Source organism: Hyaena hyaena, unplaced genomic scaffold (genome assembly GCF_003009895.1).
Source record: "Hyaena hyaena isolate Hyena2069 unplaced genomic scaffold, ASM300989v1 scaffold_876, whole genome shotgun sequence".
Classification (NCBI taxonomy): Eukaryota; Metazoa; Chordata; class Mammalia; order Carnivora; family Hyaenidae; genus Hyaena; species Hyaena hyaena.
Genome location: NW_024081512.1, coordinates 349,585 through 493,763, shown reverse-complemented (window position 1 = coordinate 493,763; position 144,179 = coordinate 349,585). Strand labels below are relative to the sequence as shown.

Below are 144,179 nucleotides of genomic sequence, written 5' to 3'. Positions count from 1 at the left end.
CCCTCCTGAGGCCTCTCCATCCTGGTAAATGGCCTAGTTCATCAGGCTCAAAACCAAAGAGACGTTCTTGACTTTTTTCCTGCCCTTAGTACCTACATCCAACCCATCAACAAGTGACAATCTACTTTCAAATTCTGTTTCCGGTCTCCAGTGCCTTCATTTCCAAGGCTACCACTCCTGTATATAACCCTGAGCTCATCCTCCCTGCAACAGCTCCCTCACTTCTCATTTTCACCATCAGACTCCTTTAATCCATCTCCTTAAAACACAAATTGGATCACAGCCTTGCCCTGACAAAAACCCTTGGGTGGTGTCGTAGATAAAGTCCTCCCAAAATAAGTCCAAGTCCTAACACCAGTACCTGTGCTGAAGTCCAGCTCCAGCCAGTCCAGGGGTCCCTGAAGGATAGATGGTGTTGGAGAGAGAGTGATAGAGCCCCCCAAGATTCTTTCTGATCACCAGGCAGGCATTGCTGCACTGTCGGTTTTGGTGTCTTTATTTCTAGGTCAAACGATAACATGGCATCAGAAAATGGAATGTTTACAATGGATAGTTCTCTGTGATAAGACGCTTTGGAAAGTGTACAGAAACAGGTTGTACAGAAGTCTTCTAGCAGAAGTGCCCCAATTATAGTGAGGTTGAGTAAATCTTACAACTAAGAAAATAACAGGGTGTTCTTAGTGAAAAACAGGATAAAATACACATTTTAATAACGCTAAGATCAAGTCATAGGCTAAGTTGTATATACTCTTATCCATCCTCCTCACAGCTGCCAGTGTAAGGGAAGGTGTTTGTGGAATACAGGCCTTAGGGAAGGGGCTGCTATACACCATCAGTTAGCAAAGATATATGTAGTAACTTACATTCTGCCCTTATCTGTTCCTTTTCTCTAAGTGAGGCTCTTTATCTCTGGGCAAGACTTAATTGTCCTGTTATATTCCTTAAGGCACTGGAGAGCCAACCGTACCTTTAAAGAGTTTAGCTCATTTCCAATACATAGAATAGCCTCTTTGAGTGCATTTATCTTTGTGTCTAGTTTTTTGTCTATGATTTCTTGAATAGCTAGGGCATGAGAGACGCTTTTGGGAAGTTGATTTACATGTTGAGCTGAACCTCTTGGACTAACACAACAGTAGAAACAGAATTGTACACATAAAGGTCAATCTTTTATGAGTAAGGGTCATGAGCCTGTTCATAGCTAAAGAGAAGTATGGAGGGAAACAGGACCTGCCGGAGACACGATGTCTGTTCCCATGATCACAAAAGAAGAAGTTCCCACAATAAGTTCCTTCACAAGGTGCAATCATCATACCAGGGCCAGAATAAGGGGACAAGTCATTCCCGATACCAACCAACAAGGTACCTTGGGGGTCGGTGCTCAAGCAGAAACAATTGAGTGGGGGTGGATATCGGTCGTCTTCTGATGGCAAGAGACCGTGCAAACTTGTCCTAACCTCACAAGTTTTCTCAACTAGTGAGTTCAGAATGGCTCTCAACATACCTGTGAATGTGGACTTGTTTGGAAATAGAGTCTTTGTAGATATAATTAAGTTGGGGGTCTTGGGATGAGATCATTTTGGATTTAGTGTGGGCCCCAAGTCCAATGACTTGTGTCCTTGTAAGAGAAGAAAGGAGATTTGACTCAGAGACACTTCACAGCCACGTGAAGACGGAGCAGAGACTGGTGTGAAAAGTCTATGAGACCAGGAGCGCCACGGCTTGGTAGGAAAGAGGCCTGGAGCGGAGGGAAGACAAGGTACAGATTCTCCCTCAGAGCCTCCAGGAGGAACCCTACCAAGAATTATGAGGGAATAAGCTTCTGTTGTTTGAAGCCACCATGTTTGTGGTAATGTTTTACTGCACCACAGGAAGCTGAGATGGGCAGCAATTTTCTGTGGCAATTAGAATAACATCCGAGCTCCAAACCCTGCTTCACAAGGTGCATTGCCCAGCTCTGCCCTCTCCTGGACTCCAGGTCTGTTCACCTTTTCCTCATCCACTGTGCCCTGTATCCTCAGTTTTCTCCAACACAACAAGATTACTTCTACCCTAGGGACTCTGCTGTCCCCTTCCCCAGCTTCCTACCTAGCTGACTCCTTCCAGTGAGTCCATCCTCTGCTCTGGGACACCTCCTGCATAGACATTTGCTATTCTCTTTGGTTACACAGCTGAAAATGCCAGAGGTCACCTTCCCTTCAACTCAGCCGCGGCCGCACGAGCGAGGCTTTGCCCAGTGACGTTGGCATAAAGACATAAGGACTCGTGCAGAATCCGGAAGGAGTGATGAGTGCGGCGGCACGTAGGTCCAGCGTCCAGTAGTTGACAAGGCGGTGGCTTCAATCCACTGTCCAGCGGCCATGGTCCAGCGCCGCCGGGGTCAGAAGAGCATACAGCAGCATCGGGGCTCAGCCCCGGGTCCCCACTGGGGGCCCTTTCTGCGGCATACCCTCCAAAGCCAGTTCTGCGGCCCTGCCACGTTTTAATTTGCTTAAAGTGACCCGGAAGTGATCTCTGTAGACTGCAACCAGGGATCTTGAGCGACGTGCCTCCTCTAAGGCCGTTGCTGACCGCACAGCTTCTATACCCATACTCTGTGTTGTTTTCCTCACAGAATTTATCACTGCTGAAATTCCTGCTCATCTTACAGCCAGCTGCCTGTCTCTTCCACTAAAAGCATGTTCCGAAGGCAGGAATGAAAGCAAGCGCCTTGTTTTCCATCATATTCCCAATGCCTCTAACTCTGCCTAAGCATAATAGTCGATCCATAAACATCTGTGGAATGAACAGATTTAATAAGAGAAAGTAAAAAAGGGGGCGCCTGGGTGGCTCATTTGGTTAAGCATCTGACTCTTCATTTCAGCCCAGGGCATGATCTCACGGTTCGTGAGATCAAGCCCCACATTGGGCTCTGTGCGGAAGGTGTGGAGGCTACTTGGGATTCTCTATCTCCCTCTCTCTCTCTGCCCCTCCCCTCATGCTCTCTCTCTCTCAAAATAAACTTTAAAAAAAGGAAAGCAGAAGGAGACAATGTCTGAACTTGAAGTGGGTTTCAAATGACTAATTTATCACTAGAGAATTAAGAACTCTCAAATTACAATGAGAAGTTTGGCTCTAAAGAACATCAAGAGAGGTACTGAAGCTACTCTAAAGTCAGTCCTCAGCACACAGTGCCAATTGGAGGCACCCATGGAGACAGGCTGACTGGAGGAAAACTAAGATGAGCCTCGTAATTAGGAGAAAGTGCCACCTCCATGCTGTTGACAGGCCAGCAACATTTCACAAAGGCAACAGTCAGGAACTCTGAAGAACATGTATCTCCCATACAAGTAGCCTATAATTCCACCTTCCCTGCAACAACACGGGCAAAGCGGTTCAACACTGCCTGATCAAATACTACCTCAGGTCTGGGGACTTCCAGATGACCCTTTTCAGCTCATTGTATCCATTCCAACATGTTGTGTGTGTACAATGTACTCGTCATCTGTTGCTGAATAGCCAGTTATCACACACGCAGCAGATGCAAACAACACAGTCACTATCTAACGGTGTCCGTGGATCTGGAATCCAGGCTCAGCTTAGGAAGCTCTCTGCTCAGGGGCTCTTGTTTAAGGATGCACTCAAGGTGGAGGGGGAAAGATGGTGGAGAAGTAAGGAGCTCCGTACTTGCACTCGCACCCATACATCACACGGAAAAGATCTGAAGCCACTGGAAACCTTACAAAACCTGAGAGACTGGGAGAAAAAGGATGCAGAATCCACTGAGAAAGCCTTCTAATGGCTACCTCAAGAAACAAGCCAGAGTACACAAGGTGGAGAGTCCCAAATATCACTACGAATAGGAAAATAAAATAACCAAGGTCCCAACAAGAGAGACCAAGGGATACCATTCAAAAAACACTCTCTGAAAGGATAGGCCCTGGACAGTCAAAGAGTCTTCTTGGATATAGCAGCGCTCATAGATACAGAGAGCATAACAGGTCTTTAAAACCAACAAGAGCCAGAAAGCTAACTAAAATGACGAAACGAAAGAGCTCTCCTCCAAAGAAACTCCAAGAAGAAATGACAGCTAATGAACTGCTCAAAACAGATATCAGCAGCATCACTGAACAAGATTTTAGAATAATAATGGTAAAATTAATAGCTGGGCTTGAAAAAAACATAGGGGACATCAAAGAAACTATGGCTACAGACAGAATGGAAAATAAAAATAGGCATGAAGAATTAAAAAATGCGATAAATGAGATACATAATAAATTAGAGGCCTCCAATGCACGGATTGAAGAGGCAGAAAGGAGAATAAGTGATTTAGAAGACACCATTATAGAAAAACAAGAAGCTGACAAAAAAAGAGACAAACTGATCCAGGAACAGGAAAGAAGAATTCGAGAGCTCAGCGATACGGTCAAACGCAACAATATCCGTATCATAGGAATCCCAGAAGAGGAAGAGAGAGGGAAAGGTGCTGAAGGAGTCCTGGAACAAATTATAGCAGAGAACTTCCCCGACCTGGGGAAGGAAGTAAATGTGGAAGTACAAGAGGCTCAGAGGACTCCCCTCAGACGTAACCTGAATCGATCTTCTGCACGACATATCATAGTGAAAATGGCCAAATACAAGGACAAAGAGAGAATTTTGAAAGCAGCTAGGGAGAAAAGGGCCCTAACATACAAAGGGAAACCTATCAGAGTGGTGACAGACCTATCTACTGAAACTTGGCAGGCTAGAAAGGAATGGCAGGAAATCTTCAATGTGATGAACAGTAAAAATATGCAGCCAAGAATCCTCTATCCAGCAAGCCTGTCATTCAAAATAGAAGGAGAGATAAAAACCTTTCCAAATAAACAGAAATTGAAAGAATTTGTCACCACGAAGCCAGCCCTACAAGAAATCCTGAGGGGGATGCTCTGAAGGAAAGGTTGCAAGGAACAAAGATACCAGAGACACCACCACAAACATGAACCCTACAAAAGATACAAAGACTCTAAACCCACATATTTCAATAATAACACTGAATGTAAATGGGCTGAATGCTCCAATCAAAAGACATAGGGTAGCAGAATGGATTAAAAAACAAAATCCATCAATATGCTGTCTACAAGAAACTCATTTTAGACGGGAAGATACCTTCAGATTAAAAGTAAGGGGATGGAGAAATATATATCATGCTACAGGAAATCAAAAGAAAGCCGGAGTAGCGATACTTATATCAGACAAACTGGACTTTAAATTAAAGACAATCACAAGAGATGAAGAAGGGCACTACATAATAATTACAGGGTCCATCCATCAGGAAGAACTAACAATCATAAATGTCTACGCACCGAATATGGGAGCACCTAAATATCTAAAACAATTAATCACAAACAGAAACAAGCTTATAGATAAGAATGTGCTAATAGCAGGGGACTTTAATACTCCGCTTACAGCAATGGATAGGTCAACCAGACAGAAAATCACTAAAGAAATAATGGACTTGAAAGACACATTGGACCAGATGGATCTGACGGATATATTTAGAACTTTACATCCTGAGGCCAGGGAATTTACTTTCTTCTCAAGTGCGCATGGCACATTCTCCAAGATAGATCACATACTGGGACATAAAGCAGCCCTCAATAAATATAAAAGAATAGAGATCATACCATGCACACTGTCAGATCACAATGCTTTGAAACTTGAAATCAATTACAGGAAGAAGTCTGGAAAACCGCCAAAAACATGGAGGTTAAAGAACACCCTTCTAAAGAATGAATGGGCCAATCAGGCAATTAGAGAGGAAATTAAAAAATATATGGAAACAAATGAAAATGAAAACACAACAATTCAAAATCTATGGGATGCGGCCAAGGCAGTCCTAAGAGGAAAGTACATTGCTCTCCAGGCCTATTTCAAGAGATTAGAAAAAGCACAAGTCCAAAATCTAACAGCTCACCTAAAGGAGCTAGAGGCAGAGCAACAAGAACGCCCTAAACCCAGTAGAAGAAGAGAAATAGTAAAAATTAGAGCAGAAATAAACAACATAGAGACCAAAGAAACAATTGAACAGATCAATGAAACCAAGAGTTGGTTTTTTGAAAAAGTAAACAAAATTGACAAACCTCTAGCCAGGCTTATCAAAAAGAAAAGAGAGAGCACCCAAATAGACAAAATTATGAATGAAAATGGACTTATTACAACCAACCCCTCAGAAATACAAGCAATTATCAGGGAATACTATGAAAAATTATATGCCAACAAATTGGACAACTTAGAAGAAATGGACAAATTCCTAAACACACACTCACTACCAAAATTCACACGGGAAGAAATAGAAAACCTGAACAGACCCATAACGAGTGAAGAAATCGAATCAGTGATCAAAAATCTCCCAACAAATAAGAGCCCTGGACCTGATGGTTTCCCTGGGGAATTCTACCAGACATTTAAAACAGAATTAATCCCAATTCTTCTCAAGCTATTCCAAAAAATAGAAGTCGAAGGAAAACTCCCGGACTCATTTTATGAAGCCAGCATCACTCTGATTCCCAAGCCAGACAGAGATCCAGCAAAAAAAGAGAACTATAGGCCAATATCCTTGATGAATACGGATGCAAAAATTCTCAACAAGATCCTTGCAAATCGAATCCAGCAGCATATCAAAAGAATCATCCACCAAGATCAAGTGGGATTCATTCCTGGGTTACAGGGCTGGTTCAACATTCGCAAATCAATCAATGTGATCCATCATATCAATAAAAGAAAAGATAAAAACCATATGATCCTGTCAATAGATGCAGAAAAAGCATTTGACAAAATACAGCATCCCTTCTTAATAAAGACTCTCGAGAAAGTTGGGATAGAAGGAACCTACTTAAACATCATCAAAGCCATCTATGAGAAGCCTTCAGCTAACATCATCCTCAACGGGGAAAAACTGAGAGCTTTCCCCCTGAGATCAGGAACACGACAGGGATGTCCACTCTCACCACTGTTGTTTAACATAGTGCTGGAAGTCCTAGCATCAGCCATCAGACAACAAAAGGAAATCAAAGGCATCAGAATTGGCAAAGAGGAAGTCAAACTTTCACTCTTCGCAGATGACATGATACTCTACATAGAAAACCCGACAGACTCCACCAGAAGCCTACTAGAACTGATCCAAGAATTCAGCCAAGTTGCAGGGTACAAAATCAACGTACAGAAATCGGTTGCATTTTTATACACCAATAATGAAGCAACAGAAAGAGAAATCAAGAAACTGATCCCATTCACAATTGCACAAAAAACCATAAAATACCTCGGAATAAACCTAACCAAGGATACAAGAGATCTGTATGATGAAAACTATAGAAAACTTATGAAGGAAATTGAAGAAGACACAAAGAAATGGAAAAACATTCCATGCTCATGGATAGGAAGAATAAATATAGTTAAGATGTCATTACTACCTAAAGCACTCTACACATTCAATGCAATTCCAATCAAAATTGCACCAGCATACTTCTCAAAACTAGAACAAACTATCCAAAAATTTGTATGGAACCACAAAAGACCCCGAATAGCCAAAGTAATACTGAAAAATAAAACCAAAACGGGAGGTATCACCATCCCAGACTTCAGCCTCTACTACAAAGCTGTCATCCTCAAGACAGTATGGTATTGGCACAAAAACAGACACATAGACCAATGGAACAGAATTGAGAACTCAGAAGTGGACCCAAAAGTATACAGCCAACTGATCTTTGACAAAGCAGGAAAGAATATCCAATGGAAAAAAGACAGCCTTTTTAACAGATGGTGTTGGGAGAACTGGACAGCAACATGCAGAAGAATGAAACTAGATCATTTTCTCACACCATGCACAAAAATCAACTCAAAATGGATAAAGGACCTGAACGTGAGACAGGAAACTATCAACACCCTAGAGGAGAAAGCAGGAAACAACCTCCTTGACCTCCACCGCAGCAACTTCTTACTTGACACATCCCCAAAAGCAAGGGAATCAAGAGCAAAAATAAACTGTTGGGACCTCATCAAGATTAAAAGCTTCTGCACAGCCAAGGAAACAACCCAGAAAATTAATAGGCAACCAACGGAATGGGAAAAGATAGTTGCAAATGACATATCAGATAAAGGGTTAATATCCAGAATCTATAAGGAACTCACCAAACTACACGCCCGAAAAACAAACAACCCAGTGAAGAAATGGGCAGAAGACATGAACAGACACTTCTCCAAAGAGGACATCCAGATGGCCAACAGACACATGAAACGATGCTCAGCATCCCTCCTCATCAGGGAAATACAAATCAAAACCACACTGAGATACCACCTCACGCCAGTCAGAGTGGCTAAAATGAGCAAATCAGAGAACTCTAGATGCTGGCGAGGATGTGGAGAAACGGGCACCCTCCTACACTGTTGGTGGGAATGTAAACTGGTACAGCCCCTCTGGAAAACAGTGTGGAGGTTCCTCAGGAAACTAACAATAGAACTCCCTTATGACCCAGCAATAGCACTGCTAGGAATTTACCCAAGGGATACAGAAATGCTGAGGCATAGGAGCACATGTACCCCAATGTTCATAGCAGCACTCTCCACAATAGCTAAAACATGGAAAGAGCCTAAGTGTCCATCAACAGATGAATGGATCAAGAAGATGTGGTTTATCTATACCATGGAATACTACATGGCAATGAGAAAGAATGAAATCTGGCCTGTGTAGCAACATGGATGGACCTTGAGGGTGTTATGCTGAGAGAAATAAGTCAGGCAGAGAAGGACAAATATCATATGTTTGCACATATAGGAGGATTAGGAGGAACTTAACTGAGGAACAAGGGGAAGAAGAAGGGGGGAAATGGTGGGGGAAAGGGAGTGAGGCAAACCATGAGAGACTCTTGAACGCTGACAAAAACTGAGGACTGATGGATGTGGGGGGAGGGGGGATGGGCATGGAGGAGGACACTTGTGGGGATGAGCACTGAGTGTTATGTGGAAACTAATTTGTCAATAAACTATTTGTTAAAAAAAAAAATTAAAAAAAAAAAAAAAAAAAGGATGCACTCAAGGTATCCGCCAGGGCTGCGGTCTCGTCTGAAAGGAGAGATCTGCTTCCAGAGTCACAGGGTTGTTGGCAGAATTCAAGTTCTTCGGGGCTGTTGGCCTGGAAGACCTGTCGGTTCTTGCTGGCTGTGGGCCACAGGCTGCCCTCATTTCCTCGCCCCACGGGTCCCTCCCTGTAGCAGCTCCCAACATGGCGGCTTCATCAGAGCTAACAAAGGAGAGTCATCCAGCTAGACAGGCGTCAGAACCCTATTTAATCTATTCACGAAAGTAACATCCCGGCACTTCAGCCAGTTTCTAGTGTTCAGAGGCAAGTCGCATGTTCCCACACTCGGGGGGCGGGGCTTCCACAGGGGCGTGAATAACGGGTGGTGGAGGTCACTGCGGGCCGCATCTGAGGCTGTCCACCACACGAGCGCAGTGCGGCAGAATCAGTGTGTGGTGAAAAGCTATAGGCCCCAATCTTCTCATGGAAGGAGGCAAATGGTAGAAATATTTTCTAAAAACGTGTGCCAAGTCTATGCACCATGAAAAGCCCAACCTGGTAAATCTGTACCTGGCTCCCCTGTATGGAATCAGGACCACAAAAGTGTGACCATGGGCGTCCTCTGCAGGTTATCTGCTACAATTAGGACATGGCACTAGGCAACGGAAGCAGACCAGTTTTTCAGGTTGTAGTTCAAGAAACGCTGGAATCTTTCAGCCTGCAGGGAACGGGAGAAACAAAGCAGGGAAAGAAGGAGCCTGAGGTCTGGTGGACAGGACATTGTTTCCACCTCGACAAAGAATTTGGAGAGCTCTGCAATGGAAACATGGTTGAAAATTATCAACCCAACATATGCTCCATGGGAATCCTTCTCAAAGAAAAGATCTGTGTCCCTAGTCCTGTTACATCGCTCACTTTTGTGAAACCATTTTTTTTTTAATTTTTTTATTTTTAATTTCTAGGAGAGAGAGAGAGAGAGAGACAGCGTGAGCAGGGGAGGGTCAGAGAGAGAGGGAGTCACAGACTCTGAAACAGGCTCCAGGCTCTGAGCTGGCAGTCAGCACAGAGCCCGACGCGGGGCTCGAACCCACGAACAGCGAGATCATGACCTAAGCGAAAGTCGGACGCTTAACCGACCAAGCCACCCAGGCGCCCCTGTGAAACCATTTTAATGAGCAAATAGAGTTAACTGGACTTGGGGATCTACAGGACTGCAAACTGGAAAAAAATGAAAAGAGTTAAAAATAAAAAAGGATTCTGGGGGCACCCAGGTGGCTTGGTTCATTGAGTGTCCAACTTTGGCTCAGGTCATGATCTCACGGTTCTTGAGTTTGAGCCCCCTGCCCGGCCCTTCCCGCCCCCCTCAGGCTCTGTGCTGATAGCTTGGAGCCTGGAGCCTGCTTCAAATTCTATGTCTCCTTCCCTGTCTGCCCCTCCCCTGCTCACACACACACACACACACACACACACACACACACACTCTCTCAAAAATAAACAATTTAAAAACTTTTTTAAAATAACGATGCTGCCTTACAATGACACATATTAGTAGCTCAATAAAATTTCTGATCTCAACTAGAGTAAAATACAAAAAGCCTTTCTATGCTTTTATACCTCGCAGGTAAGTACAACCACTAGTGATAACGTTAAGGGCTCTATAAATGAGAGACACCATAGTGTAGTGGCTAAGGGTACAAACTCTAGAGTTTGACTGCATAGGTTCAGACACCGGCTTTTCCTGTGACCTTGGGCAGCCCACCTAACCTCAGCTTCCTCATGTATAAAATACGAATGACAGCACTTACGTTCCAGGGGTTGACGTGAAGATCAAACAAACTGATATGAATACAGTACTGACTACTGTCATGGACCCAGCACTGTTCTAAGTTCTCACATGTAATCCTAGTTAAACCACAAGGAATTGTCTCCACATTTCACTCCCCTACCAGTACAACACAGCTAACCACAAGAGAATGTTTTAAACTCTTTCTGGTTTTAGTCTTAAATTTCAGACTGAAAAGTTTTAATACAAATTTATTTAGATCAAAGATTCTGCAAATAAAACAGTGTCTAAACAGCCACTTGACCCATTCATTTGAAAATTTGCCTTTATTGGGGCGCCTGGGTGGCCCAGTCGGTTGGGCGTTCGACTTCGGCTCAGGTCATGATCTCATGGTTCGTGGGTTCGAGCCCCGCGTCAGGCTCTGTGTTGACAGCTCAGAGCCTGGCGCCTGTTTCAGATTCTGTGTCTCCCTCTCTCTCTGACCCTCCCCTGCTCACGCTGTCTCTCTCTCTCAGAAATAAATAAAAAACATTACAAAATAAAATTTAAAAATACAATAAAAAAAAGAAAATCTGCCTTTATTATTTTACCAATATACACATCTGTACCGTGAATTAAGTAGTTTTGAACTTCGATTAATTTCCTTTCGTAAGTAGTACGATGACACTGTCATTACAGCAAAAGACCAGTAGATGGCTGTCCACAGAAAGGAACAAACACCCACACAAGATCATTTTAAGAGACCTACAAAAATCAGCAAAGGAAGGCTATGAATAGAGATGTTGAAAATGTAAGAATATTTTTACTTTAAAATGAAATGTATAAGTAATTTCATTTTCTCACAGTAAAACCTTCATTAGCCTGCTAGAAGAAGCATCTATTTGAGAATATCTTTCCCAAAGGGCAGCTGACATAACACCAAAGTATTTACAATTTTGTAATATGCATATCCTCTGATTAAGGATATCTAGTAATTGATCTATGACATTAAGGATGGGATTCTGTATTTTCTTCTTTTGGATAAATTGTTAATTTTCACTTTTTCCTCCCATGAATATCTTACCTCTAGTGTTTGAACATTACATTTTTAATTAAACTGTGGGAATTACTCAGGGCATCTGGGTGGCTCAATCGGTAAAGCGTCCGACTTTGGCTCGGGTCATGATCTGTGGTTCGTGAGTTTGAACCCCGAGTCGGGCTCTGTGCTGACACCTCAGAGCCTGGAGCCTGCTTCAAATTCTGTGGCTCCCTCTCTCTGCCCCTCGCCTGCTCACATTCTGTGCCTCTTTCTCTCTCTCTCAAAAATAAACATTAAAAAAATTTTTTAACGTGGTAACTACAGGAGCTATTAACTTCCAAGAGAAAAATACAACACAGTGTTTGAACTAAACATAAATTTGAAAATAGTGATGTCACAATGGAATACTACTTGGCAATGAGAAAGAATGAAATCCTGCCATTTGCAGCAATGTGGACGGAACTGGAGGGTATTATGCTGAATGAAATAAGTCAATCAGAGAAGGACAGATACCATGTTTTCACTCATCTGTGGATCTTGAGAAATCCATGGGGGAAGGGAAGCAGAAAAAATAGTTACAAACAGAGAGGGAGGGAGGCAAACATAAGAGACTCTTAAATACAGAGAACAAACTGAGGGTTGATAGGGGGGCGGGGGACAGAGGGAAATGGGGGATGGGCATTGAGGAGGGCACTTAGGATGAGAGCTGGGTGTTGTATGTCAGCGATGAACCACAGGAATCCATCCCCAAAACCAAGAGCACACTTCACACACTGTATGTTAGCCCATTTGAAAATAAATTGTATTTTTTTAAATGAAAGTAGAGATGCTTTCATTACATTTTTATTTTTTTAAATTTTCATTACAGTTTTCTAATATGATCTCAGCCAGCTGTTTTCTTAGCTCTAATCACATCAAGTATTTTTCCCATACATGCTGGGCCACATTTTGCCTTTTTCTATACTGAAATTCTTTCCTGTGGTCAAGGAAGTTAATTTGTTCACCATTTTCTCCAGTGCTTGAAGGGAAAGTTAAACCTAAGAATAGATGTCCCAGATTTGTTCCTTAAAAAAACAAAACAAAAAAAATCACAAAAACACATCTCAAGCACTCCTATTGGTCACCATCATAATAAGTTAAAGCCCTAAGTTATGAAGTCTCATTTAGATTACAGCCAGTAAATTAAGTATTCAGGTTTCCAGATTTTTCGGCTGCAAATTCTATGATATCTTTTTTACAGCCAATGGATGACATTTTAGAATAACTGAACCGGAGGGGCACCTGGGTGGCCCAGTTGGTTTAGCATCTGACTTCCGCTCAGGTCATGATTTCCCAGTTTGTGAGTTTGAACCCCACATCAGGCTCAGAGCCTGGAGCCTGCTTCGGATTCTGTGTCTCCTCTCTCTCTGTTCCTCCCCCGCTTGCACTCTGTCTCTCGCTCTCTCTCAAAAAGAAATAAACATTAGAAAAAAACTTTTTAAAGAATAACTGAACTAGAAATATACACATTTTAATATTGAAATTAATTGTGAAATGGCCGAAAAATCTAGCATACATATTTTTGTGAGTCAAAGAAAGCCAGCTGTTAGCTCTGCCCAATTATCACCAAATAAGTTAGTGCTGTTATTTCATGAAAGTTTCAAATAGAATTTCCCTTCAAGGAATAGAAGAGAAGGGCTCAAGAAGGAGCCCTGCTTCGAGGGGTCAGAGCTCTGTCCTTCACCAGTTCAGTGTCTGAGCAGATAACTCTTCTGCACTCAGCACTTCACCTGTAAAATAAGGAGGTTATTTACTCTTCCTTCTGCCCTGTACCAAAACCCATCTTGCCTATTTCGTTCTACTTAACCACTCTGCATTTTTAAGTCTACGTGTGCACTTTACGCTCTGTGTCCTGGCGACCCACGTCACCTGACCGCTCTTTAGATTTCCAGTGTCCCTCCTCCCTGACACTCCGGCGATCCTGAAGGGTCTTACCCGAACCTTCTCCGAACAGAGCAGGGATAACATGGTTACAGTTAGAGAGAGAACCTGGGTCTCCAGACTGCACCGCTGGATGCACCACGCGCTCCAGGATAATCCCAGCAGCCATGCATCACTTTCCCGGAGGGAAAGAACCCAAGTGCAGGTGCTTTCTAGAAAAGGACTAGATGCTTCTACCGGTCTGCGAAGCCAGAAGACAAAGTAGCACGAAAAGGCATTTCAGGCTATGAAAAACAACTGCCTGCTAATTTTAAAAACGACACGCACCGGCTGTCGGTCATTTTTCCTAATACCCACGTGAGTTAAACTCGGAGTCTTTACCCACCTGCTCAGAGAACGAGGGATTCGGTTTGTAGGGGAAGGGACGTTTGCGCTGTAAAAACCACAGGAATCGTTTTGATTTTTGCAGAGACCGGGGGCAGATGCACCAGGCAGAGGCGCTTCTCGGGTTTTAGATCGCAACCTCCGGGGCATCTCTCGCAGGTGACTCAAGGACCGTGGCGGTGACCGCGCCGGCGCCGGACGCCGCCTCCCGGGGCTGTGACTCCGCCCGGCCGAGAGGGGGCGCCCGCGGCCGCACCTTTCCCGCCAGCGCCGCGGGCGCTGCAGCCCCGGCTCGCGCCGCCGCCTCCCGAGCCGTCGAGGCCATTCCTCTTCCGGGGCAGTGCGGAGACGCGTGCGGGACCCGGATGCAGACGCCAGCGCGCTATATAAGCGCCGCGGAGGCCTCACCCCTTTCTCTTTGGGGAAAACGCGGTCGCGGCCGGCGCGGACCTCCGGAGGCGCCGCTCTTGCTCCTGACTCACCGCTGTTCGCTCTCGCGGAGGAACAAGTCGGTCAGGAAGCCGCGCCGCAGCCATGGTGAGGCGGGGGCGGCGCCGCGCGGTGCGGGACGTGGCGGGACTCGGCCCCTGCCTGGGACGCCCGCCGGGACGGGCGGAAACGCGAGCCTCCCTCACCCGGGAAAGGGGCTCCTGAAGCGGTGGGGCAGCCTGGGGAGACTCGAGGAAGCGTTTCCAGGCTCTTTAAAGCCCTGTTTTCGTTTGTGCAATGGCAGGCTTTTAAAGACACCGGGAAGACGCCCGTGGAGCCGGAGGTGGCGATTCACCGAATTAGAATCACTCTAACCAGCCGCAACGTAAAATCTTTGGAGAAAGGTGAGTACGATAGCTTTGGGGTGAGAGCTTGGGGCGAAACCGACAAAAGCGATTAATTTGACTTGTTGCTGAGCACGAGGGGCTCGGAGAAGTCAAGTGGCGAGTTGATGAACTTAAAAGCGCCAAGCGGGGATGACCTACCCTTGGCTGTCGGTGTCCTTTAAGTCCGTGTTGGCGGTGAGGAGACGGTGACTATGCGGAGTTACGGTGATGGCTGTATACGCTATTCTGAGCCAGCATCAGTCAAGGCCCCTTGGGTTGGCCCGGGCCGTCTCGGAAACTGAAAGATGCTCTTCTTCCCCTGTAGTGTGTGCCGACTTGATCAGAGGCGCCAAGGAGAAGAATCTCAAAGTGAAAGGACCGGTTCGGATGCCCACCAAGGTGAGTCTGAAGGGTGGGAGGGCCCGCGAGACCGTGGGCGGGGGGGGGGGGGGGGGGGGGGGCCGGTGGCCTCGCAAGGAGCAGGTGGAGGTAGTGGCGGAGCCACGTGCAAACCACAACGCCTGGTGTTCTTTGTCTTTCGTTGCAGACTCTGAGAATCACTACGAGAAAGACTCCTTGTGGTGAAGGTTCTAAGACTTGGGATCGGTTTCAGATGCGGATCCACAAGCGGCTCATTGATCTGCACAGTCCTTCCGAGATTGTGAAGCAGATCACCTCCATCAGCATTGAGCCGGGAGTGGAGGTTGAAGTCACCATTGCAGATGCTTAAGTCAGGCTTTTTAATAAATGGATTATCGGCTAACTCTTGTTGCCTTTCTTTCCTAGGACCATCGGGTCTGAGGAATTCGGAGTTGTGCCGTGAAAGTGAGTCCGCCTTTCAGGTGGATTTGTCAGAATTGGGTGAATATCCTGGGCTTGGCCTGTGTTTCCTTTAGAGGCCACCAAAGCAGTTCACACTTGAGAGCTGGATTGTATTCACAGAACACACGAAGACCCTACGATTGACAGATGTATACAGTGGTGGGTCATAACTGGCTGCATATCGGAGATTTTTCAAAGAACGTATCTGAATCCTGCCCCAACATTGTAGTTTTATGGATACAGGATGCTACCAACACAAGGTTCCTGGGATGCGGCTGACTTGAGAGCCTAATGCATCCTGGTGGGGAGGTAACTGGGAAGTAGTTCTGCCAGTTAATGTTATTCCTGGAGAGCAGGCTGAAGCACATGTTTTCGGAACCAGTTGCAGTTCTGCAGGCAGGTGTTTTGATTATATTTTCCGTTGTTGGGTTAAAAGAAGTAAACCCGTTATTAGCGTTGGGGTTAAATCTGAGTATTTTATACACGGTCCTTGGGGTTTTTATTTAATATGGAGCTATACTAACAGGCAGTTTGTACGTGAATAACTAGTTTTGTTATTTTTCTTTTTTTTGTTGTTTATTTCTAGGGGAGAGAGAGAGTGTGAGCAGGGGAGGGTCAGAGAGAGAGTCACAGACTGAAACAGGCTCCAGGCTCTGAGCTGGCAGTCCGCACAGAGCCCGACGCGGGGCTCGAACCCACGAACTGCGAGATCATGACCTAAGCGAAAGTCGGACGCTTAACCGACTAAGCCACCCAGGCGCTCCAGTTTTCTTATTTTTCGAGTGGAAAGCGTATCCTGTAGGCCAAGTTTATTTAGTCAAGCCCCTCTTGGCACAATAGTGGATGTTTCACTACTAGGTTGTTAGTCCTCTATTTTCTTAAATGCTACTGCTTTTCTGCAAACCCAGGGGTTTAACTTGGCCAATATCCTGAGGCGTGAGATTACCATTACATGTATGTAATGTCCTGAGGCTGAGATTAAATCCCAGCTGAGATTTAAATGTCTTGCCCAATGAGAATCATGAAATTCCAGTATTGAGATTTTTTGCTTTTTGAAATTTATAATCAGCTAGTACCCTAATTAGGTCCAGTTTTTTACTAGAGAAAACTGCCAAAAATGTTCTGACAAAAGTAAACTTTTGCACATTACAAAATGCCCTTAAAGTCCTCATGATCAAATTTGCTGTTTAATACAGGGTTATAGTGATTAAATTCATGCCTTTACTCTGGGTTTAGGCTTAGACCTTCACTGGACTATCTTGACCACTGCCTTCATTTAACGTGTGTTCAAATTTACTTGGAGCTGGGATTTCTCTGTACATCCAGTTGTGTGCTAGATACTTAATGTACTTCCCAAGCTCAACCAGGACATGCCTATGATGAAAATTCTCTACCCTCCTCAAAACTCTTGTTCTGTGTTCTTTCTCAGTCCATGATCGCTATGTAGACCCATGGCCACTCAAATTGGAATCCTCCCCCCTTTTACTGCTTCCAATATCCAAGACCTTTCGATTCCACCTTTTTTTCCTCTTAGACCTCAAAAAACAATTTGGACTTAAGGAACTTGAGTGGAACTGACTGTAAAGAACTATGCCAAGCTGATGACCTCACGAATTCCCAGATTTTTTTAAATTAACTTGAGAAACTAAAAGATTTCACTGTGACTGTAATAAACATTCCGCAGTGAGTCTAGTGAAGGTTCTGAGGTAAGCAAGCAGTAATCTGTTCTTTCACAGAGGCTGCTTTATTTAGAAATAAAGGAATTATTGATGAGAACTGACCTGTCCTCTAAAACAATTTTAAGCATTCTCGACATTGGCGACTGCTAAGGCATTATTTACATGTATCAGGTAAGATTATTTTAATACTTCAGTACCTGGCAATGTGTGGCCTCCACATAGAAGTATCTACAAGCTTGTTTTGATGATCGAAGTATATTGCAGCATAGGAGTCTGGAATACAGTTGATATCCCTAGAATTGGTTGGAAAACTAAATTCTGTGAAGATGTTAAAGCCACTTAGACCTAAAGAATAGATTGAGAAGAGTGCATCCAAAGATCTTGAAAGAGCAGCTTTAAGGCCTTGACAGTAGTTCTGAATTTTAGCTCATGTGCCAAAGTAACATACATCAGCAGTTGTGGTTTTTCACGCTCGGTTGTATTTAAGCTCTAGGTATTTAGAGAGCCCATAATACAGCCAAAATACAGCACTTAAAGTTTTGGGAACTGCTATGGTCTTAAATTCCTCAAACATTTAAAAACATCTATAACAACATGGAAATAAAACCCATGCAGGACCTTGGGATACTTCGTGCTGAACTAAAGATGGTTGAGTAGTGGTAATGGTGCCAGTGAGCGTGAGGCCAGCTTGTATGGGTTAGGGAGGTAAGGAAATACTGGAAGTTGGGAGGCCTCTCCAGTCCTTAACCTCCTTCCCTTTGGCTTTAACAGAATGCTCACAACTTTGAGCTCAACATAAGGCAACAGAACCCACCTTGGCTGTGCATCACATGTCCTCACCTGAGCGTGCTAAGTGCAGGTGTGCAAGCTCTGTGGCCAGGAAGTAAACAGGCAAGAGAATGTAGAAGTAGAAATTCTTGGCCATGCAGTCCGGTCTGCTCCAAACATGGTTATTTAGATATGTGGGCTTGATAACCTACTTCTTTGGGCCTCGGTTCTCATGCAAAATGAGAGTACCTCAAGAGCGTATATGGGTGTTCCTTTCTCTAAGAGATGTTTTCCCAACAAAACCAAAACTGGCTTGCTAAGGGCATAGATTCCCAGAGGGTAAGTTACACTGCTGGTCAATGGTATTAGGTCCAGTTACACTTGATTTGAGAAATACACCTGAATTCCCACGGGCACCGCCTTTCTAACTGCATCCTCCAAAAATGTGAACGTGTAGCTCTAACTGCTGGAGAACCTGGCCAGGCTAAGGCTTTATTTGAAAATAGGAGTCAAGTTAATTATTTCCTTCATTCCAGAAATAGTATATTTAACTTACATAGCAAGTTCAGCTTTTAGAACGAGGGAAGTGAATCCTTCCATACCTTTTCTGTAAACTGCCTTTTTTTCTTTACATAGAACCTACCCTCAGAGGTATTGTTAATGTATTCAAAATTTTTCATGTACATATGAAATTGTAGTCTATCTTTAACCATATAAAATCTATATAATTTTTAAAAATTAGAATACTAAACATTGTTCTGTAAATTATTTTTATCATTAATTATGTATCTGGGAGAAATTTCTGTTATCAGTACATAGTTCATTTCTTTCAATGAATGTTGCATTATATGGATGCACCTGAATTTAATTAGCCAGAATTTAACTAATTAACTTTAAGAACTAGTAATTTACTTAAGAACATTTACTATATTTCAGGTATGACGTTTTCTAAGTTTGATTCCACCTTGATTCCACTCTTAGTCTGTTTTCACATAATGGAATTTTATGAACTATCTGAATCAATTCAGATGGTTTTTCCACCAATTCTTGGGATATTGGGTGTATTCCAAAGACTTGTGTGCTGCAGTATACTTCGATCATCAAAACAAACTTGTAGGTACTTCTACAAGAGGAGATAAAAGAGAAAGAGATAGGGGCGCCTGGGTGGCTCAGTTGGTTAAGCATCTGACTTCGGCTAAGGTCATGATCTCACGGTTCGTGGGTTCGCGCCCAGTGTCAGGCTCTGCTGACAGCTCAGAGCCTGGAGCCTGTTTCAGATCCTGTGTCTCCCTCTCTCTGACCCTCCCCTGCTCATGCTCTTTCAGAAATAAAACATAAAAAATAATTTTTTTTTGAAAAGAGGAAGAGAGATTTCCATCGTAGGGTATCAGAATTTTTAATTTTAAGATGTTACCAAATTGATGCCCTCAAATGAAAATACCTATTTATATTCCTACTAGTAGTGGAAGTGCAATAACAATCTGGCGAACAAAAATGTGTCCGTATTTTATCCCTGCCCTCCATTTGTTTCTGCGGCTCCTGTTGATTAGATGACCTTCTGAAGGTCCTGGATGCCTGTCAGCATTCTTTAACATGCTTTCTGAGTCTTTTTTAATCTTACAGTGTAGGATACATCCTTGACTTTCTCATCTAGCACTTATTGATTTAATTTTTCATTTTGATAATCTAGGGTTTTTTTTTTAATGCCTCCATTCTGGAAAATTCAGTCATAACAGAAGTAGAGGGAATGGTATAAGGAACCCATTCAGCTTCATGAACTGTCAACTGATGCCGGTCTTCATGTGTAACTTCACCCTCTCCCCCAACCGACCTTCAGATTATTATTATGAAGTAAATCCCAAACATTATATTATTATTATATATACACTTTTTTTAGTGTCTAAAGGACTCTTAATTGTTACTTTGTAATTATTTTTTTTTCAGTTTAGTATTGCTAAGTATGTTCACTTTGCTGTGCAACAGATCTCCAGAAGTTTTCCATCTTGCAAAACAAAGTACGCACTGAATAACTCCCCATTCTCCCCACCCCAACCCTTGCCAGCTACCATTCTAATCTTTGTGTTGATGAGTTTGACTACTTTAGATACTTCCTAGAAGTGGAATCCTACAGTATTTCTCTTTGTGACTGGCTTATTTCATGTAGCACAATGTCCTTCAGCTTCATTTTTGCACCATATGACAAGATTTCTTTCCCTGTAAAGGCTGAAAAATATTTCATTGCATGTATATACCACAATTCTTTATTCACTTATCCCTCCATGAACATTTGGGTGGCCTCCACCTTTTGACTAGTGTGAATAATGAGGCATTGAACACAGAAATACTAACACCTCTTCAAGACCTGGTGCTCCTTCTTTAAGGTGAATACTCGGGGGGGGGGGGGGGGGGGGGGGGGGGGGGGGGGGGGGGGGGGGGGCGGGGCGGAGTGGATTGTGGAATCATATGGTATAACCATATTTTTCATTTTTGAGAAATGCCCATAACACTTTCCATAGCAGCTGCACCATTTTACATTCTCAGCAACCACTCCAGTGCCCGCACATCCTCAACAACACATTTCCTAGCTTTTGAGAAATATCTGCAAGTTATTTGTCCATTTTTTTTTAGTTAGGTCACACATGTTCTTGTTGGGTTGTCGGAGTTTTTTCTATATTCTGCATATTTAACTCATTATTAGAATTACGTGATTTGCAAATATTTTTTCCCATTCTATAGGTTGCCTTTTCACTGTTGATTGCTTCGTGTGCAGGCTTTCTAAAAGGTTGATACAGTCCCATTTGTCTATTTTTGCTTTTGTTGCCTATAATTGTGGGTGTCCTATCCAAGAAATCATTGCCAAATCCCGTGTCGTGAAACTGTTTTCTTCCAGGAATTTTTTAGTTTAGATATTAGTCTTAAGTATTTTCCTATGTGTGTGTAGCAGAGAGAGAGCATGTATGTGTGGTACAGAGGGAGAGGGAGAGAGAATCTTAAGCAGGCTCCATGATCAGTGCAGAGTCCAACGCAGGGCTCAATCCCATGACCATGAGATCGTGACCTGAGCCATAATCGAGTGGGATGCTTAACCTACTGAGCCACCCCTGTGGTTTAAGTCTGTAATCAGTTTTGAGTTAATTTTTGAATATGGCTTCGTAAGTTTGCATGTAGATATCCCGTTTTTCCAGCGTGGATCCACTGAAGAGACTGTTCTTTCCCCCCCTGCGTGGTGGTCTTGGCACCCTGATTAAAAATCACTTGACCCTATATATGAGGGTTGAGGCATCCTTGCATTCCAGGAAAAAAATCCCTCTTGGTCATGGTGTAGAATCCTTTTAATATGTGGATGAATTTGGTTTCCTCCTATTTTGTTGAGGAAATTCATCAGTATTTTGCATCAGTATTCATCAGGGATACTGATCTGTAGTTTTCTTTTTTTATTAAGGTATAATTGACCTACAACTTAATAGTTTCAGGTGTATAAGGTAATGATTTAATATTTGTTTATATAGTGTGTAGTTTTCCTGCAGTGTCTTTGGCTTTGGTGTTGGGGTAATGCTGTCCTTATAGAATGAGTCTGGAAGGATTCTCTTTTCTTTGGTTTGTTTGAGGAGGATTGGTGTTAATTATTCTTTAAATGCTTGGTAAGATTCCCCAGTGAAGCCATCTGATCCTGGGCTTTTCTTTGTTGGTAGGTTTTTGATTACAGATTCAATCTCCTTGCTGGTCTGTTTTGATTTTTTATTTCTTCATGATTTGGTCTTACTAGGTTGTATATTTTTAAGAATTTATCCATTTCCTATGGGTTATCCAATTTGTTGGCATGTAAGTGTTCACAGTATTCTCTCATCCTTTTTGTTTTTTTTTTTAAATATTTTACTTGTTTGTTTTTGAGAGAGAAAGAGACAGAGTGTGAGTTGGGGAGGGGTAGAGACAAAGGAAGACATAGAATCCAAGCTCCGGGCTGTCAGCCCAGAGCCCAATACAGGGCTCAAACTCAAAAACGATGAGATCATGACCTGAGCTGAAGTCAGATGCTCAACCAACTGAGCCACCCAGGTGCCCCAATACTTTTTGGTTTTGTGGCATTAGTTGTGAAGTCCCATGTTTCAATTCTGATTTTAGTTATTTAAGTGTTCTCTCTCTTTTTGAAATTAATCTAGCTAACAGTTTTTAAATTTTGTTGACCATTTCAACAATCCAACTCTTAGTTTTATTAATATCCCTATTCTCTATTTTGTTTATGCTCTCATCTTTAGTATTTCTCATGATAACTTAAGAGTTTCTTTTTCTTTCTCTAGTTGAGATATAAAGTTAGATTACTGATCCAAGACTTTCTTCTTTCTTAATGTAAGTATTTACACCTATAATCTTCCCTGTTTGTACTGTTTTCACTTTATCTCATACATTTTGGTGTGCTGTTTTTCCTTTCTCATTTGTCTCATGGTATTTTTCTATTTCCCATATGAATTCCTTGATCAAAGGATTTGACTAAATTGGTTTTTATGAATTCCAGAAAGTTGTTGAACGCACAGATCTGTTTCCATTTTCTTTTTTGTTATTTATTCCTTGGTTTTCCTCTATGATAATTTTCAGTGAGGTCTGTAGGTACAGATGAAGCAACAGTCTTTGCTCTGTCTGCAATCCTGAGCTGAGATTCAACTGATTAAAGTTGCTTGAGCATCGATTTTATAGATACCCCACCCAGGGCACTTCTCGTTAACAACAGAGTGGCAGTGTGCTGAAGGGTAGGTGCTCCCGAACCAGGCCATCTGGGGTCCAAATTTGGCTTGACACTTGTCTAGCTGAGACTTTAGGTATGTTACTCACATTAGTGTATCTTAGTTTTCTCATTCAATCAAACTAGAATAATGAAAATCCCTTAGAGAGTTACTCAAAGATGAAATGAGTTAATATTTTTAATGCACTTAGATCAGTGGTTGGCATAGAGTAAGAGCTATTTCAATATTTGGAAATGAGTAAATTTGAATTTCAGAAAATGAAAATGCATCTGAGAATGTGGCCCCTTGAATTTGTCCCACTCATACCTGGTACAGAGTTCCCTGAATACTGGAGATTTAAAACATTTATTTTGGGGGTGCCTGAGTGGCTCAGTCAGTTAAGCATCCGACTTCGGCTCAGGTCATGATCACAGGGTTCGTGGGGTGGAGACCCACGTTGGGCTCTGTGCTGACAGCTCAGAGCCTGGAGTCTGCTTCAGATTCTGTATCTCCCTCTCTCTCTGCCCCTCCCCTGCTTGCTCGCTCTCAGAAATAAATAAAACATTAAAATACATTTTTTTTCTGATTAGAGATCAACTAAGTTGAGTGCTGACAACTTTTACACTTAGGTAGGCAGTTAATAAAAAAGTAGGTAGTTAATAAAAAGTAGACAACTTTTGCACTTAAGTAATAGTAAACTTCAGTTTGAATGACTGTGTGTAAGCCTGACAAGATACACACACAGGCATCGCGGCTGCAACTGAAAGGAGTGCACAGAAAATGCAGCTAACAGAGCCAGGAGGCACGACCTGGCCAAACATTTGTTCCCTTTATTTTTATTAACCCTTGCATTTGCACAATACTTCAGCCAAAGCTTGAGGAAAGTAAGAACTCAACCTATTGAAAGCCCAAAGAAGAGACCATAATAAAATAGTCTGCAAAAGATAGTTCTACAGAACTGCAATTTTTTAAAAATTTTTTTGATGTTTGTTTACTTTTGAGAGAGCGGGAGACACCAAACCCAAAGTAGGCCCTAGGCCCTGAGCTGCCAGCACAGAGCCCGACGCAGGGCTCGAACCCACTAACCGTGAGATCATGACCTAAGCTAAAGTCGGACGCCCAACCGACTAAGCCACCCAGGCGCCCCAGTCATTATTCACTTCTAATTTAGCACATTTGCATTATCAAGTCTCAAGCATTTTCATTTCTAAAAGGGTCAACACTGTGGGCTGTGGGCTTAAATCTTTTTCAAAGATCAGTCCCATTAAACTTTGCTTTAAAAAAAAAATGAAGCAAGACCCACAAGAGCACAAAGTATATTGTCCCTTAAAACTGAGGAAAGAGAAATCAACCAGGAAGACTGACTTATTCAGTCACTTGTGGCCACAATGCCAGAAAAATGAGGTTGACACATGGCCCTTAAAGATTCTTGTTTTTCTTTTGAAATAAACTTGCATAAGAGCTGCAAGAACAGTACAAAGAACATTTTGTGAACCATCTCTCAAGAATAAACATTAAAAAAATTTTTTTAGCTATTCCTCCCTGCACAATGTCCTACACCTTTCTTTTCTTCACTAATATATCAGGACATCATTTTAGGCATTTTATTTTTGTGTTTATGGAACTATGCTAATCTTTTTAATGATCACATGGGATTCCTCTTTATGCCTATTTAGCACCCCATTGATAGGCACCTAGATTTTTTTTTTATTGTAGTTTTGTTGTCATTGTTAATAAACAATGCAGTACTGCATATTTTTCCACTTGTGGTTTTGCACAAGGTATGACACTGCCTTTTTGATCATTCCCTTCAGGCGCAGGGCATTACTCATATCTTCTGGGCATTTTCCAGAATGATAGGTAAATCTAGGTCCTGTACTTTCGCTCTTTATGCATTCCCTTAAAGATTTCCATATATTCATGGAACATATGTATTTATTTTCCCATAAAATGTATGTTTACATTTGCCCCAATAAATACATCTTTACAGTGTTATGTGGTATAAAAGTGAGAGGCCCAGAGTGCTATGGGCTACACACCCCCGTTTATCAGGGGACATGTAATTGGATCCTACTCTAAGACAAATCACTCCTGCGTCTATTTTCTTTTTTCAATTATTTTTTGCAGGATCTGATATGGTAGCTAGGAATGTGATAGAAAAGTCAATTGCCAAAAAAATAATGATACACTGATACCCTGAGTAAAGATATATTAATATCCAAAGTAATAGTTCAAGAAATCCCAGGAACTGAGAACAAACTGAGGACTGAGGGGGGTGGAGGAGAGGGGAAGGGGGGAGATGGGCATGGAGGAAGGCACTTGGGATGAGCACTGGGTGTTATATGGAAACCAATTTGACAATAAACTATTTAAGAAAAAAAAATCCCAGGAACAGAACAAATTAGTAAAAAAAAGTTCTTTTTTAAAATGTTTATTCTTCAGGGAGAGACAGACAGTGGGTAGGGGACAGAGAGAGAAGAAGACACAGAATCTGAAGCAGAGCTGACAGCTCAGAGCCTTACGCAGGGCTCAAACTCACAAACCATGAGATCTTGACCTGAGCCAAAGTCAGACATTTAACCACCCAGGCACCTCAGTAATAAAAATTTCTATAACATGACTTCAACTTAAGTATGAACCTACTTAAGGAAATGTTCATAGTAATTACCATATTTCTGTGGGGTTGTTTTTAAAGGTAAAGCTTTTTTAAATGTTTGTTGTGAGACAGAGTGTCTGCGTGCGTGCGTGTGTGTGTTTGTGTGTGTGTGTGTGTGTGTGTGTGTGTGAGCAGAAGAGAGGCAGAGAGAGAGAGAAGAATCCCAAGCAGGCTCCACACTGTCAGCCCAGAGCCCAACTCGGGGCTTGATCTCACAAACGATGAGATCGTGACTTGAGCTAAAATCAAGTGTCAGATGCTTAACTGACTGAGCCACCTAGGTGCCCCTATGGAAAAGAATGCTTGGCTGTAACTATAGCTCTTGCTATTATGCACAGAAGAATAAATTTGTGTCCTATAGTGAAAACTTAAAAACTTTAAAAGGGCTGTGATTCTTAAATGCAAACTTTGAAGTTTTATTCCTGAAGTAATCTCCCTGCAAGGTTTTGGCAACTGTAGTATTTCTTTTAACATTTTACTGGATTCTCGGAGAGTATATTAACAATGTGGTTCCATATGAAAAAGAAAGCTGGGCTGTGTGATGAAGGCAATGCTTAGTAGATCATGTGTTTTTCTGTAAATTTCAATATGGTTTTGATAAAACTGTGGTCTCCATTCAATGAGTATTTGTTTTATTATTTGCATAGCTCAAATCTAAATGTGTCACCGAACTCACTTGGAATTTGCCAAGGACTCATTAGCAACATGAAATGTAAGGAAGAATGTATTATATTGAGGGCCTGGAGGTGGGGTCAGGAGGTACTAAGGAGGAGGAAGAAAACAAGTGAAGGTGTGTTCTAGGCGGAAGGATCCAGCTCATAGGTGACAAAGAGCATGGCCTATGAAAGGGACTGTGAAACTGGATGTGGATGAAATATCTAGCCGGGGATTGATGGGAGGAGATAGATGGTGCTGGAAAGGTAAGACGGATCAGGTCATGCAGAGGATTCATTCTGTGTTAAGGACCACAGACTTTACCCTCAGAGAAAGCAGAGAACATTAGAAGGTTCTTCTCAGAAGAGTAAGATGATGAGATACGGTATTAAAAATAGATTGGGGGGAGGGAGAAGCCTGAAGGCTGGCAGAACATTTCAAGAGCCCAGACAAGACCCAACTGTAACTTTAACTAAAATCGCGGGAATTGGAATGGAGAGATTCTATCACTTTGAGGGGCTTTCAGAAGGTGGAAATCTATCATATTTGTAAGCAGGTTGAATAGGGGGAAGAAGGCAACTGAAGAGTGGTGTGGAGATTGGAGAGCTGGGAGAGCATTTGCAAAGAACACTAGGGAAGGTGTGGAGGGCTGGACTGACATGTTTCAAGTGGCCGTGTGACATCCACGTGTGGACACGTGGTAGATAGCTGGATAAAATGGATCAGAAGACCTCTTTCTCAGGAGAGAACTCTGGAGAGGAGATCAAATATGGGAACCTCAGCACGAAAATCATTGCAGTCACAGAGAGAGATGAGATGGCCCAGGAGGCATGTGTCTAGCGAGACAGGGTGGGCTGGATGGAACCTGGAGAACACAAATCCTGGTCAAGAAAACCAGGGGACTGCAGAACGAGGGAAGCCAAGGAAAACATTGCAAGGATGAGAGTGGTATCAACTGGGTCAAACGAGTCCATTAGATTTAGTAAAAACTTACACAACAAAGCAGCTGGTGGGGATGTGAGGGAGAGAGAACGGAGGCAGTGGGCACAGACGAATCTTCTGGAGAGTCTGGCTGTAACAGATAAGAGAGACAGGGCTAGAGGCCAGCTGCATGTGGCTGAGTGGGCTTTGTGCCCTTCAGATGAACTCCAGGTGCATTTAAAGGCTGATGGGAAGAGAAACAAGAGTTGGACACACAGGAGGAGTGGGTAGCAAGAGAAGGAGAAAGTGGTGAAGGATGACGTCGTGGGAGGAGGCGGCGGGGTGAGGTTCATGAGAAGGTGGGAGGGATTAACTTGAGGAGGGACGCCTTATGCTTTTCTGTTTTGTATAGAAGGAAAAAGGGAAGGACAAGGCCTATGGAAAGGTAAGTTTATTTGTTTAGTGCCTGAAGTTCAACAATTGCTCATGTGTCAATTCCACCTAGTGTCTCTGTGAATGGAAGAGTCATGCGCACATGAGGAGGGACCTGCGGAGTCCAGTACTTGAAGACAATGAGGAAAGTATGAAAAAGCTTAAGGGAGACCAAGAGAGAGATAGAGCAAACCAGAAAACAGAAAGATCTGGGGTTGGTAAGGCTGATTTTAGAATGGCACCAACCCAAGGCATTTTATTACTTTACCTCTAGTTGCGTGATCAAGATTTAGAGATGGGGAAAGCAGATGGTTGTGTTGACCCAGGACTGGGCTTTTCCAGATCATGACAATGGTGGGAGATATGACAAGACACTGGAGAATATAAAAAGTATTTCCAATAGCAAAAACACCCCAAGAACTCCATTAAAAGGTAAGCTAAGAACTCAAATAGGTATTTTCCCCAAGAATACATATAAATAGCCAGCAGGTATATGAAAAGAGGCTCAACATCATTAATCATCTGGGAAATATAAATTAAAGTAATAAGATACCATCTCAACATCTGTTAGGATGGCCACGATCCAGAAAATCAAAGACCACAGTCTTCGTGAGGATGTGTGCTGCTGGTGGGAATGTAAGCAGGTACAGCCACTCCGGAGAACAGTATGGAAGTCCTTCAAAAAATTAAAAATAGAACTGCCGGGGCGCCTGGGTGGCTTAGTCGGTTAAGCGTCCGACTTTCGCTTAGGTCATGATCTCGCGGTTCGTGGGTTCGAGCCCCGCGTCGGGCTCTGTGCTGACTGCCAGCTCAGAGCCTGGAGCCTGTTTCAGAGTCTGTCACTCCCTCTCTCTCTGACCCTCCCCTGCTCACGCTGTCTCTCTCTCTCTCCTAGAAATAAATAAAAAACATTTAAAAAAAAAAAATAGAACTGCCATGTGATCCAAAATATTCAATCTGGATATTTATCCAAAAGCATTGAAGTCAGGATCTCAAAGAGATATTGGCACTTACATGTTCATTGTAGCACTATTTATAATAGCTGAAATGTGGAAACATCCTAAATTTTTTCAATGACAGATGAATGAATATTTTAAAAGGTAGTATATTCACACAATGGAATGTTATTCAGCCTTAAAGAAGGAAATCCTGGGGGCACCTGGGTGGCTCAGTCAGTTAAGCATCTGACTTACCTCAGGTCATGATCTCAACGGTTCGTGAGTTCAAGCCCCCCGTCGGGCTCTGTGCTGACAGCTCAGAGCCTGGAGCCTGCTTTGGAGTCTGTGTCTTCCTCTCTCTCTGTCCCTCCTCTACTTGTGCTCTGCCTCTCTCTCTCTCTCTCAAAAATAAACATTAAAAAAAAGAGAGAGAAATCCCAGAGTAGGTGACATTGTAAATGAATCTCGAGGATATTGCGCTCAGCAAAGTAAGCCAGTCATGGAAGGGCAAATACTGCATGATTTCACTTATCTGACACAGACTTGCTAACAGATACATGAAAAAGTGTCCAACATTATTAATCATATGGTAAATGTAAATCAAAACTACAATGAGATGTCACCTCACAGAATGGCTAAAATCAACAACACAAGAAACAACAGGTGCTGGCGGGGATGCAGAGGAAAAGGAACATTGTACACTGTTGGTGGGAATGCAAACTGGAGCTGTCACTGTGGAAACAGTATGGAGGTTCCTCAGAAGTTAAAAATAGGACTACTTTATGATCCAGCTCTTTGCACTACGGTGTATTTACCCAAAAAAACTACAGGAACGCTAATCCAAAGGGATACATGTACCCCAATGTTTACAGAAGCATTATTTACAATAGCCAAGATATGGAAGGAGCCCACCGATGAAATGGATGAAGAAGATGGGGTATATATATACACACACACGGGAATATTATTCAGACATTAAAAAGAATGAAATCTTGTCATTTGCAAGGACGTGGATGGAGCTAGAGTATCATACTAAGTGAAATAAGTCAGTCAGAGAAAGACAAATACCATAGGATTTCACTCATATGTGGAATTTAAGAAACAAAACAAACAAGCAAAGGGAAAAAGAGAGAGAGAAACCAAGAAACAGACTTTTAACTATAGAGAACAAACCGATGGTTACCAGAGGGGAGGCGGGCGGGGGGATGGGTGAAATGGGTGATGGGCATTGAGGCGTGCATGTGTCATAATGAGAACCAGGTGATATATGGAAATATTGAATCATTATATTGTACACCTGAAACTAATATAATACCGTATGTTAACTGGAATTAAAATAAAAAAGGAAATGCAAATCAAAGCCACATAAGTTATTACCTCACATCTGTTAGAATGGCTATTAAAAAAAAAAGGACAAGAAATAACAAGCAAATAAAACGAGAAACTGAACCCATAGATATAGAGAATAGACTGGTGGTTAGTAGGCATGGGGGTGGGGGATGTGCAAAGTGGATGAAGGTGGTCAAAAGGTACAAACTTCTAGTAATAAAATAAACGAGTCCTGTGGAGGTAATGTACAGTACGGTGACTATAGTTAACAAAACTGTATTGTATATTTGAAAGTCGCTAAGTGGGTAGATCTTAAAAGTTCTCATCACAAGAAAAATAATTCGTAACTATGTGTGATGATGGATGTTAACTAGCCTTGCTGTGACCGGTTTGCAATATATACATATATTGAATAATTGTACACCTGAAACTAATATAATGTTATATATTAATTATATCTCAATAAAAAATACTTTTGGAATAAGGTCAACAAATTCAATGAGACCTTGCACTTCATCTATAGAAAGACTTTTAAAACCTGCTTTCATAAATCACATGCTTCTTTTTTACACATGAAAAGGTATATATAAAGCCACAAACATCCCATGTGGGGAAATAATTATTGAAACATTCTGGGGCGCCTGAGCCTGGTGGCTCAGTCAGTTAAGCATCTGACTTCGGCTCAGGTCATGAGCTCACTGTTGGTGGGTTCAAGCCCCGCGTCGGGCTCTGTGCTGACAGCTCAGAGCCTGGAACCTGCTTCGGGATTCTGTGTCTCCCTCTCTCTGCCCCTCCCTCACTCCCACTCTGTCTCTCAAAAATAAGTAAAACGTTAATAAACTAAAAAAAAAAAAAAAAAAAGTTGGAGGCTCAGCCACCTGAGCTACCAAGGTGCCCTTGTTCACTTGAGAATCCGTTAAAAGGAAAGATCTCAATGTTAAGTGTTTACACTATAGGTTGTGAAAAATGCCAAGTGCTAGAAGGTGAAATCCATGAATGAAAGGGAAGATGTGAACAAAAGAGGATTCTGATAATTACATTCTGGCAGAATGAAAGTCAAAGTATGTGTTGGCAATCTCACAGCAGCATTCAAGTCACACACACACACACACACACACACACACAATGTGGAACTGAAGAGGGCCCAGGACTTGGGATCAGAAGATGTAGGTTCCAATTCCTGTTCTTCCCTCTTGTTCAACCTTGAACAAGCAATATGACCTCTCTGGGACTCAAATGCCTTCTGTATAAAGGTTTAGACTAAATGATCTCAGAAGTCCCCTTCAGCTTTGAAATTCTAGAATTCTGGGACTATATTGAAAGGAAATAGTTTTCCCATGATTCTGCGTGGATGTGATGCTAGTTTCCAGCTATGGTTATAAACCCCCAACTAGTAGGAATGATATCCTCCATAACCACGAAAGGACTTTCTGTTGTTTTAATTCAGACTAGGGATCTGAGAATATTGGCATAACAAGTTTGGAGAAATGTTAGGATTTTTATTTTAAAGCGGCTACAGCCAAGAGTCTAATAACATTCAATAAAACCAGCTTTTTGTTAAAAAGGAGTTCTAATACATGACAGATGCTAACTTATTTTTCACTTTTAAATCAATGTACCCAGCCCTGCAAACCCAGGAGACACCGCAAACTATGGATGCAATAGAGAGTCATAGTGAAGAGAAAAAGGAGTTACTTCAAACTAATCTCCTGGCCTTTACTGTCTTTTATGATAAGACTTTGGCTATGAGTAAGATTGCCCTTGTATCATGGTTTGTCAGGGACACTCCTGGTTTATGTCTTTATCTCCCATGTAATTAATGACATTTCTCCCTTTTACTCTTGAAAATGCCCTAGTTTGGATGCTGAGGGATAAGGTCACTCTCCTGTTCATAGATTCACTTCTGCTTGTTTAATTCCTAAGCCCACTTCAAAGATACTCTCCATCTGGTTCTCAAATGTTGCTTCAGATGGGCCCTGCGAAAACCAACTGCAGCCAGAAGAGTTGGTTTTCCTCTTTGTTTTTCATTTCCCAGCTGCAACGTTCTTAAGAGCCAACCTTGTCGTAGTGATTTAAATGGCTGATGTTCGAGTGATTTCTCTCTAACACAGAAAGAGCTCCAAAGTCATTACGCCCTCCCCTTATGACAAGAAAAAGCCAGGCAAACTGAAAAGTCAAAGAATTTTCTTTAAGTCGTCATAGAACTGAGGTCACAGGGCACACCGCCTCCCCCTGAGTCTGGAGAGTGAGGCGCAACCAGAAAGATGCCTGGAGCAGGTGTAGCCAGATGCCCATCTGGGGAGGGGCAGAGAGAGAGAGGGAAAGAGAGAATCCCAAGCAGGCTCCACATGGGCAGCACCAGGCTGGTGGGAATATTTAAACAGTAACGTTGACAATTTGACTGGAGGCCAAGTACAGTCTAGGAAGGGAGGGAAAAACTCCCGGGGGCTACAGTCACAGGATGTTCACGGGTCTTTCCTCCAAGGACCAGGAGTGAATTATCAGGAGTAGAGAAACAATTGCCAAAGTGAAACCCTCCCAGATTCTTCTCTCTGACAAGGGACTGACCTCCAAGGGGAAGGACTGAAGAGACAATTCTGAAACCTTATTCCCCCTGAGGAAGGAAATGTGTCACCCCAGGCTACTTCAGCCTTCCTGTCGCACCTGAGAAAAAACAAGTACATAAGTTCATAGTCCACAGGGAAAAGGATTTCATGGACAATATCTGGAGATGCTGAACTCTAGGAAAGAAAAGAAGGGGGAAAGCTCTGCTCAGGGAAAAGGGACAGAGACACTTCTGAGACTTCCCTTCTGAGATGAGACAACTGAAGATGACTTAATTACAAAGTTAGAGAAGGATCTTTCCCCCACAGTCTATCACGATGTTAACAGCAATAATAGCTATAGTCATAATGGATAGGAGCTCCATAATGGATGGAGTGAGAGAGCTCGAAGACATAGCAGCTCAGAGGAAAGACCCAGGGGTGCCTGGGTAGCTTAGTTGAGCATCTGACTTGGGATCAGGTCCTGATCTTATGGTTCATGAGTTCAAGCCCCACAATGGGCTCTGTGCTAACACATCATTTGTCCTCTGTGCTTCGGATCCTTTGTCACCCTCTCTCTGTCCCTCTCCTGCTTGTGCTATCTCAAAAATAAATACACATTAAAAAAGAAGAAAAAAACAAAGGAAAGACCCAAAACCAAGAAGGGAGGAAAACCCAAACCCACTGGAAGACTGTGAAGTCTCTAGCGTTTCTTGCTGAAACAAACCCTAAACACAGCCCAATTCTTGGCCAGGGTAACATAGATCTTTAAACAAATATCCTTTTACCTCAGTTCTTACTCTAGATGAAACATATCAAACTTCCAAAAACACTGTTTTCAAGGTGTGCCAAAAGACAAGAAAAACACAGACATTGAGACAAAGCAAGCATCAGAACCAAGCTCAGATATGATCAACATATTGGAATTATTGGAAAGGCAATTAAAAATAATCATACTAAATATGTCAAATGCTGTAATGGAAAAAGTAGATAATGTACATGAACAGATGAGTAATATGAACATACAGATGGAGACTCTAAAGAAAAATCAAGAGAACTTGCTAGATGTCAAAAGCACAGTAACATAGGGGTACCTGGGTGGCTCAGTCGGTTGAGTCTGACTTCAGCTCAGGTCATGATCTCACAGTTCGTGGGTTCGAGCCCCACATCAGGCTCTGTGCTGACAGCTAGCTCAGAGCCTGGAGACTGCTTCAGATTCTGTGTCTCTCTCTCTCTCTCTGATCCTCCCCTGCTCATGCTGTCTCTCTCTCTCAGAAATAAATAAAACATTAAAAATTTTTAAAAAAAAGCACAGTAACATAATCTGTTTGATGGGCTCATCAGTGGACTAGACACAGCTGAGGGAAGAATCAGTGACCTTGAAGGTAGGTCAATAGAAATTTCTCAAACTGAAATTCAAAGAGAAAAAAAGAGTGGAGGAACATCTAAGAACTACGAAGAAATGATAAAAGGTATACCATACACATAATTGGAATGTCAGAGATAAAACAGAAGAGAGAATGGAACAGAAGAAATATCTGAAGGAATGTCGGATCGACAGACACGAAACCGCAAATCCAAGAATTTCAGAAGACACCGCGTCAGTTAAATACCAAGAAATCTACAGCGAGGCATATCATATTCAGACTGCAGAAATCCAAAAACAAAGAGAAAACTGAAAGACATCAGAGTGAGGATAAACATTTTACCTCTAGAAGAATAAGGATAAGAATTACAGCTGACTTCTCAGAAACCATGCAAGTAAGAAGAGTAGAGGGAAATCTTTAAAGTGCTGACGATTGAACATGAAATTGCCCAAACTCTAGATGGAGCAAAATCAGCCTTCAGAAATGAAAGAGAAATACAGAAAAGGGAACTCATTGCCCACAGGCCCACCCACTGTGGAAGGTGAGAGGAAAGTCCTCAGGCCAAAGGAAAACGATAGAAGTCAGAAACTCAGATCTACAGAAGAAAGGTAGAAAATTAGAAAACGTATAAATAAGGGCAAAGAAATTCTTTACTTTTTCTTATTTTTAAAAAGGTTTATTTATGGTTTGTTTCGGAAGAGAGAGAGGGGCAGAGGGCAAGCGAGAGACGGGCAGAGAGACAGAGAGAGAGAATCTCAAGCCGGTTTCACACTGTCAGCACAGAGCCCTATGTGGGGATCCGTCTCTCAAACTGTGAGATCATGACCTGAACCAAAATCCAACGTTGGATGCTTAACAAACTGAGCCACCCAGGTGCCCCTACTTTTTCTTATTTTAACTGCTCTAAAGGAGAACTGTTTAAAGGAATTAGAACAGGGGCACCTGGGTGGCTTAGTCGGTTAAGCGTCCGACTTTCGCTTAGGTCATGATCTCGCGGTTCGTGGGTTCGAGCCCCGTGTCGGGCTCTGTGCTGACTGCCAGCTCAGAGCCTGGAGCCTATTTCGGAGTCTGTGTCTCCCTCTCTCTCTGACCCTCCCCTGCTCACGCTGTCTCTCTCTCTCTCTCCTAGAAATAAATAAAACATTAAAAAAAAAGTTTAAAAAAAAATAAAGGAATTAGAACAACAATGTGTCAGTTGTTCACAGCAAATGGACAAGTAGGATTCATGCCGGCAATGTCACAAGGATGGAGGAGGGGCTTGGAAGATTCTAGTATAAGGTATCTGCACTTTGCGTGAGGCAGTATAGTATTATTTGATCATGCACTTAGAGTAGTTGTAAGGTATATTGCAAACTCTAGGGCAACTACTAAAATATTTTTAAGAAGTATAAACGAGGGGCGCCTGGGTGGCTCAGCCGATTGAACCCTGACTTAGGCTCAGGTCATGATATCAGAGTCTGAGGGTTCGAGCCCCGCGTCGGGCTCTGTGCTGACAGCTCAGAGCCTGAAGCCTGCTTTGGATTCTGTGACTCCCTCTCTCTCTGCCCCTTCCCTGCTCATGCGCTGTCTCTGTCTCTCAAAAAATAAAATAAAATGTTAAAAAAAGAAGTATTAAATGAGAGAAGAGAGATTACATGAGATCAAATAAAATCTTCATTTAAAACCAGAGAAGGTGGAAGGGTGGGGGTAGAAACATAGTACAAATGCAGCAAATAGAAAACATTTACGAAAATGGGAGATGTTCATCTAGCTCTATAGACAAGCAATTTAAATGGGTCTAAACATACCAGTTAAAAAACAGAGACTGTCAGACTGGATTTTTAAAAAAGATCCAGGGGTGCCTGGGTGGGTTCAAGCCCTGCTGACAGCTCAGACCCTGGGGCGTTTGGGATTCTGTGCCTCATTCTCTCCACTCCTCCCCAGCTTGTGCTCACTCTCATAAACAAACAAACAAACAAACAAACATTAAAAAATGGTCTGGGGCACCTGAGTGGCTCAGTCGGTTAAGCATCTGACTTTGGTTCAGGTCATGGTCTCCCTGTTAGTGAGTTCGAGCCCTGTGTCGGGCTCTATGCTGACAGCTCGGAGCCTGGAGCCTGCTTTGGATTCCATGTGTGTGTGTGTCTCTCTCTCTGCCCCTCCCTCACTCACGCTCTCCCTCTCTCTCTCAAAAATAAATAAACATTAAATTTTAAAGAGATCCAACTCAGTTTAAAAATTAAGACTCGGGGTATTAACCATGTTTCTAGCTTAGTAAACTCTGTGTTTTAACATCTGCTCTACACGTATGTGATTGACCTGTTTCTAGGCAACCCAATAATATACCTTAGTCACCTCTCCTCGACTTCCTGCCTCTTTCATCGCTCTCCCCCAAGTGGAGAGTGCTTTTTAAATTTTTTAATGTTCATTTGTTTTTGAGAAAGAGAGAATGCAAGCAAGGGAGAGGCAGAGAGAGAGAGAGAGGAAGACAGAGAATCCCAAGCAGGCTCCAGGCTGTCAGCACAAAGCCGGACGCAGGGTTTGAACTCACAGACTCTAAGATCGTGGCCTGAGCCAAAGTTGGATGTTCAACCGACTGAGCCACCCAGGTGCCCCAGAGCCTACTTTGTAAATACAAGCTGATCAATCCAGAGTCCACACTCCCGGCCACCTCTTTCATCTCCTCACACTGAGTCATTATCACCTTGCTGTAACTACCAGGGCCAGGTGCCTGGGCGCCCCAGAGCCCACTGAAATTATTCAAACTAGCCAATCCGAAGCCTATTTGCCCTTTCTTGCCATTTCTGTGCTGAAAAAGCATAATAAACGCTCACCAAGAGTTCCCCCTCTCTCTGCCTCTTGCCTGACCCTGATGCTTCCCCGGGTGGCCCCCTGTGGCCTGGCGTGCCCCCTCCTCCTAGGACCTGTGAGTAATAAACTACCTTTTTAATGGAAATCGTTTCCTGATTATTGCCCTTACCATACCTCAGGTTTTCTGTCAATGCATTAAACTTTGAAACACTCAGATACATGAAAAGTAAAACAATCAAGAAAGGTGTATCCTGCGAACACTAATTTTTTTAGAAGTTGGAGCAACTATATTCATTTTAGACAAACTGTAGCTACCTTGAGATACGACGACATTTTTCTAAGCCTCAGCCCAAGCACCATGACGGGGTGAGATTTCTGTGATCCCTTGTAATTAGAAAAACAATCCTTTGCAATTTAAGGTTCCCGTCTATCAGCATAAGGAATTAGGCTGAGAAAGATAGCGTCTGTCTTGCATTTGGATCTGATGTGTGCGCTGTACATAAAAGTGTGAAAGGAGGGGCGCCTGGGTGGCCCAATCAGTTAAGCGTCTGATTCTTGATGTCGGCTCAGGTCATGATTTCTCCGTTTGTGAGATCGAGTCCCATATCAAGCTGATAGTTGGAGCCTGCTCGGGATTCTCTCTCTCTGCCCCTCCCCTGCTCATGCTCTTCCCCCTCTCCCAGTCCTGGCTGAAAATAAATATATAAACTTTAAAAGAACAGTGTTAAAGGTGAAGCCAGAGAGGCGTTGTGGACTTTCTCAGAGACTGATGGGGTCTGGAGGACTACTGATGAGAAAGAACGACGGCCAGGGACAGGGAGCACCCAGAAAGGGGATGGCCTTCTGGGCTGGATGGGAGCACACTTACTTCCCCATTGAAAGTGAAAGACCACTTACACAAGCCTTTTAAAGAGTGCATTATTGGGGCGCTTGGGTGGCTCGGTCAGTTGAGCGTCCAGCTTCGGCTCAGGTCATGATCTCACGGTTCGTGGGTTCAAGCCCGGCATCGGGCTCTGTGCTGACAGCTCAGAGCCTGGAGCTGCTTCAGATTCTGTCTCCCTCTCTCTCTGACCCTCCCCCAGCTCACGCTGTCTCTCTCTCTTTCTCAAAAATAAATAAAAACATCAAAAAAAAAGAGTGCATTACTTGAAGAAAACTTAAGTTCATACAGGATTTGGAGGAAAACAAACAAATAAACCCAATTTGTGTGGTGGGATTTTATTCCCTACCCACTCCCAGGCTCCCCACACCATGATCTAAAACTGATCATGGCTTTCAGTGCCTCTTCCCACCATTCAGAGATACTTGTGTGAGGATTCTTCTTTCTCTCCTCACGCCTGGCTAGAAAGGGAGACCTCTGAAAGGCAGAGTGAGGAGTCGTCCAAGTTACGCTCTGATAGTCCTAGAAAATCTTCTAGTTGCTTCCTTCTGATGAATATGTAAGACCCCCGTCTACTCGATGGAGCACAGGAAGGGTCTGTTACCGACGTTGCAAGATGGTCAGCAAGATGCAGTGCAAGATACAAGATGGCTGCAAATGCCGCGTGGGGAGTTTCCAGAATCCCGATGACCGCTGAGGGCAACAGGGACCCAGGGAGGGACAGGTTAGCCCACACGGTAACTCATCTGCTAAAAACCAAGCAAAAAAAAATCTTTGTGCCCTGTGATTCCATTTATGTGAGTCTTTAGAAAAGGTGAAATCATGGTGACAGAAGGTAGATCAGCAGTTGCCCAGGGCAGGGGTGGGCACAGAGGTGCAAAGGAACATGAGGGACGGGTTCCGTGTTCCACATCTTGATTGTAGTAGTAGTTAGAAGACAGGATAGACATGCCAAAGCTCAACAAATTGTACACTTAAAATTACGCCGCAACAAGTAGCTAACTGAACAAAACAAAACAAAACAGTGTAAGACACCCTCGCTTAAAATGAGCGAGAGAGCCAAGGGAGCAAACTAAACCAGCCCCCCCACACACACCCGGCCCCCATTCCTTTCCTCCCCACGTCTCTTGCAGGTCTCCTCCACTGGGGGTCCATGGTCTGGATGTCCTGCTCGTTGACCAAAGAGAAGGAGCCCTACTGAGTAGTACAGATCGCCTTGGTTGTTTTGTCTCTTTCTCACTTTCCTTGAACCTCCAGGGGTGCGGTGGAGGATGGTACTAGCGCCTTGTAATAGAGAAATATATCTGGAATCATGTTCAAATCTCTTATCCTCCTAACCAGGCCTTCTTGAGAACCAAGGGGAATCATACCCAAGCCCTCAGCTTCCATTTCCTCAGGTCCATCTCAACAGAGGGGCTATGGCATACCTTACTCTTTGTCATTTTGCTGGGACTGGAGAACATGGTGTCTTACCCTGTCACTGCCTGGCCCATTGTAGGGAGTGGCATCATTATATCAGCCGGCAGGCCCCTCTTCACCTTCTACGCCCACCTTGTTTCTTTAAGAATGTCTCTTCAGTCCTTCAGGAAGTTTCAGAACTCATAGCATAATATATCTCTATATGTTTTTATTAATCCCAGGGACTCAGGATTGGGCTGAAATTTATTAGAGAAATTTTAAATCATGGCACAATTTAATTGCAACTTTGAAGAGGTTCCTGAGGGAGATTGTTTCTTTTTTTTTTTCACTTTTACTCAAAAATTTAATGAAATTTTTGGTCATTAATCTGCCTGGGCAGTCGGTGGGGAATGTGTTCACACCTGCAGTGACGTACAGGCCAGCCTTCAACCACTTATAAATCTTTGTGACCTCAACTCACCTATAAGTGTCCCTGAAAGTCATTAAAATGTTTTAAATCCACTCAACCCTTAAGGGGTATCTTTATAATTACAGTTATGTATAAAATTTTGCAAAGGCTTTTCTGAAGCCACTGTGCAACAAACACCAAAATGGCAAGGAGATGCATTAAAACTGAGATCTTACTGCATTAGATCAACAAGGAAGTAAATGCATTTGTTGCCTATAACTTTTATCTGTTTTTAAACCAACTTATAACCATTATGAAAAGATTTTTCTCAAAGAAAATTCTACTAAATCCACCAGCGCTTTTGATATTGGGGCGGGGGGTGGTTATCCATTGAAACCTCTCTCTCTCAGGAGAACTTGAAAGGAGAGCAGGAGCCCCTTTGGGGATTTGGACACTCGAGGACCAGGGACCACCGTGTGGACTTTGTGACTTCTTATTTCATAATGTCTATTTCTCTGTGATAAATTCTTAAAGTGGGAAGGGCTCATACCTTTCGAGAGAGCAAGAAAGAGAGCTGAAGGGAATTCTGTTTTGGAGGACAAAAAGCCCAAAGTATAGGTCCAGTGGTGGCCTCCATTGAGAAGAAAGCACCCTTAGGACTCCCGGCAGATGTTTCCAAAGAACTTGACCCAATTATGCCCAGTATATGTTGGAAGGAGAAAGACGCTGCCTGTGGTCCTGGGGACCTCTCCAGCCTTGTGCCCGACTGCTCTGTGCTTTATTACCACATAGGTCTCTTAGGACTAAACCTTTTAGGAGAAGATACTCTATACCTCTCTGTTATATGTTTTACATTTCATATGTTTTCTGTTTTCTTACTGTCATTGGTTGATTGGTTTGCTTTAAAGCTGGAGAACTTTAATATTTCCAGGGAGAAAACATCAACCAATAAAAACGGACACATTGTCCGTAGTTACCTCATAACTCAGATATCATCATTTAAGTTGGACAATAACTTGTTTGGTTCTGGGAAAACTTTTAGGTGCCAAATCTAAGAGAAGTTTTAATGTGAAAAAACCAAAACAGGAGAATAAATTATAACCTGGCTAAGTTGTTATCGGTGCCATTAAGCTGGACTAACTAAATCTTAAAGAAGTCTGAAAAACAAACCCCCAAACCCATCTTACCTGAGAGGTGACTTCTGAATACAATGACACACCTCATAATGCAAGGTATCATGGAAATAATTCCTTTCAAGGGCTATCTTAACATGCCTGTGTGGTCAGAAGAGAAAAAGAAATGTCATTCAAATTAACAAGTGGAGTGATTTTTGCCTCACTATTTTGTATGCCAAGCACAGAGGAGATTGTGGCTGCGGAGTGTATTTTTGCCATTTCTATTCCAGGCAAACTACCTCTTTGGTTATTTGCAATTGGAAGGTGCTGGTCTTTCAGCTCTGTTTCTTTTTGTGACACATTTTGAAAAATCATTCCAGTTCAAAAGCAAAATATACTAACTAATCATTTGAGTTTTTCCTCTGGAGATATTTAAGACTTTAATGGAGCCCACTTTCCCCCTTTTCTACTGTTTATTCTTAATAAAGATATAACTTTATGAAGAACAATCTCATATTAAAATAGGCATGAACTCATTAAGCAAGGGGACTTTATGTACGTGCTGGATTAAAGTTAACACAATAGTAACTTGTCACAGCTTTGCAGTTTCTAGAACTGACAGCTGGAATTCAGATCTGCCGTTTTATAAGGAGTAAGTTATTTTATACGTTTTTATATGTTTTCATGAGTTTGTATTTCTGATAGAATCCCTTTCATACACATTATTTTTGGACTGAATTTTCAAAAACAGACAGACATTTTATAAACAAAGATTCAAGGCTGAAGTTGTAAAGGTAACGAGCTTATTTCAATTTGATTGCCCGGGTTGTTTGAGATTATGAGCCCTTCCTGGGGGTGTGGGGTGGAGATACATTTCCATTTCATTGTTCTTTTCAGCTTTGAAATATACAGGTGATGTACTGCAGCCCATAGAGAGGGAACCAGAACCACCATTGGGTCATTTACGTGACTGAACACAAGATGGCGCTGTCCCCTGAAGGAACTGACCGGAACGCTAAATTTTTAAAAGCCTGTTGTCAGCGGTTGGTTTGCTATCTCGTGTTTTCCAAAAGTCAGATAAAAATGTTCCCTTTGCCTTTTGTCTTTAATGAGGTCTTAACTTTGGGAATAAGCATCTACACTTGAAACAAACGTGGACTTCTTGAATAATGTAACTCTAAGTACGATGTTAGGTAAAGGTAAATGACGGGACGGTAACTCTTCATGGCTTCCTGGTACCAGAAGCTGACTCATAGGATTCGTTTACCTTTCTGTGGTTGTTGCCAATGAACTTTATTTTTAGAAGAGTTTTAGATTTACAGAAAAATTCCACAGATAGTACAGCAAGTTCCTGTATACCTTGCATCCAGTTTCCCCTACTGACGTAGAACTGTCACAACTAATGAGTGGATATTGACACATTATTATTAACTAAAGTCCACCCTTTACTGAGACTTCTTTAGCTTTTACCTCATGTCCCTTTTCTGCCTCAGGATCCCATCCAGGACCCCACATTAGATGAAGTCCTCACGTCTCCTTGGACTCCTCTTGGCTGTGACAGTTTCTCAGACGGTCTTCATTTTTGATGACCATGAAGATGCTGATGTTACTGGGTGGGTGTCTCATAAGCTGTCCGTGCATCAGAGTGTGTCTGATGTTTCCTAATGATTAGACTGGGGTTATGGATTTAGGGGGGAGGATTGCGGAGGTTAGAGTGCCATTTTATCACATTAAGGGTACACACTGTCAATGGAACGAGTCACTGTTGATAATGTTGACTCTTTTTTTTTAATGTTTATTTATTTTTGAGAGAGACAGAGAGCGAGCAGGGAAGAGCAGAGAGAGAGGGAGACACAGAATCCGAAGCAGGCTCCAGGCTCCGAGCTGTCAGCACAGAGCCTGATGTGGGGCTCGAACTCACAGACTGAGAGATCATGACCTGAGTCGAAGTCGGACGCCCAACCGACTGAGCCACCCAGGCGCCCCGATAATGTTGACTCTTACCACCTGGCTGGGGCAGCGTTTGTCAGGCTTCTTCACTCGTGTTACCTTTTTCCTCCCTTCCCATGCTGCGTTCTTCGGAAGGAAGTCGCGATGCACAGTGAACACTTAAGGGGTGAAGGCGCAACATCTACATAAATTATTTGGAATTCCTCTGCATGGAAGAATTTTCTCTTCTCCTCCATTTTTTCATTTGTTCAATTATTTATTTATACCAGTGTGGACTCATGAATTTTTACTAAAGTAAATCCAATCCTACTTTATTTATTTGGGACTCAAATTCTTCCAGCTTTGGCCCTTGGGAGCTCTTTCATTTGGTTCCTGTGTCCCTTTGACATACAACCATCATTGTGAGTTGGTTTTTTTAAGCCTCTTGTTTGCTTTTTAATAGATTTTGTTTGGTCTACAAATAGTATTTAGCTCGATTATTCTGTGAGCATTTCTCTTTTCCATTACTAAAATAATAGTAATGAAAATTGGAAGATAGATAAAAGTAAAGAAAAAAAGCATAATTCAATCTTTATGACTTGAGTGTGTTCTCCCGAAGTGCCTTCTTTTTTTTTTCATACTTTGCATACTTTTCAACACTTCTTTTTTAAAAAAAATAGGTCTAATCATTCTTTGCAAATAATTTCATATTTGAGTTATTTCTATTTAATTATACATTATGAACATTTTTCTGCCTCATTAAAATGTTTTACATAAGGAGCACCTGGGTAGCTCAGTCACTTAAGGGTCAAACTCTTAATTTTGGCTCAGGTCATGATCTCACAGTTCACAAGTTCAAGCCGCACAAGGGGCTCTGTGCTGACAGTGCGGAGCCTGCTTGGGATTCTCTCTCTCTCCCTTTCTCTCTCTCTCTCTCTCTCTCTCTCTCTCTCTCCTCTCTCTGCCACTCCCCTGCTCGCACTCTCTCTCTCTCTTCTCTCAAAATAAATAAATAATAAAAAACTTTAAAAAATAATAAAGAAAATGTACATAATCAATTAAATTTTCCTGCTAATTGATTAAAATTAGCCCATAAATATCCTTGGTGTATTGCATAATTCTGGATGCAGGTCTTTAACACATAGGGACTGAATAAGTTAGCTATTTAGAAAGTTTTGATATTTTGGAATTATATATAGTGATGAAATGAGCGTGTTTGAGTCTACAAGTTACTTAATTATTTTTACATATTTGAGATTTCTAGAAGTTGAGCTGAGTCCAATAATAGCATGGGTGTTTTTAAAGCTCTTTTTTTCTTTATAATTTTTAATGTTTGTCCTTGAGATAGAGACAGGGCATGAATGGAGGAGGGGCAGGGAGCGAGTGAGACACAGAATCCGAAGCAGGCTCCAGGCTCAGAGCTGTCAGCACAGAGCCCGACATAAGGCTCGAACCCATGGAATGCGAGGTCGTGACCTGAACCAAAGTCAGCCGCTTAACTGACTGAGCCACCCAGGTGCCTCGATGTTTCTGGAGCTCTTAATTCATGATGAGATTTTATGAAATTGGGCAAATCATATAAGGCTAACCCATTGAAAGAAAGGGAAAAATACTGTCCAGACTGTGCAAATAAACAAGGGATCACTGGTTGAGCATCTCAACAAAATGTGCTGATTAATGAGACACAAGACTTATTGTAGACATACCATCTAGTTCAGAGCCTTCTAAGTACACATTCTCATTGCTTTGCGGAAACTCAAGGACGTTGTATGAGCCGTTCACTTCTACTCTGTTCGAGAAGGGGCAGGAGGAGAAGAATCTATGTCCCGGACAGCCCTGACCACGTAACCCTCCTAAGCGCTCTCGTAAGCGGGCAGAAGAGTGAGGCTTCATGTTTCCCCCTAAGGTCTCTGCTGATTTACACTCCTGTGCTGTCCACGAGGTTCATTAAAAAGGTAACACAGTAGTGTGAAAACCCCAGAAAACCCCAGAAACTAGACTTCTACATTTGATAGGAGGTAACATATTAAGAGAATGAAAAGACATTTCCTGTTGTTCAGTTTAAAAAATTTTTAAATTATTTTTCTCTCGCAGGGGAGAGTTCACTCCCTGTTTTGCATTACTTGGTTTAACAACATGGGGGTTTCTTTGTGGCGTTGCACCTTCAGATTTTATTTGTTTATTTATTTATTTATTATTTATTAAGTAGGCTCCACGCCCAGGGTGGAGCCCACCACGGGGCTGAACTCACGACCCTGAGATCAAGAGTTGGACACCTGGCTGACTGAGCCACCAGGTGCCCCTCACCTTTGGGTTTTAAACCTCGCACACATTGTTGAATGTTGGTTTGGGGGGGCGGGTCTAGTGGGGACTCACCATTTTCAAATTCTGCTCTGTGAGGAGCGCTAGGAGCTCTCACCTCTGCCCCTGCCTGGGGGTCACGTCTTCCCCCAGACAGAGAAGACTGTTTTCTACTCCACACTGTTCTAGATGCTTGTGCAGGGCTGAATTCACTCCTGAAAGGGGTTCTGGGTCACGCTGTTGATCGATAAAGGAGGAAAGTATTTGTTTCTCATTCTACTCTCTGGGGTGGAAGGTTTTAATCTGATTCCTAAGTTTTTCATTCTCTCCTTTTCTTTATTTCCTACCACGGCTGAGCAGCTATCTGTAGTATGGTTTGGATATTTTTAAAGCTGTTGACAGATGGGAAGCTGCTGTTGAGAAAGCTAATGATAACAGAAATTGCTATGGGGTGTGTGTGTGGGGGTGTGTGTGTGTGCGCGCACGCGCGTGTAGGTATTCTTTTTTTAATGCTTATTTTTGAGAGAGAAACAGAGGCTGGGGAGCAGAGGATCCGAAGCGGGCTCTACGCTGACAGCACAGAGCCCAATGCCGGGCTCAGACTCCTGAACCATGAGATCATGACCTGAGCTAAGGAAAGTCGGATGCTTAACCGACTGGGCCCCCCAGGCACCCCCTAGGTATTCTTCGGTATAAAATACACTCCGGCTCATGCAGCACCACGCCTAGCACACAGCAGGCAATCGATAAATATTAGTTGATTGATAAACAGCTGGTATTTTATAGTTACACAGTTGAGACAAATTTGACTTCTCTTTCTCATCCATGCGTTCTGGTTTCTTTTGGGATAAAAGTCATTTTAAACGACATTAACAACAAAGTACCACAATCTCTGAGGATTCTGGCAAGAAATAACAGGAAAGCATTCTGTCCCTGAAACACTTTCATGTTAAAAAAAAAAAAAAGCTTGGCATACTTCCATATCCCTCGGAATAGTGATGGGGCGGAAGACAGTGGCTACTGAGGGTCATTGCTCCTGCGTGTGGGGATGCACGTGTGCCCAGGACTGGCCGCAAGCGCTGGCCCGTCCTGTGTCTCCATCTCAGAATTGGAGGTTGCCCGGGTCTGCAGCTGCACCAAGCTCTCTAGGCAGTTTCCATTCTCCCTGGGGCGCTGCCTTCCAAAGCCAACCGGGGCCCAAGGGCGGGCGGGCACCGCGAGGTCTGGTCTTCTTCACGTTTTCTATCTGTTTTTCCCCTTTGGATAGTTTCCTTGCTACCTGTGTCATCTCTGTGCTTGTCTCCTTTGAGCAAGGAACCGTCCCTGTCCCTCACTTGCCTACGACATGTCCTGTCCTTAGTGAGGTGTTCGGTTAAGCACTGCATTGAATGACTACTATTAGCCCACAGGACACCTTATTTAAGGTGAAGTACATGGACGAAAAAGAGATTGGGAGCGATGAGCCACTTATAAAATGTCTTACAGGGGCGCCTGGGTGGCTCAGTTGGTTAAGCCACCGACTTTGGCTCAGGTCTTGATTTCACGGTTAGTGGGTTCGCACCCTGCATTGGGCTCTGTGCTGACAGCTCAGAGCCTGGAGTCTGCTTGGGATTCTGCGTCTCCCTCTCTCTCTGCCCCTCCCCTGCTCACGCTGCTTCTCTCTCTCTCTCTCTCAGAAATAAATAAAACATTAAAAAAATTTTAAATTCTTACAATTAGGATTCAAAATTCTTTGACAGAGCAAATGTCTTATTTTTATATTTTTTTAAATATTTATTTTTAAGAGAGAGAGCATGAGCAGGGGAGAGGCAGGGAGAGAGGGAGACACAGAATCTGAAGCAGGCTCCAGGCTCTGTCAGCACAAAGCCTGATGCAGGGCTCGAACCCACAACCCATGAGATCATGACCTGAGCCGAAGTCGGAAGCTTAACCGACTGAGCCACCCAGGTGCCCCTGTTTTAAAATTATTCCATTTGGTGTGCCTGGGTGGCTTAGTCGGTTAAGCGTCCGACTTTCGCTTAGGTCATGATCTCGCGGTTCCTGGGTTCGAGCCCCGCGTTGGGCTCTGTGCTGACTGCCAGCTCAGAGCCTGGAGCCTGTTTCAGTCTGTGTCTCCCTCTCTCTCTGACCCTCCCCTGCTCACGCTGTCTCTCTCTCTCTCTCTCTCTCCTAGAAATAAATAAAACATTAAAAAAAAATAAAATTATTCCATTTATCTCTCTCGTCAAAACGTCTGTGGTGTGGCTCCCCCCACCTCCCGCGACTGCCCAAAGACTTCCACACCTGACATGCTCCCAGTTCTTTCTCCTACACCCCCTAGCCCACATCAAAATGACTTTTCCAGAGCAGTTAAGATATGAGAATTCATAAGGCTTCCACATGGTCAGAATTACATGTTATGAAAGAACATCTTTTTTTTTAATCATTTTATTTTTTTTAATGTTTATTTTTGAGAGAGAGAGACACACACACAGCATGAGTGGGGATGGGGCAGAGAAAAAAGGAGACACAGAACTTGAAGCAGGATCTACCTGTCAGCACAGAGCCCGACGTGGGGCTTGAACCCATGAGCCGTGAGGTCATGACCTGAGTGGAAGTCGGACGCTCAACCAACTGAGCCACCCAGGTGTCCCAAGAATATCTTTTTTTGTTTGTAGATAACTCACTACTGCACTCTTCAACTATTTTAGCAGCCACAGCACACCGGTAGCTCAATTACAATTGTGGTCAATTACAACCACTAGGTATTTTCCCCACTGGAACCGCTAAGGAGCAGACCTCCCTGAGGTGAATTTGATCGCAGATGATTTTAATGACTGTGCTGTTTCAAAGAGAGTCATAAATATTTTGCATCTTGCAACTCGGCTGCCTAAAAGAGGTTTGAGTAACCACACCCAGCCCCCTCCAATTTGAATCGGACACCCCACTGATGCTGAAAGGTCTCGTGGACTTACACATTCTTCAAGATCTCTGGGCACAAGGCCATCCCCTATCGATAATTCCAAAGTCCAAGAAACTCTGAAAACCAAGCTGGTTTCTTGTTTTTGGGGTTTGTTTTTTTGTTTTTTTGTTTTTTAAATCATCTGAATGCAAAACTTGACCGGAAGCTATTTACAGCCTATATTCCTCTCACTTAGTATGAATTTAGGCGTGTTTCTGCAGAAATATTTTATTTGATTAAAGGTTTCGTCTCCAGTGCTCGTTGAAAGCTTACCGCTAAAGATTCAGTATGTTTATCGCAGTAACCTGTTACATCAAAAATAAATTTGAAATCAAAAGCACATCTGACCTTAAGGGTAGCAGATGAAGGATTAAGGATCTTTGTCCAAGCCCTACCTGCGTGTGATAAAATCAATTCACATACTGTTTTCCTGCTCTGTGACATGGTATCTACTTTGAATGCTCTAAATAAAGCCACCTTTGATTTGAGATGCTTTCTGCTAACATCAAACATTGGTCAGTCCCGATCATTTCTAACTAATCTTTCCAACGACCTGGAGACAGAGGCCACCAAGACTGCCCCTATTATTTCCACATGTAAGTGAAATACCTAAGATCACATGGTGGCCTCCTTGGGAACCCTGTGACATTTTTGGCACTCATTCCTACCTGAGGTATTTAGATTCAAAAGAACACAGGAAATTAAATCGGAAGAATTTCCTCCTATACATCTGTCAGATTAGAACTTTGTGGAATAAAATTGTATCAGTTTAATGCAACTTCATGTTATAAAATGAAGCCTAAATATTATTAAAGTATTTTATTCAAAAGTGTAGTCTCGGGGTGCCTGGCTGGCTCAGTCAGTGGATTCTGCAATCTTGATCTTGAAGTCATGAGTTTGAGCTCCATGTTGGGCATAGAGATTACTTACAAAAAAAAAAAAAAAAGGAAAAGTGTAGTCTCCATAAATTATCTTTTTAAAGCTTTTATTATTGTCTTCTTAACATTTTTATTATTTTATTATTTTTATTTTAGAGAGAGAGGGAATGCCAGCAAGAGAGAGGGGCAGGGGGAGAGAATCCTAAGCAGGCTCCATGCTCAGCACGGATCCCGATGTGAGGCTCAATCCCATGCTCCCAAGACCACGACTCTGAGACCATGACCTGAGCTGTGATGCCCAACCGACTGAGCCACCCAGGCGCCCCTAAACTGTCTTTATAAAAAGGTGTGAGTGGTAAGTTGAATTTGTGTTTGACTTCTCTTCCCAAGTTGAAATTACTTAGAAAGTTCCCCGCACACCTATGTGGACTCCAATGGAGCCATCTGTGATTGCTCTGTGCTCTTGGAATGCTCAAACGAGTCAAGGAGACTCTGCAGTAAAAGTCTCTCATTTAGCTCACAAGGAAACAACATGATGTGATGCCAGCCTATTTCTCCTGTGGCCTTAAATGCGTCTGAGTTTTCAGCCGTTAAATAGTGATAGCAGGGGCCACACCTTCAAGGGTTGTGGTACGAGTTACCTGTAATTTTTGTAATGTGCCCAAGTGCGAAAGAGAGCACTGAGCCAATGGCAGGTGTATAGTTATCTTTGTATATTTATAACCACCATTTCCATCAGGAAGAATGGCAAGGCTCATCTACACTTAATCTGAGAACCCCAGGTAGTCAGAATGCAGGAGACAGAGAACTGGAATCTCCATTCCACTAGGCAGAAGCAGAAAACAAGGATTCTGGGAGGAAAGACGGGTGGTGTGATCTCATCTGAGAACACAAGGAACTAACAGGCTGTGGATGGAGGCAATAACATCCATAAAGGCTCAGCTATGGGATGAACATTTGCTTTAATTCAATCAAGTGTACCAGATGCTGGTGTTTCAGTACTGAGCGCCTTTCAGCACCTGCTTCCCCGACACAGTTTGTTCGAGAAAAGGGAAAGATACAAGGAAAGCCATCAGCAGTGGGATAGATAGCTCAAGAGCACTGAAATGTAAATATAAACTCATTTCCAGGCAAAATTGGAAACAAGGCTATGTTTACACTTCAGTGTCCTTGAGCTATCTAACCCACTGCCTAAGTAAATAAATATGGTCCTTCCTTTTGTTGATGTCTTTTACACACTTGTGGGACAGGGATCGGGACAGGGATCAAGGCTTCTGCAGGATATTATCTTCCCTAGAAGATGGCCTGGGCAGTTTGCTTTTTCCAGTGCGATTCTGACAGAACCTGGAAGGTATTCCATCGAGTGTCCCTTCTACTAAGGACGCCCATGTCAAGCCTGCGAGTTCTACTTCAGTGAGCTTCAGGGTCCTAAGAAAGGAAAAAGGCACATTTTTCCTTTTCCTTCCTCCCGTACTCCTCCATCCTCCCTGCGGGCATCTGAAGGAAGAGCAGGCCGGCCTTCCTTTGAGCAATTAACTTTGTGATGAGGACCCAAGCAAGGGAGTGACTCTCAAGCCTGGGCTAACCATGTATCTACCGGGGAAGCCTTCCAAGTAGTGACTTACAGCCCTCCTGCAGCATAATGGCAAGATCTGAGGGGAGAGGGGTGGCCATGCTGCTTTTCTAGTCCCCAGTAATGAGCTGGGATGTGATGACATAAGGCATTCTGCTCCCACCGGAGACCCTAAGATGATACCAACACCTGCCCAGCTCCTCGTCTTGTCTGCCAGTCATGACGAAGCTGGAAGCCTACTGACAAGGGAAGAGACTGAGCTTGCCGTCCACGGAGGGTGATGTGGCCCGAGCACATCCTTAAAGTGGGTGACGAGGCCCCAGGTGATGGAGGAAAGGATCACATACTCAATTGGGAGGGAAAGGTTGACTGTACAATGGCAAAAGGAAACAGAACTGAGAGAAGACAAACAAGTTGAAGATAAATGTACTAATTTTCTAGAGATTTCTTTTTGCTTTAGGGATTCTTTACACTTCTCCATAGAACATGCTGGGTCGTAGGTGTGGTCTGAAATGCAGCGTGAACAGGTGGGTGAGTCAGGTGATCGGCTGTGCAGACATCATATGGTGATAATATCGTCTCTTTGTGAATATGGCATTTGTGAGTCAAGAACTTTAGGATATTTTAAAAAGGACATTTAAAAAAGATTGCACAGGGAAGAAGAATATTTTATCCCTTCCCCTAGGTATGCAACACCTAGGCAACACACACAAAATGAAATTCTAATGGTGCCTACTAAGCCTATTTGAAAACAATCCTATCTGGTTCCCATAAAGGGATAGTCAGACAGTCAAGTTCTAGTTTTCCAATCCGGAAGCCCTCAAAGGAATGGAGGTAGAACTTGTACAAGTTTTTTAAACGATGTAACTGTATGGAATGGCCTGTCATTTCCCCCCAGTTGGTACTCATTTCTATGCTGATGAAAGTTGGAAATGTTTGACACAAGGAAAAAGCTTGAGATGTTATTGGGCCAGGTGTATTCAAATAAAATCAAAAAACAGCAACATTAGATATATACAAAACAGCATAAGTGAAACACGATGTGATGTAGCATTTTCTATTCAAAGCTCACAGTAGAACAATTTAGTAAACAAAACCTCTCATCCTCCTTCCTGCAGGAGCTCATTGGAGCCTTGCAGTCACTTCTGTTGCTTTCATATCCTCGTATAAATAGTCTCACACACACCTTACACAATTTAGAAAAGATTGCTGAATCACAAAAGAGACCCAAATCTGGCGGTTTTTACTGTCTTGAGTACAACTAAAATTAACATTTCATCGTTAAAATAATGTTCAAATCATTGGAAGCAATAAAGAGAATACTTATGTCTTATAAGGCCTTATCAGGCTCTGCAGAGATTAGAATCTTATTGTTCTCCCAAAGTACATTGTCCAAAAAAGTCTCTCAGATAGGAAATTGTGGGATTGAAGAGCTGGGCCGTTGAAAAATACTCCTTCTGAAGGTACAGCAGTTCCTTTGCTTCTTCTCTCTTTCCTGGGAGGTCTGGGCCAGCCCTGGCCGTCGGTGGGATCCACGTGGGGACACACGCGAGCTCTGCACGCTCACAAACCACACTTCTGAAGGAAACAGAGCAGAAGAACATGGCGGCTGGACACTTCTGTAGGGAGCAGAGCAGAAGAACATGGCGGCTCCTCTGCTTTGTGTCTGGGGGTTCCGAGCTGTCTCCATGGAAGGAAGATCTTCAACAGTCTCAGACATCAGGGGCAGGGGAATCACTGCAATCTGGGAGAGACCATTTTAACCTGCTGACTGACTTCAGGTGCAACATGTAACAGATCAGATTAGTAATTTTTTTTTTTTTAACAGATAAGCCAAAGCATAGAGAAAACGCAAACAAGGGTCATGATATGCGTCTGGTTACTTCGCTTTTTATAAACGAGTTTCGTTCTGCTACTGTTTTGAGAGTCGCTGTGAGGGCCTCTGAACCTGCGGGTCACACATCGAGCTGTAAACAAGAGGCCAATGGCTTCTTCTCAGAAGGCCACATGCAGACGTCCGTCTAGCGAAGCAAGACTGCCGGCTGGGAGCGGGCCACGCGGCTACTGGTGGGCATCAGCCGACGAGAAAGGGAATACTTTCCCATGTCGAGAGTGTTCTTCCTGAGTAACTGGGCCTCGCTTCCAGGAAGCAGGGCCGGTCGATGATCCTAGCGTATGAAACACCGCGCAAACCAGCGGTGGTCCTGTTTTCTTTTTGAACGAGGCAGCCGTCCCAGCCGATGGCCACCAGACTCCCTGTGCATTAAGGCTGCTGCTGGTACTGCCCTTCGGTGGCGGTATAGAAATCATCCAGGACGCTCTGCAAGTAATCAAACGTCGGCCTCTCCTCTGCCTTTTCTTTCCAGCACATTTTCATGATGTCATAGAGCTCGTCTGGGCAGTTCTCCATGCGGGGCATCCTGTAGCCCTGCGACAGGGCAGTCATCACGTCGGCGTTCGTTCTCCCTGAAGCGAAAGAGATGCTCTGTTTAGAAACCTGACCGAGGGTCGAGCGCTGGAGGGGTCTTTCTGCTCCCTACATCCTACATCCGTTACTGAAGCAGGCTGCAGAAGCTGTGAGGGATCGAACTGTGTCCCCTCCTCCCAACCCCCCAAATAGATTCACAGGTTGACATCCTAACCCTCCGCCTCGGAAAGTGACCGCATGTATATATAGTTTTGAAAGAGGTAATCAAGTTAAAATGAGGCCCTGAGGGTCTACTCTAACCCAATCTGACTGATGTTCCTTTCTTTTTTATTAAAAAAAAATTTTTTTTAATGTTTTTTATTTATTTCCGAGAGAGACACAGACAGCATGAGCAGGGGAGGGTCAGAGAAAAGAATCTGAAGCAGCTCCAGGCTCTGAGCTGTCAGCACAGAGTCCGACACGGGGCTTGAACCCATGAACCGTGAGATCATGACCTGAGCCGAAGTCGGACTTTTAACCAACTGAGCCACCCAGGCACCCCTGATGTTCCTTATACTGAGAGACTGGGACACTGGGGGATGCACGGGCACCGAGAAACTGCCGTGTGAAGACACTGCAAGAAGATGGCCATCTCCAGGCCAATGAGGAGCCTCGGGAAAAGACAAACCTGCCAGTATCTTCTGGCTTCCAAAGGTGTGAGAAAATCAATTTCTGTTGTTTGAGCTATTCAGTCTGTGGTATTTTGTTACGGCAGCCCTAGCAAATGGGTAGGGAGGCTAAGGAGGTTTTGGTAAGTGACAAAATAACATAAATTTTACTACAAAGAAGATCAAGATGACATTCGGTTTGTTGGAGTGAAAACAGGCAAACAAGAGAAGCAGAAGACAGGGCAAGGTCTCTGAGTGACAAAGGGATAATGGACTTGACTGACCTTAACTGATTTACTCAAACCCCATTCTAACCCTCAATCTCTTTTGTGGTATTTTTTCTGACTTCTACCTGTAATACACATGCCAAAAAAAAAATCATCCTCATGTACATTATCGCATTCCAACATCTATATTTTTTAAAACCAGCTTTTCAACGTAAGTTTACTTAAGGAAGTCAACATCCTTAAAATCAGGGGGCGCCTGGGTGACTTAGTCGGTTAAGCGTCCGACTTTCGCTTAGGTCATGATCTTCCGGTTCGTGGGTTCGAGCCCCACATCGGGCTCTGTGCTGACTGCCAGCTCGGAGCCTGGAGCCTGTTTCAGAGTCTGTGTCTCCCTCTCTCTGACCCTCCCCTGCTCATGCTGTCTCTCTCTCTCTCCTAGAAATAAATAAAAAATATTTTTAAAAAATCCTTAAAATCAGCTAGTCCAATGGACAATGTCCCAATCATTAAGTTGCCTCCTACAAAGTCTTCAGTACAGAGCTCACACTGACCCTACAATGTGCAGGGTCTTAACATCCAGTGAGGGGAAGGGGAGTGTTCGTTATTCTGACTGACTTCTGCAGAAGGACTGCCTTTAATGTCGTCAAATGTCAGTCGTTGATAATGAGAATAGCTTTAAAGAAAAAGAAAGAACATTTTCCTCCATGTTTGAAGTGGGGCAGAGGCAGATGTGCGTTCAGTAGTACCTGTCCACATCTGGATGTTTTCCCTACTTTGTGGACATCTTAGCATGTAGGGAAAAAGCTACATCAGGTGGAATGTTTCTATGTAGTATCTGATACCTGGCATATGAGGAATTCCATTTATCACGACCAATGCCTTTCCATAGCCACAGGTTTTACCAGTGCTGGTCACCGAGAAGATTCTAAAAGATAGCTAGAAGTGAAATGTCTTTGACCAGATGTGAAACAGAACCTTCTTTTGAATTTCGTCTCTGATCAGTGGTTTTCAAATTGTGGGTCATGGCCCATTTGAGATCAACAAATTGATTTTTTTAGGGGGCTACTGGTATTTTTAAAAATAAATTATAACATGGGGCGCCTGGGTGGCTTAGTCGGTTGAGCGTCCGACTTTCGCTTAGGTCATGATCTCGCGGTTCGTGGGTTTGAGCCCCGCATCGGGCTCTGTGCTGACTGCCAGCTCAGAGTCTGGAGCCTATTTCAGAATCTGTATCTCCCTCTCTCTCTGACCCTCCCCTGCTCACGCTGTCTCTCTCGCTCTCCTAGAAATAAATAAAAATATTAAAAAAAAATTATAACAGAATGAAAGAGAAAAGATCAGAATGCCCTTGCATGTAGTAAAAGCTAGTGCTATTCCGTGAGGCCTTTCGTTTTGCTGGTGGAGTGGTTTCTGTTTATCTCTTACTGTGGGGGGGCAGGATCAGTGACCTTTGAACTCCTCAGCTCTTAACTAACCTTTCTTTTTCTAAGGACACAGTGACCCGAGGCCCTGCGTGGATTTAAACCCTTGCAAGAAGACATGATTATTTCAGTTTTGGAAAAGTCCTTGTTTTTGCAATGGAAAGATCCAAGCGAACCTTATAATCATTGGGACCTCCTGAAAGTTGTTTATTTACATGGTGAATTAATTTTGCTCAAGTCTTCTGAAACACTATCTTCAGGAATGTTCTAACGGAAAGACTTCAACTTATTCTCATTGCTTGAAGCCAAGGGACCGGTGTGCAACACTCTATTCGTCTGGGGTTCTAGTCTCCATAAATTACATGGCGTCAGCACTGCTCTGGCTCTTGCAACTGATTAAGCTTGCTTGGGCAAATTTCAGTTGAAATCTCTGTGCTTGCTTCTCCTTGGGCGTTGGGTGAGGCCCTGAGATCTTGGTAGAAGGATTACACCCAGGATGATAGAAAACAGCATCTGGACCAGCAAACTTCTTAGGAGTATCTTTTTCATCCTTTTTAAAAAAAGTTTATTTATTTATTTTGAGAATTTGAGAAAGCACAAATCAGTGAGGGGCAGAGAGAAAATCCTGGGCTCTGTACTGTCAGCACAGCACAGAGCCCGACGCGGGGCTCTAACCCATGAACCATGAGATCATGACCTGAGCCAAAGTCGGACCCTTAACCTACAGAGCCACCTGGGCATCCCCTTTCTTCTGCTTTCTGCCTGGAGAAACCCTAGCTGAATTAAAAAAAAGGTCAGAACGTGCCCCCAGAAGAGGTTTTCTAGCCCGGCCCCGACTTGGCTCACTGCAGATTTCTCTCTCCTCATTCTCATCTGTTTCCCTAACCCTGGAGAACTCTCCAGGATGCATACAGGCCAGATATGCTCCATTCTGCCTGAGGGAATTTGACTTGATAATCGGATAAGAGAGAAATCGGAATGCACAAGTAAATCTACAAGCAAAATAAGGCTATTGAATGACAAGTCTTCTGGAAGAAGGAAAGAAAGGGGGGGGAGGGGAGGGAGACCTCAATCAGACCCTCAGGCTAAAACTGATATGTGGCCACTGCTCTGTCTCTAGGTTCAAGAGAGCGAACACCCATTGGCTGGTGATGGAAAAAGCAAGTAGTTTCGTACCCCATCCTCCATTCTCGCCACAAGCATTGACTGGGTGCTGCCTATGGGGAGTGAGCTGGCATGAAGGTCTGACAGGTGCAAAGCTGAGTAAGAGTCTTGCCCTCAAATGGCCAGGGGGAAGATGCCCCCCTCCCCGGGGGAGGGAGGTGGGAGGGAGCAGGAAGTGAAATCTGGAGTGGGTAGGAATTAGCAGACGTTAAACGTTGGTGAAGGAGCAGAGGAAGGAGAGAAACGCAGTGCCGTGGAGAACAGAAAAGGAACAGTCAGCGACTCTCGGCTCTGAATGGGAGTCCAGTGGCTTCAGACACCACAACGGACTTTAGCAACAAGGGGCCCTCGGTGTGTGGCAGCACGGGAGCAGCAGCTGCCAGGGGCCAGTCTCCCACCCCGTGATACTTCCCAAAGGGCAACGGTTTTGTTTTCTTTTTCTTTCGGGCACCGCCTGTGCCCAAGGTGAGCATTTACAGCAGATGAATCCCCTGATTCCAACTCACATGCTGGACGTGGCTGCTAAGAAACAGCCAGGAAAGGGGCACCTGGGCGGCTCAGTCGGTTAAGCATCTGACTTCGGCTCAGGTCATGATCTTGTGGTCCGTGAGTTCGAGCCCTGTGTCAGACTCTGTGCTGACAGCTCAGAGCCTGGAGCCTGCTTCGATTCTGTGTCTCCCTCTCTGCCCCTCCCCTGCTCACGCTCTGTCTGTCTCTGTCTCTCAAAAATGAATAAACGTTAAAAAGAAAGAAAGAAACAGCCAGGAAAAACATGCTTCACAAAACTTTGTCAATTTCAAACCTCCCTTTTCTTTGTAAGAGCAAAGCAAAACACAACCCCGACCACAAAGAGCCCCTCTATTTTCTTTAGAAAATTCATATATAAATAGGATTACAGTTTGCTTTTAAGATAGTGAAGTAAGGATCTTTTGCCCCGCCCCTCCCCCTCCCCCCCTTTAATTTATCCTAAAACGCAAGGACAAGAAATAGAGACTTCAGCTCCGCATTTGGTGCATCCAGGAGCCTCCTGTGTCCCGGGGGCAGAAGTGCCCAAGCCAAGAGCAGGGACGTGGACAACACGCACTCAACAGACGGTTGAGGTTGGTGGCTGCAGACAGACTGGTACTAGAACCCGCCTGGCAGGCGGCCCACGGTACCGCTGGAGAAACTGAGGGCGACACGCCCCACGCTCAGGAAGGCCAGCCCTGGTGGAGGAGGGGGTCAAGTGCGGGCAGAAGGAGCTAGAAGCAGGGCTGCAGATGGGAGATCAAGACCCTCTGACACACACCAGAGCTGAATGAACCCTGGAGACACAAGCCGGACGCAAGACGGCAAATACTGCATGATTCCATTTATAGGGGGTTCCTGGGACTGTCCAATTCATAGGGATGGAAAGTAAAATAGAGGTTGCGGGGGCTGGAGGGCAGGCGACTTATTACAGCTTCAGTTTGGGATGATGAAAAAGTTGTGGAAATGAAGGGTAGCGGTGGCCACACGACAATGTGAGTGTGCTCACTGCTGCTGAACTGTACACTTGAACGTGGTTACCGTGGTAAATCTTACCCTGTGTCTATTTTGCTACAATGAAAAAATACAACCGCAAACAAGAAAAGACACTGAGTTCCGCCCTCACCACCCCTCTGGAATGCTGAGGGCCAGGCTGGTCCCCGACAGGCAGGACCTGGAAGATTCTCTTCTTTTTTTTTTTTTTTAAATGTTTTTTTAAATTTATTTCTAGGAGAGAGAGAGAGACAGCGAGAGCAGGGGAGGGTCAGGGAGAGAGGGAGTCACAGACTGAAACAGGCTCCAGGCTCTGAGCTGGCAGTGAGCACAGAGCCCGACACGGGGCTCGAACCCACGAACCGCGAGATCATGACCTAAGCGAAAGTCGGACGCTTAACCGACTAAGCCACCCAGGCACCCCTGGAAGATTCTCTTCTGAAGAAACTAAATGTTCCCAGGGAACAGGCCTGAAGATGCTGCCCTGGGAGGGTGCTCACAGGTAGGCCTGGACCACCGCAGACCCTCGTTCCCATAGGACACCTCATCAAAGGAAGGGGGGGAAGAGAAAGCCTTCGAGCAGCACAGAAAGGCAGGATGACAGAAGTGAAGAAGAGACATGAGACTCAACCCACCGGTACGTGATCCAGAAAGAGAACAGAAAACGGGGCGGAGGACAGTTTCAAGGAAGACATATATGAAGATTTCCCAGAATTACAGCTACAAGTTTCCAAATAGAAAGGACAATTACCCAGCGTAACATAATAATGACCGATGAAATTGCAGGGATGTAGTAGAGAGATCCTGGGCTCTTCTGTTGAAAAAACAACCTTGGGATCCAAGACCCAGGGTGGGATCAGAAGCCCATCTGCTTTGGCTGAGCCATGTAGGAGGTAGATTCAGGGAAGGAATTTGTTTCACATTCTAGGTGAAAGCTTTGCTGTGCTAGTATTCACAACATAAGCAAATTTGAGAACGATACTTACGTAGTGATTTAATTTCAATTAGGCCATGAGTCTCTCAAGAAAAAGTCCCATTTAGGAAAAGTCCTAAGTGTGAACTAGAAGCAGAATATCAACTCTGATGCCTGAAAATTTCATGACCGTGATAAGCTGTCTTTAGTCATTCAGTGCTCACTCATCCACGAGAGAACAAGAAGAGTCCTTGACAAAACCAGTTCCCACAGCTCTGAGTCTAGGGGGCTAAGCACTGTAAAGCACAACAGAAAACTGTTGAAATGGACTGACAGTAGTTGAAAACACAGCATTTGGGGGATTTGCCCCCAAATATGATTAATAGGTACAAAAGCCTTTTTCTAAAAAGCGTATTAAGAAAAAGCCCTTTCTTGAATTATATCTGGTGGGCACACAAGTTCGTGGTTTTCGATGCGCCTCCTCAGTGTCTCTATTTCAACACAGACAACTGCAAATGGGAAATGACACTCCTACCATCCACCCCATATGTGGATGTGACGATTAGAATGTTGATAGGTGACTTTTACTGACAAGATTGTACCCTTTATTCTCTTATTCCCAGAAGTTTGTTCTATGTCGGTGACAGCAGTTTTGTCAACACGTGTATTGGGTACACCTCTAATGTACCTGCATGGATATTTCTGGAATGTTCAGTTCACCAGAAATTGATAATAATGGTTCCTATGGGGGTAAAAGGGGCCAGAAGGGTTGTATGGCCAGAGGTTAGGGATGAAAGGCACACCACTTCCACCATAGACTTCTTTGTGTGTCTTGAATTTAGAACCATATGACCATGTCCTTACTTAATGATAAGTAAAATCGGGAAAAATGTTTACTTAAGAGAGAATAGTATGAGTATAGTACTTTGAATTCTGAGCAACAAATATTAGAATAACTAAAATTTGTGAAAGTAAATATCTTTGAGGAGTATGAGGCCAGGGAGGCAATTTTTCATTAGAAGTCTTTTCATACTACCTGATTTTTTAGTGCACAGATATTACTTGAGCAAGAATTGAGATATTTAATAAAGACATAATTTTTAAAAAATTAGAAACGTCAAGTTTATCAAGAAGAAAATTAATATGACCTATCATTTCACTGACCAAGGATAGTAGCATTTTGGTATATTTCACTTCTTAGTCTTTTACTTAATTTTTTAAATTAATGTTTATTTTTGAGAGAGAGACAGAGCGTGAGCAGGGGAGGGGCAGAGAAAGACGGAGACACAGAATCCGAAGCAGGCTCCAGGCTCTGAGCTGTCGCACAGAGCCCAACTCGGGGCTCAAACCCACAAACTGCAAGATCATGACCTGAGCTGAAGTCAGACGCTTAACTGACTGGGCCACCCGGGCGTCCCCCCTTGTTTGTTTTTGTTGTTGTTGTTTTTACCATTTTTAATGATTTCCTTCCCCTAAATATTTTTACATCCTGGGCATCGAGCACAGTGAATGAGAACAAGGTATTTGGGGGGTACCCTGGCCTGGGGTTCAGAAGCAGCTCTACGAGAAGCCAGTGCTGCGGTGCGGGGCCAGCATCTCCTCTGGGCCTCACGGACTTCGTCCCTATGTCTCTGTGGAGCGTATCCTACGTATCTCATATCGTTTTATGAAGTTAGACGTTTATCTGATCAGATGTCAGATTACATGTGTAATCTACAGTCTCTCTCTATACATACAGATTATAGATACAGATACATAATGTCAGATATCAGGACCCATCCAGAAATATTTCCCTGGGGCGCCTGGGTGGCTCAGTTGGTTAAACCAATGGCTCTCAGTTTTGGCTCAGGTTGCAATCTCGCGGTTTCGTGAGTTCAAGCCCCATGTGGGGCTCTGCACTGGCAGCACGGAGCCTGCTTGGGATCGTCTCTTCCCCCCTCTCTCTGCCCTCCCCATCACGCTGCCTCTATCTCTCAAAATAAATTTAAAAAATGTTTCCCCTATCTCACAGTAGTGTTTTCATTCGCTGGGCGTCTAGAGCAGGATGGCGGTCGGAATACGAAATGCTGGCACAAGGATTTCGTGGGACTGCCAGCCCCGCCACCCGAGGCTCTCCCCTCCCTGGTCCCCTGGTCCCTGACACCTCTACAGCTCATGCGAAACAGCACTGAGGGTGACTCGGAGCGCCAAGGCCACGGTGCTACCCTGTCCACACGTTCTTCTCATCCACACGTGTCTATCTAGCTGCTGAACAGGTTAGGCACGTCATTTATTCATTCATCCACCAAATACTCACTGGGACCCAAACCACGGGGCCTCAGGACGTCATACAGTGGCTGTTTCCCCTGTGGCCCCTCCTCAAATGTCTGAGTCCCTGTTGCCACCAGGGTCACAGCACACAGCTGCCCCTGCACCCCTACCCCCAGCCCCGTCATCTGTAAACCACTCTGTAGCGCACTGTGCCCTCTGACAGTCTGTCGCCTCGTTGACCCTTACCAGTCTCTTCCTGCTAGGATATCAGCTCTCAGACGCAGGGGCATGACCGCCGCATCCGGGCACCTCGAGGGTGCCCGGCACCCTCCGATATTTTTTGAACGAGGGAATGATTTAAACATTAAAGGTTTAACTTTAAGTTCATCATATCATCGATTCCGTAAAAAGCCAAACAGTGACAGGGATGTGGAGGCTTTGGGAGAAATCCTTCTTCCTGCACATTTGGGCGCGGGACCGGGAAAAGGACGGGCTGGCCCAGTCTGGCTGCGAGAGCTTCAGGTGTTAGGAAGCTAGAGACACTGAATGGGTGCAAGTTACAGACTGGAAATTTCTTCCACTGAGAAGCAGAGGCGGTTCTTTCCTGAGATGGAGGCAGAGACTCCAAAGTACTTTACCCAATATAATCTCTGTTTCCAAACTATCCAAAAAACACTGTAAATCCTCACTGTTTTGTCTGCTTCCTCCTCTGTCAGGCACACGGCCGGATGGAGTTGGGGAGGGGAGCGGGGGAGGTGGGGCGGGGGGGCCTGTGTCTAAGCTTCCAGTCCATCCTCAGATCAGCAGCACCTATGATGGTGCCAGGCATCAAGTGATGGGATTAATTAGAAAAACAAAGGGAAGCTGTGCCGGGGTGGCTCAGTTGGTTGAGTGTCTGACTCTGGCTCAGGTCATGATCTCTCATTCATGCGTTCGAGCCCCATGTCCAGCTCTGTGCTGACAGCTCAGAGCCTGGAGCTGCTTTGGATTCTGTGTCCCCTCTCTCTCTCTGCCCTTCCCCCACTCGTGCTTTGTCTCTCTCTCTCTCAAGAAATAAAATAGAATGTTAAAAATTTTTTAAAAAAAGGAGTATGCATTCAATCAAATAAGAAGGCAGAGAAGCGTCGAAGCCTGTTTTAGAACCCTTTCCACTGCAGACAGTCACAGTCAAGTTCTAGCACAAAGGGCTATTTTGAAGTTCTGGATCTGGGCTTAGTTTTTTATGCCTCCCACCATTTGGCTTCTTTTCTCATGCCAATTACTTGAATGGAAATAGGTAAGTAAACGATACCTGGGTAGGGAATTTTCCCGTAGGTGACGATCTCATACAGAAGAATTCCGAAGGACCACACATCAGACTTAATCGTGAAACACCCGAAGTTGATGGCTTCCGGAGCGGTCCACTTAATGGGGAATTTGGCACCTACGGGAGAAGACTTGTGTCACTTGGGCCTCTGGGCTGAAACAAAGAAGTCACCGGCAGGCAGCCCTCATACTTTCCTTCTCTGGGGGAAGATTTTAATGATTTGTTTTCAGTAGATAATGCACGCGCACAGTACAAAACAGATAGTAGAAAACATTATACTGAAAATAGTCCCCCCCCTCCTGTGTCCCTTTTGGGCACCCCCCAGTGAGAAGCAAAGTCCCTTGTGCACCCTCCCAGAGATGTCATAAGGAGCCCTCTTTAAACAAAAGAACGTGACACGGAACGTAAAGGCATTTATTCTTCACTCATGTTTGTCCCTTGACCCCGGCCTCTAAAGAGTGTATCTTCGCTGTTCTGATGCTCTCCACCCAAACCACGTTACTCGGAATAGAACTATCTTGTGACATGTACAGTCTGCTGGACAATCTCGTTACACCCACACTGATCGGAATTGTGGGTCCCACTCCAAAGGTTAAGGTCTGCTGTCTTCATTTGCTCGGAGCAAACATTACTACTTTTAGGAACCGAGGAGCAGAACGCTGTGCCCAGAGAGAAGCAGGACACCAGGATTCTGGAATTCATTGTAGCGTCAAGCCCAAGTGGGAAATCCGACCAAGAATAAGGACAGCAGATGGCCCCATGGAGAAGCTAGGTACTGCATGCAGGTGCAGGCTGCTCTCCCCCCACAGGGCTGGGTGGCATCGAGGGCAGAGGGGGGCAGGGTGGCTGGTGGGGGGGGGTCAGTCCTGCACAGCACACCCTGCTGTGAACGCTGGGTCTCCCGTTTCCGACTTGGTGTGACCTGGTAAGCCACTCACTGCGTTAGGTCTCCTTGGCACGTCCACCCATGAACGGAGGAGACAGAACCTCCCCGGCATTGGTGCCAGTCAACTGGGCTGATCTGCACGCCTGGCACAGGGCAAACGTTACTGTTGCCCTGAAACGGCTACTATTGAATTCTAGAGCCCAGGTTCTCTGCGCTAAGCCACCGTCTCAGGCAAGCACAGTTAGCTCTTTCTGTGAGGCACCAGCATTGTCAAACTCAGCAAAACCAGCTCAATACGCTCCGGCTGCTGTACTCTGAGGCGGCCTCCGTGGGTTCGATGCTTGGCTCTCCCACTTACTAGGAGCCCTTAGGGCTGCCGACCCTCCCTGTGGCCTGACCTGGATGGTGGGGACGGTAATGATAATATAGCAACAACATGGCTTATTGCATCTCCTGCCTTTTCGGTGAGGACAAGTTGTCACCCAACCTAAGCGGGGAGCCACCTGAGCCATGACGGACACAAGAGATACTGTTGTCAATGCTGGATTTGTAAATCCAGTGGACATCTTCGAGAAACGGCATGCGTGTGCTTACAGGAAAATAACTCCTGTTTAGTAAGTTTTAGGAATGTCAAGAGAGTGCCCGGCTTGGCAAAAAAACGCACTGAACTTTCATGAGTGAGGCCATCAGGGTCCTCAGACCTTACATGACACGGAGAGATGAGCGCAGCCCCAGACAGAGCCACGTGCCAGCGACCGGGGGGCTGACATTTCTCTGTGCGTTGTAGTAAGTGTAGAATACGGAATACGGAACATGGCTAGATACAGGGGTGTATTTTTGCAGCATTACATTTGCTTCTCTGTGTGGGAGAATTTCCAGGTTTTAATCGGCAATCAAAAGACCAGAATACAGGAAACAAAATTATTGTCACGAATGTTTTCCCTATAGTGAGGTACAGTGTGCTTCCTTGTTTGGGAAAAGAGCTTTAATACACAAATACAACAAAGAACTTCACACTTGCCAAGTCTCTTTTTCTTTTCCTTTGCTTAGTTGAAATACAAATGACAATGTTTATAAACCTTATACACAATGTGTGGAGTTAATCAGGAGAGTAATTTTAAAAACAATTATTACAATAGACTCACAAACAGAAACAACAGTACACTGTGAACATTTTACCAAAGGAGTTCTCTTTTTTTTTTTTAACGTTTATTCGTTTTTTGAGAGACAGAGAGAGAGAGACAGAGCGTGAGCAGGGGAGGGGCAGAGAGAGAGGGAAACACGGAACCCGAACCAGGCTCCAGGCTCTGAGCTGTCAGCACAGAGCCCTACACGAGGCTCGAACCCACAATCTGTGAGATCATGACCTAACCTGAAGTCAGACACTTAACCAACTGAGCCACCCAGGAGCCCCGGGAGTTCTCTTTTTAAAATGATGACTATTGTAATTGCTCTGTTAAGAGAGAGACAGACAGACAGACAGACAGACACACACACACACACACACACACACACACACAAAATAAAACTAAATACCAAAGTGGCTGAAGCCAGTGAGGAGCTTACCTTCCCTTGCCGTATACTCATTATCCTCGATCACACGAGCAAGCCCAAAATCCGCAATTTTGCACATCAGTGACTCAGAGACCAGAACGTTTGCTGCTCGCAGGTCTCGGTGAATGTAGTTCTTCCTCTCGATGTACGCCATTCCCTCTGCTATCTGAAAACAGAAAAGGGCTCTCACTTTCCACGTAGGGTAACCTATCACTGAGGACCATCAAGGAAAACCAAAAAAACCTTACACATTCCTGGAATCCTTTCATGTATATTATTCTGATCATTCAAAACTTGAAAACAGTGGGAAGGGGGCGCCTGGGAGCCTCAGTCAGTTAAGAGCCCGACTCTAGGCTTGGGCTCAGGTCAGGATCTCACAACTTGTGAGTTCAAGCCCTGCGTTGGACTCTGTGCTGACAGTACAGAGCCTGCTTGGGATTCTCTGTCTCTCTCTGTCTCTCTCTGCCTCTCCCCTGCTCACTCTCTGTCTCTGTCTCTCTCTCTCACATAAATAAACAGATAAATACAGTGGAAAATTACAGTGGCTATTTTGAGTCCCTTCTAAAAGGACTGCCCCCACCCCAAATCTCCAATGATAATTGATAAGGGACCATAAGGCAAGGTGAGGGTCCACCCCTCTCCCAGGTGGGATGTGTGTGACAATCCTCAGGCACTCCCGGCTGCCCAAGAACAAAGGAAAGAAGAGAAACAAAGGGTTAAACTGACAGCCAGCTCCATCGGTTTGCAAATATCTCATCAATAGCCTAATCTCTCAATGCTAATGCGTTGCTAGATAGAAAAACAACCTTAGCTGACAACAGCCAGGTCTCCAGTCATCCATCAGTCCTCTTTAGTGTATGGAAATCCCTTTAAGAAACTTTCTCTTGACTTTACCTCACCCAATTCCACAGTATATAAGGGGTCACTCTGCACGGCCCTGGGCAGCTCTTCCTGCCCATGGGTCCTGTCTCGGGGTTATAATAAATTCACCTTTTCGCAACAAAACTGTCTTCAAGAATTCTTTCTTGGCCACCAGCTCTGAACCCCACCACCAGCCCTGAAACCTCACCAACACTGATCGCATCTCAACGTGAGTTTTGACAGAGCTGCGTGTCTTGACATTTCCTAATGTGTGGGGGATCTTTTTAAGACCCCTCCCCCCACTAAATTCTTGCTCCTAGACACAGGGATGTCATTATTCCAGTGTTTGAGATGAGAAAACAGAGCAGGATGAAGGGCTGGACACATACAGGTAGACTACCAGGGTGTCAAGAACAGGGTGTCCTCAATTTCCTGGTCTTTGGGGGGATGTGTCAAATGAGAAATGGCTGCGGTGGAGGTCAAGGAGGCTGTTTCCTGCTTTCTCTTCTAGGGTTTTGATGGTTTCCTCTCTCACATTCAGGTCCTTATCCATTTTGAGTTTATTTTTGGGTATGGTGGTGAGAAAATGATCTAGTTTCATTCTTCTGCCCATTGCTGTCCAGCTCTCCCAGCACCATCTGTTAAAGAGGCTGTCTTTTTTCCATTGGATATTCTTTCCTGCTCTGTCAAAGATTAGTTGGCCATGCATTTGTGGGTCCAATTCTGAGTTCTCTATTCTATTCCATTGGTCTATGCGTCTGTTATATGTAAACCAACTTGACAATAAACTATAAAAAAAAAAAAAAAAAAGAACAGGGTGTCTGCCCCTAGGTCAGCAACCCCCCTGCTGTCAGGTTAATCAACAGCCCACAGAACCGGTTCCCCAAGCTCTCCCTGCACTGTGGGTCCACAATGGCCAGAGAGATGCACCCGGACAACAGAGCACTCTGGCAGGAAAGAAGCAAAGATTTAAATAAAACCATAAAGTCAGGGAGGTAAAACTGTGACTCGTGACTTACTAGAAAACTTGTTTTTTAAGGAAATCCACATGAGACATTTAGGGGATAATATTATGAAATTCTAAAGATAAGGATCGGGAAGGAAGGAAGGAATCAAGGATCAAGGATGGACAGAAGGAAGGAATGAAGGAAGGAAGGAAGGAAGTGAGGAGGGAAGGAAGTTAGGAAGGAAGAGAGAGAGTGTGCATGAGCAGGGGAGGGGCAGAGAGAGGGCGGCAGAGGATCTGAAGCAGGCCCTGAGCTGATAGCAGTGAGCCCGATGTGGGGCTCGATCCCACACGCTGGGGTATCATGACCTGAGCCGAAGCCACCGCTCAAGTGACTGAGCCACCCAGGTGCCCCTGGGCTAGTATTTCTTAACTTTGGCTGTGCCCCTAGGGGCGTCTGGGTGGCTCAGTCAGTTAAGCTTCTGACTTCGGTGTAGGTCATGATCTCGCGGTTTGTGAGTTTGAGCCCCACGTCCATCAGGCTCTGTGCTGACAGCTCAGAGCCTGGAGCCTGCATCGGATGCTGTGTCTCCCTCTCTCTCTGACCCTCCCCTGCTCACATTCTGTCTCTGTCTCTCTCAAAAATAAACATTAAGAAAATTTTTAAGTACTACCACTACCTAGGCCTCACCCTCAACCAGTTAAGCCTGAATCTATAGGAGTGGGGCCTCCCCAGGAGATACCAGTATGCAGTCCTGGTGGGGAACCACTCGAGGCCCTCAGGCCAGGGGTGGCCTTAACATCATCTGGGAACGAGTCAGAAGCGTGGCATTTTGGATTCTGATCCTGATTTCTTCATTTAGAATCTGAATTGGAGCAAGATCTCTGGGTGACTTGCATGCACATTAAAGTTGCAGAAACATGTACGATACCAGATCATCTGCTTTTACGTAAGCTATTTTTTTAAAAAAAAATTTAATGTTTATTTAGTTTTGAGAGACAGAGAGAGACAGAGCACAAGTAGGGGAGGGGCAGAGAGAGAGGGAGACACAGAATCCGAAGCAGGCTCCAGGCTCTGAGCTGTCAGCACAGAGCCCGACGCGGGGCTCCAACTCACAAACTGTGAGATCATGGACCTGAGCCAAAGTTGGTCGCTTAACCGACTGAGCCACCCCGGCGCCTCTGATTTGATCTTTAGGTTTGAAAACAGATGAAGAGATTCTCTTCATCCTGGACCACGGCAGCCTCGCAACACCACGCCCGCAGATGTACAAACACGAGGAGACCTCAATTCTGCAAACCGCCTGTTGAGGCTAAAGCAAGTAACCAATTCCCAACTCTGTAGTAGAGCATCTGGGTGTGAAGCCACTGGAAATTTGAAATAAAAAGCACCCCCATTATCTAAAATGAGAACAGTCACGTAAGAAGATAATGTTAGCAATGTTTTCATGCTCCTGGTTTTAAGCTAACTGATTTAGGTTTGACTGTGCTTTGCATTTCTCATGTTCTTCGGCTCAAATCGCATGACAAATGTACACTTCTTGGTTCCTCTTTTTGTACCTTCAATGGAAATATAGGATGGTGACGTTTCTCCTTTGGGGTGTGAGTGCGCAGGCCTGTGTCGTGCTCTGCTCTCCTGGGAGGGGCAGAGAGGAATCACTAAGTAAGATGGTGACGCCCTGGGATTCCAGCCTGGGCCAGTAACCCAGATGGGCTCTGGTGAAATGCCAGGCTTCTAGTACCTGGTGAAAGTTCTAGGCGCAGGTGCGATATTAAAAATGCAGTTTCCGAGTTCAGGGGAAGGTGCTAAATCAGTCCCATGCCAAGCAAGTTTTTCAGAGGCCCTTCGAATGTGCTGCTAGAAGGAAAGAAATTGGCCACCAGGTGTCTGCCGATCAGCTTTCAAACATGGCAGAAGCGAAGGGGCTAAAAATACATATGCAACCAGAGAAAGAAGGTGTTATCAAATGCTCTGACCCCAAACACACCGGCCTGCCTGTTTTGCTGCTGGTGTGAAAAAGAAAGAGTCAACCCTCCCAACCAGTACCCTCCCTGGCCCACAGCGAATCAGAAGGCGCCATGTCTCACAAGGGTAGGTGACCTGGCTGTGTTGGTTGGCGGGTGAGCTGGATTGGGAGTGGGTTTCAGATCCTCACCCAGCATCTCACAGGGTCCTTACGGGCACCCTCTACAGGGCACTGCGGTCAACGTGTGTCTGTTCTGGAATAGCCACGTCTACAGATGTGATGTTACAGATGGACGCGTACACACACAAACACAACACAAGCATACGGCGAGTTTTCAGAACGCTTACGGCCTCTGCTCTCTCTGTCCATCATTCTCTACTGCACACAAGCACGTATACACACGTATGCAAAGTGGGGACGGAACACAAAATCTAGAGTCCTATTTACTTTGCAAATATGTTTTTTTTCCAGGGTACAGGTTGGAAATCACACCAAACTTTTCAGACGCATTTTGAGCTGAGCTTACTCGTTTTTAAATTCTTGTCTAACATTAACATTTAGGTAGAGAGTTTGTGCTTCTTTTCCCCAAATGAGGAGTGAACACTGCAGGCGGCTCAGCAGACCCTCTTCCCTCACCCCTGCCTGGGCTGCCCTGAGGAAGGCAATATGGCTCCTGCCCTCTCAGTGACCCATGGCCCTCCATCATCAAATGCATTTATGGCGAAGTGAGTTGTCAGTGGCCAACTCGGGGCTCTCAGCACAGTTCTGCTTGGGGCAGGAAACACCTCACGACTACAGCCTCTGGCTCCATATCAGATGGGCTTATTTTATGGGGACTACGACTCTGGAGGGGGGAAAAAATCTCAATTATGTTTTTACATACCAAAACGGAGCTCAAATAATCCTTATCAGCGACCTTCTTTGGTAGCCATGACCCCAGAGGTCACTCATCTTCTCCTGTTTCTCTTAGAAGCCCCATCAGAAGCCTATCAACCCAGCACCCACACAGTACTTGCGCCCCCCCCCCCCAGGGGGCTCCCTCCCCGTCACAGGCTCTGCGCCTTCGGTGGGCCTTCCCAGGCCTGGGCTCAATGGATGGTCTGCTGGGCACACACACTGGGCTGCTTTCAGCAGAGAATCGGAGCGATGCTTTGGACAGATAACAAAAGGTTTGTGGGGGTGGCCTTGCTCTGCAAGTCTTGCTCTGGGGTTCCATTTGTGTTCCATTCGTCCTAATCACTATCACTTTCCTGAGAAATTGGCAAGTTACAAGCTCTCTGGCTCAGTGAATCATTTTTTATTTTAATGAGAAGAAGCCCGCATTTGAATCCGATGAGGAGGGAACAAAGGAATGGAAGGAGCCTAATTGAGGGACTCAGTGTGATCTCTCAAGCAAAGCTAAAACCTGCCCCAGGAAATTCCAGCCTAAATGAGAAACTGGAACTGAAAATACAACCTGTCTGAGAATTGGCCGGCTGGAAACCATCTGTCATCTAGACCAGCAATGAGAGAAATTAAGCAAGAAAAGTGCCCAGAGGCAGGAGAGAAGAGAAGATCTGGTTTCCTTATGCTTTACCTGTCCCGTTAGACATTGGTAAATCCACTCTTTAGAGAGGTGTTTCCTTCCTACACTTGAGAAAAATAGAATTCAAATAATTAATTGCTTTCAAAAGCCCTAGGGAGCCCGTAAAATGAGGATGATGACTGTATTAATAAGCTGGCATGGGACAAATGGGGAGCAAATGGGTAAAACCTAAGGGTCCATATAACAGGGAGCTGCTAGAACTAATCCCAACTGACCTAAAGATCATTTAATGACAGAAGAAAAATAGACCATAAAGACAACAGGAGGAAGCTTAAGTGAGAACGCATCTCTCTCCTCTGGTCTCCAAACATGGCAGCAGGTGTCTGATAACACTTGATACTTTTATAAAAACACTTCTCCATTAATATTCCTTGACCTTTCCATACTGGATTCCTACAGTCTTTAATCTGTCGTTTGGATAGAGGAAGGGATGGAGTCCAAAGCTCATTCCTTGCTCGGTTTGGGTCAAAATTTCTTAGAAATTTTGTTTTAGCTTTATTGGGTTATTATAAAGTTCTTTATTCTTCTCTTTCAAGCAACACTGCTAAGAAATGGTAAAGTCTTTTCCTTTGATAATGGCCGTGACGGTGATGATTATAGATAACAGGTACGGACTGCTTACGCTGCCCGAGTATCTGGCTAATAAGCATTTATACTCCTTAAAACAAGCCCACGAGGTGGGCGATATTCATGGTAAAGATAAGAAGCTGAATCTTGGAGAAGGTCATTTTTTCCTGGATAAACTTGGATTTTAATCCAACGTGGGCAGGTCCCACCACCTGAGCTCTTAACCAGTCATCCAGACTGGCGTCTTCCTTTCCCAAGAGGTGCAAATAGTGGACTGCTCACAAGCAGGTAAAAGGAGGGAAAAGAGAAGTAAAATGAAAACAACTAGATAATTTAAAAAGTTCAAGTTTACAGTCTGTCGGACTACCATCGGAGCTCTTTGATGAGGGCGTTTTGGCATGTGCAAACTTAGGGCTCGGAAGGTTCCTGGGACTGGTCAAAATTTAATCAGCCCAACAGCATGCAATGATGTTTCAGGGAGACAGATTTCAATAGATACATGTTTCGTTGAATAATCATATTCAAATCAGGAAGTGTCCATGCAGGAGATTCACCTTCTTTAGCAAAATAGGAAGACAAATCTGTCAACTAAATTCTCATAGATGTTTTCTTGTGAAACTTATTAGATGACTTCCCACCTGTTAGGATGGCTATTATAAAGATGGACAGAAAAAAAAAAAAACCACTCCAAACAACAATAACAAAACAGACGAGATTGGGCGCATTCAGGGTGGTACGGCCGTAGACAAAAAACAAAACAAAACAAAACAAAAACAAAAACAAACCCCCCAAAACAGAAAAGAACAAGTGTTGGTGAGGATGTGGAGAAATCTGGAAGCCTTGTGCGCTGCTGGTGGAAGTATAAAATGGTACAACCATATACCTAAAATCATTACCACACAAACATGGAGGCCCTGTGATCCATCAATTTCACTTCTGGGTGTTAAAGACAAATACTTGCACCATATCTAATGGATATGCATACACCCCTATTCCCAGCAGCATTATTCACTACAGTCAAATGGTGGAAGCAACCTACGTGTCCACGAATGAGTGAGTGGATAAACAAAGTGTGATCTGTACATACAATGGACTATTTAGCCTTAAGAAGGAGTGACGTTTTGACACACGCCACACCATGGGTGAACCCTGAAGACATTATGTTAAAGTCAACTGAGCCCGTCATGAAAGGGTAAATACTGTTGATTCCACTCATCTACTATGGACTGAAAGTAGTCAAATTCAGAGACAGAAACGAAAATGGCAGTTGCAAAAGGCCAGCGGGAGGGAGAATGGGGAGTTGTTTAATGGGCACAGAGTTTTATTTTTGCAGGATGACAAAAGTTGTGCAGGTAGACGGTAGTAATGATCGCACAGCACCATGAATGTACTCAATATCACTGAGCTGTGCACTTAAACCTGGTAAGTTTTATGTATATTACACACACACACACACACACACACACACACACACACCCGCCAGCTACACTGGAAGCCTCCCACTGTAGGAAAGCAGGACCAGAGCCCAGCAAAGGCTTTCTGCCCCAGGGACGGCAGCCAGCACAGCACTTGTCACCCACCGGCCTGCGGGGGCAGCTTACTCATCAAGGTGCAGCTCATGTATCAGATGGGCACGCCCCTGCACACCCGGGTGGGACCAAACCAAACTGGGAAGCAGTCAGAGCTCCTCCCGTGTCACTCCTTCCCTTTCCTCAACCCAGCCGCAGATAAACCCGGCCACGATGGGGACACCCAACTAGGGGTTGGCAGGAGATAGAGGGATTTACCGATGATGATGCCTTGGGTCGTAGTTGGACAGTTGTGACTATGCGTCATAAACTTCAGAATGACTCAGTTTGAGTTTACACAAAATGGGGCTGAGCCTCAAGTTTCCCACTTTGCAAAAACGGTGCCGATACTAGTTTCGCCCGGGTAAAGTCCAGACGAGATTGAAAGGAGAATGGAAAGATGTTCAGTGTAAGATTATGACTCTCGTTACTGTTGCTGCTGCTACTACTACTATTACTACTACTACTACTACTACTATTACGACTACTATTAATTATAGACCAAAATCCAGATTTGGCTCCTAATGGTGAAATGACAAACAGTGGAGCTGTCCCCGTGGAGCCCAGGGACAGTAGCAGGAAGAGCACACAGCGCACAAGCAGGTCTCAGGCACGCCGGCTGGCAGCTCTCGGCTGGCCGGCTCCCTCTGGGCCGAGTGGTTGTCAGCCGCCTTGGCAGAAGCGAAATTCCAGACTCAGTGTGACTAGCTGGCTCCCTTATCCCAGCTGCCCGAGAGGGTAAAGATCCAACCCCCGTTGCCACCAGTTCTGTACACTCAGGACGAGGCGGTGAATTAACCACACTGAGGGATCAGAAAACTCCTTCACTTACTGTCTCCTGTTCGACATCAATTTCCCTGGCACTACTGTGACCGAGATGAACTACTCCTTGACCTGAGGCTAAGGAGCCAGGCTCTTGCTTAGCACTTTGAAAAGAGAAGAAAGCAAATAGTTCACAACTTATTCCACTGAGGGAGGAAATGAGAAAACCAATGGCTCTTTTTTCCTGAGCTTGAATATCGATTTCCTGGAAGGTGGGATGTGAACCGACCCAGATATTCCCCCAGACACCTCAAACTGAGAAACAATTCACTCTACTAAATGCCACTGGGTCTTATATGCAAGTGATGGATCACTAAATTCTACTCCTGAAGCCAATATTACACTATATGCTAACTAACTAGAATTTAAACTTTTTAAATGTTTGTTTATTTTTGAGAGACAGAGAGACACAGCGCAAGCAGAGGAGGGGCAGAGAGAGAGGAGGACACAGAATCCAAAGCAGGTTCCAGGCTCTGAGCCGTCAGCACAGAGCTCGATGCGGGGCTTGAACCCACAAACCACGAGATCATGACCTGAGTTGAAGTCGGGCGCTCAACTGACTGAGCCACCTGAGCATCCCAACTAGAATTTAAATAAAAACTTGAAACAAACGAAAAAAGCCAAATTAATCTCAGTGAAAACAAGCTATGAATGTCAAGAGACTCAAAGACAGTTATATTCTGATCTTGCTATCCGGCTACTGGGCAGAGGAAGGGCAGGGATTCTATGGTAAGGAAACAAAATAAGTTATGGTTTGTCCCCAGAAATATTTTGTATTGTTATTCAGATTAGAGAAAATTAGAGATTCTTCATATGTTAACCTACATGTAGGGAATGTTAAGGAAATCATGATATAATCCTAGGAATAGAGTATTAAATTGTAAAGGTACATCCATGTTTATGAATAATTTAAAAATAATTTTTAAATATTTATTTATTTTTTAGAGAGAGAGACAGAGAGACAGAGACAGCATGAATGGAGGAAGGCAGAGAGAGAGGGAGACACAGAATCCAAAGCAGGCTCCAGGCTCCAAGCTGTCAGCACAGAGCCCGACGTGGGGCTTGAACCCATGAACCATGAGATCATGACCTGAGCCGAAGTCAGACGCTCAACCGAATGAGCCACCCAGGTGCCCCTGAAGAATTTTTAATAAAATGAAAACCTATAATATTCAGCCCAATACATACAAACAGCACAGCATATACAATACAAATCTAATGTGTAACTAGAAATAATTAAAATGGATGGTGATGAGCTAATAGAAACAGTGAGCAAAAGGTTTAAAGAAAGAGCTCCCAGAAAAATATACTGCAAAGAATAAACACAGAAAAATGTGCCTGACCTCATCTATGTTAAATAAACGTAAATTATAATAATGAATGCTAAATCTGACCTATTGGATAGAGAGAATGCTAATAATACCAAGCTTGGGCAAGGAGATGAAACAAAAGATACACTCATTTTTTGAAAAGACTTTCAGGAATAACTATCAAAATTCAAAATGTACACATACTATTGGTAGATCTACAACCCACAATTAATTTTATTTTAGTTTTTTTAATGTTTTCTTTATTTTTGAGGCGGGGGGGGGGGATAGAGGATCTGAAGGCAGGCTCTGCGCTGACAGCAGAGAGCCCAACGTGGGGTTCTAACTCATCAATTGGGAGATCGTGAGCTGAGCCAAAGTTGAAATTTCAACCAACTGAGCCACCCAGGTGCCCCAACAACCTACAATTTACCATTCACATGCACGTGCACAAGTATACAAATGTGTAGAGAAGGCTCTTCACATACACTGTTTCTTACAGTAAAAAGAAAAAAAAAAGAAACCCAGAAAATAACATGAATGATAAATGTCCATTAAAAAGGCAGCGATTACATAAATCACAGGACATCTATACAGGAGCAGAGAGAAACAACTTCAATAAAAGATTGGCGAAGGTTGGTGCCTGGGGTGCCCAATCAGTTAAGCGGTCACGATTTTGGCTCAGATCACGATCTCAAGGTTCGTGAGACCCAGCCCAGTAGAGGGCTCTGTGCTGACAGCCTGCTTGGCTCTCTCTTCCTCTCTTTCTGCCCCTCCCCTACTCACAGGCGCTCTCTCTCCCAGAATAAACTTAAAAATTTTTTTTTTAAAAAGAATGAGGGGGATCATCCTACACAGAAATTAAAAAAAAAAAAATAGCCAAGCTGTGTTAAGCTACATATGTAGCTTAATACATATCATGCATTTCCATGGGGATGGGGAAGAATGACCATAATCGATGCTGGTATCTGGAAAGAGGCATTAGAATTGTTAAAATTGGGACCAAGCAATCGGGGTATAAGGTTTTTAGTTTCCAAGCTAGAGTATACTTTGATTTTTCTTCTTTTTTAACCCATTATCAATGTAGTGCTTAAAAAATCATGAAAAAAACCCCTAAATACTTATTTTAATAAATAAAATTGAAATATAGCATAAGAACACATAAAAATGTTGATGACAGAAAATGAGACCTGAATGCTATTTTTCATTTATTTTCAATATTTCTATCATAAACATGCACTGACTTTTCTTTTTTTAACGATTATTTATTTTGAGAAAGAGAGAGAAGAATAGGGGAGGGGGACACAGAGAGAGAGAGAGAGAAAGAGAGAGAAAATCCCAAGCAGACTCTGAACTGTAAGCACAGAGCCCGATGTGGGGCTCAAACTCAAACCGTGAGATCGTGACCTGAGCTGAAATCAAGAGCTGAACACTTAACCGACTGAGTCACCCAGGTGCCCCTGCATTGACTTCTAATAAGAAAAACCACCTCTATTAAAAAAAAGATCTGATACAGATCACATGTTCCCAGAATCTCCCAGAGCGCGGACACTTGTTTTGTGCTACATCAACTTAGAAAGACTTCTTGGATTATTCACTGGGCACCTATTCACATTTATATCACCTCAACGTGTGTGTATAGCACAGGTTAACCTAAAGCAGCTAGGAATCTAATGGAGGGTCTGCTCACTTGTAGCTTCACGAGGATGCCACACCCAGAGGACACTCCTGGTCCACCAAAAGAATGAAGACCAATGTCACTGTGAGGCAGGGTCTTCCACTTGGACTCAGTCCAGTCTGCCTGCTCAGAGCCTGGTCCTGGTCTAGGTGTGTGGCAACTGAACAGCGTCCCTGCCCCGCAGAGGTTACTTCCTAACGGGGCGGACAGAAAGGAGCACATCGGCACACAGACATCCTTGGTGTCAGACAGCTAAGGACTGGGGAAAAAAAAAACCCACAGAGGCACATGTGCTGTATTTCAACTCCAACAACACACTTTAAAGGACCTGAGTTTGGCTGGGCGCAAAGAACTCCCGGGCAAAGCCTGGGCTCTCTCTGGAATTAATCCCTGACTTCTTTTTCCTGTGACAAACTGGAAGAGGTCTGAGAGGAGATCTGATCAAGTCCAAATACACCTGAGACAGAGCTGCTGTAATCACTATTTACATTTCAGCCCTTTGGAAATAAGCTTCCAAAGCGAACTGTGTTTATGGACGGAGCCTGTGAAGGTTTGCTCTCTGTGATGCCTCACAAGCCCTAACCCTAACCCGCCCATCTTCCTTTTCCTAAGGATATAGGAAGAGGGAGCCGGAAAGGCGGAATCCGAAGAGAAAGCACTGTCAAGTATTGTGTTCACCGGCTGGAATTCTTCTGTGCCTAATGGCTGGAAGAAATAGTTACCAGTCTTCACAAACTCAAAATAGGAAGAGAAATAAAATCCCCCCTACTGGCCAGAGCTTCACAACGAGGAAAAGAAACAGTACACTTGACCCTTGATCCACACAGGTTCGAAATGCATGAGTCCACTTTTATGTGGTTTCACGTTGATGAATACAGTACACGGTACTGTCGATGTATTCTCCTTATGACTTTCTTAATAACCGTTTCTCTTCAGCTTACTTTACTGTAATACACGGTGTAATATGTATAACGTACACATTATGTGTTAACTGACTTTATGTGATCAGTAAGGCTTTGATACAGTACTTACACTGGGGGGGGGTCAAAAGTTATAGAGAGACTTTCAACTGCGTGTGTGTGGGGGTCAGGGCCCCTAACTCCTGTGTCGTCCAAGGGCCAACTAACTTCTGAAGGCGTATGACCTAGAAAAATGATCGTCTGCATCACTCAGCAAATTCTCCACGGCAGTGCTTTCCAGAACTCATCCGAGCCTCTAAGACACCAGCAGATCGTCCTGAGCTCTGCTCCGTAATTATTGAGATCCAAGAGAAGGACCCAGAAGCCTACACATTTTAAACAAGGGCTCAAGGGGAGTCTCATGATAAGGCAAGGACGTGAAACCCCGTGACACTGGCTTCCGTACAAATAAAAGAATGAAACATTTAAGAAAGGATGGAACCTTTGAAGGATACTCCACCACCAGACTAGCAGTGCAGGCAAATAAATAGCCACTCTGGGGCCTTTCGCTCTTCTTCTGAGGGAGGCCAAGGAGAGGAGGAGGGTGATCTGATTTACGTTGCCAAAGCAGCACTCGGGCTGCGGTGTTACAGATCGGCTCTGAAGGAGGCAAAAGCTGAGCACAAGGCTAATTAGGCAGCTACTCAGTCATCTGTTCCGATAGAGAGCCTGGGACTTGGGTCAGCGCGGCAGCGGTGCGGGAGTTAGGAATGTGAATCTGTTTTAGAGGGAGAATCTCCGGATTTGCAGAAGGATTGGACATGCAGTGTGTGAGACAGAGGCCGGGGCCTAATGACGAGAAGGATGCAGATAGCGCCACCAGGAGGGGAGAAGGTGGTGGGTGGGTGGGGAGTGGGCTCAGGTGGGGGAGGGACGGGAGCCCAGTTTGGGAAGTGTGGCGTTTGTCATGCCCGATGCACAGCCACGTGGAGATGGGAGTGAGCAGTTAGCTCAGGGGAGCGGATCACGCCAGGGCTAGAAACTCCAGAGAGGTCACTGTACGGACGGTTGGGGTGGGTCAAAGAGTGTCCTCCTCAGAGTCCTGAGGGATGTGACTTACTTTGCAGCGGGGTCCTTGCAGTTTTTATTAGTTGGGGATCTCACTAGAGATAGACCCTAAATCCAATGCCCAGAGCCTTTAAAAGCGAATGGCGGGGGGAGGGAGACACAGATGCAGAGGAGGGGGCCTGTGACGCAGGAGACAGAGTGGAGCACTGTGGCCACAAGCCAGGGAGCACTGGGAGGTGGGAGAGGCAAGGAACGGTTCTCCACAGAGCCTTCCGGGGGAGCACGGCCATGCCGACATCTTTCTTCAGACTTCTGGCCCCCAGAACCGTGAGGGAATAAACCTGTTGTTTGGGGCCACCCAGGCGGAAGGGATTTGTGACGGCACCTCTAGGAAAGTTACACAACAATATGGAGAAAGAGGAGGTCTGAGGACTGAGCTCTGGGACCCTCCGATGCTTAAATTTTGGGAGAAGAGGAAGAAACGGCCACTGGGAATGGCAGCCCGGCATGTTTGGGAGCAGAGGGGCACCAACCGTGGCTGCCGGCTCCCCAGAGAGGGGGCAGAGAATCGTCCTTGGGCTCACTGTGCTGGGGGTCCTCCCAGACTGGCCAGGACCCGCTTGGGTAACGTGCTGAGTTCAAAAGCAAGAGAAAAGGAATTGGGGAAAATGAGGCCACTCCATCCAGGTTTTTTGATCTTACAAAAGAAGAGAAGAGGAGAAAAACAGAGGTGCAGGTAGCCAGAGAGAGAGAGATGGAAGAAAGGGAAGGCTTTGCTATACTTCCTTTGAGAATGGCACTGAAACGAGAGGCAAACGCCAATGCAGAATTTCTAGAACAGTGTCCTGAAATAGCAGGAGGGGATGGGACCCAGTGCATGATGCAGGAAGGACTGAGCACAATGGGGGGCCTTCTGCGGACGGCGGAAGAGACAGGAAGGAAGTCCACTGCGAGAGAGAGAGAGAGAGAGAGAGACAGAGACAGAGACAGAGACAGAGAAGGGGAAGGGGTTGGGTCTGGGGGCAGAGGAGAAGGTGAGAAACCGCTGTCTAGGAGCGTGAGGAGAAGTTCTAGGCACCTCCGTTCCTGGCCTTGAATTACAAGTGGGAAGAGCCAATAGGTTAACGAACTTGGGTGTCAATTAAAAATTAAAAAAAGAAAGAAAGAAGTGTGCAGAGCCAGTGTGTCACATCATCACCGGTGGCAGCTGGGTGACTGGAGGCAAAACCAGCAAAGAGCTGGACTCAGGCTCATGTGACAAAGGGGGAGGCACCAGGCTGGAGCCAGGCTAGGACAGAAGAGACTCACGAGGAGGGGATGGGGGGGGGGAGGCGTGGCAACGGGCAGAGGGTCCCCGGGCTGGAAATGCGGGGAAGGGGCTACACGTGTTGGAGGTGGAGTCCCAGGGAGCGGGCCGGACAGGTGGGGCTGGAGGGGACTTGTGGAGGGGGGTGGAGCCTTGGGTCATGGCCGGCGGTGGGCTGGGTGGGGCAGTGGAGGGGGGATGACAGAGTCCTAGAGAAGAGGAAGTCAAGAGGCAGGGAGGCCTGCGTCTCAAGGTCCACCTGTGTGAGTCCCTACACACGAGGGCAAGGTCTCGGGGGCTCAGGGCAACAGCGTGAGCCAGAGCTCAAGTGTGGCAGTGACGAGTGTCCAGGGATCCGGGGACGGCTACACAAAGGAGGGACGGTGGACCTTAAAGCTGGAGGTCCCCGCGGGGGACCGGGGGAGGGCAGGGAGATGGAAGGTCTGTCTGGATCTTCTATGGGCAAAAGGTATGAGTATGATCTTCATAGCCAGTTCTGTAAAACCGCGAGGGTTGCCCAATTATGTGTAGGGACGGGAGATGCGGACAGAATAATTTACAAGAGCTGGAAACCCTAACATTAAAAAAAAATCTTGTAAAGTTCATTTATTTTTGAGAGACAGAGTGAGCGAGTGGGGGAGGGGCAGAGAAAGAGGGAGAGAGAAAGAGAGAGGGAGAGAGAATCCCAAGCAGGCTCTGCACTGTCAGCATGGAGCCTGATGTGGGGCTCGAACTCACAAGCTGTGAGATCATGACCTGAGCCAATACCAAGAGTCAGATGCTTAACTGACTGTGCCACCCAGGTGTCCCATGGATCCTGACATTGAAGAAAACTCAGCGAGCCACCCTGTCCCTTGAATTGCAGCGTCCTGGCCCCTGCCAGCAGGTGCGGGCGCGGACATGGGGCTCGCCCAGAATGGTGGAAAGGCCGCACCAGGATCTGAATGACACAACGGGAGGGAAACCTTGCTCGCGTCGTCCCCTCGCCCCAAATTAAATGCATCCACTACTGGCTTCGGTGCTAAATGTTTCACTTATCATCTCCCATCCCTCCTGGCGTTCTCGAGTCCACAGAGAAGGAGAAACAAAGCAGCTCTTTGTCTTTGCACAAAGGGCCCAGATCCTTGTATCTACTTCCTTCTTCTTGTCACGCTTGTATGGAGTTCAACAAAGTGAGTTTTGTACACATAAGTAAACACACTTGGAGGAAGAGGAAGAAAAAAGTGTACCAGGAAAATTCTACACCTGAATAGTGACCCAGAACACATTAAAAGACACATATTCTCCTAAATACTCTTTCAGAGCTGCGTGAAGCAGGGAACAATGAATTTATTGTTTTAAAATTTTTAAATAATGTTTATTTGGGGGGGGGGTGGGAGGGGCAGAGAGAGAGGGAGACACAGAATCCGAAGCAGGCTCCAGGCTCCGAGCTGTCAGCACAGAGCCCGATGTGGGGCTTGAACCCATAAGCTGCATGGCATGACTCAAGCTTAAGTCAGACGGTTAATGGACTGAGCCACCCCCAAGATTTATTGTTTGAAACTGAATATAGACAGCCCCCACTTTGGTCAGTATAGTCATTCAACAAATAGTATTGAGCGCCCCCTATTTACATGGCATTGTGCTAACAGCTGGGGATACAAAGGTAAACAAGAATTGACCAAAACGTTCCAATTGTAGTAAGTGTCATGGAAGAAAGGAACAGGAAGGAGGCCAAGATAGAGAAGAATGGGGTGAGGTGGGGCTTGGGGTGGAAATTACTTTAGGAGGGATGCTTGGGGAAGGTGTCCTTGAGCAGGAGGTGGGGCCAGGCAAGGTGCAGAAGGGATAGATTTCAGGAGTGGGTCTGGGAGAGGCGCTAAGATAGGGAAGAGCCCAGTGGGCTCCCAATAGGAACAAAGCAGTTGGGTCCACAGGCCAGCAGATTTTACAAATGTAGCAGGAACGCATTGAAGGTACAGAGCAGGGATGCAAAATCATCCCATAGGCGAGATACCTCGAGCGGTCAACTTCACAGAGACAGAGAATTGAAAGACGGTGGCCAGGGGCCGGGAGGGAAGGCAGTGAGGGGTTAGTGTCCAATGGGGGGTACTTTCAGTGCGGGAGGATGAAAAGGTTCTGGAGACGGGCACTGGGGACAGTTGCGTAACATGTGGATGTACCTCATGCCACTGAGCTGTAGACTTAAAAAGGATTCAGATGGTGGGTGCCTCGGTGGCTCAGTTGGTTAAGCATCCAACTTCGGATCAGGTCATGATCACGCGGTTCACGAGTTCAATCCCCACGTCGGGCTCTGTGCTGACCGCTCAGAGCCTGGAGCTTGCTTCGGATTCCTTGTCTCCACCCACCCCCCCGCCCTTGCCCCACTCATGCTTGCGCTCTCTCACAAAAGTAAACATTTAAAAAATAATAAAAAAATTAAAAAAAAGAAATGAAATTTTATTTCATTTTTTTCCTTCATAAAACAAAAATCAGTATGAACTTGCTTTTGAAAATAAGGACTCTGGAACTGCACTGAAGTTATGATAGGAACGAGCTGTTTCCAGAGCGTGGCTGGGGCACGGTGGGGGAGGACCGGCCGGGAAGAGGAAGAGGGTGAAGAAGAGCCAGCCGGGTTTGGAGAGCTCGCTGTGCCAACAGAGGAAAGGATTCACGGAGCCAGGAACTGAGGAGGGCAACGAGGCCGGGCATTCGGCTTCCGCCCGCACCGCCCCACGGACGGGGTCCAGCGAGTTCTCCAAGGACCTCCTTGTTTAAAAATTCCAGTGGAAAACTCCCCCTCCTCCTTCCAGGGCTGTCTCCCAGAGGGGCACGGAGGGGGTCCCCAGGCTGGCCTCCCTCCTGGTCTCTCTCGGTCCTTCCCCAGGGGCTCTGCCCTGGGCCGCCCTCCGCCCCCTTCACGCACTCTCCCTGGGAAAGTGACCAAATCCCCGCGGAAACTGATCAAACGTGCCGGCCTCTGGCCCGTCTTCAGCTCCTGGGCATCATCCGGCTCCCGTCCACGCTGGGCGCCTCGAGGGCGTGCGTGGGTGCCTGTGGAGGCACAAATTCTACTACATGACTACAACTGATGACCTAGGGCCAAATAAAATGGAAAGCCTAAGCCTGTACCTCCTGCGAGCGCTTCTGTGGAGTATCGACATTCTCTGTCTTTCTCCAACACACGCTTTCAGTCTTCCACAAAGCAGTTAACTCTTCTCCTTTAGAACTCAAGAGTGGACAATACTTCCGGACTGTCTCTCTCAGCTCTGTGGCCTCTCCCCCACTCTTTCCACACACCCCATGGGCACCCCCCTGGTTCCCCTTCTCTGGGTCCTTATGCACCAAATTCCTTCCAAGACTCCTTCCTATATCTAACTTCTTTCACGCTAGCAGGGCTAACCCTGGCACTTAGGGTCACCTCCTCCAGGAAGCCTACCTTTTCCTGAGCCCTCGCCCACTGGTCTGAAAGCAGCCTACAGAAAGGCCTCCCCATACGCCTCGTGTGCCGCCCACTGCCGTAACTTATCTGCCAGGCTGTGCCCTGGATGTGCTTGTGGGTGAAAAAGATGGAGGTGTCCCCAGGGGGCGAGGGGAAATGGGGAAAGTGAGCCAAGGGCTCCAGACAATGATCGATTGGAATTCGGCCTCTGATGCTCCTTGCAAAGTGCTCCCGTCTCCATTTCCAAATTGTGAGCAGCTGGTCATAAACTCTGTCCACCTCCAAACGACTTCAATTTAATTCCAGCCTTGCACTCCACGAGGAGTCCCGAGAGAGGAAATTATTCTGTGACTTACACCGGTACTGACCAGAAATGGCCACGGAGATGAGAGACGGATCTGGCATGCAGACCAGAAGAACCGCCCCGCTCCCCTTTCCATTAGCTTCAAGCTTCTTCCAGCTGCTAGAAAGTTTTCCCATCAAAATTAAAACAAGAATAACAGCCAGTCATAGTTCCTCTGCTCATATATGCTAAACGTCCCCGCCCCCTCCCAGCAAAGTGGGGAAAAAGAGAGTTCTCCTTTTACACTATTTTTAAATCAGTTTCCCATCCTTTCAACTTTTTCAGGAGGAAACGGCACAGGATCTGCTTTTGCAACTCTGACGGTCACTCTGGTTTCATGTGTCCATCTGGTAAGTTTTCAGAGACCAAGTTCAAGTCTCAGGCCCAAAGCTCACTATACGAAACGCCAGGGTACCGCCTTCCTGTGATACGTTCCTATTTCTTTATTGAGAGCAAGGTCAAAGTCTTGTACCAGTGTCCTCTGAATATACCGGGAATTGTTACATAGGCTTTCGGGTGAGGATTCATATAGATGTTGTCCGTAGACTTTCTTGGTCGTGGAGTTTTAGGGCTGGGGTATCAGACTGCGGGAACCTAATCCATGGCTGTCGCTTCTCAAGGAGGAGGGCCGGGCCTGTGAAAGGGTCTTCCCGGAGCAGGGCCCCGTTTCCCAACCCTCGGCTCAATGCCTTCTCTGTGAGTGTCATCAGTGTCACATATTCTGAGCAGAGCAAACCCCTATCTCTAGATTTTATATTGGGATTTACATTCCAAGCACTGGCTCCTTAGTTTTTTGTTTGTTTGTTTGGGGGGGGGCACTTGGCAGAGGGGAGGGGAGAGGGAGGAAGAGGGGGAGGGAGGGAGGGAGGGAGGGAGGGAAAGAGGGAGAGAGAGAGAGAGAGAGATTGGCCATGGCTCCTTAGTACTGCATGCTGGGGGACTACCATGTCCCATTAGCCAGCGTAGCTGAGGTGGCTTCCACCGCATAAAGAATTGGCGACACGGGGCCTCGATCCAGTTGTGCGTGAGAAGTGAGACCAAATGTGGGGCGGAAAGGGGACCTAGCCTCCTGATGCCGTGCAAACCAAGCGTGTGACCGGCAGTTTCCCCTTGCCGCTGAGTGTGATTCGATGTGTCGACTGGAATTCCTTCTCCGGTTTGAGTAAATGAAATGTGATGACACTATCCGTCGAGGGCTGATTAATAAAGGTTTGGAAAATAGAGTGGTTGTTTCATTCCCTTGCGCTGGGGCAAGGGGAGGGAGGGCCGGCCGTGGGCGGCAGAATGAGAGCCTAACTTATCTTTTAGGTTCTTTACGAAGAGGTAGAATGAGGGGACACATTACCTGATGGTATTGGCACATGCTGTAGAAGCTTCAGAAAATCCCCTGCGGGCACTGCAACCTCATTTACCACCAACAGACTGGCGGGTCTCCACCTAGGGTTCTCGTAAGAGATTCCCAGTCTATGCCTTGTTTTCTCAGTCACCAGATCCTATGATGAGGGGAAGCTCAAAAAAGCTCTGATGGCAAAAAGCCTTCCCACTCAAAAAGGTTGAGAATGACACAGACAGACAGATTTCCTACCTTCCTCAGTTTACCAATTTCTAATAAAAAGTGCGGCTTAAATGTAATGTAGGGGGCAAAATATATTTAAGCACGATCACTAGGTGATAAAACTGGTAACAGGTTTTGGGGTGGGGAGAAAACTAGATATCATTAATTCTGATATGCAAAGCCCATCAAGGGGGTAAAAATGAGTATCAGTGCAGTTTCAGGTACAAAATGATCCTAGGGTGGCTCTGATCTTGGCGCACCCAGTGTGAGACAGAGCAGAGGAAAGAGCAAGTTATCTAGCGTCAGAAGACCCAGGACCGAGTCCAGCAATTCCAGCCACTGGCTCTGTAACCTTAGACAAGCCCAAGGTCACGTCCTCAGCTGTAGAATGTGGTAACTACCCATAAAAATGCCTTCAAGAAAGTTGGGCTCAAATTAAATAATGGACATAGAAGTGCTTTATCAAACGCAAGGAGGAAAATAAAGGTTACTTGGACTTTCCTATTTTTAATCATACACATTGTCCATTTCATGTTTGCTAATTTCTGTGCTTCCGTCATCCTGATGTTGCCACCAAAGAGCAAGAAATGCCAATTTGGTTCACTTGGCCTGAATTACAGGACGATCTCTCTGACCTCCGCCTTACTGCTGTGACTCTCCTACTTCTCCCCTCTTGTTTGTACGAGTCTTCCCTTCCATTTCCGCTTCCGTTGCAGGGAGTCCGCACAGATTTCAACACCCTTGGCTTTTCAAGTTCATGTTTCTTCTCTTCCAGGAGGCAAAGGCTGGAAGGGAATCATGCCATCTCTCTGCTCTGAAAGTACCAAACTTCCTCTGCAAAGGAGTGATTTTTCTGACTAGCACAGAGAGCACAACATCGCTTCCTTTCCTCCATTGCTAGATTTATCAGTCTCCTTAGCTGAGATTTCTTCTTCTCCACTAAATGTAGAGGGAGGTGAGGGAGCAGAGAGATGGGCTGCACAAGGTGAGTTACACTTGGGCTCAGAAGAGCTTTTTAGGACTCATCCTGAGACAGGAAGTGATGAAATCGGCTCTCACATGAACCGAGAGGCGGTCATGTGAGCTCGCCCACTTGCTGTCTTGACTGGCTGAAGGGGAGGTCAGTGAGGGGAAAGCAGAGCTTGGGGAAGTAGGTCGTGGGACGAGGGAAGAAGAGGCTGAGGAGAGGCTGTGAGAAAGTCCCCATGCTGTCCCCTATCCCCCTCCCTCATCCCTCTGGGGCCGAGATTCAGCAAACTGCTTTACTTCTACTCTCAGTCCCTCATTGTGAAAGAGCTGAATTTAACTGTGTCTTCCTGGGCTCTTTGGTGCCGCCGACAATGCTACTATGAGAAAGTACAAATGACAGCCTGCTGGTTGTTCAGAGCCCACATACCAAATGGATGCTTCTAAAGTCACGCAGAGGAAGGTAGAGGAAGGGATGGATTATTAGGGATGTGGGCACCGGCTGTGCTCTGTCACCTTGGGCCAGCTTAGTGAGTCCTCTCACCATTATGGAGAGGTGGCAGGGCTAACTGGCTGCACAAGACAGAGAGGAAAGGGAGGGAAACATCAGAGAAGACTTTTTGTATAAAGAGATCCCTTCAGACCGGTCACATAGCCATGGGGCTATGGATGGATGGTGCCCCGTGGTGGTGGTGGTGGGGGGGCTCAGCAGGAAGCTGGAAGCCGGTATCAGACTGGGACCGAGGAGAGCAGGTGCCCCCCCCCCCCCGCTTGGTGCCCAGGTTCAGGCCCTTTGCTCACGTTATCGATACCACAAGACAAGTCACAAGTAAATGAAGCAGATGACAATCCAAGGTGGGGCAGCGTATGGTCTCGGGAAGGACTGAGGAAGAGTCTGGGCGGGGTCCGTACCGCGAACAAAGATGAACTCAAAGTGAGGTTGTATTTGGTGAATGTATTTTGCGCTGAGCCACACGTGAGGCGACAGCCCGGGTGCTGCTGACCACGGACACCAAACTCCCCAGGCACTTGAATTAGTTGTCCCACCAGTCGTACCCAGTGGTCACTGCTGGGAAAGAAACCCTGGACGGGGAGAGAAGAGCTTGCCCTGCAGGAGCTGTGCTGGCAACACTGGTTTGCTGGTGGCTTTGGTTATCCCAGGACCACGCCTGTCACGGGGGGTGGCCGTGGGGGGGTGGGGGAGGGGGGAAGAGCTCAGCTCCGTCCCAGCTGACAGGGAGCCAACTGAAGCCCCCCGGAACCTACAACTTGAACGTCACAGTCCATGACAAGCTCTGGGATAATCTTCCTTGCCACCTACGAATCTTTAGGAGGCACCTCTTGCCCCCCAAACTCATTTGTAAGCTAGAAAAAGTTACCTTTTTTAGTCATAGTAGTAATTTACCAAGTCAAAGAACAGGTACAGAGACCCTGAGTTGAACCTTAAGAAAACTCTGACTATGTCAAGATAAAGCTTCATAAAGTAAGCCAAGCAAAATCAAATAAAAAACTGACTGGGAGGCTCAGTCAGTTGAGTGTCTGACTTCGGCTCAGGTCATGATCTCGCAGTTCGTGGGTTCGAGCCCCGCGTCGGACTCTGTGCTGACAGCTCAGAGCCTGGAGCCTGCTTTGGATTATGTGTCTCCCTCTCTCTCTGCCTCTCCCCTGCTCATGCTTTGTCTCTCTCTCAAAAATAAAGAAACATCAAAAAAATACTCACGTGACAAAATAATATGTACTCTTCTCCAGGCAGGGTACATACCCTGAGGCGCATAATTTCTACATAACTGTAGACCCTGTATTATCCCATAGAACCGCAGGCACGGATCAGATCCTCAGTTGCTTTTGAACTCCAACCACTCAGGCCTCCAGACCAAATGTCCCACTTTTCCAAATCCCTGTCAGCTCCCTTCCCTCTCTGAGAAGCAGGTGCGGCACACCTTCACCATACCCTCAAGTGCCTCACCCCCTGCGGCTGCCTAAATCACTGCCCCTCCTTTATTGATGTCAAGTATGACGCAAGTTTATCAGCTTTTGCTTTCTCCATTTTCCGACTCCCTATCTGCACAGGACCTAGCGCTGCGTCATCCAGGTCAGCCTTCCTCTCGCTGCACAGCCGTGGTTTTCAAACTGCGGTCCTAGAACCTTGGAGTGCCACAGAGCCTCTCAGGGGCCAGAGTGCAGAGCTTGGAGAAAGGGTTACAAAGTCAGGGCTGCTGGACTCTTTCCCTCCCCCAGCTCTGCCACGGCAATCTTGCTTCTTTCCATATTAGACACGGGGGTTCCAGATCACCTCTGAATGTCCTACTCAGGTAAGGAATCCACTGCCAAGTTCAGGTAGAGGAGATGGGGCCTGAGCAGGGGACGTCATCGCACACTGTTACTGGAATGATGGGGACTGTCATCCCCAAGGTGACCTCAGCTTCTACCAACAGCTCTGATGTGCTTATATCCGCGCGAGTCTGTGATTAGGTCAGACCCCAACAACGTCTCCTTAAAGCAGGAATTACCATTCCCATTTGCTGGGTGAATAAACTAACCCGGAGAGGCAAAGGACTTCCTGGGTGGTTACGGCTATCGACCTAGAGCCACAACACACACGAGTCTTCAGGTGTTGAACCCCAGCTCTGCGTACAAGACTCTACTGTAGAACACGTAGACGCTCTCTTAACTTGAGGTACGTCACCAGCACACAAATTTATTCTTTTGACCTCAACCTCCCCAGAAGGCCTTATCAATTTCCCAACTTAAAGAGGGTCTGAGGGAAGAGAGAGGAGAAATGAAGATCAAAAAGGCCACCCTTACCTGGAACCTCTAGAAACCTCCTCTGCCACTTTAGGCTTTATCGCGCACAGCGCCCCCAGCATGAACTACCCATGGCCGGTATTCAGAAACCAAACAAGCGAATTACCGAACATGCCTCACAGACACAATGAAAGTATCAAAAGCCAGTAGCTGGCCTCATTCAAACGTGCGTTTCCCTGACACGCCAGGCACACTGCTGGGTGTTGGGGAACTTCCCTCTGCCCTCGGAGGACTTCAGGAAACATGTGATTCCAAACTAAACACATCTGCAACTTCTAGGCTCGTACTAGAAATACTGCAAATGAGTATTTCTTAGAATCCTAAAGTCACAGCCAACGAGAAGGATTAGAAGGGGGTAGATAAGGAACAGAATACAGTCCCTCTGTTTGCAAGAATACTAAGGACTTGGACATTTCTGTGCCTTACGTTGGTAACCGAAACACCACCAGGCATATTTAGAATGTGCTGGACACTTCCATCGCGTGGGACTGTGTCTCCAAAATACAAACCAAAGTGACAACTTCAGCTGCGTTTTTCTACAGCTGGTGTGCAGGGGAACACAAGTCTGAGAGGCTGACCTGTTTTAGGGCAGATAACACCCCAGCCAGAGCTTGGCACATGCACAGACGCCCTCGGTGTGACACCCCCATTATGGTCTCCAAGGAAGCGTGTTTTGAAAGGCCTTTTTCTCAGAACCGCTGCTGGGAAGGCTTCAGTGAAAACGCCTTCTCCCTGGCACATCGTGACCCGGAAGCAAGGAGGGCTGAGTGAATGTACGCACACCCTGGGTTTTTCATACTTCACCTGAGCCGAAAAGTCAATCAGCTTCGGAAGCAGGACTTTGCCCCCTTCGTCGCTCTTCAGGAAATCCAGCAAGCTGCCTGTTGATAGAGGGACACGTCAGGGTAGTTCAAACACACAAGACCAAATCCGAACACAAGTCCAACAATCGTTACTATTACTGGGGGAGGGGGGCAGATTGACTGCCTTTACAATTCGGCATGGCCACGGTGCCTTTCTCGTGAAGCTGGCTGTACCCAGTCCCCTCGAACCGGCTACCTTGGACCTGACGTGAAATGGACTGTGTGGTCCAGGTGAGGAAGGCTGACGGTGGACACTGTTTTTCTGGCTCCAGGTGTCTGAGAGCAACGCATTTCAGAGCCCTTTGCACCCGGCACCACGGCACACTCAGTGTAGCTGCCAAGTCTTCAGAGCTTCTCGGGGACAGACGCCCCCAAGCCCTCATTGCAGACCTGCCTGTAGCAGGCCCTGGGCTAGGCTCACTCTCATCGGTGTCCAGCCAAAGCGCAGAACTCGGCACACACTATGGGTGCTCACTGAGTGCATATGAACACACCGTGCTTTGTACCTAAAAGGAAGTTGGTCAGTAACCCTCCGCCCCTGCTTCCTATGGCTTCATCTCTAAAAGGAGACCTGCGTTCTCTCCTAGAACTGGAAGCGTCAACCCTACAAGCTATCGTCAGGGTCCTTGTGAGGACGGGTTTAAAGCACGTGCCATGGTGCTTAGCAGGCAGTAAGCGCTCAATAAATGTCCTGCTACTCCATCCTCGGCCAGAACTATGGTGCTCAGCCCTGAGATTGCTCAGGCTAAGTGAGATCACCCAGGGAAGGCATCAAGAACAACTGGTATACAGTAAGTACTCAATAAAGGCTAAGCATCATTATGTGGAGAAACACATATTTACATTTGTGATTCTGAATGCTACTGGCAGATGAATTCAACACATATTTACCCAACTCCTACAAAGTCTTATCCTGAGCCTGGTTTCTGGGTTATAGAAACCTAAGCCATGGGGACTAGGTATTTGGGTTTTGTTTTTAAATAACGTCATTTTTTGGAAGGACTCAGAGTGACTAATATTCCTTTCTATATACATATATATTTATTTTTGAGAGACAGAGAGAGACAGAGCATGCGTGGGGGAGGGGCAGAGAGAGAAGGAGACACAGAATCCAAAGCAGGCTCCAGGCTCTGAGCTGTCAGCACAGAGCCTGATGCAGGACTCGAACTCACAAACCACAAGATCGTGACCCGAGCCAAAGTTGGGATGCTTAACCAACTGAGCCACCCAGGCGTCCCAAAATGTTAATGTTTTAAAGTGACATCCTGAACATTTAGATAATGCTCAAGAGGAAAATGAACTCATTTTAGGATTTTAAGAATTCCCATTTTAAATATATAACAAAAATACTCTTATTTGAAATACGTATATATTTTTTACAAATATTTATTAGGGGCCTACTATGTATTGTGTGCTATTCTTGTGGCTAATATGTATATTATATGAAGACACATGCAGAGAAAATAGAAAGACTATACATTATTTCTATGATTCCAATAATACTTGAAATATTTCTGGCAGGGTAGTTTATAAGCATGCTTTGCTTTCCTACATTTTTTATTTTTCAGCAGTGAGCATGGTGTTTTAAAGTGTTTTTTTTTTAATGCTTATTTATTTTTGAGAGAGAGAGAGAGAGAGGCAGAGCACGAGCAGGGGAGGGTCAGAGAGAGAGGGAGACACAGAATCTGAGACAGGCTCCAGGCTCCGAGCTGTCAGCACAAAGCCCGACGTGGGGCTCGAACCCACAAACCACGAGATCATGACCTGAGCTGAAGTCGGACGCTTTAACCAACTGAGCCCTCCCAGGCGCCCCGAGAGCATGCTGGTTTAGAACTAAAGTTATCCGAACGTCCTGTGAACGTTTAAACGTTTCCCTCTTGGAGTGCTTCGGCTTTTACAAGCTCTGAGCTCGGGGGTGGTGCTCACCCTTGGCCATGTACTCGGTGATGATGTAGATGGGCTCCTCCCGGGTGACCACGGCGTAGAGCCGCACCAGCTTGTCATGCTGGAGGGTCTTCATGAGGTTCGCCTCCTCCAGGAACGCCTGCACAGACATCGTGCCTGGCTTCAGGGTCTTCACGGCCACTTTGGTGCTGTTGTTGTAGTAACCTGGAAAGAAAGCAGAAGAGAGGCCACATTTTATCACGCTGCAAACCAAAACCTCTACGCAGAGTTAAAAGGAAACGTCGCTATAGATAGAAGAAAACTTACACAAAAACTCTCTCCCAGGGTGAACGTTAGGGGGGTCTGGGTCAAGGGTGTATGAGAATTCTCTATACCATCTTTACCAAAGAAATCTAAAAGTATTCCAAAATCCAAAGTTTCCATAAAGCAATATTTTTTTAAAAAAAACCTCTATATGCGGGGGACCTGAGTGGCTCCGGCGGTGAAGTGTCCGACTCTTGATTAGGCTCAGGTAGGTCATGATCTCAGTCTTGCAGAACTGAGCCCTGCTTGGGATTCTCTCTCTCCCTCTCTCTCTGTCCCTCCCCCTCTCATGCTTTCTCTCTCTCTCAAAATAAATAAATATTTAAAAAATAAAATCTCAAAATAAATATTTTAAAAAATAACTTCTATATTCTATATGAACTCCATAATGGGGACTAAGATTTTTCTCTAATTAATAACGTGTTCTTTATTCAAGAACAACAACAGTAAACACACACACATACACACACACACAGGTCTGGAAGAAAACACACTAAAATATGCCAAACGTTGGCTCTCTCCAATTTGCAATTAGACTGATTTCAATTGTGTTTGCCATACCTTGAACTATCAAATTTTCTACAATGAGTATGTATTATTTTTGTAATCAGGAAAAAAAGACTTTAATTTTAAAAAGTTATTTATGTACACTGATTTAAAGCACAACGTGCTAGAGACAAATAAGCATTTCCCAAAGTTGTCAAAGAAGAGTGGACTTAGGTGACTGTGAGCAAATGCGTCTGTGCTGAAATGTCTGGGAACCGCGGCCCGCCACCACCCTCCCTTGCCCTCCTCCACCCTCCCCTGCCCAGGAGATGAAGCGAAAAGCAATGAGAGCCCTGCCTTGAGTAACCCTGTCTGAGCCTGGCTAACCTCCTGGCTTCCCACACTTGCTTGACCACGGGACACTTTTCACACCCCGTGGAATGTGCTCTGGGAAATACTAACTCCTTAACACAGTTTCCCTGAAGCTCTACTTTCCTGGAACCTGCCCCAGTGATGTGCTTAGTCCTGAGCTGGATTTTCTCCTGGGGCAGTCTTTTCTCAGGGGTTTGGCAAAGCAGGAATATGGATAATCACGTTCCCCTTTCCTTTCCTCTCTTTCCAGATTCCCCTGGGAAGTGCCAAGAAAAAAGGTGAGGGAGGAGTGGTAGCAGGTTACCACCCCAAATCTCCCTGCAGGCTCCCTGACCTGGGGTAGGACAGCCTTTTTTACCTGTGCTAAGAAACGGTGATGTACAGTGTCTGGTCTCTCTGTTCGGTCACATAATTATCTATATATGTCCTGGATACTGAGATGGCCAGCAGCACACTCAATAAAATATCAAGGAGGAATGGGCACCTGGGTGGCTCAGTTGGTTAAGCTTTCAACTTGGTTGGGGTCATGGAAACATAGTTTGTGAGTTCAAGCCCCACATCAGGCTCTGTGCTGACAGCTAGGGGCCTGGAGCCTGTTTTGGATTCCGTGTCTCCCTCTCTCTCTGCCGCTCCCCACTCGCACTCTGTCTCTCAAAAATAAATAAAAGTGTTTAAAAAATTAAAAAAACAAAATAAAAATAAAAAACAGTATCAACAAGGATGATCTCTGTGTGGTAGATTATGGAGTGACTTTTACTTCCTTTTGTTCTTTTCCATTTTAATTTTGTAAATGAATATGTGTGGGTTTTTTTTTTTTTTTTACAAAAGGAATTTAAAAAATTGTTTTTAATGTTTTATTTATTTCTGAGAGAGAGAGAGAGAGAGAGACAGCGTGAGCAGGGGAGGGTCAGAGAGAGAGGAAGACACAGAATGTGAAGCAGGCTCCAGGCTCTGAGCTGTCAGCACAGAGCCCAACGTGGGGCTCGAATCCACAAACTGTGAGACCATGACCTGAGCCAAAGTCAGACGCTCAACCGACTGAGCCACCCAGGTGCCCCAAAAAGGAATTATTTTTTAAAGGAAATTATGTCTCTCTTTCCACACCTCCAAATGGGCAAGAAAAAGTATCAGTTTACAGCTAACAGTCAACCATAGTTAATTTTCTTCTGATCATGAACATGAATCGCTCTACGAAAACTTTTCCTTTCATATTCCTCTTTGATTTGTATTTAATAGTAGCCTGCAGTGCTGTATGGAAAAATGAAAAATGCAATACATAAAGTAAAATATGAGGTCATTTTCAGAAGCTACAACTTTACAAAATAATAGAATCGTAAATACATTAAATTGACTTTCCATCTAAATGCATCACTACACACAATATGGCCTCTCTAAGAATGACAGCTCTTAAGAGTAAACTTAAAGAAAAATCCATCAACAAAAGTCCATTACAATTGCATCTGAATCAGGAAGATTTATTATCTCAAAACTACAATGACATATCACTTCGCTCCTGTCAGAATGGCCAAAATAAAAAATGTGAGAAAGAACAAGCGTTAGGGAAAACAAGTGTGGAGGAAAAGGAACTCTCACACACTGTTGGAGGGAATGCAAACTGGTGCAGCCACTGTGGCAGAAAGTATGGGGTTCCCCAAAAAGTGAAATACAGAACAACTCGATGATTCCGGAATTGCACTGCTGGGTATTTACCCCCAAAATACAAAAACACTAACTCAAAGGGATACATGCACTTCTGTGTTTACTGCAGCATTAATTACAATAGCCAAAGTATGGAAATAGCCCAAGTGTCCATCAGTAGATGAACAGATAAAGAAGATGTGGTGTGTGTGTTTGTATACACACACACACACACGCACACCCATAGTGGAATGTTACTCACCCACAAACAAAAACAAAATCTACCCATTTGCAATGACATGGATGGAGCTAGAGAGTACATTACTAAGCGAAATAAGTCAGAAAAAGGCAAATGCCATATGATCTCACTCATATTTTTGTAGAATTTAAGAAACAAAACAAACGAGCAAAGGAAAAAATAGAGAAAGAGACAAACCAAGAAGCAGACTTTTAACTACAGAGAATGAGCTGATGGTTATGAAAGGAGAGGGGAATGTCAGCTGGGTGAAATCGGGAATGGGGATTAAAGAGCACACTTTCCATGATAAAAATTTTTTAAATTAAAATAAAAATGAAGACTCATTATAAATTTGTTTAAATTTATACATCTATACATAATGAATATATCTAACAATGAATTCAGAAAAGTTGTAGGATATAAAGTTGATATTCAGAACTTTGTTGTATTTCTGTACGCTAATAATGAAGTAGCAGAAAGAGAAATTATGAAAACAATCACATTTACAAGTGTATCAAAAAGAATACATATTTGGAATAAATTTAACCAAGAAGGTAAAAGATCTATACTCTGAAAACTATAAAATGCTGATGAAAGAGATTGAAGATGACACAACTAATGGAAAGATGTACCATGGTCATGGATTAGAAGAATTGATATTACTAAAATGTCCTTATTTTTTTTAATGTTTTATTTATTTCCTAGAGAGAGACAGCATGAGCAGGGGAGGAGCAGAGAGAGAGGGAGATATAGACTCCGAAACAGGCTCCAGGCTCTGAGCTGTCAGCACAGAGCCTGATGCGAGGCTTGAACCCACGAACCATGAAATAATGACCTGAACCGAAGTCAGACGCTTAACTGACTGAGCCATCCAGGTGCCCCTAAAATGTCCTTAGTATGCAAAGCAATCTACAGATTCAATGAAATCCCTATCAAAATGCCAACAGCATTTTTTACAGAACTAGAACAAATAATTCTAAAATTTGTATGGAACCACAAAATACCCTGAATAGCCAAAACAATCTTGAGGAACAACAAAGGGGATTTCAATCAGATTTCACCATATAGTACAAAGCCACAGTAATCAAAATGGGATGGTATTGGCACAAAAATAGACACATAGATTGATGAAATGGAAGAGAAAGCCCAGAAGTAAAGTCATACTTACATAATGTCAATTAATCTATGATAAAGAGGGCAAGAATATACAATGGAGAAAAGATAGTTTTTACGAGAAATGGTGTCAGGAAAATTGGACAGCTACATGCAAAAGAATGAAATTGGGCCACTTTCTTACACCATTAACAACAACAACAACAACCTCAAAATAGATTAAAGACTTAAATATAAGACCTGAACTATAAACCTAAAAGAAAACATAAGCAGTATTCTCTTGAATGTCAGTCTTCACAACACATTTATGAATACATCTTCTCAGGGAAGGAAAACAAAAGCAAAACTAAACTACTGGGACTACATAAAAATAAACAGTTCCTCCACAGCAAAGGAAACCAACAAAATGAAAAGACAGCCTACTGAATGCGAAGAGGGATTTGCAAATGATACATCCAATCCGGGGTTAATATCCAAATATATAAGGAACTTATACAAGTCAGCACCAGAAAAACCAAATAATCTGATTAAAAATGGGCAGGGGACCTGAACAGTCTTTTTTTCCAAAGAAGACTTACAGATGGCCAACAGATATATGAAAAGATGTTCAACATCGCTAATCATCAGGGAAATGCAAATAAAGCCCCAATGAGATCTCACATCACACCTGTAGGAATGGATAGTACCAAGAAGACAAGAAATCACAAGTGTTGGTAAGGATGTGGAGAAAAAGGAACCCTCATGTGCTGTTGATAGGAATGTAAACTGGTACAGACACTGTGGAAAAAGTGTGGAGTTTCTTGGGGTGCCTGGGTGGCTCAGTTCATTAAACATCTGACTTTGGCTCAGGTCATGATCTCCCAGTTCATGAATTTGAGCCCCACGTCAGGCTCTGTGCTGACAGCTCAGAGCCCGGAGCCTGCTTCAGGTTCTGTGTTCTTCCTCTCTCTCTCTGCCCCTCCCCTGTTTACACTCTGTCTTTCTTTCTCTCAAAAACAAACAATAAAAAATTTCTAAATAGTATGGAGTTGCCTAAAAAAATTAAAAATTGAAATACCATATGATCCAGTAATTCTACTTTTGGCTATTTACCCAGTGAAAATGGAAACATTAATTCTAAAAGATAGACGCAACCCTATGTTTACTGCTGCATTATTGACAATAGCTAAGATATGGAAGGAACCTAAGTGTCTATCAGAAGATGAGTGGATAAAGAAGTGATACACACACACGCAGGCACACACGCATGCACACACAATGGAATTTACTCAGTCATAAGAAAGAATGAGATTTTACCATTGGTAACAACATCGATGGGCCTAGAGAGCATTATGCTAAGTGAAGTCAGAGAAACATAAATACCATATGATTTCACTTACATGTGGAATCTAAAAAAACAAAATAAATGACTGACAAGCAAAAAAGCAAAAACAGACTCAACAGAGAACAAACTGGTGGTGGTCGGTGTGGGGGAGGGGGTGTGGGGATGGGCATACTAGGTGAAGGATAAAGACGTACAAACGTCCTGTTACAAAATAAATAAGTCACAGAGATGATAAGCACAGTTTAGGGACTCTAGTCAATAATATTGCAATTATGTTATGTGGTGACAGATGGTAGCCACACTTACTATGGTGAGCAGTGAGTGATGTACAGAATTCTCCAATACCTATGTTGCACATCTGAAAGTAATGTAACATTGTGTGCCAACCATACTTCAATAGTAAATGCAAAAAATAAGTTATATAAAATGCAAAAAAGCTTTGTACATAGATCTTCAGTTACATGACCACATCGGTGGCAAAACATAGCAAGAAAATACACCCTCTTTGACAGGTGTAACCGACAAAGGACTAGTGTCCAGAATATATAAAGAATTCCTACAAATCAATAAGAAAAATAGACAAATAGGCAAAGGCTGGAATGGGCATTTTGAAAAGAAGAAGTCCGAATGGCTGACAAACATGTAAAGAGAACTCAACCTTATTAGTAACCAGAGAAATGCAAATGAGGCTATAGGAAGAAACCACCACCCAGTGCGACAAAAATCACAAAGCCTGACTACAACGTGAGGGCCGTGAGCACATGACCGTGGTAGAGAAACTGGAACAGCTCCCCAAGGCCACCTTCTGTGCTCTTTTCTGAGCATCAGTGAAATTCAGCTGTGAAGCTTGTCTTTCATAATATTCCCAGGGGCCCGTGAAGGATGTTGACAGAACAGACTCCTTTCAAGTGCAATCATCTTGAGTGATACCCCTCCAACGGGCCGGGCTGATGTGGGGCCCACCTCCTTCTAGATACAATTCTGCAGAAACTTAACAGAGGACCATAGGGGAAGGGAAGGGGAAAAAAATAATTAAGGAGAGGGAGGGAGACAAACTACAAGAGAAAGAGACTCTTAAATACGGAGAATAAACTGAGGGTTGATGGGAGGGTGGGGGAGAGGGGAAGGGGGGAGATGGGCATGGAGGGGGGCACTTATGGGATGAGCACTGGGTGTCATATGGAAACCAACTTCACAATAAACTGTATTAAGAAGAAAACAGTTCCTAGCAGAATTGTCATTCATAGTTGCTTAAAACGGAACACGTCCTTTTCCATCAATAAATAGTGAAATCAGGGGCGCCTGGGTGGCTCAGTCGGTGGGGCGCCCAACTTCGGCTCAAGTCATGGTCTCTCAGTTCAAGCCCCATGTCAGTGTCGCTGCTGTCGGCGCACAGCCTGCTTCGGATCCTCTGTCCCTCTCTCTCTCTGCCCCTCCCCCTTTCGCTCACCCTCTCTCTCTCTCCTTCTTTCTCTCAAACCTTTAAAAATAGTGAAACCGATGGCTAAACCGCTGTACACCTTGAGTACAAATATACCACAGCACGATATAGCAATGGAGGTAAATGAACTGTAGCCATGCCCAAAACCATGGATGAATCTCACGACTATTATGTGGAACAGAAGAGGCAAGACTTAAGAAAAGGGCAGGATTTCATTTTTTCTCATTGCCATGCAGTATTCCATTGTATAGATAAACTGAGGGCTGATGGGGGTGAGGGGGAGGGGAAGGGGGTGATGGGCATGGAGGAGGGCACTTGTGGGGATGGATGTGCACTGGGTGTTACATGGAAACCAACTTGACAATAACTATTTTTTTTTAAAAAAAGAAAAGGGCAGGTTTTGGTATGATTCATTTATATAAAGTTTAGAAACGGGCCAAGCTATCCTATAATCTTTGAGGATGCACAGCCCCGCGTACATAAGTAACAAAAGTATAAAGAAAAGGAAATTATCACAGCAGTCAGAACGGCAGCTGCCTTTGGGGGGCGGGCTTTTTGGGGGATGGTGCGCTTGTGGTTGGTAAAGGGTAAGTGGGGGCAGCTGGGTGAAGCAGGTTTCCACCCTGTGAGCTCAGTGGCCACGGCACTACTTGTCATTTTGTAATTATTTGTGATGCTGAATATTCGTGTTGTCTGCACTTTCCAGTCTGCCGGTTATGTGACCCAACAATAAAAGCAAAAGAAACAAAACTCTTCTCCCTTTGGCATCAAACAATGGAACTCACCGAGCCTTTTACGTAAATAAAATTATGGGTAAAGGATGAAGGAAAAAAAATGCTTTCCAAGGGTAGGGGGGGAAACGTGGTCAGGAAATAGCACAGCTGCTGAAGATATTAAAAATGCTGATAAGGAGTTTGGGATGAACAGTGAATAAAACAGTTGTGTTAAGCACAGCTCAAGAACGGCTTCCGAACACACCGAGGCAGGTTTCCAACTTGTACTAAAGGCATGACTTTTATTCAGCGCTAAGGATCAAATTGTACTTTACCTAGACAGATATTCTCCAGTAGGGTATAGGTTCAATCAACCTAGTCATGGAGATTTGGGTTGGTGTTATAGACAGACAATGATTTTCTTAAAAAATCATTTGAGGGGGCGCCTGGGTGGCTTAGTCGGTCGAGCATCTGACTCTTGATTTTAGCTCAGGTCATGATCTCATGGTTCATGAGATCGAGCACCGCACCAGGCTTGGGATTCTCTCACTCTGTCTCTCTCTGCCCCTGCCAAACTCACATGTGTGCCTCCTCTCTCTCTCTCTAAATAAGGAAATGAACATTCAAACCAGAATTTCTTGAAGAGGGCCACCTTGGCACAGTTCAAGAAAGCCACTGTGACGCTTTGAGAAAGCTCCATTTCCAGGTGTGACTAATTTGCTATAAAAAGCATGTAAGCGAGGCGCCTGGGGGGCTCAGTCAGTTAAGGTCTGACTTCAGCTCAAGTCACGATCTCGCAGTTTGTGGGTTTGAGCCCCGTGTCGGGCTCTGTGCTGAACGTCTGCTCAGAGCCTGGAGACTGCTTCAGATTCTGTGTCTCCTTCTCTCTCTGCCCTTCCTCCACTCATGCTCTCTCTGTGTCTCTCAAAAATAAATAAATAAATGTAAAAAAAAAAAGTATCAAAGTACCACAAAATGGAAGCCAGTTTTCAAAAGAGATGCATGTGGTTGATTTTGGCTGGTGATTAATTTCAGTACAAGTGGCTCAAACGAACATTTATCAGGCAAAATTCAATTAAAAACAAGCTCCTTTTCTTCTAAAAGTCTCTTCGCAGATCAAGTGGTAACAGGAAATATCGTCTTTGGCTTCACGGACCAGTCAGTTCCCTTGGAATCCGACAATACATGGGGGAAAACATGTCATCAAGCCAGATGTCAAGAGGATCACACGAATGAGAGGAAACAGCTTGAGGGAGAAACTCCTTTCTCTTATCCCCACCCTCTCCTGCCCCAGAACAGGTCACTTCCTAGTATTTGTTCCTGCGTTTCAGACCAAAAAAATGTGGACCATAAAATGTGACCGCCAGTCTATGAGCTGCACAAAAATATTAATTTATTTGGTTACCAGTGATATAATTTTTAATTTGTTCTACTTTCTCTATCAACGAGAAAAACTAGCCTGCTCATCTCTTGGGAAACAAAATATGAGAAGAGAAATAAAAAAACTAAAAGGCAGGCAGCTCTAAATTGCAGACCCTGCTATTACACCAACCCTCGGATGGATGGAACAAGACCCACAGACATCCTTTGACCTCTGATCCGTAACATAATGTCACCAATCATTTATTCTTTTGGTCTTATTCCCAGGATTCCTCTGCTAAATGCATTCAGCATATTGATGTTATTTCGATAGCAAAGGAAGTGCTTCTGGATGGTCAAATCCTAGAACCATATTTGCAAAAGATCCCAGGTCAAAATTTCTATTTTGCTCTTTTCTCTCTTTTTCCTTCTTTCTTTCCTTCCCCATCCCCTTCCTCCCTCCTCCCCCTTCCCCCCTTTAATACAAGACTAGGAGAAAAGCATGATAAAAAATAACTATCAATGTCAATTATCTGGCAATGATGCCATAGTCTAGTTCTGCAACGTTACATTAGGGGAAACAGGGCAAAGGTTACATGGGATCTCTTTGTACTATTTATACACACACACACACACACACACACACACACACACACTCAAAAGCTTTACTGAAATAGAACTCATATACCATACCATTTACCTCTTTAAAGCATAAAATTCATTGGTTTTTGTATACTCAGAATTGTGGGCCCAGCAACACAATCAATTATTGGGACATTTTCATCACCGCCAAAAGAAACCCCACAGCCATCGACAGTCACGCCCCCGATCTCCCAGCTCCAGATGAGGCAGCCACTCATCTACTTTGTCTTTATAGATTTGCCTATTCACAACGTTTCGCACAGATGGAATTGTGTAATATGTGGTCGTTGTGTCTGGATTCTGTCATTTAACATATGGTTTTCAAGGGTTACCCACACGGTGGCATGTGTCAGTATGTTATTCCTTTTCATTGCTGAATAATATTCTATGGTATGGAAACAGCACATTTTGTGTATCCATTCAACTGCTGGACATGTGGGCTGTTTACGGTCTTTAGCTGTTATGAATAATGCTCTTAGAGACATTCATGTAAAAGTGTTTGCATAGACGTGCTTTAGTTTATGTATTATTTCTTACAACTGCATGTGAATCTATAATTATCTCAAAATAGAAAGTTTTTTAAAATGTTTATTTATTTTGAGAGAGAGAGCACACATGAGCGGGGGAGGGGCAGAGAGAGAGGAAGAGAGAGAATCCCAAGCAGGCTCTGAGTTGTCAGCACAGAGCCCAAGGTGGGGCTCGAGCCGATGAACTGTGAGATCATGACTAGAGCCAAAATCAAGGGTCAGATGCTCAACTGACTGAGCCACCCAGGTGCCCCTCAAAATAAAAAGTTTAATTTAAAAAACCCCAGGAATCAGGGTGCCTGGGTGGCTCAGGTGGTTAAGCATCCAACTTCAGCTCAGGTCATGATCTCACAGATTCTGAGTTTGAGCCCTGCATCGGGCTCTGTGCTGACAGCTCAGAGCCTGGAGCCTAATTCAGATTCTGTGTCTCCCTCTCTCTCTGCTCCTCCCCTGCTTGTGCTCTCTCTAGCTCTCGAAAGTAAATAAAACATTTTAAAACTATTTTTAAAAAAAGTTTTGGGGATTGGTTATATAATGTGAATATCCATTAACAGTACTGAACTATACACTTAAAAATGGTTAAGATGGTAAATTTTATGTTATGTGCATTTTACCACATAAAATTATTAGCAAAATCTATTCCAATGATGAATTTTTTACAAGCAGTTTAAATAAAAAGTAACACTTTGTCTAGAAGAGTTTCGTATTTTTCAATGCCTCATTCTTGTCTCTTCTAAACTTCAGTTTCTCCCACCACCTGGGCACAGGCTAAAAGAGGCTCTCTAAAAATCAGTGGGAACATTTAGCATGTGGCTAGTGGAAGCCTGTGAACAGGGGAGGGGGTGAAATGGGCCGGAGGATCTAGAATATCTAGAATCGGAAGCCGAGGTCTTCCTAATCTCAGAAGGACCAATGTGCTTGGGCTCCAGGTGACAATTTCAGCACAGCCTTGGGCCACTCAGGACAAAACTGTGCCATGAACAGGTCTGCTCAGCCGTGTGCCTCCCCCTGCCCCCCGCGCTGATACCTCGCCCTTGACTTCCTGCTAGCTCACCCCCTTGTCAGTTCCAAATGGCACTTGTGAGCACCACCATCGCAAAGCTGGCAAAGTGGCTACCATTCTACTTGCTAGTAGCTCTGCAGAAAATTTTAAGAAAACACAAGGGGACTATTATAGTGTCTTCCCCTCAAAGCGATAGCTTCCCAGACTAGCAGATCTTAACTTTTATCTCTTGGGGACAAATAGCATGTCGTTTGATACCTTCCTCTTGCTTTCACAGCTGAACACAGGGAGGTTGGAACTCAATTCCATACCATCACTCCACGTGCAGAGTTACTGCTTCAGGGCAGATGAGTACACCCCAGTTACGTGCCCTCTACTTTTCTCTTCATGACAAGTATGCAATTCCTTTGCCAGCAGATATTCACAGGAAAGTCTAACTGGATTCTTTACAGTTTGAATTTGTCATTGAGACTGGGGTAAACCCACTAAAATACAGCTTCTAGTGGCTACAGTCAAATACAGTAAAATAAAGACTAAAAAATAGAGTGCACAGAGCCATGTTCTATAGGAAACATGTCAGGTGCATCATCTCATTCTTCAGGTCAGCAACTGAGGAGATAGCTGTTTGCCCATTTTACTGATGAGATCAAGTTAATTTGTAAATAGCTGATTCGCAAGCGAGCCCAGGCCTCTGGGATGTCGGAGTGCCGGGCCTCTTCACTACGGTGAATGATTCTGGTCAAGTCGCTTATTGACTCTAGGGTCCTTGTTCATCAAATGATGACAATAGTTCCTATCTCGCAGCATTATTGCAAATGAGCCCAAGAGATAATCGATGAATATGTGCTCATAAGGGGGCCATGGACACTGTGTAGCTCGGACAATCCTTCCTCTCCTCCGTCCTTCTATCTCATTGGGCTCACTTCCATCAGCTCCCTCCCCATTCAGAGTGATAGTAAATGCCAGAAGGAAGGAGCACTGGGATGGTCAGGCGGAGAAGGCAGGACCCTGGTTCCCAAAGGGGCTGGTGGGGTCAGAGAAGACACGTTTGGGGAAGCGTGGAGGAGGGCAGGGGCAGCCTCTCTTTAGACAAGCTACGGCTTCTGTGCGGGAAGAGAATCCCAAATGAGCAGGTAACAACGAAACCGTTTGGGGAAAGCTCTTTTGGGGTAGAGGATATTTACATGATTTTGAGCAATCTCCTCCCAGATTACTCATTGATTACGAAAGGGACTTAAAAAGTAGTATTTACAGTGGACATGTCTGGTGCACCTCATTAAAATCAAACAGACCGTCAGCAACGATGGGATCAAGTGCTATTTTGTGCCTCCTGGTCAATGCCCTGAGGGAGTACTCAGGGACTAGTCATGTGCCAAGGCCGTGTGGGGGCCCGATTGTGAAAAAATCCAAATGAGCGGCATTCTACGAAACTGACCCAGGTTCTATAAAATGTCAGTGTCATAATGGATGAAGGGCCAAAGGACTGCTGCAGATCAAAGGATGCTGAAGACATGTCAACTAAGCGCATAATGGCCCTGCTCTTAGGAGACACATGTTTTAGTATTTAGGGGTGAGAAGTCATCAGTACCTGCAACTAATTCACAAGAAGTTCAATAACAATGAAATAACGTGTGCGTGTGTGTGTGTGTGTGTGTAATAAAGATGAAGTGAATACAGTAAACTACTAACTGGTAAACTCAAGGGAAGGGTTAGCAATGTTTCTTATACTATTCCTGCCCCTAAACTATGGATATTAATAAATAAATACAAATACCTCAGGGGAATAAAGTAGGTGGCTTTTTTTTTTTAATGAGCAGAAACAGTTCAATGATTCCTTGAAAACTTTACAATAGAATTACCAAGCCACCCAGCAGTTTCACTCCTAAAAGAATGTATATTCCCCAGGGCGCTTGGGTGACTCAGCCAGTTAAGCATCCGACTTCAGCTCAGGTCATGATCTCACAGTTTGTGAGTTTGAGCCCCGCGTCAGGCTCTTTGCTGACGGCGCAGAGCCTGGAGCCTGTCTTGGGATTCTGGGTCTCCCTCTCTTTCTGTCCCTCCCATGTTCATGCCATCTGTCTCTCTCTCAAAAACAAATGAAACATAAAAAAAAAAAAACTTTAAAAAATGTATATACCCAAGAGAAATGAGAACATTTGTCTACACAATCTATACATGAATGCTCATAGCATAACGATTCACAATAGCCCAAAGGTGGAAACAACCCAAATATCCATCAGCAGATAAACAGATAAACACATTGTGGTGTATGCATACAATAGAACCGGGGTGCGTGGGTGGCTGTTGGCTAAGCATCCGACTCTTGATTTTGGCTCAGGTCATGATCTCACTGCTCGTGAAATCAAGCCTCACTCATGTTGTCGTGCTCTGCACTGTCAGCTAGGGATTCTCTCTCTCTCTCTCTCTCTCTGCCCCTCCTCTGCTTGCACACAAGCACACACACACACTCTCTCTCTAAATAAATAAATAAATAAATAAATAAAACTTTAATAAAAAGGGGACTATTATTCAGCTATAAAAAGAATACAATTCTGACACATGCTACAACATGGCTGGCCCTTGAGGACATTATGTTAAGTGATGAAAGCCAGTCACAGGGGCGCCCAGGGGGCTCAGTCAGTTAAGTGTCCAACTACAGCTCAGGTCATGATCTCACGGTTCGTGGGTTCGAGCCCCACGTCAGGCTCTGTGCTGACAGCTAGCTCACAGCCTGGAGCCTGTCTTCGGATTCTGTGTCTCCCTCTCTCTGGCCCTCCCCTGCTCACGCTGTCTCTTTCTCTCTTTCAAAAATAAATAAAAACATTAAAAAAAAAAAAGAAAAGAAAGTCAGTCACAAAAGGGTAAATACTATGTGATTCCACCTCCGCAAGTTACCTAGACCAGTCAGATTCACGGAGACAGAGAGTAGAATGGCGGTTACAAGGACCCGGTGGGAGGAGAAATGGGAAGTGACTACTTAGCGGGTACCATGCTCCCTTGTAGGCTGATGAAAATATTTTGGAACCTGACAGAGTTGGTGGTTGCTCATCGATGTGAACGTAGTGAATGTCACTGAACATTGTTCACTGTAACTGATTTTATATTACATAGGTTTTACCTCACAGACTTACAGTGCAGGGAGGATTCATCAGATGCTGGGTCACTATCTGCCCTACTTAAAAGATGCTTCGACTAAAGCAGCACAAAGAGGATTTCATAGGCAATACTCAGATCCCAGGGGCCAAGATTTTGGAGAAGAAACCTCTCCGTCACAGATCCCTGGGTGGGCAAGTGCAACGCCTACCTCGCTACAGCAGCTGAAAGAGTCTCTGTGCTCTGCACAGTAGTAAAAGCTGCTGCCCCTTCTTCTCCCTAGGAATCATTGCTGCTGTCACTTACATAAAGCTGGCCCAGAAAAAGTGATCCAATAAGATGTGTAGGACCTCACGTTATCCTGAACTGGAGTAACTGCATTTTCAGTCAGAATCTTGAAGAGAACCTGATTTTTTTTTTTAAATGATTTTGAAAATTCTATCACCAAAGAAAAAGAAATTCACATTCAATGTAGACTTTAGAAAAGACAGATGGGGGGGGAAATCCCCTGGAGAAGTCACTGGTATAATTTTGGCGTTCTTCTTGTCAGCCTGAGAAGGCACGACTGAACGGTACGGAACGATTCATTAATGGCGGCACCTGGAACATCTTTAGAAACTTTCCTGGTCAGAAACTGAATTAAGTGTCATGCATCCCATTATGGCCGCTAGTAAGAATGATCCTAACACCGAACGTAATTTTCCCTGAGATGGAAGCAAATTTCCGGCGCTTAAAATATGTGTCCAGAGAATCCAGTCATGAGAGAATCATGAACAAGTAGACAGAACAATGAGAACAATGCACTGCCCTCTTCCTTATAAATGTTTAGTCTGAATTTTTTTAATGTTTATTTATTTTTGAGAGACAGAGCGTGAGCAGGGGAGGGGCAGGGAGAGAGGGAGACACAGAATCCGAAGCAGCTCCAGGCTCTGAGCTGTCAGCACAGAGCCCGACGTGGGGCTCGAACCCATGAACCGCGATTTCATGACCTGAGCCGAAGTCAGATGCCTAAAGGACAGGCACCCATAAACGCTCGTTTATTCTAAAAGAGAGTTACTATGGTGGGAGGAGGGGTGGGAGTGAAATAGAAGGGGAGTAAGAGGTACAAACCTCCAGTTATAAAATAAACTACTCACGGGGATGAAAGGTACAGCATGGAAGATACAGTCACCAATATTGTCACAATGCTGTACGGTGACAGAGGGTGACTTCACTTCTCGTGGTGAGCAGAGCATGACGTATAGAATTGCTGAGTCACTTACTTTTGTGCAACAGAAACGAATATAATATTGAATGTCAGCTCTAATTCAACTAAATATATATATTTATAAATATAAACATTTATAAATATATAAATAAAAATATATTTAAAAATATATATTTGCAGGCCAGTTCTTGATGCCAAGTGGACAGAGTAAAATGATATTTTTGACAGCGTTTAGCATCTGGCTGAGAAAACGCATCAAAATGTGGCCTGAGCTCGCCTTTCTCCTGGGGCCCCATCCAGAGCCGCGACTCACCCATCCAGACTTCCCCGAACTGCCCAGCGCCGAGCCTTTTCACCAACTTGATGGACTCCCGTGGGATCTCCCAGGCATCCTTGTCCCATGGCTTCTGTGGCTTGGGACTAATACATGCCTTCTCTAACCTTCTGCACAAGCCATCGGACTGCTCTGATTTGAAAGAACAAAAATAAAAATGGTTGGGAAATGGCACACTTTGTATTTTACCAATGCCCACAAAGGAATTTCGACGACTCGTGGGATCACTGACGGCTCGACATAGTCTGCGAGCCTAAAATGTTGTGGGGGTGTCTTTTGCCTCTTCATGACTTTGGAAATTCTTACGTGAAAGACAATATAAAACATGCCTTGATTTGATCCATTAGTACCATTTGCAAACCTCCAGTGTAAAGCCCCTCAGAGTGGGTTCCAGAAATAAACAGTGCCCACAGCCGCCCTCCACCACCGACTTCAACCACACAGGGAATGAACCCGGAGGCTGCCCACAGGTTTGGCTTAACAGAGCTGAAAAGCGGCACTGGAGACAGAGGACCACGAATTGCCACTTGTCATTGTCACATCTGTTTTCTTTACCCAGTATATGTATTACCTTATTACCTTTACCACACGCGTGCGCACATACACACACACACACACACACACACACACACACACACACACCTGCAAATCTGCAGCCTGATTCCAAGTATTTAAAGGTGTGGTGTAAAAATATGCACTACGTGAAAAGAATACCCATTTTGCTCTTCACAATTCTGGAACGTGAACTGTCAAACAGCATGGACGAGGTGGGAAGGACCCGGATAATTATCCACTGGGATCAAATCAGACTTTAGATGCAGACTTAATTATAGATGAATTTAGAATTAATTATAGAATCGATCTTCCAGCTTCATCCAAAGGACATGTGATGTAGAAGAATTTTAATATAAAAAAGTGCCTGATGCCCTGCATCTCATAATCATCGGTTCTGCCTTATCCGACCCTCAGGTTTTACTTACTTTGGTAATGCTTAATCATATCACTAATACAAGTAAAGGTGATTCGTGGAGAGATGTAATAGCCCCCATTGTCCAGACTTCTAATTTTGTAGTGCTTGATAACATCGCCGTGCACAGGGTCATAATCTCTGACAGAGAGGGAGAAGCTTCCTGGGAGGGAAAAATACAAGGAAAGATTATGCTTGTATATTAGGAGACCTGCCTTATGCAACACTGTAGTTCGCATTTTGCCATAAAATATGCAAAATTCAAATTAAGTATTATGCAGGGTGTAATTTTCAAAGTCCTATAAAAAGTCAGCTTGACACATGGCTGTTTGCTATGAAGCTTACCAACGTGCCATTTTCTTTCTGCACAACAGTTTATTTCGCTGCATTGAAAAGGTACTTCAATTTTCTTTCTCTTCAAGTTTCAAGATTTACTCTAAATCATAATGTAAGAGGCTCAGCAAACAAAGTGTGGTAAGAAACGGCCATGGTTATGTCTGTTTCCTATGTTACTTTTAGTAGTAAAACTAATCATTGGAGTTTGTTATCACACTATAAAACTTTCACTACCAGCACATAATGTATCTTTTTCTAAAAAGAATTCTAGACTGGTTTCTATGAATGATTTGTTAAGTACGGATCTATAAGGATTTAAACCACTTCCTACCTTTTAATGTTTCACTTTCTCTGATAAGAAAAGCCCCAGCACTGTTCCCCGGTGCCAGAAGTTGTCTTTCGGCGTCTTTCCTGGTGATATCCTTGAAAAACCACCTGAGAAGACAGTGTGACATTTCAGCCGGTTAAGCGTCTAACTCTCGATTTCAGCTCAGGTCATGGTCTCGCAAATTCGTGAGTTCAAGCCCCGTGCCGGGCTCCCTGCACTCACAGGGTGGAGCCTGCATGGAATTCTCTCTCTCCCTCTCCCCCGCCCCACTGCACACGCTCTCTCTCAAAATGCATAAATAAAGGTAAAAACTGAAAAGAAAAAGGAAGAAACATGAAAGCCAAGGTGACAAATCGCCCAAAATGACAACGTGAGAAGGACGAGGAAAGGACTCACTCTTCCGTTTCCAAGGTGTTGACCTTGGCTACGTAGTTGCTGGGAATGAAACCCTCTCTCTTTGTTGACAGGGATCTGGCTTTCCACCACTCGCCGTGTCTGGAACGGAAACAGGCATCAAAAAGTGTTGTGTCCAAGGACTTAAGAGCTGCAGTTGTCTTTTTTCTGTCTTTCTTTCATAGTTTACTGTCAAGTTGGTTTCCATACAACACCCAGTGCTCATCCCCACAAGTGCCCTCCCCCATGCCCATCACCCTCCATTCCCTCCCCCCAACCCCATCTGCCCTCAGTTTGTTCTCGGCATTCAAGAGTCTCTCATGGTTTGCCTCCCTCCCTTTCCTTAACTATTTCCCTTCTTCTCCCCCATGGCCCTCCGTTAAGTTCCTTCTAATCCTCCTATATGTGCAAACATATGGTATCTGTCCTCTGCCTGACTTATTTCACTCAGCTTAACACCCTCAAGTTCCATCCGTGTTGTTATAAATGGCCAGACTTCATTCTTTCCCATTGCTATGTAGCATTCCATTGTATAGATAAACCACATCTTGAGCTGCAATTGTCTTAAGGTGCTTGTTTTGGGGCTGAGGGAGAGCGAGATGATCGCTGGAACCCCCAGATCCAGGGGGGAAATTCCTTCATTTTGCTGAAATACAAATATGCTTAGAGAAGAAGGCAAGGGCCAACAGGCTTGCAACTGGGTGCCTCTGCCCAGCGCGATGCAAACAAGAGTTGGCGGAAATGGTTCCCATCTTGCAGAAGTAACATTTGTGACCTACCCCCCGGATATCTAAGTGCTTGAGGACCTTTACAGAAATGGGAGGCACGGGAATAATGAACTATAGCTCCTATGTCATAAACTCCTTTGTTAAAACGTGGAAACGTTAATTTTCATAGACAGATATAGAAAACCATAAAATAGGGTGCCTGGGTGGTTCAGTCAGTTGAGCATCCGACTTTGACTCAGGCCATGGCCTTGCGGCTCGTGGGTTCGAGTCCCGTGTTGGGCTCCGCACTGGCAGCGTGGAGTCTGCCCGAGATTCTCTCTCTTTCCCTTTCTCTGCCCCTCCCCCACTCTTTCTCTCTTAAAATAAGTAAATAAACTTAAAAATATATATTCAGGGCTCCTGGGTGGCTCAACTGGTTGGGCATCTGACTTCAGCTCAGGTCATGATCTCACGGATCATGGGTTCGAGCCCCAGCCTCAGGGCATAGCTGACAGCTGGGAGCCTGGAGCTGCTTCAGATGCTGTGTCTCCCTCTCTGCCCCTCCCCTGCTCACACGCTTTCTCTCTTAAATAAATATTTTTTTAAAAAGGAAAACCATAAAATAAATAATGCCAAGCAGACAGGCTCACTCTCGTGTTCTTGGCCTCAGCATGGAATCGAGGAGGGGACTGGGGCCCGGGAAGGAGGCAGGAACGGACGGGGCCCCATGAGCCTCAACCATGATAGTCTTCACACCCCCAGACACGGTCGGGCTCTCTGTCTACAAGACGGGAATGGCACCCGCACGGACACCGGGTTGCTGCCTCCTGATGCCCGTGCAGTACTGAATCACACACGTTAATTCTCACATCGACCCCAAGACAGAGGCACTGCTGTTTTCATTTTGTAAGTGAAGAAACCAAGGTACAGAGCGGAAGCGACTTGTCGAGGTCACACAGCTATCAAGAGGCAGAGCCAGGTTCAGGCTGAGGCTCACGCTGCACCAGTAAGTGAGACCTGCTCTTGACCACTTAGCACCCTGTACTCCCTCCGGGGCCCCTCCTCCAGCGTGGCTGGGGAGTCACGGTGACAGCGTATGCAAGACCACTGGGAAATACCCAGGAAAGCCTTAGTCTCGGTACTGAGCCCCCGCGGCCTGGGCCACACGCCTGCGAGTCAGCACAGAGAGGTCAAGGGCATAACGATGGCTGAGTGTCTTCACAGAAGGGGCTACAGCTGCCGAATCAGGGCTTTTCCAACACGACTGATGCTTCAACACAGTGACCTTAAAACTCAAACCAAGCTGCACCCAGAAACCCAGTCCGGATTCGGGCAATAAAACTAAACAAACACAGCATTAAAATAACATGCAAGTTCCACACAGACCCAGACTTTTTGAGGGGATACAGAAGGATGAAGAAAGAGACCAGGGTCTGTTCTCATAGGGAAACCGGGAGAGTGTTCCCAGCCAAACACAAAAGGAAAACTCCTTTGGTCTTTCTCGGCCCACCTCCAAAGGCCCGGCTTGCAGCAAGGAGGTAGAGGCAGAATGAGGGGGCAGGACTCTGGCCTGGGCAGAGGGACAGCAGGCACAGCGTGCTCAAGTGTACTTACTCCTCCAGGACCTTCATCTTCTCTCCTTTCTTGAACGACAAGTCGTCTGGATGGATACCATCATAAGGGTACAAGGCTACCACAATGTCTCCTTGCTCCTCTGGATCTAAAAATGAAGAAGGGGAAGGAAGACTGTCAAGAATCGATCGATGGAAACATTTTACCAAATAACGATCGGTGTTTCCTGCCCAGTGGGGCTCAGAGCACCCCTGGTCTACCGTAAGCAACGTATGATATGCACGGGATACAGTATTTATCTCCAGTCATAGGGGCCCACAACTATACTTAAGTCCAACTCTGTGTTTTAAGAAATTATTCAGCGATGTTCAGAGCAACATTACACATAAAAGCAGGAAAGAATCCAAATGTTCAGTGCCAAATGAATGGTTAAACCAAATGTGGTGTGTACAGACAAGAGAACAGTATTCTGCCTTAAAATGGAGAAAACTCTGGGGTGCCTGGATGGCTCCATTGGTTAAGTGCCCGACCCTTGATTTCGGCTCAGGTCACAATCTCATGGTTTGTGAGTTTGAGCCCCGCGTCGGGCTCTGTGCTGATAGCGCAGAGCCTGCTTGGGATTCTCTCTCTCTGACCCTCCCCCTCCCCCACTCTCTCCCTCAAAAGTAAACATTTTTTTAAAACGGAAGACGTTATGAGAAGTGAAATAAGACAGACACAAAAGGACAGACGCTCTATGATCCCATTTAGTTGCAGTACCTGGAGCAGTCAAACTCATTGAGACAGAAAGCAGGATGGTGGCTGTCAGGGGCAGAGGGGAGTAAGGGAACGGGGAGCTAGTGTTTAACTTGGACACAGTTTCAGTCTGGGGAGATGAAGAAGTTCTGGAGATGGATGGTGGTGACGGCCACACAACAACGTGACTGTACTTAGTACCACTAAACCGTATGCTTAAAAACGGCGATGGTGATCAATTTTACGTTGCGTGTATTTTTCCACAATAAAAACAAAAATAACTCAAGCCCACTACCCCGTAGAGCCTGTGACAGTCAAGAAAAGAAACCATGTTGCTATGAAAACATACCTTTGGTTTGAAATCTCTGTCCCGGTAAGAGCTGAGACTCTGCAACCTAGGAGAGAATATTTGTTAGGAAAAGGATTTGTAGGTTTAGCTTTTCTTTCCCATTTTCACGTTGCATGTTCTACTATTTTTCTATCAGTGGTACATGCAGTTTAGAACTGCTAAATTACTAAGCTGGAGGGAAGAGGAGAACAGAGAAAAAATTCTGCAGAGCTCTGTCCTGACCTAGACAGCTCAGTCCGTTCTAACAGCAGTCATTTGTCCGGGGTGGCGGGAAGTGACCGGGGCCCGAGGCAGGGGCTACTAGATGCTAACCCGATCATCAGTCTCATCCTTACTTGGTAACAAGACCCTAACAGTGCTAGTGATGGCAATGTGCCCAGCTGAGTGGCCATGCTTCTGACTTCTCCAACATTCTGTGCAGGTGGGGAAAGGAAGAACGTCTATAAGCAAAATGGTCATGGGGGGGCTTTGGGCCTGGCTCCCCTTTTTCCTTGTGCCCTTCTTTCTGTCTAGAAACAGGCGGCGGCTGGGGTCTCAGCTTGGAAACCAGATACCGGGGACATTAGGGACAGTGGCTTTGTGGGACTGCTACTCTGGCCAAGGCTGCTGACCTCCGTGTTTCCCAGACTTGTGTCAGAAACTGGTCAGCGCTCTGTCGCTAGAAGCTGACGACCAGTCCTGACAGATCCAGGCTTCCTAAGGCTGACCCCGGGTCTGTCATGGGGACAGAGGGCATCTTCTGTTATTTCTGCTGGGAGGTGAATTATCAGGAGGGGTCTGGGGGACAGAAGGCCACTTCAATTACTTTTTAAATCAAATCCCTTCTTCTCTCAGTGACCACGGAGCAGACCCCTTTTAAGGAAAGTATCGTCAGAGGTCTAGATCCACATATCATGCAACTCTTCTCCTTGATTAAGGTGACTTAATGGAATGGGACCCAAACAGTGTGCACTGAACTTTAAACTTCTGACGAAAACTAGCCCATAAAATCTCCAGTTATGAGGGTGGGGGGCAGGGGTGGGCAGAGGAGGGGGCATGCCTGTATTTCCTGGTATCAGAGAATCGTAGGTTTGTATTATCCTTGAAGACGTATTTTAAGAAGTTCTGCACTGATTTTTTTAAACATGTGGATTTGCATAATTAGGCTGCCTGATCAATTATAAATGATTTAGAGGAAATAATCAGAAGATGAGAGACTAAATCGCTTGGAAAGCAGCAAGCTGACTGTCACATACCAATGAGTCCTTAATTTACAAATGTTTTAGTAGACTTTTTGTGAGACCGAAACACATATATGTGACTCAACTGCCCTAACTCTTTCTCTGTAAAATGTCTCTTCCTCACGGTGTTCTTGAGTTCCATCCATTCCACCTCACAGCCTCATCAGAGCTCCCTGGTCATCAAGCCAAGGCGTGCATTTTTGGCACATCTGGCGGTAGCTGGGAGCACGATCTACAGCCACAGGGTCAGGCCAAGCTAACAGGTTCATGAAACAAAGGCATCTGTGGCCACAGAAGGCACAGACTAAAATATAGTATCCGTGAACTTCTGCTTTCCAACTAGGTTTTTAACCCGCTTTACATTAAGAAGAGGAAAACTGGGAAGTTCATGCTATTTGCCTTTGTGTTTTCTGAATAAAGGGCATCTTCATTCATCATTTCAAAAGAACACTTGCGTTCAAAGCATGTGAAACACACTGCATGTGATACCAGAAAAGGCAGATGCTTTTTCTGAAATCTTTCAAGTGTATGAGAAGAAAACTATTTGTGACTCCAATTCTTGAAATCATCTTATTTCCTATTAATCATGTTTATATAATAGAGTTCTACGTCTATGCTTGTTTGTGTAATATTTTTAATTATATTTATACATATTTATAATCACTGAAGTGTTAAAGCTATATCCTACGTTTTGAGTTTCTCTCTATATGAGTGGAACATTAATTTATCTATCTAGAAACATCACATATGATAATTAAAAGCACTCTTCATCTCCACTTATTTTTAAGAAGGCCAACAGTGACTTGCCAATTTCAACAATGGCATGAGACTCTGACATACGTGACAATACATAAACTTTGGCTTGGCAACGATAACACACTTCTATAATGCCACGGCATTATATTTAAAACATGGGATGGGCCGCCTGGGTGGCTTAGTCGGTTAAGCGTCCGACTTTCGCTTAGGTCACGATCTTGCGGTTCGTGGGTTCGAGCCCCGCGTCGGGCTCTGTGCTGACTGCCAGCTCAGAGCCTGGAGCCTGTTTCAGTCTGTGACTCCCTCTCTCTCTGGCCCTCCCCTGCTCATGCTGTCTCTCTCTCTCTCTCCTAGATATAAATAAAAAACATTAAAAAAAAAAAAACATGGGAGACTGGAGACACTAAGAAAATTAGAAAATTCTTAATAAAGGCATTGGGGCTAATTTGGAATAAGCTGCTTCCAGCTAAAATGGTCAGGAATTCCATAAACAAATAAATAATAAATAAATAAATTTATATATATTGAATAGTATTACATATTATGTACACATACACACACACACACACACCCCTATCTATCTATATACTAGATAGATATCTACTAGATAAGGATACTAGATCTGAAATGAAGTTCATTTAAGATACCAACTATCCAAAGCTCTGTTCCACTTTTCCATGAAATCAGATACTGTACTAGGTTCTTCTATGCCAAGCATTTCCCAACTGCATCGAATAGCATATCACTCATAAAATCTCTGGCATATGTATCTGTCCAAGTTTAGGGGGCAGAATTAGCGGTGTATTTTTTTTTTCAGCTTTCAATTCTCTACAATAAGTCGTGACAACTTCAGAATTTGTGGTGTTTGGAATTAACCGAAGAATGATAGGATATGGGTAAAATACGACACGCCAAAGGGCATACTAGCACTTCTTTTAGCTTCTGAATTATTTCCAGAATTCCCTTCTGCTCCCAACTCCCACACTAATCTCACTACCTTCCTTCAGTCCTACAAGTCCAGATAGACAGATTTATCTTTATATATAAGGAGTTGGTCTTTGCACCAGTTTCATGAAAAATGATTTTCTTTTCACATGAGAAGGCGACCAAAGGCCCCTTTATTGTGCAGGAAATGGCCCGGTTCTCTCTAAAATGTTTACAAACTCTTTAAAAGATTAAGTGCCAAAACATATCGAAAATTATTTGAGGCCCAGGTAATGGATTTGATTTTTCGCATGCACATGTTACAGATTTGGGGTTTAAGTTGTGGCGCCATGCTTTGATCCTGCTGTGGGAATGCTCCCCTGAGACTATCTACTTACTGGCCTTTGCTGCTTATTGGACGTTGGATCTCTCACATAAATAGTTCGGTCAGTATTACGTACTGGTTGAGGCTTCAAATCTATTCCATCGCCATTCAGATTGTCTTTCCTTTTTGATTTTATACATCCCATATTTCCTGTTGGAACAGAAAAGCAAGGACATCGTTTTACCATGCTGGAGCTGGCTTCGAAGCTCCCAAACATCTCCATCAACAGAGAATAAAAATACGTTTTCAGTCTTTGTTATAGATCACAAACTCAAATGTGAACACTGTTCACGTACCCATGTGCTTGTTCATGCATGCATTCATTCAACAACGATTTATCGAGCAGCAATGTTATGTCAACGAGACCTCATTCCTGCTCTAAAGATGCTCATATTCTTGTGGGAGTTAAAGTTACAACACGATGGGGCAAGTCAATGACGAAGGATGCACAGAGTGTAGGAAAGGGCACCTAAGTCGGACAAATGCAGAAAGAGGTGGCAGGGGAAACGTCCCCAAGGAAATGCTCTGTGAGTCAGAAGGGAGGGATGTCAGCCACATGGCAAAGCCCATAAAGTGATTCCAGGAAGAACCTGACATGCAAAATACTGACCCTGAGATAACACGGTCCCTTTGGGGAACTAGTGCATCTCACTCCTTTGGGGAAGAGGTTCCAGCTGATCCCTTCGGAGAACTAGTTCTACAATGAGAAACCTTTTAGCCAGGGAGCAGGCAGGGAAGGCCACGGGCTGAGAGGAAGAGGGAGGCACACCTTGCGTGCAATGCTGGGGAGCTGTCGGTCTTACTTTGCCATTTCACAATGACATGAGGTGCAAGGTGGAGTCGGGGGCTTGAGGCCCCGAAGGCAAGCATGAGGAAGACCTAGAAGGTTCCAACTGAATGTGGCTTCGGGCCTGGGAAGACGGCGGTGGCCTTCGCCAAGACTGTAGATACAAGAGGAGAGATGATGCCCATAGGAACATCCAAATCATAGGACCCAGTGGGCTTCCTGGTAAATAGGGGAGTATGGAAACCAGGTGAGACGGTGGACCTAGAGGCATGAACGATGGCATCAGCGAGCCATGACTGCGTAATACTTCGGGGAAAGAACCACAGATGGAAGGGGCTTGTACCTGACCAGTGCCCGAGGCTATCACCACGCTTCTGAACACGAAACTCTTTTATTCGTTTATATGGTCGATAGTGGGATATACAGAGTGCCACACAAAGCACTCCAGGGACCAAAGAGATGACTTTGAAAACTGAAATCAGATATGCCTTTTGCCTACAGCATAGCCTCATGGTCAAATCTATACACTACGAACAATCTGTTATGAACTCCATCAGAAGGTCCCAGAGGGCAGTGGTTCCCAAACCTAAAGGAACCCCAGGATCGTCAAACTCAGTAGAACAGATTCCCTGGACACATTCCAGAAAATTTCCTGGGGGCCATTGGAGGCAGGGTGCCCAGCGGGAGAGGGGGGTGAGTCTGTGGAATTTGGAAACACTGCCATTTGGGGACCACTGCCTTGAACAGTAGAGGGGGAGAGGATTCAGAGTTTCGGGGGCGAGGTGGTGGGCATTGGGAAACAACTCCCACAGGAAGAAGTATTCGAAGAGACTTCTCAAGATCTCCAGGTGATCATGCACAGGGCCCGTGGCCACAGCCGACCTCCGCACCTTGTCCCGCAGACTTCCCACTGGCCCGCGACCTTCAACTTGTTTATCGTCGCACTAGTGAGATACTAAGCCTCTAAAGGGCAGTCACGCCTCTGAAACTAGCGAACTGCAGTTCCCAAAATAAAGAGGAAGCAAGTACTTCTTTGATTCAAAACAGCCCCCCCCCCTTTTTTTTAATATGCTAAGGTTTCTGAAATGGAGAAGGGTTTTGAAGTGGATCCGTAAATAAGCGAGATGAGTTTTAGCCTTGATCTGTGCGTCACCAGGCAAGTCCTTTTCTCTCCAGTCCCAACCCCTGCCCCCTCCAAAATGCGGTTTTCACTGATCATCCGTTAAAATGAGGGAATATGGGCCTGGAGAAGGCGTCCCAGCGCCCACCGCCGAACTCACAGCCAATGCCAAGGGGAGGCCCTGGAGGGTCCCTCCCACCACTTCACCCCAGCCCCTGCGGCCCCCTGGTCCCCCCACAAGGATGCACCCCCAAGCCTCCAGGCTGCAGGCGCTTCCGAGTCCTGGCAAGCTGCTCGAGTCCGGCAGGTGCCACGTATCTCTGTCTCTCTGTCTCTGTGTCTTTTTCTCTGCATCTCTCTCTCTCTCTCTCTCTCTCTCTTCCTCCTTCCCTCTCAATGTCTGTCTCTGCATCTCTGTCCCTCTCTCCCACCCTCTCCAGATCTAAGCACAGTGTTACCTCCTCAGACGGGTCTTCACTAAGGATTGCACTGAAAAGACCACCCCTCCGCCCATTCCTCAGGCTCTAGACTCTTCATTTTCTAATTGTGACCGCCATCCCACGACGTGTGGGTTAATTCGAGGTCGGCGCCCAGCAGACTCGAGGCTGACGGGGGAGCTCCCGGCCTGTCTCTTGTGTGCAGTAGCCCAACAGCTATACACTGTCCGTGCAGAGCAGGTGCTCAGGGTAGTACACACTGCAAGAATCGCTGGGGGGACGGACCCAGCTTCCTACAGGCTCCCCCCAGCCCGCTTGTGAAAGGTGAAGAAGAGAAAGGGAAGGAGGAGAAACTCACCTCCGTCATTTCCAGAAACAGAAATCTCTACAACTAACTTGCAGTTTATAAGAAATACAGAGGTTAGGTTTATCTATACGATGGAATACTCCATGGCAATGAGAAAGAATGAAATCTGGCCTGTGTAGCAACATGGATGGACCTTGAGGGTGTTATGCTGAGTGAATAAGTCAGGCAGAGAAGGACAGATACCATGCTTGCACTCATATGTGGAACAAGAGAAACTTAACGGAGGACCATGGGGGAGAGGGAGGGAGGCAAACCATGAGAGACTCTTGAGTACTGAGAACAAACTAAGGGCTGATGGGGGTGGGGGGAAGGTGAAGGGGGGTGATGGGCATGGAGGAGGGCACTTGTGGGGATGAGCACTGGGTGTTATATGGAAACCAACTTGACAATAAACTATTTGTTAAAAAAAAAAAAAAAAAGAAATACGGAGGTTAGAGGAAGAAGATGACCAGACAAATCCATAATGTGTGGCTAGTCTGGACACTCTGAAGAGGACACAGGGCAGGGGTGGGGACGAGACCATTACACGCGGAAAGACTGAAGACACACAGTGGATGAACCTTGAATGAATCCTGGATGGGGGTGGGGATAGAGGAAGTCACAGGCTGGGATCCTTGGCGAAATCTGAATATGCTTGAACACGGTATTAGGGAACCGCTGGGTTTCACGGGACATAGGATAATTCCGCTCTGATCATGCAGAATGATGTCCGGATCTTGGAAGATACATCCAGTTGTACACGGAGGGAGGCTCATGGTGTCTCCAAGTTACAACGCCTTGGCCAGTATGAAAATGAGAAGAGGGAGGGGAGACCAAGACAGCAAAACTTAAAAAAAATTAGGGAATCCAGGTGAGGACATTCTTTGTTTCCCTGTGGCTTCATTAGATTCAAAATTCAAAGTTGGCTGGGGGCGGGGGGCGGGAATAAGAGGATGTTATGAACAACTTTACGAAATAAAAGTTATACAAAATGTTAGAAACCCTTGCGGGGTGGGGGTGGGGTGCGCAGGGGGTGAGGGTGGAAAACTACTTGGAGAGCTGGTATTTCTGTGTGGTGCCAAGGAGAGCAGACTGAGTGTCAGCAGGGAGCCCTGGAAAGTGACTCGGGGAAACACAGGAGGAGACCTCCCCTTCCAGGAAGGGATCAAGGCAGGGAGAGAGCTGCAGGGGAGGGCATCTGCGAGCCAGACCTCTCTGGGGTCTGGACACAGAGGTGATGACGACTGTCCACGGGCAGTGGCCCCGCGAAGGAAGGATGGAAACAGAAAGCAGGTGGATGTGTAAGGGGGGGCGACAGGACACAGATGATCATCTCTTTACCCTCATTTCATAATGTCCCCTCGCCCGTCACCACGGATACCAGACACACACACACACACACACACACACACACACACACACACACACACACGGCAGTAGTGAACAATGAGGATGCTGCCCCATGTGGCGGCACCAGGCCTGGAGGCCCAGGCTGAGCGGCCTCTGCCGGACGTCCGCCTCACAAGGGGTCTAGTTCATCGCGGGCCCACACGAACGCTCAGAGGGCTGCCTGCGGTGACACGCGAAGGGACTCAGACCAGGTCTTGCAGCTCCTTGTGGCGCGGGAAGGTCCCAGAAAAGTAGAAAATGCAACGCACCCCCCACAAAACCTGAAATGGTGGTTACATGTTTGCAAGTGATATGAGCTACACTCTACCATGATGGGTACGTTAGAATTTTTTGGTTTCATTTATTTTTCTTTGAGACAGGCAGTGGAGAGAGGCCTGGGTGGGGGAGAGAAAAGGGGGGTGGAGAGAGAGAGAGAGAGAGAGAGAGATTGAGAATCCCAAGCAGTCTCTATGCTCAGCACGGAGCACGACGCAGGGCTCAATCCCACAACCTTGGGATCATGACCTGAGCTAAAATCAAGAGTCGGTAGCTCAATCGGCTGAGCCACCCAGGCGCCCTCACACTTTAGTATTGTTTTTAATGTTTATTTTTTGTTTATTTTTTTAATGCTTTATTTTTGAGAGAGAGAGAGAGACAGACAGACAGACAGACAGCATGAGCAGGGGAGGATCAGACAGAGAGGGAGATACAGAATCCGAAGCAGGCTCTAGGGTCTGAGCTGTCAGCACAGAGCCCGACGCAGGGCTTGAACCCACAAATCACGAGATCATGACCTGAGCCGAAGTCGGACACCCAACCGACTGAGACACCCAGGTACCCCTAAAATGTTTATTTTTGAGAGAAAGAGAATGAGAGAAAGAGAGAGCGCAAGCACACGCAAGCACGTGTGCCAAAGAGCAGGGGAGGAGCAGAGAGAGAGAGAGAGAGGGACAGAGGCTCTGAAGCGGGCTCTGTGCTGACAGCAGACAGCCCGATGCAGGGCTCAAACTCACAAAACCAGGAGATCATAACCTGAGCTGAAGTCAGGTGCTCATCTGACTGAGCCACCCAGGGGTCCCCACTCTCTAGAATTTTTTAACATTTATAATTTTCTAAGCATCTCATTTGCTCCTCGAAGAAACCCTATGATGCAGGTGTCACCAATCCCACTCTACAGAGGAGTACACTGAGGCCCAGAGGGGTTGCACAACCTGTCCAAAGCCATAGAGCTGCTGACCCCTGGTGCCGGGCCTCACGCACAGGCTTAGCTGAAAGTCTGTGCTCAACCCTTTTGCCATACGATGGCTATTTTGAAACTTGTGTCTTACCTACTTCTTAAAATTTTTTTTTAATTTTTTAAAATTTATTTCTGAGAGACAGAGAGAGTGACAGTGTGAGCAAGGGAGGGTCAGAGAGAGAGGGAGACACAGCATCCAAGGCAGGCTCCAGGCTGTCAGCTGTCAGCAGAGACCCCGATGTGGGGTTTGAACCCACAAACTGAGAGATCATGACCTGAGCCGAAGTTGGACGCTCAGCTGACTGAGCCACCTAGGCGCCCTGTGTCTTATCCACTTTAATAATGATGCTGAATGAAGAGATTCTTTTTAGAGTTTACTTCTTTTGCAACAGGACCTGAAATGCTTTCACAAAAAAGACAGTAATGAGGGGGCACCTGGGTGGCTCAGTCGGTTAAGCGTCCAACTTCAGCTCAGGTCATGATCTCATGGTTTGTGGGTTCCAGCCTCGCGTCGGGCTCTGTGCTGACAGCTCAGAGCCTGGAACCTGTTTCAGATTCTGTGTCTCCCTCTCTCTCTGACCTTCCCCTGCTCACGCTCTCTCTCTCTCTCCCTCCTAGAAATAAATAAAAATATTTTAAAAAAAAAGAAAAAAGAAATAAATAAAACATTAAAAATTTTTTTTAAAAAAAGACAGTAATGAGTTTAATAAAATGAAAGCAGAAAAAGCTGGGCCAAGGAGAAGAGGAAAATGCAGATGTGGTAACATGGCGGGCACCAGATTTGCTATCGCAGGTTTCCTGGCAGGGAGAGCTGGGTGCAGGGGTGGGAGGGTACTTTCACGAAGGGAAGAGGAAGTAGAGCGGCCTGTCCCAGGCCGGCGAGGCTCCCGCACAAATGCTACGGGTTCTTATGATTAACTGTACTGAAAGTGCTACGGATGATGCAGTTGGCAAGATCTTCAAGTTTTTAGCAGAAGATGAAGGCACATTTCATATGTGGTGGTTTTCAGTCAATAATGATAATGACTGAGGGGCGCCTGGGTGGCATATTTGGTTGGCCATCCGACTTCAGCTCGGATCGTGATCTCACAGTTTGTGGGTTCAAGCCCCGTGTCGGGCTCTGTGCTGACAGCTCGGAGCCTGGAACCTGCTTCAAATCCTCTGTCTCCCTCTCTTCCTGCCTCTTCTCTCTCTCTCTCTCTCTCTCTTAAAAATAAACATTTTTAAAAATGATGATAATAACCAAGGTTTGATATGTGAACACAGCCCTGGGGTCTTCATCACAGAAGCTGGACTATGTGGTCTAAAGAGGCACAAACAGCTGGGAAATCATTTGCGCACAAAGTGTGATCTACCAACACGTCCAGGAAATGGGAGGTGGGTAACTTTTCTTTCCAAAAATTTCTTTCAGTGGAACAAATATCCTTTCGGCTGGCTTATCCTCATTTAAGCGTCTTAGAATACTAAAATCTTTTGTAAAAAAGATTTTGGAGAAAAGACTAAGTAGGAGTCCTCATTTATCGCCCTGCTGCCTCTGGTCAGATCAAATAATGCCTTATGATTATCCACATACTCACTAAAGAAGCAACTAACTGTCCACTTGGAATTCTACTCCTGGGGAACGATTTGTCTTTTTTTCTCCAGCTTTACTGAAATACGATCGACATACGACATTGTGTAACCTAAGGTATACGACGTAATGATTTCATAAGCTACGTATTGTGAAGCAAGGACAGCATTAAGGTTAGCACACCAGTCTCTTCACATGGCTGTCTGGTTTCGTTTATTTTTAAGGTATGAGCTTTAGGGGATTTGTTCTTGAGATACACAAAGCTGTTCACGTGAACATTATGTATATTATACAGAGACACAATCTAGAGGTCCATCGACAGGGGCGAGTTCATTACATTGGGTTAAACTGACGTATTCTGAGAGTTGAATGAATGAAAAAAAGAGAGATGTAGAGGTCGGACATTCTTGACCATCAGTCATTACTGACTGAAAAAACACACATATACATAGTTACACCCATATCCAACCCTATGAAAGCGTATCCACCTATCTAAAGAAAAAGAGAAAAGACCCATCACCGTGTTAGTTAGGTTCTGAATTCCACTTGTGAGGGACCAGATCCTACACAGAAATTTTCTCTCCAAAATTCCTAAGGAAGACACTAGAATTTAAAAGATATTTTGGAGCCAGAACTGTAGAACTGGACTGCTGAACTCAAATTCGGTGCATCAATTATTAGCTGTGTGATCCTGGGTGAGTTGCCAAACCTCTCTGTGCCTCAGGAGACTTCTGAAAAATGGAGATCATTTTATTTAGCTCATTGCATTGTTATGATGATCACATGAAGGAAATTAGTCAAGGTTTGTAAATTGCTTAGAAGCACGCTGAAAGCGGTGCACTGCTAAGAGCTGTTTACATGGTAAACACACAAATGCGGTCCAAGTGCTGGTTTTCCCTCCACTACTACAAGAGAAACACGCTCGCTGAGGAGTAGCTGAAGCACAGCCTCTACCCCACCCCAAACAGGGAAAGGAAGGAGTCCCTCTCCCACCTCACCCCCGGGGGAGGCACCCAGGCCACCTGGACCATCAAAATGGACATTTTCTGCCTTGCCCCGCCCTTCCCCTCTTCTGGGTGGGCGCCCTCGGTGCCACGCCACCTCTGCTGTAGGCTTTGGTCTGGCATGATGACCCGAGCGTAAGTGTATGTGTTACTCTGTAGTGTATGCATTACTCTGTGATTAAAGACGGGGAGAGAAGCCGAGTAGGGAAGGAGTAGTGAGTGAGAGTCCCGAGTTTGCATTTAACACACATTTTGGGTAATATCTTGGGTTTTGTCACAGATTTCCTAAGTTTAAAAGGTATAACCGGGGCGCCTGGGGGGCTCAGTCGGTTAAGTATCCGACTTCGGCTCAGGTCATGATCTTGCAGTTCGTGAGTTTGAGCCCTGCTCTAGACTCTGTCTGCCTCTTGCTCACTCATGCTCTCTCTCTCTCTCTCTCTCTCTCTCTCTCTCAGAAATAAGTAAATACAATTTTAAAATTTAATATAAAGAAGTAAAAGGTATTATTACATTCCATATATATTTCAACCGATATTTTTCAAGGTATGATATTTCAAGTCCATACAAATCATTTCCTCGAGCGCTACATAAAAGTTTTGAAATCACTAATTCCTCATACTACCAAAGCCTAAAGATATATAAAGTAGGAAATTGGATGACATTTTCCCGTGTAATCTGAAGCAATATTTTAACAGCAATTCCACGCGATCCTAGATCTCCACATTTAAAAACAGTTACTAGAATTTAACCTCTCAGAACCTACATTTCCAGCCTTTATAAAAACCCTACAAAGAAACGGGGTTGGTGTCCTGTTTTGTTCTTATTATGACTTGTAAATTCTCTGTCTTTATTCCAGCAGCCAAAAAGAAAGTAAAAATCTTTTTTTTTTTTTTCAACTCACCAGCACCTCTCAAACTGCTTTAATTTGCACTGAGTTTTCCCAGCAAAAAGACAATTAATTGCTCGTCCAAAGATCTGTCAGGAGCTCCAAAATCTTCTTTCTGTTACCGACCCCCTGCCTGACCTTGCAATATCAAGTGGTCATTCTGGAGTCACCAGACATGTCTATGTGGGTAGGGAGAACACAGAAGAATGTGCAATTCCCCACTTTGTCCCTGGCATTGCCTGGATGAGGAAAGCAAAGCCCAGAGCTGAACCTATGCTGGGTTATCAAAGGTCCTTGGTGCCTGAGCTTCGAAGCTACACTTTTTACCCACCCACGGCTTTGCTGCCTACCCTTAAGGTGTTTTATCTCTGAATTAGTGAGCTTAGAAAAACAAGAGAAAGAAAAACAAGACAAGCCCCAAGGACCTAGAGATAAGAATCCCAAACAAAAGGGACCTTAAGCACTTAATAAAAAAGAGGGGGAGAGCCCGGGGGCTCAGTCAATTAGGCATCTGACTTTGGCTCAGGTCATGATCTCACTGTTGGTGAGTTAGAGCCCCGCGACGGGCTCTGCGGTGGTAACGCACAGCCTGCTTGGGTCTCTCTCTCTCTCTCTCTCTCTCTCTTTCTGTCCATCTCCTGCTCGTGTTCTTTCTCTCAAAATTAGCTAAATAAGCATTTAAAAAAAGTGATCTTGAGCTTCCAAAGTAGGCTGGGTTTGGTTCAGGGGTCATTCACAGGAATTTATCCCTAAAATAATGTCTTCCATGCCTCGGGCTTACATTCCAGGACCAGTTAGTTACTTAACAGCCTTACATTGGCTGCCCAAATGGAAACCTTTTTGATTTTTTTTCCTTTTGCTTTACTTTCAAGAATGAGACTTCAGAGATGTTTTGACAGAGGCCAGATCTATCAGAGAGAAACGGGGGGGGGGGGGGGGGGGGGGGGGGAGAGCCTCAGTGGGAGCCTCAGGATAAGGAGGAGGAAGCTCCAGAACTGAGCTCCATCATCAACTCCATCCGTTCCCACTTTAGTTTTCTTTTCATTTGCCAATTTTCCTAAATTCCTTTTGAGAAAGACAGAATTGAAAAAGATGTTTCCAGATTCTCCTTACTAGGACAACTACAATTTCTCTCCTTGTGGCTCATGGTAATCATTTTCAATCAGTCTCGGTATTTTTCCTGGATGAAACCTCCCAGAAAACCATTATTGACACAGTTAGGAAGCTGATAACCCAGGTCTACCCAGGTCGAGACCCTGGTGTTGACCAGCCTCTCATAGGAGGTCCTGAAGGTTTAGGGGTAATAAGTCAATGTTGTTTGGGTTATCAGCTACTCCCGGCTCCGAGTTTTCCTCTGGATTCCGTATTAAAAGCAAGTCTTCGACAACTCGGGGCCCAGGACTGCTCTACAGTGTGGGTATCACCTCTGCTCTGTGACTAAGGTCGGGCTCCTCCCTAGGGGGGGTGGGGGGGCGCTTTACAAGAAGTACTTCCTGAGTTACAAAATGTGAGAAAGAGGAGCATGGAGGAGCATTAGAAAGAGTAAGAATGGGATAGAACCTGTGTCTAAGGGGGCACCCCCCACCCACTTTTATTATTAAGGGCCAAGTGGGAGACGGACCAATTGATACTAAGAACACTTAATAGTTTTAGGTCGATACCCCTAGACTCAACCTAGAGGAGGCTGTAGATCTGAAAGAGGCTCTGTCTCTCTGTTTCCCACCTCACACACGGTGAAGCACAAAAGGAGGTGGAGGCTCCCCTCACTCAGAGCCTTTTAAAGGGATAGGGGTTCTGGAAGATTCCACCGTGATCCATTCGCTCTGGAGGTGCTATTAGGGTTAACACTCCCCACAATCAGCAGTGCCCAGTCATAGGTCAGCCGACACATGAAGAACCAGGAGAGAATCTGTGGCTTCCCCCCCCCCCCAAACAGCACAATAGAAACCCTGTATCTATGCAGGTACCATCTAAGAAGGAGGCAGAAACCGGGAGAAGGAAGCTCCGATCTTAAAGAGGCGGCGGCAGGATGGATGATGGAGAAAAGGACTATTTAAGCTGGAAAAGATTCAAACCCTGTTGGCAAACTCAAGGCGGTTTGCTGGCGTGCTGCTACTCAGAGGGAGGAAGAGAGACAGAGACCGTGAAGCCTTCTCTCCGCCTGGTTTCTGCACGGCTGAATTGCAGCGCGTACATTCTGCAAGCCTGCTACACACAGGATGCAGTGCATTCTGGAATTAGATGGTGGTGATGGTTTTATAACCTTGCGAAGCTGCTAAAAACCACCGGACTGTACGTTTTAAAAGGGTGAATTTACGGCATGTGAATTGTATCAATAACAAATCAATTTCAAAACATGCTCCCTCCAGCCCCCAAGAGATGATATGGCGCGGCGTGGCTGGCTTCCCCTTCGCACAATTTCCTTTATGTTTTTGTGACCAAAATCTGAGACATCTGAATTTACCTTATGTTTGCCAAGGTCTTTATCGGGTTTGAAAGCATTTTTTATTATGTGCTGCAGGATGCGTCACAGCAGGGAGGTCCAGGTATGCGGTTAGCCATAACATAAATGTGTAGCGTAAATAATGTTAAGCCCATACTGAGATGTTCTGAAATAATGATGCGTAAAAATAGCAAATTGACTGCATTTATCAGAACCTTAAAAAACCAATACAGTTTTAGTCAGTGCACTTATTAGAGTGAGTCCAGAAAAGACAATAAAGAAGTAGGTGAGAGTTTAAATACCTGAACGTTTGGTTCTAGAGAAGTTGAAGGGTCATTTGACTCTTGCTGGAAGACCACAGAGGACACTGATGGGTGCAGGTAATTAGGAACTGGCAAGCAGAGTTGTGGGGTCCAGCCATGGCCGTCCTGTGATTAGGGACAAAACCACTTTCTTCTCTGGGCTCTAATTTTTTCACCATGAAATGAAATGATGTGGCTTGGCAGGAGGGAGTAAATGATCTATTTTAACTTGACAATACACAATAAAGTCCTTTAAAATGTGTGCGTTTCCTGGGGCACCTGGGTGGCTCAGTCAGTTAAGGGTCTGACTCCAGCTCAGGTCATGATCTCACCGTTCCTGAGTTAAAGCCCCGCATCGGGCTCTTGCCGACAGCTTGGAGCCTGGGGCCTGCTTCAGATTCTGTCACCATCTCTCTGCCCCTCCCCTGCTCACTGGCTCACGATCTCTCTCTCTCAAATACAAATAAACATAAAAAAATGTGTGCACTTCTGGGGCGCCCAGGTGGCTCAGTCGGTTAAGCGTCCAACTTCGGCTCAGGTCATAATCTCACGGTTCGTGGGTTCGAGCCCCGTGTCAGGCTCTGTGCTGACAGCTCAGAGTCTGGAGTCTGTTTTGGATTCTGTGTCTCCCTCTCTCTCTGACTCTCCCTTGCTCATGCTGTCTCTCTCTCTCAGAAATAAACATTAAAAATTCTTAAAAAAATGTGTGCACTTCCAAACTCAACATTCCATTCAGCAATACATTGTTTCTAAGAAAATAACTGGTTACACAAAGCTCTGTAGAAAAGAATGTTTTCTTTATAAAGGGGACTGTGTGTAAATACCACCCAATCAGAAATATACCTGAAATACAAAAATATAGGTCATTCTCAAAATTTATTACACCTATAGCCAGTTCTCTGAAAAATTACAAAATGATCAATTTACCAACTTTTGTACATTTTAACTAGGTTTATATAATTTTATATTAGATGGGATAATTTTAACAGCCTAAGTTTCCAACTGTGTGTTATTAGTTGAAGTGGTTTTAAAAGCCTAAGGGTATAACAATTGTTATTAAATGTAATTGTTTTAAAAGTTTTCTATGATGCCTTTTAGGGAAAGTTCTATTTTTAAAAACAGGATTGCTGAGGGGCGCCTGGGTGGCTTAGTCGGTTGAGCGTCCGACTTTCGCTTAGGTCATGGTCTCGCGGTTCGTGGGTTCGAGCCCCGCGTCGGGCTCTATGCTGACTGCCAGCTCAGAGCCTGGAGCCTGTTTCAGTCTGTGACTCCCTCTCTCTCTGACCCTCCCCTGCTCATGCTGTCTCTCTCTCTCTCTCTCCTAGAAATAAATAAAAATTAAAAAAAAAAAACATTAAAAAAAAAAAACAGGATTGCTGAATCTTCTTAGGACTATATTAATATTAGTTGGTAACAATAAGTAACTTAATTTTTTTTAAAAAAAGAGAGTCAGGGAGGGTCAGAGGGAGAAAGAAAATCCCAAGCAGGCTCCATGCTCAGTGCAGAGCCTGATGCTGGGCTCAATCCCACAATTCTGGGATTATGATCTGAGCCAAAATGAAGAGTTGGATGCTTCACCATATACATATATATTTTTTCTAATATACATAGTATTTGTATATATACAAATAAGTATTTGTATATGTAATTATGTTATGTGTGTGTGTATATATATATACATATGTATATGTGTATATATGTATATACACATACATACATGGAACCCTTGTGTACTACTGGGAAGAACAGAAATTGTGACAGCCACTATGGAAATCACACACACATACAGATGGAGACATAAATACAGAACATTTAGCACGATAGCATTTTTTGTGAGGCAGGAAAAGATGTAGAGAAAAGTCTAGGAAGAAATATCCTAAAATATCACAGTGTTCCCATGATGAGACTACAGGTAGTTTTGGTTTTGTCTTTCCAAATTAAAAATTTTCCATATATATATATATAAAACATGATTTTCCTGATATATAGATCATAGTTTGAAGGACCTTAAGTCATAGACTCAGTTACCTTTATTCTAAAATTTTTAAAGCTATTTCTATTTTGTAGAAATTTATATATATATATATACATACACAGTGTATTTTTATCAAATATGTATTTTTATTATGCATGTATTATTTTTGCGCTTAGTATACATATAAAACATAGGATATACACACATATATGTAAACTTGTACAAAAATGAAGAATCTTTTTTTAAAAATTTAAAACAAAATACACATTGAACAAAGGAACAGAATACAAAGCCCAGAAATAATGGGCTATTAATATGGTCAATTTATCTATGACAAAGGAGGCCAGAATATACAATGAGGAAAACAGTGTCTTCGATAAATGGTACTGAGGAAACTGGACAGGCTCACGCACATGGAGAAGAATGAAAGTGGGCCACATTGTTACAGCATGCACAAAAATAAACTCAAGATGGATTAAAGACCCAGCAATAACACTGCTAGGAATTTACCCAAAGGATATAGGAGTGCTGATGCATAGGGGCACACGTACCCCAATGTTCAGAGCAGCACTCTCCACAATAGCCAAAACATGGAAAGAGCCTAAGTGTCCATCAACTGACGAATGGATCAAGAAGATGTGGTTTATCTATACTATGTAATACTACATGGCAATGAGAAAGAATGAAATCTGGCCATGTGTAGCAACGTGGATGGACCTTGAGGGTGTTATGCTGAGCGAAATAAGTCAGGCAGAGAAGGACAAAAACCATATGTTTGCACGTATAGGAGGATTAGGAGGAACTTAACGGAGGATCATGGGGGAGAAGAAGGCGGGAAATGGTGGGGGAGAGGGAGAGAGACAAACCATGAGAGACTCTTGAATGCTGACAACAAACTGAGGACTGATGGGTGTGGGGGGGAGGGGAAGCGGGGTGATGGGCATGGAGGAGGGCACTTGTGGGGATGAACACTGGGTGTTATATGGAAACCAACTTGACAATAAACTATTTGTTAAAAAAAAAAAAAAGACCTAAATGTAAGCCTTGAAACCTTACAAAACTTCTAAAAGAAAACATAAGCAATAAACTCTTGGACCTCAGCCCTAGCAATATTTTCCTGTCTTTCCAGGCAAGGGAAACAAAAGCAAAAACAAACAATTGGAACTACAAAAAACTAAAAAGGTTTTGCACAGGGAAAGAAATCATCAATAAAATGAAAACTCAGGGCACCTGGGTGGCTCAGCCGGTTAAGTGTCCAATTTGGCTCAGGTCATGGTCCAGGAGTTCCAGCCCCGCATCAGGCTCTGTGCTGACAGCTCAGAGCCTGGAGCCTGCTTCGGATTCTGTGTCTCCCTCTCTCTCTGCCCCTCCCCCGCTCATGCTCAGTCTCTCAAAAATGAATGTTAAAACTGAAAAAAATCGTCAATCACGGGTATTCTTAATAGACGTAGGAAACCTGTGCAACATCCAGGAGACAGAGCTAAGTGGGCATCTAGGACATGCTGTAACATTCAGCTTCCTTCAGCTGTCTTGGGCTTAGAGAAAGTAAGACACCCATCAGAGGTCTCAGGAGGTGACAATGACTCAGACCCCTATGTGAACACAAGAGGCAACTGATACCTCCGTGGCCCCCGCTCTTTGACTCCTAGCAAAGTTGGAAGGTCTGAGGGAAGGGAGTTGGAGGTGGAAGAAAGAGGCTGTGCAAAGGTCCTGTGACTGTAATGAGGTGAGGGGTAGGAAAGGAGCTGGTATGGCTGGAGTGAGGCAAGCACGGTTCTGAGTGATCAGAGGTCCTGACCCTCTTATGACAAGTGTGCGGCGGATGACAAATGCATCCCCCCGGATCCATGTGCAGTAAGTAGCCCTGCTTACACAGCTGATCCCGATTTGCATAACCCTTAGTTGAGCAATTTCACACAGAGGAAGACAACCGGGGATTGCTGAAACAATGGGGTTTTTTGGTTTTGTTTCTCTTAACAATAAAAGGGAACACAATGAAAACAAGATGAGTTCATGGAAACTTACATAGCAGAGAAGCTTAAATATCAAATGTGTCCCTTACATGACCAGAAGAGGAAAAGAAAGGCAGAGTATGAAATCTGTATGTACAGCCAACCGAGAAGTATAATCAACTTCAACTTTGTGTCTAGCCTCAGAGTTTTGTGATCAACAGTTCAGCCACACAGATTTGGAAATGCAGAAAAGGAGGGATTTCTATTTCACCGGCAGGGCTAAGGCAGCTTTATGTAAGTGCATGCAGCATGATACACACCACTAGGAGATCAGGGAGAAAAAAAAAAAAAAGTGAAACTAAGCCCAAGGCAGCTAAGGAAGCTGAATGTTCTAGCCCTGCCATAAGTCTCTGCAGTTGTTAGATGTAGGCTGCAAATCTACACAAGGGTGGGTTTCCTGGAGGCCGAAGTGAAGAGGAAAACGGGCCACATATAGAAATACATCAGCTACTCTACAACAGAATTGCTCAACCTCAGCATGACTGGCATTTTGAACCAAAAAAAGTGATTTGTTGTGGGGGCCGTCCTGTGCATTGTAGGGCTGTGAATGGCATCCCTGGCTTCAGCCCAAGAGGCTAGTAACACCCTCTCCCCCGCCTCCTCACGAGTCATGATGTAACAAAAATGTCTCCAGATACAGCCACATGTCCCTTGATGAAGAAGGTTATATGGCAGGAGATTAGATGTTTTAATTACTGGTAGGGACCTTAAGCACTGACATTTTCTGCTGTTGATTGGGGTAAAACAAAATGCTTTGTCAGTCACCAGCGGGAGTCAGGTTTAATGTCCCACCATCATTTGAGGAGCATGGCCAGAGTCTTTGTCCAGTAGAAGTCTACCACTCTGCCTGACCACGCAGAGACTCAAAGACACAAAGACACACACAGAGATCCGGTGTTTGTTGGAATCATTCCAGAAACTTTTCATGAGTATATCATCACCCTAACTCTACTCTTAAATACAGATGGGTCACGGGGCTGCGGGGGTGGTTCGGTCAGTTGAGCATCCGATTTGGCTTGTGGTTCGTGAGATGGAGCCCCAAATCGGGCTCTGTGGGGTCAGCATGGAGCCTGCTCGAGAACCTGGGTCTCCCTTTCTCTGTTCCTCCCCACCCCCCTTCTTCTCTCTCAAAAATAAACAAACATTAAAAATAAACAAATAAACTAGCCTCACGAGCTAAAGCTAGAAGAAACGGGAAGAATCAGCTATTCTACCTACCCTCCCTTATGAAAATGTATTTTATTTTCACTGAAGTTAACACAAAAACTCATCTGAAAAACTTCAGTGGGAACAGAATGGAGGGCCCAGAAACAAACCTACTGAAATATGGTCAACTGATCTTTGACAGAGGAGTATGTGAAATTCCATGGAGAAATGAACAAACGGTGAACAACTGGACATCCACATGAAATAAAAGGTTAATGTAGACCCAGACCCTACATCATGTACAAAAATGAGCTCCAAATGGATAAGCAGAACTAAACGTAAAATGCGAAAGCATCAAAGTCCTGGAAAACAACATAGGAGAAAATCTAGAGGACCTGGGGTTTAGTGACAATTTTTAGATACAGCATCAAAAGCATAGTCCACGAACAAACACTGTAAGTTGAATTTTGTGAACATTTTAAACCTCCATTCTGTGAAAGACTCGTAAGAAAATAAGATGACAAGCTACAGACTGGGAGAAAGTCTTTGCAAAACATGAATAAAAATCTGGTAGCCAAAAGATACAAAAACTCTTAAAAATCAATAAGAAAACAACCCGCTTTAAAAATGTCCAAAAGATCTGAAGAGACAGCATTGAAGCTAAACAGATGGTAAATAAGCATATGGAAAGATGCTAAACACCAGACATCGTGAAGGAATTGCAAATTAAAACAACAATGATGTACACCACCACACACCTACTAGAATGGCCAAAATGCAAAACACGGCCGCCACCAAATGCTGTTGAAGATAGGAAGATACGGGAACTCTCGTTCATAGCTGGGGAAACGTAAATGGTGCAGCGCTTGGGAAGACCATTTGGCAGTGTCTTACAAAACTAAATTTTCTCTTGACATACGATTCAGTCATCGTACTTCCCGGCATTTACCCAAATGAATTGAAAGTTTACTTTCCCACAAAATCGGGACGTGGATGTTTATAGCTGCTTTATCCATAACGGCCCAGGCTTGGAGGCAACCAAGAAGTACTTCAGTAGGTGAAGGCATAAACAAATGAAGGCATATCCATACAAAAAATATTATTCATAAATAAAAAGGAAATGGGCCATCAAGCCACAAAAGGACATGGAGAAAACGTCAATGCATCTTGCTAAATGAAAGAAGCCAATATGAAAGGGCTGCATACTGGATGATGGTGACTATAGTACATTCTGGAAAAGGTAAAACAGCCCTGTTCAAGGGAGATGGTAAGAAGATCAGTGCTTACCAGGAGTTCAGGGGGAGGAAGGAATAAACAGTTGAACAAGGGATTTCTAGGGTAGTGAACTATCTCATACAAAACTGTCATGGTGGATACACGACACTATACATTGGTCAAAACCCATAGAATGTACAAAGAGTGAACCCTATTATTCATGGACTTTCGTGAATAATAATGTACCAGTTCTAACAAAGGTACACAGTAATCCAAGATGTTAATAATTGGGGAAAGGTGGGGGGTAATGAGTGCTTTATGGGAAACTGTCTGTACTTTGCCCTCAATAAACCACTCTGTAAACCTAAAACTGCTCTAAAAGTAACCTATTGATTTTTTAAAGTGTATTGTGACAGAATAAGGTACAATCCATATACTTTTGAGTCATTTCAGAAAACAGAGCCTCAATTTTGAAGAGGATTGCTTTCAAATATCTCTGCTGGGAAAATTTGCACACATCTATATACTGCATATGCTCCTTCTTAACATGCCAAAATTTTCCAATTATCAAGGGCGGCTCTTATCTGCTTTACCTTAAAAATTACGGTGTAAAATACAGTAGTGTTTCATTAAACCTTCTCACCTGAATTCCTAAGCTTCTACAATGTTAGTTTGGGAAAATAACTGGTAAGAGATAGGAGATCTATCAATGTTTAATAATAAAGCCGTGAATCCTAGCAATATGCCTATAGCCATTTAGGATAAATGAGAAGTAAAATTGAACTAGGCTTGTAAAAATGGCAAGACAAAACACATCTGATACTAGGGCCCTGAGTTTATACATATATATGTTCATAGTGAACAGGATTTTATCAGCAATTAGTAATCCCACAGAACTATGGTCAACTGACAGTTCAGTAAGCCAAATAAGTAAAAATAGGAGTGGCAGCAGGTACACAAAAGACGTGGTCCATTTAAGGGGCTGTTATAGAGCCACTGAAATCGAGGACAAGGAAATGCTTGGATCTGGCTCGTAAATCCAGAGGGGGGATGTTAGGAAGGTGGGGTAGGAGTCTGCTATTTTATATTTAAGCTTTCAGCTGTTTTGGTTTTAAATTGTGTGCAAGTATCTCTTTGATGGTGATTAAGAGTTTTTTAAGGATGGCTCAAAGAATCGTGTACCTAAATTTAAAAAGAAAACTGTTTATGGAATGCTCAGGTGGCTCCGTTAAGCATCCGACTCTTGATTTCAGCTCAGGTCACGATCTCACGGTTCATGGGACGATGCCTGGGATTCTCGCTCTCGCTCTCTCTCTCTCTCAAAATAAATAAATAAACTAAAAAAACCTGTTTATAATGTAACATTAAAAAGAAGCAAGGTAAGTTTTATATACATTATGATTACACATGTAGAAAAAGTTTGGAAAGAAATATTAAAGTCAAATGAAATCAACATGGAAACAAAAACACTTTTATGCTTTTATGGTGGGTCAGTTTTTTTTTTCCTTCTCTTTCTCTATTGCCAAAATATGTACAAAAAGCTACGGTGTTTTACTTGGATAAAAATAGGCTCGTAAAATTAAAAATCAAACATGGCGAGTCACATGTTTCTACCAGTCACCTCTATCCAGAGCGGTCGTTTGGATTTTCCCATCATCTGGGAGACCAGGGACACCCATGTGATGCTCTGTCCTGCGACAATGCCTTAATGTCAGCCTGCCTCAGTTTCCACAGACGGGGAACGAGGTGATACGGGCACTCATCCCGATGGGGTTGTTGTGGTGGACTTTAAACGTATTCAAGAGAGATGAAGGCATGGACAGCCCGTCTTCCCCCTGGCCTGGCACTGTGTGAGCTCGTGGTCAACAAAGTGTGATGGTTAGAAGCCAGGCAATGAGTCTAATACAGAACACCAGAGGTCACAGGGCCAGACTTTACACACAAAAGACGTGAGGAAGAAGAAGTGGAAACCATTCTTTGGACTAAGCTTGAAGACAAAATGGTGACTTACTAAGTACAAACAGACTGGAGAGAGTAACTTTAAACTCAGTCCAGGAGTCTAAAAGTGAAAAAGAGGAAATGAGGCCATGGCTGGGTCCAAAGTTACTGTCTTCAAATGGGTATGGCCAAGAAGCGCCATAAGATGGAGGAAAAGATGACGAGGTCGAAGAGAGCGGACCAGAGTCACAGTTCCCAAACTGTGTGCCAAGGCACCCCGGGTGCCGTTGCAAAGTCAAGGCGAACTGGGGATATTTCACAGTTGCAAGGGAAACGTCTTTTGAACAGCAGGAGAACGAACAGCACAGTTTCTAGGTTAGATTGCACTGTATTCCTTTCAACAATCTCGAATCTGTGTGAAACAGGGTTTTCTGTGGTTGCTGTGATAAAAAGGAAGTACCGCATGGAACAGAAACATGAAGATAAACATGGAACAGAAAGTAAGGATGGTGGTGTCTGATACAATTCCATAAGTTGGGAGGCTGCAGGACACAGGTACACACATCCCGTCAGGGTCTAATCGTGTTCATTTAAGAATAACGTAAGGGTGGGGCGCCTGGTTGACTCAGTCGGTTAAGCGTCCGACTTCGGCTCAGGTCATGATCTCACAGTTCGTGGGTTCGAGCCCTGCGTCAGGCTCTGTGCTGACAGCTCGGAGCCTGGAGCCTGCTTGTGTGTCTCCCTCTTCTCTCTAACCCTCCCCTGCTCACATGGTCTCTCTCTCAGAAATAGATAAAACATTAAAAAAAAAAAAAAAAGAATAACGTAAGGGTGGCTCAGTCCGCCAAGCATCCGACTTCCGCTTAGGTTGTGATCTCGTAGTGTGTGAGTTCCGTCCTGTCAGCGTGAGCCTGCTCTGGAACCTCTGTCTCCCTCTCTCTGCCCCTCCCCAGCTCATGTGCACATGCACACACTGCCTCCCCAAAATAAATAAGCGTTAAAAACAAAATTTAAAAAAGAATGATGTAAAACTAGTATTTTTTGCTTTTGAGGTTTGTGTCCTATTTTTTTCAAATCGTGCAAAGTTGCTGTAACAAATATACATTATGTAGTTTGGACCTAACAACCTAGACACAGATGGGATTCTTTTGTGTTTCTTCTGCCCTATGGTTGCCATGTAAAAATCACTGCCACACTCAGGGTCTGAAGCCTTTAAAAGGTGAGCAGGTTAGGGCAGAGTAGATGGGTGCTGTGAGCCTGAGCAGTGAGGCAGAGAGACAGCTGAGGATGGGGGGCCCCCGGCCAGGTGCACCTGGGGAGGCGGGGGGAGGTCTCCTGGCACCGCCCCCACCACCTTCAATTTCGTATCGCCTACCCCGCTGTAAGGAGAAACCGCTCATTCTCTATGCATATGCGGAGGATGCCCCGATTCATTTGAGGAAAGTCTCAGATCATGGCGACAGCAGGACAGATATTCTGCTGAAGTCCCATCTTCCCTCGTGACAATGCCTCCTTTTTCTCACCATCCTACTCAGCCGGGCTCGGAAGCTGTCGTCACTGCCACCTGTGTGTCACGCTTTACGCAGTAGGAAACAACTCTCCGTCAGGCCCTGTCTTTCGCAAGACAGTTGTGCTTGGTTTCGAAGCTTAGAAAGAAGGCACGGACCGGACAAAATGTGTATTACGGTGGTTTTCCCCACATTAGTCTCCTGTTTTACGAACCCCTACATGAGAGTAACTGCCAACATCACAGCACCGTACGGATAACGAGTCTGGATTGTGGCAGGTGCCCCCTAGCTCGTCCTACAGCACATCGGCCTTTCCCCTACACTTTGCTCCTCTTCGCGCATCATCTTACCACTGTGTCCGCCTAGATCCCAAGCTCTCAGACCACTCTCTGGGACTCCACCAATCCGGCGAGTTCATACGGACTGGCACAGCCCAGTTTCACAATGGCCACGTGCCTTCTTCCTCGCCCTGCTCACTTCCCTATTGACACTTCTCCATAGCAGTATCACAGGCATTCAGACTGCAGGCCCTGCTTTAGCCTCTGTCCGTCTCTCCTCACAGCAGAGCAGGGATCTTTGCTAGGCCCGCGCGCTGCTGTATTTCCAGAGCGGAGAACAGGGCCGGGCTCTTGGAAGTGTTCTGTGTGGTTCATCTGGTGAATAGAGCAAGTGGGGCAGACGCTCAACGAAAGCCAGATGTTTATAGTGATTGGGGTGATACCATCACCTCTCATAGTGCATCAGCCCCACTGCTATTGCCAAGGAGATGAAATCTCAAATCTCTAACTTGCCACCCGGCCCCTCACAGCCTGGTGACGGTCTACCTCACCATCTCCCGTGTGGCTCCAAGCAGAAGAGTCCTTCACGGACACATACTTGTATTTATGGACATGGCAGCACGATCCCGCCTTGGCCCCTTGGCATGTACCCATCCAGGCAGATCCGACGCATCTTCCTAAACCTAACGCACACCCAATCTTGCCTGGTCCCCTCAGGTTACATCTGTACCCACCTCTGATTTCTTCTCTCTATAATCAATTTGGAACTTAGGCACAAGCCCCCAAGTCAATCCCTATTTTATGCTGTTAACTCTTAAATTGTCTATCTGTGAACGCATGCATAGCTCCTTTCGATCAGAGTATAAACTCCTTGAGGGCAGAAACCGTGTTTATCCTACCTTTTTGTAGACCACCTGCTTCCACCACCCCTCCCCACAGAACCACTACCCAGTTGCCACGTCAGCAACAAAACACCGTTTTACTGAGTTAAAGCTGAACTTAGAAACTTGAACTTAGAAATCCCAAGGACTCGATGTTACAGTCAGATGTAATTCTGTAAGTAAAATTCATTACTCTTATTTGTGTGTTTTTTAAATTTTTAATGTTTTTATTTGTTTTGGAGAGAGAGATAGAGTGTGATGGGGGAGGGGAAGACAGAGAGAGAGAGGGAGACACAGAACTGGAGGCAGCCTCTCGGCTCTGAGCTGTCAGCACAGAGCCCGACGTGGGGCTCGAGCCCACGGACTGGGAGATCATGACCTGAGCCGAAGTTGGACGTTCAACCAAATGAGCCACCCAGGCACCTCTATTTATTTTTTTAATAGATGATCCGTAAATGTTAGACCCCAAAATTATTTTCATTTCCGACCATGAAAACTATCAAAATGTCCCCATTAACTAAAAAAAAAAAAAAAAAAAAAAAAAAAAAANAAAAAAAAAAAAAAAAAAAAAAAAAAAAAAAAAAAATCAAGGAATTTGGGCTGAAAAATCTCTGCATTTAAAAAAAAAATAATCTTTCTGGGGGTGCCTGGGTGGCTCAGTCAGTTAAGTGTCGACGCTTGATCCTGGCTCAGGTCATGATCTCCTAGTTTGCGAGTTAAAACCCTGAATCAGGCTCTGCACTAGCAGCTCGAAGCCTGCTTGGGATTCTCTCTCCCTCTCTCTCTGCTCCTTCCCCGCACTCTCTCTCTCTCAAAAATAAATAAACTTAAAAAAATAATTTTTCTGAAGTAGCAAAGGGCTTTGGAATGAGGAAATATGGGTCCAATTTTGTTCCTCCACTTATTAATAGCAGTATAAATATCAGCAAGTTACTTGATTAGTTACACTTCATTTTCCTCGTCTATAAAATGTAAATAATATTCCTCCTTCAATGGCTGCTGTGAGGATGAAATGAAATAGCATCTGTTAAACGCTTCACGAGCACTGTGTCACTTCCCGTTTTCCCTCCCTGTCCCCTAAAACAAGGGGAGGCAGATGACAGTGACATTATCACACTTAAGCAAACAAAGGCTGTGTAGCCTTAGGCACAAACAAAACTGTTACGTGCTAAGGAGTGTTTAAGAGTGTGGATTCACTCACAGCTAAAGCGGCTCTAAACTTCTAGTGACCCACCCCCTATCATCTCCATCTCAATTCTTTTTTTTTTTTAAGTATTTTTAAAAAGTTCATTTTTGAGAGAGAGAGCGAGAGAGAGCATGGGAGGGTCAGAGAGAGAGAGAGAGAGAGAGGGAGACACAGGATCTGAAGCAGGCTCCAGGCTTTGAGCTGTCAGCACGGGGCTCGAACCCACAAACTGATCGTGATCATGACCTGAGCCAAAGTCGGACGCTTCACCGGCTGGGCCCCCAGGCACCCCTCCACCTCCATTCTTACCCCCATTTGCTTTATTAAAACCTAAGGGGCCCAGATTGCAGACCCTTCCCTACCTCGCGCCGGCCCCCCCTCAGGGAGTCTGCTACCTCATTCTGCCCGTACCTGCCGCACAGGCTCACCTAGCTGGCAGGAAAAGCAGTGCTGTGCCTGCAGAAATACCTACTCTCACCTGGCTTCAGCTTCTCTGAATTTGTCCCCAAGCGAGTCAAAAATGAAGAATCAGGCTTTTCCGGCTTCAAGATGTGTTGCTTTTAAGGAAAGGGAGAGAAAGAGCAGAGAGTGCCCAACACAGCCGCTCTGGGCCTCGGTTTCCCTGGGAACACCCAGAATTACCAAGCTGCCTCGAACCAGTTTCTCTGCCCTGGGGGCCGGGTTTTCCAAACCCACCTCTCAGCCCCGCTGTGCTCAGAGGAGGAGCTGGCCGAGCTGGCCAGGCCCCAGCGCCCCGCCTCGGCCCGAGGCGGTCCCCAGCCGGCCTCACGCTGGGGCTGGGCAGGAAAGGGACTCTGACTGGCTCATTAGGCTTTTCAGCACCCCCAGGAGGAGGAAGTCACTCGTTCCCACGGGCCTGGGTTTTTCTTTCTGTGGGTGTGTTTTCTCTTTCTGAAACCAGGAAACTAAATTTGCCTAATGGTTAAACCCAAAAGGATTACAGAGTCTTTCTTCAAGAACCCTTGGAGGCCTGCTGTCCATCCCTGTGTGTTAGAAGCAGGCCGTTTCCAGGTCCCCCAGGCAGAGGGGATGCCTTCTAGACTCTTCTGTGAAGCCTGTTCTACTCTGTTATTGTTAGGAGATGTAGCCTATCAACAGACCATTCATAGTTAGGTTTCCCATTCTCCTCACCAAACACTACCCGGTATCTCGATTTCCGAAGAGACAGAATTCAAAATTTCGTAACCCCCCCACCCCCACCATTTTTTTTTCTCCTCTTTGAACAAAACCGCTTTTAGGTTGAGGCTCTCACACGCTCACACTCTTCACATTTCCGTTAATTAGCCTTGAACCCCCAGCAGGTTCTGCTTTTCTTCAAGAACCGAGATCCTCTTTCTCGCCCAGCGTTTTTTTACGGACAACGTGTTCGCCCTCAGCAACGTATCCCCACCGTCAACACCTTCCTGTCGGGCACGTCACTGGTGTGCTGGCCTCAGGACAGGTGGAGTACCCTCACCGCAGCCCCGGCGCGACCCGCACGGGGACACGGGCCACTCAGACTCTTCGTCCTCTGGGCCTGATGGCTGTGTGTGCATCAGCTCGGGCTGAGTCTGAATCCCAAGCTACTGGACCTGGGGGAGTTACTTAACCCCTCGGGCTCAGTTGATGCACTTGGAAAATGAGGATGTTGCCCCCTATCTGTGGGGGACGGGAGGCGCCGTGAGGGTTAAGGGAGGTAACACACCCACAGAAGGGAGCGAGCACCCAATCTGGAGGGCTCTTGTTAATTTCACTTCTGTGTGGTTACCTCCAAATGCCTTACTGTTGCTTAATATATCCTTTCTAGATTTCTCCTTTTTTAATGCTTATTTATATATTTTTGAGAGAGAGAAAGCAAGAGAGAAAACAGGGGAGGGGTAGAGAGAGAGGAGAGAGTGAATCTCAAGCATCCTCCACCCTGTCAGCACAGAGCCCGACATGGGGTTCGAACTCACAAACCGTGAGATCATGACCTGACCCAGATCAAGAGGCAGACATTTAACCCACTGAGCCACCCAGGCACCCCGTGATTTCTCATTTTTAATTCTTTTAACCCTAGTTTCGGCTGCAGAGGTTCTAAAGTACAGGCTATATTTGTTCTAGCAACGTGCAAGGCCACCATCCTTAACCTGGTTTCTGCCTCAGAACAACCTGGGGGCTTTGAAAATTAACACACGTGTCCCAGCTCTACCCCAGACCAGCTAGTCACAGTCTCTGAGGGCCTGGCCTTGGGCATCCGGGACTTAAAACTTCCAAACAAGTCACCGTGAAACTCAGGGTGGGACAATCGGTCAGCAAGGCCTGTGTGAGCAGATGCCACTCTAGGGGAGGCCAGCCCTGCGGAGTCAGAGTCGGGAGGAGGCAGGGCCGAGGTGGTGGCGGTGGCGGCGGGAGACCCAAGGCCGCCCAGGCCCCTTCCCACCGCAGCCTTGCTTGCTCAGCTCTTTGTTCAGTTCCGGGCAGTTCTGGGCAATACTTCAGCTTCCTTTCAATAATTCCCCATTTCTGCCGCAGCCAGCCGGAGGAAATTCCCATAGCAACCCAACAAACTTCTACGAAGACAAGTTATTTAGTTTAACTTGGTCTTACTTGTGTAATCATATTTGACAAATGTGGAACTTTTTTTTTCAATATTTGTTTATTTTTGAAAGAGAGACAGAGCGTGAGCGGGGGAGGGGCAGAGACAGAGAGGGAGACACAGAATCCGAAGGAGCTCCAGGCTCCGAGCTGTCAGCACAGAGCCTGACGCGGGGCTCGAACCCACAAACCGCGAGATCATGACCTGAGCCGAAGTCGGTCACTTAACCAACTGAGCCACCCGGGTGCCCGTACAAATACGGAATTTTAAATCAAGAGATTGGGGGAATCCGTGACGGCCTCTACCACCAAGCATCCCAAGTACATTCCCTAACGTTCCCTGGACCCACACCATCTCCTCACTTGTAAAACAAATGGTCAAACAAAACATCCAGGTCTTCCGGCCCCAGTTCTACGCACCCACAAATCCAGGATCATTTTCATTTGTTGAACACATTAGAAGAGAGACGCTGGAGGCATAAATATTATAGGACTCGGCCGTCCCCCAGGAGCTGAGGATACCACGTCTTCATGTCAATGGAAGACAATGACCCTGCGGGTGCATATTTAGGACACCCTTTCCCTTGCCTTCTTTTCTTTAGTTCATTAGCACCAGCTTGCTCACTCCCTCAACTTCACAAGTTTGACGGAAATATTATGGGCATTGCCAGCAGATCAGACTTTATTTTTTTAATGTTTGTTTATTGTTTTTGAGAGAGAGGAAGAGAGAGAGACAGAGCGTGAGCAGGGGAGGGGCAGAGAGAGAGACACAGAATCCGAAGCAGGCTCCAGGCTCTGGGCTGTCAGCACAGAGCCCAACGCGGGGCTCAAACTCACGGACATGAGATTGTGACCTAAGCTAAAGTCTAAGGCTTCACTGGCTGAGCCACCCAGGCGCCCCATATACTTTTAAAGAGCAGTTTCGAAGCAATAACTCTCCCAGACCTCAACCATCACCCCAAATTAAATTTTTAACTTTTATCTGATAATTTTTCACGTGCACACACCCACATACACACACACCCCTCCTGAGGCAGCGTTTAATGTTCCTGCACAATCTCGAAAGCAATGTGACTACTGTGACATTTCTGGGAGAGAGACAGAGAGAGGTCAGTCTGCACTCCTGGGGGTGGGGCACTGTGGAACTCAGCACATGATGAGGGATTTAGATCTTCCTTCACATCTGGTGCCCAGGAGTCATCAGACAGGACACCCGTCTAGAACAGCTGGCCCAGGGAGCACTACTCCACTGCCCTGGGATGTAAATCTATGTCTCCACCTGCTCTGTGATCTACATTATGCCCACACCCTTCCAGAGTGGAATTAGGTTTGAAAATCAGGCATAGGGACACCTGGGTGGCTCAGCCGCTTAAGCATCTGACTTCAGCTCAGGTCACGATCTCACAGTTCGTGGATTCGAGCCCCACGTCAGGCTCTGTGCTGACAGCTAGCTCAGAGCCTGGAGCCTGTTTCAGATTCTGTATCTCCCTCTTCCTCTGACCCTCCCTTGCTCATGCTGTCTCTCTCTCTCTCTCTCTCTGTCTCTCAGAAATAAATAAAACATTTAAAAAATTTAAAAAAATCAGGCATAAATCTTTCAAAATCACCCAAAGTAATCCAAAAAAATCCAGAAGTAGTAGAAGGGTTAGCCTGAGAAGCACTATTTTTAAATAAGGAAATAGGGCTGTTCAGCAGTATACAATGGGAAATACAACCTTGTCAGCTCCAGTTTACTGATATTAAAAGCACATTAATGTTTAACACACCCAACATTTCTCCCCAATATTTTCCCTTTCTGGCCTCAAAAAACAAAATAAACATTTCTTTTTAATATTTATTTTTGAAAGAGAGACAGAGCGCGAGCAGGGGAGGGGCAGAGAGAGAGAGGGAGACACAGAATCGGAAGCAGGCTCCAGGCTCCGAGCTGTCAGCACAGAGACTGACGCAGGGGTCGAACCCATGAACGGTGAGATTGTGACTTGAGCTGAAGTCGGAGGCTTCACCAACTGAGCCACCCAGGCACCCCGAGAAGTGTTGCTTTAAAATCAGTACTTCTTTAGCCAATGATCAACTTGATACATTTTTTTTCCCCTCAAAACCTAGCCAACAAATGGGACTCCCACACAAATAATTTACCATGAATTTCGAATTACCAAATTGATTTACTGAAAGTTTTGTTTTTGCGAACCTAAAATACCACTGACTTTTATATTATTTTGTGTACCATTAAAGGAAACAGAATGGCTACACTTCAACTTACTAAGATGTCATTAACTGTGATTTCAGAGGTATTAAAATGTAAAAATATGCTTGCCTTAGAGTTTGTGAAATACAGTAAATAAATGCATGTTGAATACCCATTTATTTTAAAATCCATAATCTAGGTTCTGTTCTTTTCTTAAATGTCTTTTTTGTTTGTTTGGCCGTGCTGCTTCCTCTTCTTTTTAGGTAGAGAGAATACAGTTATTATTAAAGTAGATTTTAATAGACTTAAGCAAGAAGTAGCTTCCCCCTCCCCCCATTTAATGGTGAAAGTGAGTAGTATTTCCAAAGCTGGGCATATAGCTTATGCAGGATAATTGTATTATTGTCACCTCTAACCCATGCGGACCTTGTCTTCCCACCTAAATGTTGCCCGGGTTCTGGGTGGCTCAGTCAGTTGAGCGTCTGACTTTGGCTCAGGCCCTGATCTCACTGCTCGTGGGTTCAAGCCCCGCATTGGCTCTGTGCTGACAGCTCGGAGCCTGTTTCGGATTC

The 144,179-nt window shown here is 45.0% G+C and overlaps 2 protein-coding genes, 1 long non-coding RNA gene and 1 other non-coding gene across 5 annotated transcripts; 2 read left to right on the top strand and 2 right to left on the bottom strand.

Annotated features, from left to right (window-relative positions):
- The first annotated feature begins 14,525 nt into the window (after nucleotides 1-14,525).
- RPS20 (ribosomal protein S20) lies at nucleotides 14,526-15,714 on the top strand. Its single transcript, XM_039220286.1, has 4 exons — nucleotides 14,526-14,673; nucleotides 14,870-14,969; nucleotides 15,277-15,350; nucleotides 15,499-15,714. The coding sequence occupies exons 1-4, from the start codon at nucleotides 14,671-14,673 to the stop codon at nucleotides 15,679-15,681; spliced, it is 360 nt and encodes a 119-aa protein (XP_039076217.1). The 5' UTR covers nucleotides 14,526-14,670; the 3' UTR covers nucleotides 15,682-15,714.
- On the top strand, nucleotides 15,142-15,208 carry LOC120222471. Its single transcript, XR_005526050.1, has one exon. It is a non-coding gene; the product is annotated as a small nucleolar RNA U54 (small nucleolar RNA).
- A 35,236-nt stretch (nucleotides 15,715-50,950) lies between the features above and the next one.
- On the bottom strand, nucleotides 50,951-115,335 carry LYN (LYN proto-oncogene, Src family tyrosine kinase). Of its 2 annotated transcripts, none has more exons than XM_039220288.1 (12): nucleotides 115,199-115,335; nucleotides 111,901-111,946; nucleotides 110,859-110,964; nucleotides 108,541-108,639; nucleotides 108,148-108,251; nucleotides 107,494-107,643; nucleotides 106,493-106,645; nucleotides 90,742-90,924; nucleotides 88,757-88,833; nucleotides 64,301-64,454; nucleotides 61,834-61,965; nucleotides 50,951-52,458 (listed from the first exon to the last, which is right to left on the bottom strand). In XM_039220288.1, exons 1-12 carry the CDS (start codon nucleotides 115,328-115,330, stop codon nucleotides 52,256-52,258), a joined length of 1,539 nt encoding a protein of 512 aa, XP_039076219.1. In that variant the 5' UTR covers nucleotides 115,331-115,335; the 3' UTR covers nucleotides 50,951-52,255. The 2 variants fall into 2 exon arrangements, with proteins under 2 accessions (XP_039076219.1, XP_039076220.1); XM_039220289.1 differs by having other exon boundaries at nucleotides 115,262-115,335.
- Nucleotides 115,336-122,261: 6,926 nt separating this feature from the next.
- Nucleotides 122,262-139,401, bottom strand: LOC120222464. The gene is made up of 2 exons (XR_005526046.1): nucleotides 139,318-139,401; nucleotides 122,262-122,802 (listed from the first exon to the last, which is right to left on the bottom strand). It is a non-coding gene; the product is annotated as an uncharacterized LOC120222464 (long non-coding RNA).
- Nucleotides 139,402-144,179: the final 4,778 nt, after the last annotated feature.

What these genes read in the sequence shown, in the direction of transcription:
- LYN (XM_039220288.1), bottom strand. Translation starts at nt 115,330, where the DNA reads ATGGGATGTATAAAATCAAAAAGGAAAGACAATCTGAATGGCGATGGA. An exon ending in CCAATAAGCAGCAAAGGCCA is followed by an intron (nt 111,947 to 115,198) that starts GTAAGTAGATAG and finishes ATTCTCTCCTAG; the next exon opens with GTTGCAGAGTCTCAGCTCTT. An exon ending in TGAGTATACGGCAAGGGAAG is followed by an intron (nt 61,966 to 64,300) that starts GTAAGCTCCTCA and finishes CTTCTCCCGTAG; the next exon opens with GTGCCAAATTCCCCATTAAG.
- RPS20 (XM_039220286.1), top strand. An exon ending in CGTAAAATCTTTGGAGAAAG is followed by an intron (nt 14,970 to 15,276) that starts GTGAGTACGATA and finishes CTTCCCCTGTAG; the next exon opens with TGTGTGCCGACTTGATCAGA. An exon ending in CGGTTCGGATGCCCACCAAG is followed by an intron (nt 15,351 to 15,498) that starts GTGAGTCTGAAG and finishes CTTTCGTTGCAG; the next exon opens with ACTCTGAGAATCACTACGAG.